The sequence below is a fragment of the Paroedura picta genome, chromosome 8 (assembly GCF_049243985.1).
Source record: "Paroedura picta isolate Pp20150507F chromosome 8, Ppicta_v3.0, whole genome shotgun sequence".
NCBI classification, from domain to species: Eukaryota; Metazoa; Chordata; class Lepidosauria; order Squamata; family Gekkonidae; genus Paroedura; species Paroedura picta.
In genome coordinates, this window is record NC_135376.1 from 83,447,230 (window position 1) to 83,591,408 (window position 144,179).

The following is a 144,179-nucleotide window of genomic DNA, read 5'->3' on the forward strand; positions in this document are numbered from 1 at the left end:
ATCCTGAAAGAACACATGCCTGGGATTTCCTCACCTTGACATTTCAAGGCTGTCAAATTGGGGATTTAGCAGCAAGGCTTCCATTACAGTCAGCAGGAGTGGAGCAGTTAAACAGGCTCTTGTGAGAAGCCCCCCCCCCCCATGGTCCTGTTTCTCTATCCAAACAAAGCTGATGTCTGTCACTACAGAAGAGACCCGGCAGAAACGCTTGGCTCTCCTAAGAGTCAGAGGCTCCTGTATGTCACAGGTGGATAATTGGGACACTGTCATCTTCCCACTGGGCTAAGAGGTTTCTGTTGTTTCCTGAGCATCTCAAAGGAGGACTCATGACCCGCCACTGTGCCTTGGCCCCCTCTTGCCATGCAGAGCTGAGATTCAAAGACAAATGGATTTGCCTCTTTCCACTTTTCATCCCATTACAACCAATTTTTCAACACACGCTCTGCCTGGGGGACACGCAGCCTCTTCAGCAGACAGCATCCACGAGTATGTCCTCAAGGGTCACCTCTGCTAATAGACAAGCAGGACATATAGAGCGTTTAAGTTGAGCGTGGCTCTTACCCCGGCAGCTGCACTTCCTTCTGTATTTCCAGAAGCTCTTCTTTCCTTGGCTGTTTCAGGAAAACTAAAGAAGAGATGTGCTAAATGATTTAAGAAGCTGGATTAAAATCTAATAAGATTTAGCTGTTTTAAATATCGTGAATACCTTCCGATTCAAAGGTCAAGTACTGTTTCATAGTTCTACCACTTGGAACTGACCCATTGACAGATATCACCCTAGAAACTAAAATGACCAAACTGGGGCATTGGCATTTCACATTACGAGAAAACAAGAGTCACTGGAAAAAATTATCATGCTAACAGAAAGGAGGGAGGAAAGGAAGGCCCAGCATGAGATGGATTAACTCAGTCAAGGAAGCCATTAACTCAGTCAAGGAAGCCATGGACCTCAATCTAAGACATAGAATCCTAGAACTGGAAGGGGCCATTCAGGCCATCTAGCCCCACCCCATGCAGGATCAGCAAAGCATCCAGGATGACTATCTGTCCAGCCACTGCTTGAAGACTACCAGTGAGCAAGACAGTTAACAGTAGGACATTTGGGGGGACTTGGAGCAGTGGTAAAGAGCGGTGGATTTATTCTAATAATAATAAATTTATTCTTATCAACCACCCTTCTTAATAGATTCAGGGCAGATAACATCAGATTCAATCACAATATCATACCAAAATAGTTGGGTCATTAAAATCCTTGTTAAAATTGCTTGCCTTATAGTTTTAGACCACTGAGGTAAGTTGATGGAGGTTAGGTGGCTTCTTAAGCATCTCACCATGATATTCCCGGCATCACCCATGAGTCTGGCAGAAAAGATCTGTTTTACAGGCCCTCTGGAACTGTTAAAGGTCCTGGTGGGTTTTGATCTCACTAGGGAGAGCATTCCACCAGGCTGGAGCCAGTTCTCCTTCTTTGATTTCCGACTCTTCCACACATAACCGGCTGGGTGACCTTGGGCCAGTCACAGTTCTCTCAGAGCCCTCTCAAGCTCACCGACTTCACAGGGTATCTGCTGCAAGTTGAGAAGGGCAGGCAATTGTAGCTCAACTTTATTTATTATTTATTTTTCAGTTTGTATACTGCCCCTCTTGAGCAAGTCATCTCGGGGTGGTTTGCAACAGTAGAGTCTCCTGGGTCCCACAGAGCTTTCAGGAATCCAACTGGATACATAAGTCTCCACGGGCGAGCTAAAATTTGCACAGTGTCCAACTGAGGAGGGTGTGGTAGCCTTAGCCAAGCCTTCACGGCATAGTGGTCTGACCATTTACCTAAAAGGTAATTTCAGCCCTTGGGCCCAATTTCTGAGGAGGAGCCAGCAAGGCAATGGCTCTGGTTAGTGACCTGAATTGATTCTCAAAGGGGCGGATATCTGTCTGCGCACCAGTGAATGCAAAGCAATACTCCCTAGTGATCTGACACAGATCTTGGCTTGACAGTAGTATATGTGACTTGGGAGTTCTGGTGGACAATAAGTTGAATAGGAGCCAATACGATACGGCAGCTAAGAAGGCTAATGCTATATTAGGCAGCATTGCTAGGAGCATAGAATCCAGAGAAAGAGAAGTTATAATACCACAATATTCCACATTGGTTAAGATAGCTTAAGGTTGGAATCCAAGCCTTACGAGAAGAAGCTGAGAGAGGTGGGTATGTGTCACTTGAGGGCCAACTTGTTTGCTGCAGTTTTAGAGACAAGGTGGGTTCAGAGAGCAATGGGGTTAGAGAGTAATGGGTTCAAATTACAGGAAAGGAGGTTCCACTTACAGTATTTGCTGGTGTGTAAGACTACTTTTTCCCCCTGAAAAACATGCCTCCAAGTGGGGGGGTCGTCCTATACATCGGGTGCACTTCAGTTGGGATAGACATAGCTGCCCATAGTGGCCCATAGTACTGTAATGTAATGTAACAAACTCTATATTTTGAGTGGAAATGTTGGGGGCTCGTCTTATACGCCCATATACGCCGGCAAATATTAGAAAGCCTCTTCTGACACTGAGGACTGTTCGTAGACAGAATATGCTGCATCGGTGGGTGGTGGAATCTCCTTCGTTGGAAGTTTTTAGGAGGAGATTGAAAGAACACCTGTCAGGGTTGTGTGATTTCTAAGTCCCCAAGAAGGTGGGGGGTTAGACTGGATGGTCCTTTGTGGTCTCTTCCAGCTCTGTGTGATTCTGATCCTTCCTTGACACACACACAGAGCATTTCCATCAAAGCCAATGTTCCAGCGAGCAACAGAGAGGACAGCCTGCGCCTAACGTGACCTTGAACTTCTCAGCTCTTCTCATTAAGCATCTTGGCTCAGCAAGGAGAGACTGACTGCATTCAGCCCAGTGTCCTGTCTCTAATATCCAATTACGACCATTTCCCTTTTCCGACCCGCCGAGTACAGATAGCAGAGGGTGGAAGGGTGCCGCTCCGAAGATCAACCTGACACCTAGGCAGAGGTATTATTAGCTCCCTGCCACTGGATACTTCCATAGGCAGCTAACAAAGCAGTGGGGCCTGAAATGCCTGATTAAGCTCCTACCAATTACTGAAGGCCAGCTCTGATCCATATGCACCACTGCAGATGGGATGGGATGATAAACTTGAAACAACCATGCTGTGCTCTCCAGAGAGTCCACATTCGCCCAACACAAACATACACGCACCCATATGGACACCTTATCCTGCATGAACCCCAGGTGATACCTGTAGGACAGACCCATTTAATGGTTAGAAATAAGGCCTATATTGGCACCCAGTGATGTTCCAACCAAAAAAACTCCCCTCTAAACTTTGTAAAGATGTTCCTCTTTACAACAGTCATTTGCTTATATGATCACACCGATTATAAAAGGTTCAGATCAATGAAGAGTTAAATAAAGGACCTGTGGACAAGGCATTTTATTTTCATTTATATACCACTCTCCCCAAAGGCTCAGGGCAGTTCACATAGAATGTAAACAAGAACAATATATAAAGCTCAGTGATTATAATAAATGAAGGTAGTAATAGTAATAGTAATAGTAATAGTAATAGTAATAGTAATAGTAATAGTAATAGTAATAGTAATAGTAATAGTAATAAAGAAATTACATTCTAACAGGGTAAGCAGTTTAACACTCCCATAGTTGGTTTGGGGTCAGTCCTAGAGGAGATCAGCCCTGACTGCTCCTTAGTAGGCCAGATCCTGAAGATGAAACTCAAATACTTTGGCCACCTCATGAGAAGGAAGGACTCCCTGGAGAAGAGCCTAATGCTGGGAGCGACTGAGGGCAAAAGAAGAAGGGGATGACAGAGAATGAGGTGGCTGGATGGAGTCACTGAAGCAGTAGGTGCAAACTTAAATGGACTCCGGGGAATGGTAGAGGACAGGAAGGCCTGGAGGATCATTGTCCATGGGGTTGCGATGGGTCGGATACGACTTTGCACCTAACAACAACAAAAGCTGTTTGGGTGACCCAGTTGATGTTCTTAAGTTACAGTTGACCTCTACCAAATGCCTGGCAGAGAAGCTCCCTTTTGCAGGCCCTGTGGAACTGCTTTATTTCCGTCAGGGCCCTGATCTCCTCTGAGAGCTCATTCCACCAGGTGGGGCCAGGACAGAGAAGGCTCTGGCCCTGGTTGAAGTAAAGTGAGCTGCCTTACCAAAACCTTAAGACTGATCTGGAATTTGACTGGTAACCAGTGCAATGATTGGAGAACAAGCTAGATATGGGACCTCCATGGTGTCGGTATGAACACCCTGGCTGCTGCATTCTGGAACAGCTGTAGTTTCTGGATCAAAGTTAAGAGATCTCCTGCAAGAGTCAGAAGATCCCTTTGCTGAAGCATTCCAGGGTGAAGAAAAGGCCAGCTAGTTAGGTTACTCTATGATAGCCCAGATCTTTCTAGAAAGATATGGCAACTCACTAGGGCACTCTTGTCCTATTTCTGGCATGCAAACATTTCTGAGCAAGCCCCTTGACTAAGCCAGACTTTGCTAAAGAATACCAGAAATGTTATTTCTAAAGGTTCACAGGCAAACACCCCTTATAAACAAGGAGGAGGTTAGGTCCTAACACACATGCTTTTTCACCTGTTTTCATGTATCTAGAAACATGGTTATGAGGAAAGTTGTTAGGTAGGAAAGTTGTGGGTAACCACAGAAGAAGAAGGGTTAAACATTCCTCTTCTCATCTGCCACTTCTCCAATGTAAATTGAGCTCTCCAGATGTTGTATTACAGTGTTAACATCTGCTCAGTCATGTACAATTCTACCTGACACCACGGTCCAATCTGTGCATGAACAGACACCATTGAACAAGAGTGAATCAGAAGTTAGAACCAAATCATACTGAAATCGTTGAGATTTTGGTAAATCATAAATGTCCATCCTTGGATCTTGTTCTTCCTTCCCCTGTTCTTTCATGTAAACACAATGCCTAAATTGATTAGGATGCCCACTTGCGCTCTAATTCCTTTCCCTTCTCATTCTTCCCTGCATTGATCATGAGCATACTGAGTATACCTGGGAATAAATGTTACTGAAATCCAGAAAGTTTGCAAGAATAAGCTTTGTGATCAATGTATATGTATTAGGATCAGGAGAGGCGGTATATCAGAATGAATTCCAAAATGGTACAGGGGAAAGATTAGTATTCTAGGGGACTGTGAATTCACCTTTGGTTATTAGAATTTATCAGTACAGGTATTTTGTTTATGTACATGTATTAGTAGTTTATATTTAAAATCTATGGGCAAGCCAGACTCCTGCATCATCAGTTGCAGAAATTATAGGTGAACAAAATTGGAGCAAGTCAGACAGTAGTTGCCGGTGACACAAAATGAAATATGTATGGCTACACTTCCATTTCAGTATGTGTTGAAGGAGATGGATTAGTAGCCAGACATCACATTTCGATCTATCTGCAATGGAAATAGCTTTACTATGTCCTAGGTTTGCCAAATCCTAGTCAATAGGATTATTTCTACAGAAAGTTCAAACGATTCTCTCTCTCTCACACACACACACACACAGACACACAAGGAAATATTCTTAGGAGACAACAGAAGCTCTTTTTCTCACCTGTACAAAAAAAAATGTCTCTGCAGCTCCATACTGCGAGAGATTAGCTACCAGTGGCAATCTGCCAGGAAAGAAGATAGGTCCTATCTCTTATGAAGCAAATCTTGTTATCTTGCTATGTTTTATATTCTCCCTTTTTCTCCAAGGAGTCCAGCACGGTACTTTAGCCTCACAACCGCGTGGCAAAATAAGTTAGGCTGAGAGATAATGGTCCGCATAAGGCCCTACCAGCGAGCTTTGTGGCTGAGCAGGGATTTGAACCTGGATTGCCTGCATCAAAGCCCAACATTAGCCCCCAGTGGCTCCTGAGGCTACTGCCTCCTCTCTGATCTGGGTTCTCTACCCTCTCCTCCATGCACACACACTATCCCATTAAAATGTGACCACAGCTAGGCTGTTTTGAGCCTTTCCATTCCTTGTAGGATGAGACAAACAACTGAACTTTTATCTCACCTCTTTGCAGTAGACCCAGAGTCCCCAATGTGGTACTTGTGTTCGGCTGGATGAACGTCCTCCCCTTCCCCCACACCTCCAACACTGATGTAACGAGGAAGTCTGTTGCTGATTGGTCAGGGCATCAGTTCAAAGACTGCCTGGTCCCCCCCCCCACCCTCACTCAGGAAAAGAAAAATAAACAAGCAGCCTCATGCTCAATTCCCCCCCTCCACTTGCTTTGGCTATAGAATGGCAGGAAATAAACCCCTCTGCAGCCTTGTGCTCCTTCAGTGCGGGCTGGAGCTACACGACCACTGCTCCTCTACCCCCTTTGAACTTCCCCAATCAAGCGGGAAGGAGAGAGCAGCCACACAAGTGTAGAACACAGTCTGCTTCGATTCAGGGGGAAAAGTAAGGAGGAAGACCCAGGTTCAAATTGATATGAATTCAGCAGGATTGGCAATGGGGGTGGGGAAGTAAATGCGGAACCAGCCCTGGTTTATAGGAATGACTGCTTTCCTCAGCTCCTGTTCTGTGACAAGGCTTTGCATAATCCCTTCAAGGCTATCTGGCAAGCCACATGTCCTGCCCATGCCTAGAGACTCGACTCACCATAAGATGATCTGCAACTCACTCATTGAATTTCCCCCTGAAACTGCCGTCCTGAAGGTGTTCATTTTGGAAAGCTTTAGAAAGCAGGACCTTTTAGAAGGACATTGACAAGGACTGACCATGGGTCTTTTAAGATGTTGATGGGAACTATGAGATTCGATCCAGTGAACATTTCCCCTGACAGAAGGGAGAGCAGTTTTCTCTGACTTTCCCCTCCATGCTATTTCTGGGGCTGTCCTGTTCCTCAGGAGTAACTGTCCAAGAGGTGGGATTTATGGATACAGCAATCAGTCAGTAACCTTTTATTGGCATAAGATATGTATAGGGCATATAAAAATAGGGTTTAAAATTTCAACAAAATAATAAAATAGGCCATGGGGTTACATAACCAAACAGATCTTAAAATGATTAAATAAACTATAAAAGATAAAGTACAAGGTAGGCAGCATATTATAAAAGCATCTTAGTTAAAACTCTGGCAACTAAAATGGTTACCTCTGGGTCTTTGTCAGAGAGCAGAAATTGCAAGGTCATAGATTTACTTACAGAAGGCTTGTTTCCCAGCAAAGCAACAAAGCTGTCACCCCGACACTGCTCATATAAGGGGCAATCTAACAAAATGTGTGTCGGGGCAGCCAGAACCACATGGACAGAGTCTCGCATGGTATGGGATATGGTGGAATCTTCCCTCTAAGACCTTTGAGGGGAAAGCATTCATTTGTGCCAGGAGAAAAGTTCTTCTCAGGGGTGGGACATCAAGGAGATGCAAATATGTAGACATAATATTTATCTGCATAGTGATGCCAAAGAATGCTGGTGAGCAGACTCAAGGCTGGGTAGGTATGAGTTCCTGCTGCTCATGGTCTAGTATTCTCTGTTTAATAATCCGGGATACAGCAGGAAGAATGATGTAACAGAAGAAGAAGAAGAAGAAGAAGAAGAGTTGGTTCTTATATGCCGCTTTTCCCTACCCGAAGGAGGCTCAAAGCGGCTTACAGTCGCCTTCCCATTCCTCTCCCCACAACAGACACCCTGTGAGGTGGGTGAGGCTGAGAGAGTCCTGATATCACTGCCCGGTCAGAACAGTTTTATCAGTGCCATGGTGAGCCCAAGGTCACCCAGCTGGCTGCATGTGGGGGAGCGCAGAATCGAACCGGGCATGCCAGATTAGAAGTCCGCACTCCTAACCACTACACCAAACTGGCTCAGTTGACCAAAATCCCTTCTATTGTTAGAGATTTTCCATAGGATCCAGCCCATGGTTTGTCCAGCTATTATACTGCTTTTAAGGATATTGTGCTACATCTACAGATGTATCCTGCTTTTGTGACCTGCTTTGGATCTCCTTGATTAGAGGGAAGGACAAGACAGAAATATCTCAATGAATGAATGAGTAAGTGTGTGAATGAATGAATGAATGATTGAGCACCTCCATTGCTAAGCCATACTTGTACCACGATAAGGAACTGGAGATAGGTGAGAAATTATCTGTCAAGGATTCAGCTTCTATCTGCAGGACTGTGCTTTTGTCAAGAAGAAGCCATTAATTACTTCCTAATCATAAAAGCTTCATCTGTTAAACTGCTTTCATCTGCTCTGGAATTAGAATGGAATTAGTTATATACCAGAGCAGGGGGAGTCAAACTGTGGCTCTCCAGATGTCCATGGACTACAATTCTCATGAGCCCCTGCCAGCATTCGCTGGCAGGGGCTCATGGGAATTGTAGTCCATGGACATCTGGCAGGCCGCAGTTTGACTACCCCTGTCTTAGAGGATACCCGGAGTTGGCAAGATGCTGTCACTTGACCAAAACAGAGTTGTGCTAAAACTCCAGCAAACTGAGGCCAGCGGAAAGGATCTCACTCCAAACAGGTCACTTCATTTTTAAGCGTCCATTAACTCCTGCTTAACTGATGATGAAGAGGACTATAGAGAAGCCGCTGCAGACTTCTCCACGATGCTAACTGATAGATTAATCTGTTTATGGCCCGTGCCATCACAGTAAAGGGGTAATGAAATCCCTTTTTAATGGAGCAGTTGAAGTATTAGAGGCAGAGCAGATGAAAGGAGTTTTGTGTAATGGAAGAAGCTTTCCCCTTGCAGCTGGCGACCCAATTCCATCATTAAGTTTAACATTTGTTATTTCAGAATGGCATCTCTTAAAGCCGTGTGCTGCAGGGTCCTCGGGCCTTAGCACATAGGACTGCCAACTTCCACTTGGAGCCTGGAGCTCTCCTGGAATTGAAATTGATCTTCACACTACAGAGATAGAGAAACCATGGAATGAAGGAGGAAAGGAAGTCCTAGAGTGGCTAGAGAGAACGGATGCTTTAGACATAGAAATGAAATATGATGTACTGCACACTGGGGGGGGGGGGAGGATTCTAACAGCCTTTTAAAACCTTTTGACCATGAAGGAAACCTTGAAATAATTTTTCAGACTTCAAGAAACCCCAGAAGGGGTGTTAGCTGGCCACGCCTCCCTGGAAGTGACATGTCACTGGAAGTGACATCACCACCTGTGTTAACAGATAGGCTTGAGGAGGACTTAGCAGAGAGAGACAGGAGCCATTTATAGTGGAAGTGGGCGTGCAGGCTGCACCCCTTTTCAGGTGCAGAAACCATGAAAGAACTCACTCATGCGGAATTGGCCAGTTGCCTAACTTGTGACTGATTCCATTAAGGCAGGAAAGGAAAAGTGGTGGATCCCCTCTGGAGCTCTTGAGGACCCCTGGGACATCAAGGACCTCCTGGTTGGCAATCCTGACCATAGGGTGTCAAAGGTCAAGACCAGTACCTTGAACTCCGCTAGCAACCAGGGAAGGTGTTGGAGGGCATGTTGGACATGGGCCCTCCATAATGTCCTCCTAAAGACCTGTCCAGCCAGATTCTGTACCTGCTGTTATTGCTGGAGCAGGGCCAAGGGTAGCTCCCCAGAGACTGAGTTTCAGTAATCCACTTGGAGGTGACCACTGCATGAATCACTGTAGTCAAGATCTGGAGCCAGGTAGGGTGCCGGTAGCTTTGCCTAGTGCCGGTCATAAAACACCTGGCGAGCTATGTTTGTGATTGTGCCACCGTTAAAAGGGAGGCATCAAAGGTCACCCCCAAGTTCTTGATGGAGCAGATAAGTTGGCAACTCTGCTTGACTTCTGATTCATACAATGAGATTCTACCGGATGAAATGCACAGAAGTTAATCAACCCCTGACCCCACAACCAATGTGACGATTTTGCCTCCTGTTCTCGGTAGCATTGTGCCACCCTCCCCAAGCACAGCATAGCCCCATTGCCTGGCAACCACACCAGACACCTTCTGCGTTCCAGCTGGGCAGAGTTCAGTCTCCAAAGGCACTGATGAGATTATTCCTGTTTTATTGAAGCAGATTAAAGGCAACCTGTGCAGATGAGAGCCTTTCATCAAAGCCGCAGAGATGAGAAAAGTAACTGGAAATAAATTCTGACAATGTTGGCTCTGTTTGTCTAAGAAATAACCCAACCCTCCCCCCCTTCCAAAGCACAGAAAAATTAATTATCGCCGTACCTTTGATGGAAAAAAAAAGATTGATGCTAAGGGGTTCAGACCCCTCCAAGGAGCAAGAAGCATGACTGAAAAGTGATTTCCGTGGTTTCCCCGGTAAGAGGTTAATTCAATGTCAATTTACCTAATGTTGATGAAAGGGGGGTGTCAGCCAGACTTACTATGATAAAACGCCCAGCCGTACCCCAGGGTGACTGCCAAGGGATAATTGACTGGCTACCAAGTCACACAATGTAATCAGATTGAGATGAGAGCCAAGGGAGAGAGACTGTGGCACACGCAAGAGCGAAGTGATGGGAAAGGAGGTACGTAATTGATCTCGAGATGGCGTTCTCAGAGAGAGAGATTAATACAAAACTTTTTAAAAATCCCCCTGCTAAATAATCGAGCAGCGAGTATTTGGACAGGAGACCAGGGTCGTGATGACACGGAGGTATGCAATGGCAAACCATCCCTTACCAGGAAAACCTAGGGGGTTGCCATAAATAGCTGGTGGCCATAAATGAGCTGTGACTTGATGTAAAATTTAAGCAGTGTTCTATGTAAACCGCCCAGAACTGTAAAGAATGGGCAGTATAAGAATCCATATGGACAGATAGACAGACAGACAGATAGATAAGAAGAAGAAGAAGAAGAAGAAGAAGAAGAAGAAGAAGAAGAAGAAGAAGAAGAAGAAGAAGAAGAAGAAGAAGAAGAAGAATTGGTTCTTATATGCCACATTTCTCTACCCAAAGGAGTCTCATTCACCTTCCCTTTCCTCTCCCCACAACAGACACCCTGTGGGGTGGGTGAGGCTGAGAGAGCCCTGATATTCCTGCTTGGTCAGAACAGCTTTCTCAGTGCTGTGGCGAGCCCAAGGTCACCCAGCTGGCTGCATGTGGGGGAGCGCTGATTCAAACCCGGCTCACCAGATTAGGTCCGCACTCCTAACCACTACACTACAACTGTATAAAATGGAAAAAATGGCGGCAGTGGACCACCTTGTTGGTCTGAAGCATTGGAACGAATTTGGGCCAGCCATAAAGGCAGAAAACCTTTACAGTCATGGTAGCTAGAGTTTCCAGAACCGGCAATGTCACCAGACAGGGATAGGGTAGTGGTAGGGCTGCCTTCAAGGAAGTGGTGACATGACCTTTCAGAAAAGTGGGTCTGGAAGTAAGATGGAGGCACAAAACCAATTGATCAATTGATCATTTACCATTTGCATTGTGGAAAAAGAGGTTAGGCCTGCAGAGCAACAGAGTAAGTGGGCTCCAGTGACATCTAGTGATGTCAGTGGCGATCAGAACTTCTGGGAAAGGCGACGTAACCCCTGGGGAGCTCTCGCATAACTCCAGAGTTCCCTGGAACCCGGGTTGGGAATCCCTGGATTACTGCAATGCAGTCTACATGGGCTGCTCTTGGGAGTGTTTGGAAACAATGTTGGAAGATGCTCCAAGCCAACGTGCTGGGAGGGGCAGGGCATAAACCGAAAAATAAGTAAATTCATTAAAATTTCTGTAGGTGCAGAATACCGCAGCCAGGAAGTTGCCTGTAGTGTATTGTAGTGTCCACATCACTCTCCTTTGGCCCAACTACTCTAGGTCTCAGTTTTTCCCCAGGCCCAATTCAAGGTGCTGGCATTGACTTTCAAAGCCCTGCTTCTGAGATTAGGTGGGTGGTAACTGCAGAGAGGACCTCTCCTGGCACCAAATCAGAGGAACTCTCTTCTCAGGGTTGCCTGCCTGTCCCCTTCTGGTCCTGCCTTCCACCTGTAAGGCTTTTTTTGGTTCCTCAGGCATTCCCTCAGTGGTTCCTCCTTCTCATCCTCTGTTTGAATCATTGGGGGGGGGTTAAATGTTTTTAGTGGGCATTTCAGCTTGATGGGTTGGTTCTTTGTACCGACTGTTGCCGTGTTCTATGCCAGTGACGGACTCTCCTTTTCTGCATGTGCGGTAATGTTATGAGAAGGGGAGGGGAGCGGAAATGAGAAAACACTACAAGTGCATGGTGTCCAAACCTATCCCTCTAAAAAAAGAATAGTGGGCGAGGAAAATAACTTAATGGGGGAGTAAAGCTGCCCGTTTTGTCCCGATGTTATTAGGGCCAGGTTAGAAGTCCGCACTCCTAACCACTACACCAAACTGGCTCTCAAAGGATAAAGCTGTGTCCTAATTTTGTGATGGTGCATTTAGCAGGCACTTCCAGGCAGAAAACAGGGGAGGGGAGGGGAGGGGAGGGGAGAGGAAAGCACCCAGCCATCTAGTTCCTGATGAATGAGGCCTCTGTAACTGCATCTTTGACCTCCCTGATGAATTGTTGTTTTCCTTCCCATTTGGAAGCCCGTCCTTTCAGCAGCATCTGTGCCTTCCTTGGGGCTCCGCTCAGCGGGTCGTTCCTGTAATCCTCGAGCACCAAAGGAGGGGGGGAGGAAAGGGGAGAAAGCAGAATTTATGACAAGTGTCTGGGGGAAAACAAACATTTAGTCATATTCAGGATTGCATACATCAAGGGGGAAAAACCTGCCACACATTTATGCTGCGCTAAGAATGGTGTCCTAGTTTTGGGGGAAGGAATTGCCATTTGGAACGTGGAAGGAAGAGGACTGATTTTTCCCGACTGAGAACCCTTGGCTAAAGACAGCACAAAAGGGGGCAGCTTCAAATGGACACACTGAAATTGGTGTTTCTCAAAAGGAGAAAACCTTGGTGTTTGAGGAATGCAAATTGTCAAAAGGAGGCGTGTGACTGCGTACTGGGGTGGTTAAGAACGGTGGCCTCTAATCTGGAGAGCCAGGTTTGATTCCCCCACTCTTCATCCACATGCAGCCAGCTGGGGGACCTTGGGCTAGACACAGTTGTGTTAGAGCTGTTCTTGCAGAGCAATTCTCTCAGAGCTCTCTCCGTCCCACAGACCTCACAGGTTGTCTGGAGTGGGGAAAGGGAAGGGAAAGGCGATTGTAACTCATTTCAAGTACTGATATCCAGCTCACAACCCAATTTTTGTGTCCTCTCTTTCATACCGTCAACAACCCTGAGAGGTAGGCTATGCTAAGAGACAGTGACAGGGCTGAGGTTGCAGACCCAGCTCACATGGTGGACTGAGGGGTCTAAACCCACCTCTCCCAGTTCCCAGTCCCTAGTTGGAAAAGGCAGTGTCTGGCCTACAAAGAAGAAGAGAAGAAGCTGAAGGGGGCAGCAATTAGACAGTTAAGACAGGATAGTCTCTCTCCTTTTCACAGTCATTCCTTGTCTCCAGATTGCAAGGGTAGTTTCCTCTCTCTTCTGGGAAGTGCCCCACACTCAGTCTTACCCCCCTCTCTCAGCCAGAGATGTAATTAGGAAACTACAGTCTCTCTTGCCTCTTTCCAGTATGGCGTAGAGACTGAAGAGCAGCAGGCTCAAATTCGGATAATCCGTTTTGAATTGCCACACCTCCACATGCAGCCAGCTGGGTGACCTTGGGCTAGTCTCAGTTCCCTTAGAGCTGTTCTCATAGAGCAGTTCTCTTCAAGCTCACTCAGCCCCACCTACCTCACAGAACGTCTGTTGTGGGGAGAGGAAGGGAAAGGTGTTTGTGAGCCGCTTTGGGACTCTTTCAGGCAGTGAAAAGCAGGGTATAATACAAAAACAGCTCTTCTTCTATCAAGTATATTAATTCCTAAATAAACCCTTATCTACTCTTTAGTCAGGTTGTGCACCATTGCGGTGTTAATTACTCTGCCAACAGTTGGGTGCTCTAATCACACTGTGCTGGCAAGTAGCAAAAGCAGGTCATCTTAACATATAAGGCTCCTGAGATATGTAGGAAAAGAGAGCCTCCCCTCCCCCCCCCCCTGAATATGCTCCCAAAGGCCCAGCTATTGAGAGACAACTAGAAAAAAGGAGAGAGAGGGAAGTTAGTCAGCTAAAATGCTTAAGTGTTCAGAGAGGAGGAGGAGGAGAAGTGGCTTACAAACACAAACTCAGCTCTAAGAGAACTGTGAGTTGCCCAAGGTCACCCAGCTGGCTATATGTTGGAGAAGAGTGGGGAATCAATCCCAGTTCTCCAGATTAGAGGCCACTGCTCTTAACCACGTCACCACGCTGGCTCTAGGAGATCCTGGAATCTAGATTTCTACCAGTCACCAGTTTGTGCATCACTGTTATCATAACCATCACTGTTAGCGCCTGAGTATGCTGATAACCCCTTTCCTTTCCCCCCTTTCCTTGTATGCAGTGGGGATCATACTGTAGGCCGTGTTCAGTGAAGCAGCAGAAAGGTGTGTAGTGGATAAACAAATAAAAACAAAATCCCCCCCCAGCCCTTCAGAATGGTTGCATTTATGGTAATGCCTGCAGATGTCCTCAATTACCAAATTAAAATTCATCTGCTCAATCAACTAGGGTTTCTTTTGAGCATCTGTCATAAACATTGAAACAAAAAATAGCTTGGAATATTATCTTGCGTGCCTATGTGCTTTACATATGTACATTTTAAATCACATGAACAACTGAGAAAAGGGACCTTTAACCGAACGAATGACTGAACGGGACACAAAATGTTTCAACGGTTGCAAGATCAGAAAATTCCTCCTAAATAGAAACCAATCAACTGATCCCTAAGGAAAGAAAACATTTCCTATTTACCCTGAACACATTAAATGCAAAAGGTTTTCAGACAAGAAACATCAGGGATCCCTCCCCTTTTTCTTTAAATACAGTTGCTTGATCTAGCTGGGAATTACAGCCGAATTGCCTGGCAGCTGTGAATGGCTCATAATTCTCCCTTTGGATATGACTGGCCTATATGTAGGAAAGTACAGTGGAAAATTTCTGCATTGATTTTCCCTAACCAGTAAAAAAGCCAAGCTAGTACGTTTTATGTGAGCTCCAAGGGGAGAAAGAAGCACAGCACAGTGGTCAATTGCTTTTCAAAAGTCTGCATGGAAGACTAGTGAAGTCTGATTCAGGAGACTTGTGATACCTCCTCAAAGCTTCTTCAAACATAATATCTGCTCAGGCTTGTGTCAATAACGTGACTAGCCTCCTTGTGTGCAGCATGTAACACAGAAGAGCACAGCTTAGTGCCACATACTTGCCACTTACAATGACCAGATGGAACTGTATGTACAGTAGGCCATAAACCTCTGACACTTCTAAAAAGCTCTGATCGACCAGCAAGATGACTCGACTTCCATACTTTGCTCGTGGACCTCTGCAGCCTTCCAGTTAACTGATGTTGGACTAGAAGAACTTCTGAAGACCATTGATGGACCAGTAACAAGACTTGGCCTCCATGCTCTGTTGGATCTCTGCAGCCTTCCAGTTAGCTGATGTTGGAAGAGGAGAACTTCTGAAGACCATTGATGGACCAGTAACAAGACTTGGCCTCCATGCTCTGTTGGATCTCTGCAGCCTTCCAGTTAGCTGATGTTGGAAGAGGAGAACTTCTGAAGACCATTGATGGACCAGTAACAAGACTTAGCCTCCATGCTCTGTTGGATCTCTGCAGCCTTCCAGTTAGCTGATGTTGGAAGAGGAGAACTTCTGAAGACCATTGATGGACCAGTAACAAGACTTGGCCTCCATGCTCTGTTGGACCTCTGCAGCTGATGTTGGACTAGGAGAACTTCTGAAGAGCACTGATGGAGCAGCAACAAGGCCTGGCCTTCATGTTTTGCTCACAGACCTCTGCAGACTTCTGGTTGATGCTTGACTAGAAGAACCACTGGTTTGATATAGTGTTTTTTTCTTTCTTTCAGGAACTCTATTAACGAGGGATGCAGCCATATTAGCGAATATATTTTATGTTTGCTCAAAGGACTAAGATGACCTCCACTCTCGAAAAGTGGGTATAAGGAAAACACTGAAATGAGGTCTCCTGGGTACCCCAGAGCAACCAAGTGTTTAATCTGCCCTCCCCTATGCAACTTGATTTCTTGGCAATCCTTTGTGGTGAAAAGTTGGTAACCGGTTTTAATATGTAGATCTACATTCATATCCCATTTCCCCTCCTCCCATGAGCATATATTGTACAATCAATCAGCTAAGATTTCATGAGAACTATGTGAGATGGGTCAGGCTGAAAGGTAGTTACAGGCCCAAAGTCAACCTCTGGAGGTACATACTACTTATACACGCTCGCACACTGTAAAATATTGGAATTGGATTATCATCTGTGAAATGACTGCTTGGAAAAAATTGATAAATTTTTACTGATTCAGGCAGGCAGCCATACTGGTCTGAAGGAGGAGGACAAAGTTTGTGTCCCGGAGCACCTTTAAGACTGAAAAAGTTTTGTTCTATGTATAACCTTTTTGTGTGCAGGCACACTTTTTTAGATTCGAAAGATCCAAAGAAGTGTGAGTGCGCACACAAAAGCTTGTACCTTGAATAGAATATTGTCAGTCTTAAATTTTACTGGTTATTTAACACCTAGAGCAGGGGTAGTCAACCTGTGGTCCTCCAGATGTTCATGGACTACAATCCCCATGAGCCCCTGCCAGCATTTGCTGGCAGGGGCTCATGGGAATTGTAGTCCATAAACATCTGGAGGACCACAGGTTGGCTACCCCTGACCTAGAGGGTTGCCAGGTCCCCGCTGGCCACCGGCAGGGGAAGGGGGGTTGGGTTAACAGATCTAGGTTGGGAAACTCCTGGAGATTTGCGGGTGGAGCCAGGACCTCAGTGGGGTCCAGTGCTCCAGCATCCATCCTCCAGAGCAGGGGTAGTCAACCTGTGGTCCTCCAGATGTCCATGGACTACAATCCCCATGAGCCCCTGCCAGCAAACGCTGGTAGGGGCTCATGGGAAATGTAGTCCATGGACATCTGGAGGACCACAGGTTGACCACCCCTGCTCTGGAGCATCCCTTTCCTCCAGGGTAAGTGATCTCTGTGGTCTGAAGATGTAATTCCGGGGGATCCCCAGGTCCTACCAGAAGGCTGGCATCCCTATGCAATACGTATGCCTACCGGGAAGAAGCTATTTCTTACAAATGGAGTTTTTACAGCAGGACAAATGCATATAGGAGACACTGGAACTCAAAGAGAGCCCGGATAAATGGGGGCAAGGGGTGGGGGGAATTATGTACACTGTTGACATGGAAAATGAAACATGTATCAAACGAGCCAGGAAAGATTTGGATTTTAAAAGGGTCTCTCAGTTGCAGGTATCTAATGATCAAAACAAACGCAGCCCGATTCCTTCTCACGTGTTTCATGTTTTATCTAAAATTATTTTGTTGCACATATATGAACTCTGCCCTATGCCTCCATTCCAAGTTCTGCTTCTCCTTCTCTCTGAGCTGCGCTATGAATTATAAACGCAACCAGCTGGAAACTTAAGAAGCCTATGAATGGCATGAATTAATAAACATTCTGCTCCTAATTATACCCACACACTTTATCACATTATTAATCCATTTTTGACTCCTCCTCCTCCCGTTAGGTTTCCTCTTTGCTGCTGCAAAGTTTTGGCCTCAGTTAGTTGGTTTTGCAGAAAGGATTAGTTTGTCTAACACCTTCTTCCCTCCTCCCCCCTCCAAATCAGGAGAGGAGTGAAGGACAGACTGTAGCAAAGACTCCAGTATGGATGCTAGGAAGTTCTTTTAGCTACCAGAGGGAATTGTGTACTTCTTAGAATTCTGTCTTCTGCTTGCCTCACAGTGCCCTCTACTGTCCCACAGTCAAAATGAGGCTCTCTCAACCTATACTTCTGGCTTAGAAACCTAAGGGAAAGGGCCTGATAGGAAGACGAAATCATAGTGCATTAACTGTGAAGGAAGTAAAGCCCACCTGTGGTTATTTTCCATCATGTTCATTTATACATATAATAATCATACGTCACATGAGAAGCTCAAAAATCACTGCTAGATTCGAGTGTGGTTGAATTGTAGAGAGCAACAAGATGTCTAAAGTTTAAGATTTCGAGAGTCAAACTTCTGCTCTTCACCCTCTGGAAAGCTTGTTGTTTTTTTAGGTGCTTTGAGATTCCAGTCTTGCTTGTCTCCTGCTGAAACAAAATGGCTCCCAACCAGAAATGAGGCTCAAGAAAGAAAACCCATAGAAAGCTTCCACACTCTGGTAGGTTTTCCTATTTCCCTCTGCACTTGACAGCTTAGGGCACCAAAATCTGAGCAGGAGTAAAGGCAAGGGCTTAACCCCTTTCCAACTGTGTGCTTCAGTCCTAATAACATTAACAGGGACCCTGAGAAAGCTCTGCATTCCTCACATACTCCCTTTTCCACTTCTAATTTAGAAGAAGTGAGATGTCTCCTGAGTAGAAGAAAGAAAATAGAATGAGTTAAATTATTTTATTGTAGGTATTTCCACAAACACGCAGGGAAGAGTGGTTCTTCTATGACCAGAACACCATCCTCACAGGTACAATAATGACACTCCATGTGTGGTGACTGGCCCAGCTGATTCAGACATTACAGAGTAACTCAGGTTCAGTCTTTGTGGGGGGGGGGGGGGGGTCCGGTCTCCATTCAAGGGCTTCCAGCCACCAGGTGAGGGCTGGATACCTTCCCAGAATTGCTAGTGACCTCCAGACTACAGAGATTACATCTTCTGGAGGAGAAATGGAGGTGAGAGTGGCTACGCCAAAGGATGCATTGAGACTTCTTAGCTTTTAGATATGCAGTTAAAATGCAATGTACCCTGGTTCAGGCTGGAAGAAGTGTGTGTGGGAACATAATGAATCCCTTTTTTCTCATAGAACAGGGGTAGTCAAACTGCGGCCCTCCAGATGTCCATGGACTACAATTCCCAGGAGCCCCCTGCCAGCGAATGCTGGCAGGGGGCTCCTGGGAATTGTAGTCCATGGACATCTGGAGGGCCGCAGTTTGACTACCCCTGTCATAGAACATGGTCCTTAACCAGGAAATGAACAGAACACTTTTAAAAAATCCATGTAACTCAGTACTCCCCATTCACTAATGGAGCTCACTGGGTATTTGACCTGAGGTAACTCACCATTAGTCCGATCCGCCTCAAAGGCTCACATCTCCTGGGATCTACCCCTCAGCACAGCACCAGGCTGAACCCACTGTCTGCTTGAAAACAGGTTTGGTGTAGAGATCGGTGGAAGTAGAGAGTTGGATGTAAATCACTGCTCAGGCATGAGGCGCACAGGTGGACTTGGGCCAATGACCAACTTATCTTGAAGGGCTGCTGTGAGCATAAACAGGAAACCCCATCTATGGACCTCAGCTCCCTGGAGAAACTGTAGAGTACAAATTAGATTCATTTTCAGTATTTATATGCTGTCTTTGACCTTACCTGGGAAGCCAGGATAGCCCAATCTCATCAGATCTTGGATGCTCGGAAGTGCCAGCCGTGGTTAACATTTGTATGGGAGACCTCCAAGGAAGTCCAGTATTGGAGCAGGCCTCCCTCCCCTCCTCTCTACCTCCCCCCATCGGAGTCTGGATATTCAGACCTAAAAATCAGTCCTGCAGTTACACTTAGAGGGATGGTCAGAGCCTCTATATTTTAAATATTAGTTTTTAGTTGTTAACTGTTTTATGGTTTTAAGCCACATATGTATGGATTGTTTTACATATTGTCAGCCCCCCCTCCCCCCAAGAGAGAGGGATGTGAGAGAGGGATGGCCTACTAATCCTAAACCTAATCCTAATCATCATCATCAGAGCCAGGCAATGCAAATAAACTCTGAATATGTCTTGTCTTGAAAATCCAACCAGGTTGCCACCAGTTGGCTACAACTTGACAGTAAGCCCCCCCCAAAAAACCCTGGTCTTAAGGCAGGCTATAACTAGAAACAACAATATAAATTCATATAGAAAACTGCTAAAAATAAGCCATTAAAGAAAAGCTAGGTGTGTAAGAACATGTTTAAAAAAGTTCCGTCAAATAGACCTCATGTTAGCAGCAGACCATAAACCAGCTGCATAAATAAAAGAGGTAAAAATGTTTTGGCCTGCACACAGGTAGCAGGGCTTGGAAGACCGATCCTTCAAGAGATATAAAAGCGAGGTCAAGGAATAAAACCTTCAAGCAGTTAATGTGATGCATGGGAGCACATTAAAGCTGGGAGGAAAACACCACTTCCTGTTCCCTGAAATTCATTCACAGGAGGAAATGGTTACATGGTTCTCTGTTGCTGTGGCACCCACAGATAAAATACAGCACTAACAAGGCTTCTATCTGGCAGGTTCCCCCCAGTCCACCCCCCAATAGAGTTTTTATTTTCTAAAAAAAAATCAGCAATTAAATATTACTATGTTGAAAATCTGCGCATCAGGTTATCTCAATTCCCAGCATTTAAAACTAAGGGCCATTACGCATCCTATATAGTGAAATGCTTACTTTATGAAGACGTCATATTTTTGGCATTTTGCACGACGTTGCCAACCTCCCGTGTCCATCCAACAAACCTCAAGCAACAGCCACCATTGTAAAGCACTAGTTGGGGGATTGCATAAAGTGGATTCCTTAACCTAAAAAGCAACAACTAGAAGAGAGCAACCAGCAGGCCACACAGTAAAGAAATGTGTGAAGGTGAAGAAGCGCTATCTCTGCCTCCAATGTCCCACCCTCGCACCCACCCACCTCCCTCTCCCTTCTCCCGGGGACAGGACTTCTTTTTTAAGCGAACTGCCTGGAGCAACGAATAGGTGTTCAATCGTGCAGGCAAAGCCAAAAAGAATTTTTCCCCAAAGTTGTCACACAAAGCATGCCTGTCTAATTACTTAGTCTCTCTCTCATCTTTCCCTCACTGGTCATTTATTATTCATTAATTATATTTATATACCACCCTCCCCAGAGGGATCAAACTGGGAGCTGTGGGAAGCAACAGTCTCAAGATCCCACCATAGCTCAACAATCATCCCTCTGGATACTTCATGGGTGAAGGAATATCTTTCACATGACAGATCAGGCAGAAGGACTATTTTGGACAATAGAAGAGTAGACATACAAGATAGGTGTAAGGAAGGGGGGAAAGTGCGGATGAAGCGTCACAAAGAACACAGATATAGATGAACCATCAGTTTAATGGCGGAGAACGGAGACAGGCATGAAACATGGAAGATCAAAGGAACAGAAATGTCAGAAGCTACACTTAGAAAAGCAGCCATGTGACAATTATTTCTTTTTTTATCATTATACATCTAAAACCAGAAAGGATCCAGAGATCTCTCATGCTGGGGGAAAATGCATGGATGCCAGTATTTTACAGTCAGCCAAAAGCTACAGATTTCACTTGATAACACAAGGGGGCAGAATAATAATTTTGAAGCCAATATTTCCGAACTGAGGTTGCTAGAATTTACCCAGGAAAGCACATAAGACAAAATGACAGTTACATACAAGACGCTTAGAATCATGAATTTTATTCACTAAAGCAACAGTGCAGAAAGTCTTTACATATAAGATCTTAAATCATCTTTACAAGCATATTCCAATATACAGTATTTACTTTTAACATTTTTTTTAATTATTATTTTAAAGGAGGGGAAAAAAAACGTGTTAAGGGGACTTCTGCCACTAGTACTGAATTCAAAACAAATTCTAATGCTGTCCTTAATATGGATTTATTGTGGTGCTTTTGACATTTACATAGGCAGTGAGCAGCTTTACCGCAGCAGCAATCAAAATACTTTTGAATTTCCATAGCGAATGGCTGCTGAATTGTCCAACACCAGAAGCCATGATCATGTCTCAGCTGGGAACCGTCCAGCCAAAGTCCAGCATTCCAGCCTCACTGATTACAGTGGGAAGAGAGCCAAGTGCAAATTTAACTTGATATCGATACCAACAGGTAACAAGTATTATTACCATTGGCCAAACTGTGTCCATCATGTTCAGAGAAGCACTGCAGCCTGATTGGGGGGGGGGGGGGAGATACTATTTCTAACTGATAACCATTTTAATAGCATGAGAATTGTAATCTGTTATGCCAAATGATAATAATGATAATTATGCCAAAAAAAGTAATTCTATTCTTCCCCAGGCATGCTAACCTACCAGTATATGCAACGCTTCATGAATGCATATGGGGTGACATGCAAGAGACAAAATAAGCCATTTAAGTTGCATTAAAAACAAGTATCAGCATTTGAGACCAATGATTGATTTGGAAATTGAGCCCGTGGGTGGATTTAGGATACACATAATACATTAACTGGCAGGCCACTGGAAAGGCTCAATGCTCATTGATTAACCCAGTGGTTCACTTGGCTGATTTTCTGGGGGATGAGTATTGCACATGGGTTCATTTAACACCTCAAAAAATTAAAAATAAAATGCAGACCTATAAACCTGGAAGGCTGAACCTTTGCTATGGAGCATAAGTTTCCGCAATTGCATCTCAACAGTTTTTGCCACAGTTTTCAACAACACTATGCAGAAGGAAGATTAGTAGGATGACCCTGTGAGGGTTCAAGCCAATCGCGCATGTTATGCCCTGAACATTTCCCAGAGACAATGAAGAACTGGTGGCAGAGACTAGAGAAGGCAGCAGGCATTTTAGGGACTGCACCGCCCACATCTTTAAAAAAAGCAACAACCACCGTGTCAATACACAACAAAGATTCAGCCACAGGCATTTAGATTAATTTAGGCACAACTCCAAGCAACGGAGTGTATTATTTAAAGTGCAAATTAGTTTTGTTCCATTTTTCACATCCATTGTTAAAAATAGAATAACCTTCACTATACACATGTGAGGAACAGTTTAATACTTGAGGAATTATTGCATAATGCAGGAGAACCCCAAAAGATAAAAATGCACGAGCCGTTTAAAGAAACCTAAACGGTAGCAAATCCCCATTTATATATCCCTCATAACCTTCACTTTAAATAAGTATCTGTATCACTTGAAATGTGTACTTACGTCTGTTAGAGTTCTCCTGATCTCTTTCAAGAACCTTCTCCACACTGGAGTGAGTCTTCAAGTCTCACCCCTTCCCAACTAAACCTTTGCCTCAATACCCTGGACTTTCTAAACATACACGGAAACGCTCTTTGATACAGTCATACGTCCACTTCAAAGGGACAATCAGGCACCAATTGGGAAAGCCACCACCTTCTAGTTTGGACTCCTGGCCGGTAACTGAATTGGCAGTGATCCAAAACCGTGTCCTGAGTGACCACCCTTGTTCAGCATGCTGTGGTCACAATGTAATAACAGTCAACTCACGCCCAAGATGCTTGGGGCAGCATCCCACAATTACAGCTAGGTTGGCTGTCTCCAGCTTCACTGAAGACTATTAAAACAAAAAAACCCAAGCATGTGTAATCCTAAACTTATGTTTAGAAAATACTTTTATTAATTGTTGTACTTAACTGCAGTCACTATAGGAAGGCCATATCTTGTCTCAAGGTTTTTCTGCTTATTATGTGCTCTAACGAATGCCATGACAGTAATTGTAATCACAGGCATTCAAAAAAAGAAAATTCCTGAAGCATTTCCATTTTAAAATCAAAGCAGACTTTAAATCTTACTGTAAAGACCTCTACAACTTTGCTGTCAGGACAGTCTTAATGCCCCAGACAAGTGGCGATTCCCTCTCAGAAAGCAGCTGGTCAGTCTCACTGTGCTAGCAACATACAAACAACACCTTGGTGGACCAGTGGGTTTTTTATACATTAACTGGACTGAACGTGACATAATGAGGGGAGATGTGAAAAAGACGTCGTCAAGTCAAAACATTTAGCCAATAACAGTCTCAGAACGACATAGGCAAATCCAGTTTAACTGCATCTCTTTTTTCTTTTCACTGGGGAAAACCTACCTGCATCTCACCTCCAGCCAGAAACAAAACCTTTTGCTAAGCCAAAGAAGCTGTTCTGCTTTTACGAAAATATCTGCCGTAATGTCTGTCGATGAACCCCTAATAAGCAATTATTCTATTTCAACTGACTCAACAGACTGAATGCGTAAGTTTAGCCAGACTGATTGAATAGCCTGAAAATGGGTCTGTAGACCTCCATATCCCAAAAGGTCAAGATGGCTAATACTTTAAAAACCTTTACAAATCTCAGCACTCTAAAGGAGGTAGCTATGCTTAGGCTTAAGAAAAGCCCAAGTTAAAATGGCTCTGGAGCTGATATAGTCTTGCAAGCCCATTTTTTTTAAATTAGTACTTGAAGGCCTTGAACCTTCTAATGTGGAATAGCCACATCTGTTCCACTGAACAGTATCTTTGAAGATATCCTGTCTGGTGATTCTTCTCTGGTTGGAGTAAGCGATGCAGTTAAACTAATGAAAGGTTTGACGTTGTGGTATGCAGTGATCCTTTTCAACCAACATTTCATTCCTTATGTGTGTGTTTTTCTGGAAGTGGTAGTTTATTCCCGTGATTTACAGTCCCATAAATGTCTGGCTTTAACCATCATCAAACAGATCACTTTTCAAAAGAGCTTCTCATTCCATCTCCCAGTCACTTCCTCCTTACTATTCACTACTCAGGAACCCGCCATGAAACCAAAATTATTAGCCTCTGTGACTCCACAAGATGCCTCAATGCAAAAGTGTAGGATGTTTTCAAAAAATATATAGTAGTTTTGAAAACAAGCTTTTATTATGAAAAAATAAGTTTCAAATCCCTACATTTATGGCAGAGTTCTGTGCAAACATTTCAAGTTGGGTATTCTTTGCAATATTAACAGAAATCAATAAATAAACGTTACAATAAAGTTAAACCTTACATGAAACATGTTATGAACATCTTTCCCAGGGGTGTTATGGACCTTCAGGCCCAGAGTCATATTATACACTATTTCACAACAGCCTGCATGAAGAGACTTTTGGACATGAATCCTAACACTTTGTGTACAGTTATACCACAATACCTATAGAATATAGAAGCATTCCACAGGTTCCCCATAATGTATGGATAGATTAAATGCTTAAATATAACTAAAACCCTGTGAAATGAACTGTGAACACAGGTCCAAAAAAGAACGACAAGAGCGAATTGGGACCCAATGTGGCAAAACATAAAATCTAGATTAAATACTAGATATAGATCCTTTAGAAAGTCTTGGGTACAGTGTTGCTATAAATAGGAATAACTTGCATAGGCCTCTGAGATGCAGTCACTTATGGCTGAAAATGGAGATAAAAGATCACCTCTCTATAGAATACCATCACTTGCAATTGCTAAATCAGAACCAAAGTAAAGTGTTGCCTTAACCGTTTATTATCCAATTGTCCAAACTAAATATGACTAGAATTTTGAACAAGCCCCCTGTACTCTTCAAATGCACTGCAGGACTCTAGCCACCAGTGATCACGGCAAGCTTTAACATTTGCAAAGTGATTTCTTTCAGGCTGATCTCTTGGATGCCGTCGATGGACGCCAACAGGCTTCTGCAACTGGTTCAACAGACTACGTTCTGCAGGAATCATGCCATATTTCTATCTGGCACAAAATTATGAGCGATGTGTACCAGCACAGAGGCATCACTCAAATGCTTGTAGGCTTTCGATGAAGAACGTTGATCCAAGTGAGAAAGGACGACCGTAGCAGCGTAGCAATACAAGACACTGAGATGTACATACGCAAGTCATAACTTTTAATATGTCTTTGGTTTAGGGAGTCGGGAATGCCAATTTGAAGCCCCACTGTCACCAGAATGAGTATTTGGACTTGGATTCTGCATATTTTCTTTTGCCTGTGTTGGTGGTTTCAAGCGGCTTGCCTTCGACCAGGTATTCTGAGGCTCCGGAGGGACTGGGAGTTTTAGATTTGTCGTCTGCCTGGGCCTAACGGAAACTGTTGGTGGACGGAGCTTAGAAGTTCTCTGGTTCTTACTATTCATGCTCATTTGACTGGATGCCAACTGCAGTTGGGACGGACCATTTGGTGGAAGTAGCTCAGGCTCCTTGGGAGCAGAACAGTCTTCTGGCGATGCTGCTGCAAGAGCAGCGGGAAGAGGCACTAAATCATTCTGATTCGAGGGCTTTGTAAGTTTTGAAGTCTTTGGCAGCGAAGCCTGGTTTGTCCGTAAGCGATGCTTTTTCGGGATTAATCTGGCCTGGACCTCTTGTGTACTCAGTTGGGTAGATGATTGCAAAGAAGAGGGGTGAGGCTGTGGCATACTTATTTTCCTACCAGCCGGCTCTCCTATTTCTTCTCTGGCATTTACATTCTTGACGGAATGCATGTTCTCCTCTGGCTTCTTTAACTGGATACTTAAAGTGCTCGGTTCGTTCAGGCTACGGGTGAAGGAGCCATCTGCAGCATTTTGATATTCATGGCCCCGTTTTCTCTGTTGGTCTTGACCAGGGTGCTCACTGTGGGCCGCGATGTGTGATGTTTTTATTATTTTTCCCTGGGCGAGGTCTGTGAAACGGGGAAGGTGGCTGGAAGGCTGTAGTACTTGAGGCTACGGGAGAGAAAGTTCCATGCCGAGAGATTAGGACAGGGGGAAATATCAGTGAAAGGAACAGAAGACACAATGACTGACTAAGCCACTTACAATTTTTACACTAAAAGCTGACATTTACAACACTGGTGAATCATGACACATCCCAGACGTGTGCAAAGGAATGCAGCTCAGCAATACCAAATGAGCTATTTAGCACAAAGAGACTCAATCTATAGTGGTGTTAAAGGGACATTTAATACCTCATTGAAGATAGTTTCAGAGGGTTGGTCTACAACAGAAAAGCTATCCCATTAGCCCCTTAAAGAGAAACAACATTTTCAGAGTATACACTTTCAAGATTCTAAGCTCATCAAAGGGAGCTTTGATTTTTGAAAAATGATACCCGCCCCCCAAAATCTTGTTGGTCTCCTAGGGTTAATGGACTCAAATCTATCTCATTTGAATACCTCAGTCTTGGTACCTTTAAATACCAGTGAACTTAAGCAAATGTGGATGAATGAAATGTACAAGGCATTTTCTATTGTACAACAGTTTTTCATAAATGCTTAAAAATGTTAGAGGTCCTAACGGTTCGCTACCCAAATGTACATTAGAAGTGTACATTTTTGGAATATGTTGTGAAGTGCTCTGAAGACTTTCCTTTATGAATGCTTGATTTAAAAGTTTACCCTCATCCAAATCAGTGATCTCAAATACATTTTTAAGGACCCTGCATAAGCACTGCTTACTAAAAGCTATCTTGTGACTAGCCATTTTGGCTGCTAATCTCCAGCCCCCAACGCAGCAAGATTCAGTACAGGGAGGGTCACAATCCAGCTCTGTGAATGTGTGTGCTCTGCATGTGCAAGAACCAGGTTCAACCTCTACACCTCTAAACGATTTTTAAACCACAGGTCAGGAAAAGCCTCAGTCTGATCCCTAGCAAGACATTCCCAAAAAGAATTGGGCAAGAGAAGTCAACTTATGTTCATTTCATGTAAAAGTGAATTACTAAAATGCTGAACTACTGAAATTCATTTCTATCTGCAGATTGGGAAAGAAGAACCAGGACATTAACAATATACCTTGAATAAATTGCTGAAGACTGCATATCCCAGGAAAAGCATTTCCCAGAGCCCAGGACATTGCAAATTCCTGAAACGTGATAACAGCTCAGTCTGAGCATTTTTGCCCAAATCAGAATTTGAATTGGGAGGAACTGAGCAAGGCAACACTATAAATCAAAGGCCATTGTGGCAATTTAATAGGCACGGATTGCTCCAGTGAACTCAACCTGGACCTTGTCTTGAACAGGAATTGGAACCAAGCCCCTACATACAAAAAATAGCAGTAGCCAATTCAAAGAAAGTAGTGTCATAAGATTTTCATCCCTAGGTACGGAAGCAAAACAGCCTGAACATTCCAGGAAACCCTGGAGGAAAAGAAAGATGAGAAGGAAACAGGATTCTGGAATCAATAACTATCTCGTTTACTTTAACCACAAGAACCAACTGTTTTCTCAGATGAGGATACTGAACATCGCTCAGATTATTATTCGAAAGTCAAGAATCCGGTAACACCGAATGAGCCTGTAATTGACCCTTCTACATTTGGGTAGGTTTTACCTGGCCAGTGCAGATTATGATTTTGAGCAACTCTGAAGAGCATGCAAACAATGAGATAAATATGGATTTATCATCCAACAAGCCTCCTATCATTTAAAGCATATGCTGGCAGGGGCTCATGGGAATTGTAAGTCCATGAACATCTGGAGGACCACAGGTTGACTACCCCTGACTTAAAAGAAAGAAGAGCTGCTTCACAGGAGCAGAGCAATGCGCCTCAGCTCTAGCATTCTCTTCCAAGCAACTGTTGGTCAGATGCCTTTGCTCAGGAAGGAGGCAGCCAGTCCATTATTTTGCCCTAATTAGGAAAAAAAGATGTTCACTGAGATCTATCAAGACTATTCATTATGAAGGCTAAACCGACCCTCCAGCGTTAGAGGCAGTAGACCTCTGAACAACAGTTTCAGAGCTATACTGAGATAGAAACGCTATGTCCAGGGAAAGCATTCTGGTTCTTCTCCCTCACTTTACGATTAGCATTTAATGAGGATGGTAAAGTTTGCAAAGGGTGCCCGTTTTCTTTTTAAACATCCCCAGCAGTGCTGGAAAGCAGATTTCAATTAGAAAAGTCAAGTGAAGTTAATCTTCTCTACCTTTCTTGGATGGCCCCATATACACTGGGGCTGCACAAGCTTGCTGTCTGCATTTTGCAGCTGGGTTGAGACCTGTGATTTTCACCCATGTCTGTATTTTGAGGAAGAATCATTCGTTTTTATAGCCTGCTTTTCACTACTCTAAAGAGTCTGAAAACAGCTGACAATTGCTTTATCTAGCCCAAGGTCACCCAGCTGGCCGCACATGGAGGAGCAGGGAATCAAACCTGGCTCGCCAGATTAGAAGCCACCGTTCTTAACCACTGCACCCCGCTGGTTCTCTTTTCACTTTTAGTGAGGCTGTCTCATTCACCCGCTCCTTCAGTCCTACCATTTCACAGGAGGAAAGGCCGAGTGTATTCAACACAAGTTTTCATCATGCTATACAACTACCTTTAACATCTAGTGATGAAACCCCATGGAAGGACATCACACAAAATACTTTTTAAAAATTAGTTTACATTGTAAGTATTGAGGAATGTGCAAACATTTGAGGTTTCAAAGAATACCAATAAAATGTTTAGTTATTTGATATATTCATTGCCGGCATTTCCTAGCAATTCTTCATTTTTGTCTACATAAGAAGTGGGTGGTGGGTTCTCCATCTCTGGAAATTTTTAAACAGAGGCTGGATAGCCATCTGATGGAAAGGCTGATTTTGTGAAGGTTCAAGGAGGTGACAGGTTACAGTGGATGAGTGATAGGGTTGTGAGTGTCCTGCATTGCGTGGGGGCAGGAGGTTTCTTCCAACTCTATGATTCTATGAAGTAGACAAATACCATACATAAGGTCGATATCCTATTCAATCTTTAGACAAAGAAATTGCATATAGAAAGAGGTAGACAAATATCAAATGCTGGATTATACCACAAGATTCTGCTGAACCCAAATACCCTTCTTTCCCCCAAAGTCTACTGATATCCCTGCACTTAGAGTTCTCTTCCATTTCATCATAATATCCCAATGCCCTACATCTCTGCCTGACCTACTTCTGAACTTCACATAAATACCCTTTCCCAATCCCAAGGCATCTAAAACTGCCTTCTCTATGGGTACTTCTGTAAAAGCAGTTCAACAATTCAATCACCCTACATGTTATTTCCTGGTCTTATGGCAGCTACAAGCTACATAATGAATAAACTGCTGCTTGGTCACCAGGGTTCCCAGATCAGTGTGGACATTTGCTTGTTTAAAAAAAAATGGCCCTGGGCTTCCAAGTGTGCAGTCATCCAAACTGCTGCCAGAAGCACTGAACTAATAACATCCAGGCAGCAACAACATCCAATGAACAGACAGGCCCTTATCTGAGGGTAGAGATGGAGAATAGAAACAGACAAAGAAGGGGCAGAGAAACCATAAAAAAGCCTTTAAACCTTGCCAAGATACCTGCATTCTAGAGGGGACGAAAAGGGGACTACATCCTTATCCATTGTTGTTCCTCTATATATTTCTGAAACAGCCTAGGGGGTGGGATGTATCCGGCTGTCCAAGTTAGAATAGGGCCAATCAGGGTGCAGCCAGCTTTGCCCTAATTGACCCTGTCCCTGCAGCTCCTGCACTCCGTCCCTGGACTCTAGCCTCTTTGCTCTCAGATGCCTCAGTGCCTGAAGCCAGCAGCAGGTAAGGGGAAAGGGCCCTGGGTGAAGGGTGGTGGAGGGCTTGTTAACGAGGGCCTCTTGGCCTGCTAGGCTGGGCCTGACTAGGGCCTCTCGGCCTGCTGACTGCCTGCTAAGCAGCTCTATCTCAGCCCTGCTAACGAGCTGCCCAACCCCCACACACCCCACTTGATCTGTCTGCAAGCTGCACCCCAAAACCACCTTAAGAAAGGGTGGCTTCATGGGTCTATGGCAGAGTCTCTCTCTCTCTTTCCCTTGTGTCACTGTTAAAAACTACCCTCCTTCATTTCATTATAAATCGCCCATGGAGTATTTATACAAATGTTAGTTCAAACACAAACACAGCATATTATTAAACTGCGGAATTTGTATTAAGTATCCACAGTAGTGGTTATAGAGTGTTTATTTAAGGTGAAAGGCAGAATGCACTAAATAGGACCGTTAACTGACGCAGCCAGGGGAAAAGAAAAAGAAATGTTTAATACACTGAACATTGAAAGTTTTGCTCCATAGAACAGATCTTTGACATAGACTCCAATTTGTTTATTGTTCCGCCATGCAAACGCTGTAATACACACATCAGTGATTTAATGAAGTTTTTCTAAAACTTGATATCATTGTCCCATAATTTATTGTTATATGTGGATAATCTCACTTTAAAAGGCTTGAAGGCAGTCCATATAGATCTGCTGAATGACAGCTAGACCAAAACGACAATTACTATCCAACCTGCCATAAATGGCCTCTTGTAGCAATGTCATTAAGTCTGCAGTTTTGATTGTTTGATGAGTCACTTTCTTGGGCAGATGTAATTCAATCTACCATCTACCTTGTCTCAATCTAAAAGTTCAGAGAGCAACTAGTTTTGTTAAAAGCTTTTCAGCACTCAAACTATGTGCAGCAAATGCTTTCTCCTAGCTGCCTTATAGGGCCAACATTTGAAGAAAGAGAAAGCTGAACATTCTGCCTAGACGCCTAGCAACTGTACTCAAAGCTTCGTCTACTGTGTCAGAACATATTAGACCTAAGGTGGCATTCATGCTGCTATTTACGTATGACTGGAGGTTCTTAAAATGAAAGACAAGACCATATTTGGAAAATCTTTACATCAAAACAGCAATCTCCCTAAAGGGCTTTTTAACAATGAAATTCAGGACCATTCAGCATGGAGTGGTGGTATCAGAAGTTCTTCATATCAAGTGTTTTGTATCTATGGAGCCCAGGTGACTGAAAGCATTTGTTTAACCTAACCAAAAGCAATGCTGCATACTGACTTGCAAGATTTGCTCTAGTCACAGGGGAAAACGGTGTATTCCAACTAAACTATTAATCTGAAAAATGCGCACATGTACTGTGAACTACCAGCTAGATCAAAGTGTCTACCAATATGCACCACACTTGGCTTTGTTAAATGTCTACCAATATGCACCACACTTGGCTTTGTTAAATACAGGTTTATTAATGTCTCTGTTTCTATTTACATGCTACAATCCAGCCTGTAATAGCCTGGCTGATGAAGCATTATATGTGGGAGGAACTAGTAACATTGCATGGGTCACAGTGCACTGAACAGTGCTAAGCAGAGATGGGTTTGGACTTCACAGTTGTATCTCTTTCTCTAACAGACTTGTGCCTTTTTTTCTTTTTTTTCTTTTTTGGCCAGGGCACTATGCAATTGAAAAGTGTTTTGCCTCCAAATGTCATGGGAGAATGAATGTGTCACTACTGTAGAGGCAATCTGGCTGACTTATGCTGTCTTGCCAGATTGCATGCTGTGGATGGCAGTGAGACTGCGGTGAGCAAACCACTGCAACCAGACCTGAAGCAGTAAAGTCTCCAAAATCTAAAGTCAAAATATGAGCACATCAGCTACATCAGAGTAGCTACTTGGTGTCTTTATCCTGTGAACCCAAATGAGCTCAAGGAACAAACAAACACTAGAGCTAAGCCAGCGGCAAATAGAAGAATTGGGCTGTGAACAGTTTCAAGTGGCTATAAAACACTATTTCTAACTTGGAACGCTCACAAAAAAACATTTGGCTTGCTAAACTGTTTTACAGAGCTTCCTATCAATATTATATTTATTTTTTACTCAATGCATTTGTGCCCTACTTTTCTCTCCAACAGGGACCTAAGGTGGCTTACATCATTCTCCTCTTCTTCTACTTTATCCTCACAACAACCCTGTGAGGAAGGCTAGGCTTATGGTCACCCAGGAAATTCCTAGAGGATTTGAGCCTCAGTCTCTCCAGTCTAGTCCAACACTCTAACCATAACACCACACTGGCTCTCATGAAGAGACCAGTGAACTTGGTTAGTGGGGGAAAAGCAAGCTGTGAGAAGAGAATCCAGTCTTTCAGCCTCAGCCGCCACCAGCCCCCCACAGTATTATTCCCACAGGGGAAAATGCAAGCCTACCTTACAGGGATGTTGTAAGGATTAACAATGCATTGGGCACTTAAAACAGAAAAATTTAAAAATAATTATTCTGCTATAAAATACTCGCGATGCCATGCAACTGCGGAAGCCAGTCACTATAAAACATTATGAAGGGTGTGAGTATACAGAGCGGTAGTATTTAGACCTCCAATATTCTCAGTGGGAGACAGCAGATAGATACGTTCTAGAAACGCTATCAGACTTCAAGATGCACTTGTTACAAAGGACCCGACGTACCCTTGCCACACTACAGCAGCATCGTGTGAAGGCTGGGTTCTACAAAAACTGCCGTGGGCTGCTCAACAAGCAGAAAAAAGATCAGTGACGAGAATCACCCCTTAAAAAATGCATGTAACTGGAAATCACGTCATGTGTTTAGCGAGTTCACATACAGCTTGATGTAATTCAGTAATGTATGTGTGTGTGTGTGTGTGTGTGGGTGGGGGGGAAGACAAGCATGAAAGTGTGGCAATTATTTAGCTCATAACATAGTTAATAAGGTAAAACAAGGTGCTGGCCTAGGTTTTGTGAGGAACGACAACACAGTTTGCAGGTCTGGAGGAAACAAGACAATGGCATGCACCACTCTGACATGCATGCACCATGCAGGGAGCGAGCACGGTGGTGATGTGGAAGGAGACGGGGAGAAATCTGAAGTTGTACTGTACCACGCTTTATCATAGAAGTAATGGACTAACTCCTCAACTCCTTGCCCATAGCAAAATGGAAAGCAGAGACAAGAAAGAGACAAGGACAATGGTATCAGAGGACCGAGACATAACAATGAGCAACTGCCATGACCAAAGAATAGCCTCTTCCATTCTCATGGAGGCAAGTGCAACAAGGCACTTTTAAGTAGGGTTTCTATTTCAGCAGAATAAAGTATATTGTGTGTGTAACATTCCTGGATTTGAGGTATATATTGCAAATATCTTGAAGCACCCAATTCCCCTTGGAGACTACTTTCTACTCACCTTCAGCAGGACATGAGCAGTTACCCCATTTATGATTCCCTCCCTGCCACCCAACCGCTTAATTTACTCCTAGCACTGTTTAAATTCATAAGCTAGAGACAGGTATATTTAGCTGTTGTCTGTCCACTATCACGTTTCACAACATCCCGTGATGCACCAGAGACGCATCTCCCTTTTGGCTTTGAAAGCCATGTTTCCATGACTCACACACTAAAAGTATAACTGCTCTGCCTATCGACCAGTGGCATTTGCCAACCTTTTTACCCTGTCATTATGTTTCCATCGCCCTGTCTCAAGACATGTTAAGAACTGCTCCTGGTTATCCAAAACCTGATCTAAATCTCTAATGGCCAGAACTGAGGATCAACAAGAGCAGCAACTGTGCTGCCATGGGTGACATATACCAGCTACAAACTATGGTGTCATACATAAACATTAGGAAAAAAGTGTGGCAGAAAAGACCGTTTCTACAGACACCTTGATTAAAGGGTGTGGAGAGGGGGTGTGAACACAGGCTGCCTTTTTCCACAGCAGAATCAAACAAGATCAGAGTCCAGTGGCACCTTTAAGACCAACAAAGATTTATTCAAGGTGTGAGCTTTCGAGTGCAAGCACTCATCCACAGACTAGAGTGCTTGCACTTGAAAGCTCATGCCTTGAATAAATTTGTGTTGGTCTTAAAGGTGCCACTGGACTCTGATTTTGTTTGGTTCTGCTGCTTCAGACCAATATGGCTACCCACTTGAATTTTTCCACAGCAGTATGAATTCACCAAATATTTTAAGGTCACCTGTCAAAGGTTGCACAATAAACTACCGACAATTTGGGAACAAGGAAACCGTATTCACCTCACCAATCATTGCACCATCATAATTCAAGACAGGTAGATAAAAAGGTTAACACCCTGGACTGGATCCAGCAAGGGGGTTCATGGATCTCTCCTGCCCTCCCCTTTTCCCCTGCAACCCTACAAGCAATGCTGGGAGTGAAGTTGTGGGACCCATTTGCACAAAGCACCAACAAGGAGTTGCAGTGAGGAGGGAGAACTGAGCAAAATAGTTCCTCTTCTGCCAGCAATCCTTCTGCTGAGGAAGAAGCAAAATAGGGCTATTTTATTCAACTCCCCTCCTCATTGCAGCCATGTGGGCTTGTTGTCCATGTGTGTCCTCTTATCTCCTGCAAGTATTTTTCAAAGGTCTCATGGGTTGCTAGAGGAAGGAGGAGGCAGAAAGATCTGACTGTCAAGCATTTTCCAGTGGCAACTCAGTGGATCTAATCCTGTCTTGAATTTCCGAAAAAGCTATTAGGATATGGCTGGGGGGTGGGGAGAAGAGAAAGACCACCAATATGCCATGATTCAACAAGATGAGCACTACATAAGTGCCTCCTCCTTACAAGGGTAAAGCTGTTGAACCCTTTTAGGTAGCTAGTGCTCATTTTCAACATCTCAGAACTTTTAGCTGACAAGCTGCACAACTATTTTACCTTAGGTATTTGCTATATGTATATATCACTGCTTAAAAGGTGAAGGGTAGACTATGCAATTTAGAGGAAGACACACTGACAATTCAGAAGCCCGGATGAAGCAGATTAAAGGCCCATCTAGCTTGACATTCTGTGAGAAGATGGAACCAAATGAGTTGAACAGCCAAAAAACTTTCCCACCTTTGATCTAAAGACAGATCTAGACACTAATGAAAAGGCTGAGATGAGATGCCAAGCTTGGCTTTTAAAGCCTTATTTTCTTTAGTATTCTCTTGTCAAGTTTGGATGTAAAGGAATAATTCTCTGGTGAATTTAAATATATTCTCTCAAATACAATGCGCTCGAGCGATAATTACATTTAGCACATGGTGTAAGAAAACTGGAAATAACTGGCTAGTCAAGATCGGTCTTCAGTAAAACACTTCTGAATGTTCAGTTCACAAGCAGAGTGCTGAGCCCAGGAAAAAGTCTGCCATTCTCTACTACTACACTCAGACCTATTATGCACAGGGGAAAAGTCTGGCCAGGGCCTGCAAATCCCTGTTTATGCATGACGTTGCCACTGGCCCAGCCCCTCCCAGCCCTAGCCTGCTTTAGGACCTCCAATGCCCTACATTATTGGGAACGCAGATTTTTCTGTGTTTCTTTTTTTAACATGGATGTCATCAGTGGCTATGCTGGGCTGGGCCCATGCATATAGTGAAAAGTTGGGCCTTCCAGGCCCTTTTATAACCCTTTTATGACCCCAAGGGCCATTTTACTTTTCTCCTCGTAGCTGCAGCGTGGTTGATTATGCAATCATTTCCATGGATTGCATCAAATATGTAACAAAATTCTCGATGGGTAACCGCTCTGAAAGTGACCATTTTCTGATAATGCTTTCGTTAGATATTTGCCATGACTCAGATAGTCCCCTTCCCAATGCTTCTGCCGACTCAGATGCCCTCTCTTTTAAAAGAATAATCTGGTCACCCACTGCTGCTGCACAGATTGAACTTTGGTTATCTTCTACAACTGCGATGTCGTTAAAGAATGATTTATATGGGAGCAGCTCAATAGAAGAGGCGTTAAACAAATTTAATTGTATCATCGATAATCTTAGACACTTTGTGCATGCCATTCCCTCTGGGTCAGCTAAACTATCTTTAAATGTCTGGTTTGATACTAAGTGTGTGTCTGCAAAAAAAAGTTTTGTAAATATTTCCATCTGATATGCTCAGGTTTACTCCCATGGAAGCCTTCCCTTTACAGCGATTTGAGAAAAGCTTGTCAACACCTGTTCGATCAGAAGAAACATATGCTTTTTATGGAAAACTGGTCCCAACTTTTAACTGCAGTCAAAAGAAATGATAATAAAGCCTTCTGGTCCCTGGTATCTGGTACTAAATATACTGCAAGAGCCACTCCCACATTAAATGTCTCCCAGCAAAAATATAACACCTTCTACCATAAGCTTTTTAATGACCCCCCCCTCCATGATCTGATTTACCCCCTGCCTCTGGATACACCTAAGTGGCCTCCTGTCACTCAGGATGAGATTTTTGACCTTATCATGTCTCTCAAACTTAACAAGGCCTCTGGTCCAGATGGAATTCCAGCCGAGCTCCTGAGAAACAATGTTGATTGGTGGTCAGGCTCGCTTGCCCATCTCTTCGCTCTGATAGATAAATATAGCTCTATCCCGGACTCCTGGGCCTAGTCTGCATCCAATAGATAATGCGCTTTCAATGTGCTTTTGCAGCTGGATTTTCCTGTGCGGAACAGGAAAATCTACTTCTAAACTGCATTGAAAGTGCATTATCTATTGTGTGCAGACTAGGCCCTGGTTCAACTCCATTTTGATCCCTATCTTCAAAAAAGGTGATCCCGATAATTTAGAAAACTATAGACTTATTAGTTTACTGTCCATAGTGGGAAAACTACATGCTAAACATCTGCTTAAAAAACTGCAAGATTGGATGAATGTTTCTAATTTACCGGGTAGGGAACAAATCGGATTTACGCCTCAGTATTCCACCCTGGATCACTGTTCAATTTTGGCCTTCCTTGCTGAAAAATACGCCCAGCAGTGGCGGGGGAAATTATATACAGCTTTTATTGACTTGCATAATGCCTTTGACTCAGTCAAGCATCCCTTATTATGGGAGAAATTAAAGAAGTTGGGAATAGAACACCCTCTCCTTTTTTTACTTCAAAAATTACATTCCTCTAATTTTTGCCAAATTAGATTAGATGGCTTGGGTACTTTATCCCATAAAATTCCTGTATCAAAAGGTGTAAAGCAGGGTTGTGTACTGGCCCCAAGCCTGTTCAATTTGTTCCTTGCCGATCTACCTCTGTATCTGGCCACAGTGGATGGACATCTCCCCAAATTAAAATCAGCTGAGGTTCCTGTATTATTATATGCTGATGATGCAGTCACAAAAATTGGTCTTAAACGTGCTTTATGTAAATTCATCTCCTTCTGTTATTTGAATTCCCTAGTTATCAATTTTGATAAGACCAAAATTTTAATCTTTTCCAAATCTTGGAAGCATGCCGCTTGGAGAGTTGCAGGAAAAACGATTGAACAGGTTAAGTCCTTCAGATATCTGGGGCTTCTTTTTCATTATAAACTAAAATGGTCTCCCCAGCGTAATACTAGTCTTTCCTTGGCCAAGAATAAATCACAGGCCATTTGTCGCTTCCACTTCCAGAAGGGCAACCAATACGTGCCTGTGGCTCTTCCATGATCCCTCGACTGCTCTTTGGGATTCCTGTATGGATCCAGTCTCTGAATAAAGAAGCTGACTGTATGCCTGCGGCCTTTTACCGCAGAATTTTAGGCTTACCGAATTCGGTAACCTATTTGACTCTATGTGCTGAGCTGGGTCTACACACTATCGAATCACGTGCTTGGATTTTATCCATCAAATACTGGCTCCATCTTTTCTTTAGCCCTCCGCCAAATAGTCTGCTTGCACTTCTTCCATCTGATCATTATATTTCGAAATGATCTCAGGCCATTGCCTCTAAGATTAAATCCATAGGCATTGACCTTGATTCTTTAGCTAACTCTGGAGAGGATCATATTTTTCAAACTATCCAAAGAAGAATCCAGGATATTGATCTCTAGATAATTTATGCTGGTGCAGGGGGACCGTGCTCCCCACGGGCTTTTGGTCTATCCTATACCCCAAACACTATGGCACACTATTTTTCCAACCTTATAATACCTTCAAACCGCTGAGTGTTTATGTTAGCCAGACTAAACGTATTTCCTTCCGCAATGGTTGAAAGGCAGGTATAGGAGAATTCCCCGCAATGAAAGAACTTGCAGGTATTGCCATACAGAACCAGACTCGGTTTACCATATCATTCTGCGATGTGAGTTGTATAACAAACGTTCTGACTTGATCTCCCCACTTCTACCCTTCTCTAATGTCTCAGATGGCAGGGCTCTTGAATTGCTGCTTATCGATAATTGCTCGGAGACCACTGAACAGGTAGCCAAGTTTTTATCTATAGTAATGACCCACAGGGAAAAGAAGTAAACGTCGCTGGCTTCATCTTTTTGTATTTGCTGCTCCCTTGCCTGCTGTAACTTTCCTCACAGTTTTTTAGACTTATTACAGAACCGATTTCTATATTGTTTTATATTGTGAATGCTATTAAAGGTTTTGTTTTCTATTGTATTGTATTGCAAGAAGCACTCCTCTCCCCCTTACACCCCTGCACAGATTTCCTTCTGCACCAGAGCAGCAGTTCTAGTCTGCTGCTGCAAAACAAGAGGCATGGCAGCTCCAAGCCCCCAAACAAGGGTCAAAGTGTTCAGAGCCCAGTCCAAGACTCTGTAGCAGAGCTGGCACTCAAGTTAAAACAAAAAATGAGTTTGCCGCTGACTGGAACCACAAGGGCAGGGGTGACCAAACTGTAGCTCTCTAGCTGTCCATGGATTACAGAGGCTCGTGGGAATTGTAGTCCATGGACAGCTGGAGAGCCAGTTTGGCCACCCCTGCATAAGGGACTGCTACTTCTTTTTATCAAGGTGTTACTCGCTGAATTTTCAGTAGGGGGACCAAACAGCAAGCCATGTCTCAAGACCACCTTTCTATGCTGGTTGATATACTCAGAAATAATCCAATTAATCCAATTATTCCATGCCTCGTAAAGAAAACTGTACATAATGCACTGCATTGGAGAAAAAGTCACTGCTACTGTATTGCACTACACGAATCTTCCATACTGCAAACTGTTACTCTGTTGTTGCTGAATTCATTGGCTACCATTTGAAATACTGAACCATTTCTTAACATTACTTTTTAAAACCCTACTGTCATGCACATGGTTTTTTCAAGAGTTTTCCACAGATCGATGCTTTGTATTTCAGCTTTAGAGTATTTAAAATGCAGTGAACTTCCAGTAGCAAATGTAAATGCCCAAATAAGGTGTTCACTAGACACTGCTCCTGCAATGTTATGTTAACCTCCTGACTAATAATCAATAAAAACTTACCATTTTCCTATTCTATTAGTACAGTATAAATCACCAAATTTATCTTCTCTTCGTATACCAAAGACACGAGAGATCCCATCTTAGTTCAAGCTGTTGCTAGTTCATAAGCAATATTAGTAAACCATGCATGGTTTGGAAATGCCAGTTTTTTCCATCGCGTGTTATGTGTGACTCCAATGTAGCTGCTTTCAAGATACATTGTTTTTCTTCACACACAACTAAAAGAGTCTTAGTATTCCATGACAGCAAAGCTTTTACACTGTGTTTTTAAGGATGATGTTCACAAATATTATTATGCAAATATATCTGTATAAGCACACATGCAGATAACGTGGACAAACAGGACAGACACACACTTCAAAAAGCCACAGAAGGAGTGAAAACAAAAAAAGCAGCAAGACTCATGTTGCGGGATGGACTTGACACAAGGTTTGCAGCTCGGTTTTTAGGTTTATTATGCTTTGGAGAAAAACTCAGCCGTAGTTATATAGTAAGGGGAAGGAGGCGCTTAGGTTATAATGCCACACACCAGCATGTGCCTTCTGGTGATGCGCTGAAGAAAGGGATGCTACATGATGAACAGTGCGTGCAAAGGGGAGGCTTCTACTGGAGCACAGGGGAGGGATAGGAGTGAGAAGGCCAGACTCACTCTGTCTGCGCTGCGGTGGAACAGTCCGAGGGGCGCCCTGGAGTGAACCCTGCCAGGGAGAGAAGGAAGGAGCAGAATACCCACCCTGTGCAGAGAAAGAGATGGGGGAAAGAATAATAATAATAGTAATGATAATAATAAAGAGAATGGGGGGGGGGGAGAGAATAAACACCATAAAGCCAAATTGTTTCCATTTTTGTTACACATAACAAATTTGAATACAACCAACTGAAATTATTTGGAAAAAATAAGCAAACTCCTTTCACATCCAACTTTCATTACTCTGGGCAGAGTCCCTATTTCACTAGTTTGTCATTCCATTTTGTAAGAACTCCCTCCTGCAAGATATTTGAAGGGAAAACCTTCAAATATTTAGGAATTTAAGATGTGGTGAGGACAGCGCCAAGTCAGTTAAGACGGGAACGGAATTTGATTTGAATGCTACATTTGTGATTTTCTGATGACCTGTTGTCAAAACCTGTATCTCACCATAAAATCAATTAGCCAATAATTTCACAGGAAACAAAGTTGACTTCTGTAAGAAATAATGCATTTCAAAATCTGGAAAGGCCACCAAGTAATAAAGAATTTTTAAAAAATTACTAGGTAAGGCTTTCTGTAGCCTGACTCTTTTGAGACATCTGGAAACAATATTAGTGGATCATACTGGGACGGTGACGGCACGGACTAAATCCAGAAAGCTTTCATGTGGCCGACCAGTTCATTTAACCGCAGCTGTGCAGTCCCTCAGTCTCTGAACTAAGCCGCATCTCTTGACTTTTGCTAGGAACAGGCAAGTAATCACAGTGTGGCAGTTTACTTTTGGAACTCCCGACAAGACAAGAAGCAAGCGGAGAAGGGACCCAGCATGAATACAGGACAATTTCATTTTCAGGTGGTTTAGACTATCAGTTACCAAAAACTGCTATGTCGGTTGGTCATGTAAGTACTACAGATAGAACAATGGGAAAAAAATCAGCCTGACTGGAAGCTATATAGCTGAAGATGAAACGGTGTCCTTGCATGAGAAATGGGGGAAGGAGGGGTCTTCTAAGCTCTCCGCAGCAACTAGGCATTGTTGTTGTTGTTTTTTAAGTACATGAATGCCCTATGCACGCATCAAAGACGCTGTCACTTGGAAGATAAATGGTGTGCTTCCTTCAAATAACGACCAAATCTGGTGCTACAATATAAAAAAAAAAGGGGGGGGGGATTTTACAGGTGGAAAATTAGATATTGAAAGAATGGGCTGGGGAATTTCATGGTACTGGTTTGTTGGTTTTAAAATTAATCTAGGAATCTGAACAGCCACACAAACAGGTTAGTATTCTCATTACGTTATGCTGGAAGACTCCAGTGAAGAAATGGTAATTCACTTGACTTTAGCCAGCATATTAGATGTGTAAGAGGGACTAGATGGCTTTAATTAAAAACCCACAGTCATTTCATCCCAAAATTGAGGTCAGATCCCACAGATTAAAAAGCAGCTGACACCTATTTCCAATAAAACATTCCACACAGGTTTGAGAGAAAGTTTGAAAGTTCTGCTATTATTGGCGAGGAAAAAGCCCTCTTCCTTGTGGACATGCTTCCGATGGTGACAGGCAGGCTCTCCATACAAGGGAAGCCATCCGTTCCATGCAACATCCAGATGGCAGGCTTAGTGAAAGAGGGCTCTGCAAACCCTATGCCACCATTACACTGGCAACTGGGGGGGGGGGAAAGCATACAGCCATATCTTTACTCCCCCCCCCCAAAAAAATAGCTGTGTCTAAGCATATGTGTACCCAGCCACAAACCATGGCTGTTGGCTAGCTAACACTTGTGGACTGGATTAAATGGTCAGCAGCCACAGGTACTGGGGGGAAAGTTGAACTTGTTGAACAACATCTAGAGGCCAAACTGAATTCGGCATCAGTAAAATGATCAAGCCTGGATTCTCCCTAGAAGCTCTAATACGATACTAACATACTTTGGTCACATCACGACTCACTGGGAAAGACAATAATGCTAGAAAAATTTGAAGGCAGTAGGAAACGAGGAAGACCCAACATGAGATAGATTGACTCAGTAAGAGAGCCAGATTGATGGAGTGGTTAGGAGCACAGGGTTTGAGTCCGTGCTCCCCCACATGCAGCCAGCTGAGTGACCTTGGGCTCATCACAGCACTGATGAAGCTGTTCTGACAGAGCAGTAATATCAGGGCTCTCTCAGCCTCTCCTCCTTCACAGGGTTTCTGTTGTGGGGAGAGGAAAGGGAAGGAGAATGTAAGCTGCTTTGAGACTGCTTCAGGGAGAGAAAAGCGGCATATAAGAACCAACTCTTCTTCTTCAGTAATATCAGAGCTCTCTCAGCCTCCCCTCCCTCACAGGGTGCCTGTTGTGGGGAGAGGAAAGGGAAGACGAATGTAAGCCACTTTGAGACTCTTTCGGGTAAAGAAAAGCGGCATATAAGAACCAACTCTTCTTCTTTCTCTTCCTCTTCTTCATAAAGGAAGATATGGCCTTCAGTTTGCAAAACCCTAAACAATGCTGTCAGCATCAGGCTATTTTAGAGGTCACTGATTCATAAAGACATCATAAGCAATTTGACAAAACAACACAAATACAAAGTTATTATCCAGATATGCTACATGAAACTATTTATTGGGAGGGGAGCAGAGAAATTCATGCAGTCCAGTCCAATGCATGTTTTCTCAGAAATTCCAAAGAGTTCAATTTGATTTACCCCTACGCATGCAGCCCCATTATAACTAAACTATTACAGATTTTGCCAATTTACAATGAAGGCATTTAAGTAGGGCTTGGAAAAAGGAATTCCCACACTCAAAATCTCTTCAGTGAGTTCCAAATTTTATAATATTTTAAATATATTTGCGTGTGTGTAACATTTTATTGAAATGGGCATTTTCTTTTAGGAAAGAGCTTACTTTAAAAAGTTCCAAAGGGGCTGTAAGACAAAGCTGTTGAGGCCAAGAATTAAGATAAAATATAGATGCAGGCCTAAAATTCTAAAATTCCATCCACCCAAAGGAAAGCTTTGATACTGTTTACATCCTCAGGACACAAATTTAATTGAGGCATTGGTAGCTTTTAAAGATGTAAACACCTAATATATTGAATATATTATTGTTTTTATATAAACCTGTTTTGACTGTTTCTAAAGCCTGTTGTCACCCGCCCTGAGCTGTCTAGGGAAGGGTTATAAAAATAAAATAATTATTATTTTAAAATGTATCTCCTGAATTTTAGCTCTTGCAAAACTCACGATCATGGAAGAAAAATAGAAACAGTAAAAAAAAAATCAATTTAAACCCATAGCAATAACTCATCTAGCTCCACAGTAGAAAGCTAAGTTTGGGGGAGGGGGAAAACACACCACAGTTAGCCCCCTGCGAAATACTAGCAAGGTTAGGCACAAGGCAAGTTTGTAGTGGATGGGAATTTTATGTGATTATATTTTCGCATCTGTAAGTTTCATGTGCAAACTGCACCCATTATTAAAAATAATTATTATTTTAAAATGTATCTCCTGAATTTTAGCTCTTGCAAAACTCACGATCATGGAAGAAAAATAGAAACAGTAAAAAAAAAATCAATTTAAACCCATAGCAATAACTCATCTAGCTCCACAGTAGAAAGCTAAGTTTGGGGGAGGGGGAAAACACACCACAGTTAGCCCCCTGCGAAATACTAGCAAGGTTAGGCACAAGGCAAGTTTGTAGTGGATGGGAATTTTATGTGATTATATTTTCGCATCTGTAAGTTTCATGTGCAAACTGCACCCATTATTTTAAGTCTCAGAGAGGTCAAACACTTGTTACGCAAACTTGTTAGATGCCAAACAGTTAACGCTTCTGACATGGAAGCAATCCATTGAACAGTGCAGCCTCTGCAGAATAGATGGCCCAGTGCAGTAAATCAGGCTCATAAATATTTCCTCCTTGGGTTGCCTGTGCTAAGGAGCATCCACAGGTGAGCAGGGAGGAAAAGTCTATAGTAGAGAATCTAACACAGGTCCCCCTCCACATCCCTTGGATTGCTCATCTAATTGAATTCCATGTCATGGGACTTCCAATTAGCAGCTCAACCAAGCGCAGAGCTCCCATTTTTTCCCTGCAGTTTTGGCAGAGAGCACAGACACTGGGGGGGGGGGATTTATTTCTAAGCGCAGTCATTTCTCAATTTATTGACCTCGGCAAATGTACTCTCATGAATCCATTTACTAAGGTTACTAACATCATGAGATCACATTAGTGTTCTCCCACAGGGTTTTGAATGGCTAATTTAAATATCAAAATTGGTTTTTTTACCCCCTACCACTATGCTACTAGCAGACATTTTTGCACTTACAGGGTGTTCTGTAAACATCCCTGCTAAGGGTGCAGTTATGGGTTCTGGGAACAACTAAATGCTTTAGGAGCACAGTTGGATGATCTCGCAATGTAAGCAAGATTTGGCAAATGCGGTTCCATGCTACCCAAGCAGGCTCCCCTGTATTTGTTACTTTGTTTCTACAGTCTATGAATACACTGGGAATAAAATACATTAAAAACCAGGTGGGACAACTCCCTCTCCAGTCCTGTTTCTTCTCTGTTAAAGTTCTAAACTTTGATGGAAGATCCAGCCCACTCCACTTTGGCTTCAGTTTCAAGGCCATAAAGACCTCCACAGAGGCTTAGTTGTACAAGGATGTGTAGCGAGTACTGCACATGAACTACAAACTAAACCCAGTAAATTTTCTAGTGAACCATTTTTTTTAAAGGTGAGCTTGTAACCAGAGTTAGTCCAGGGGCTGACATTTGATATCAACACTCAACTGAAAAACTGGATGATTTATGCAGCCTTGTGTGAGACACACGGATGCTGAGTGACGTCACATTTCAAGCAATAGTTGCACAATACAAAATCTTATTAAGTATATATGAAAAGGCTGCAGCTGTATTTTCACTCGATGTAGTCAAGGGTGTTGTCATGTTCCTCGTTGATTGAACCCTACTGCAAAAAGGAACTTTTTTCAGGTGGTTCTTAAAAATCTGTTACTAATGAAGGGGTTGAATGCTTGCATTCTGAAGCAGCTAGTATGTATGCGAAGCACTCCCATCTTTCTTTGATAATCAACTAGAGCCCTATCTGAGTAACATTAACTATACTCTGCCATGATTATAATTCAAAGCAAAATCCTAAAAAATCATTCTACTAAATAACTTTCCTTGTTGAGTACTCTGGTATGTTCACCAATGGGAGTTTTCCTTCTGCTATGTTGAATTGCCCATTGGTCTCTCTACTGCTTATTTGACTTGACATGAGGAATATTAACCATGTCCATTTTTAGCACACTGATCCTGATTAGGATCACATGCAGATAGCAAACTGTAGCTCGTTTTGGTACAGAAGACGATGCTTGGTTTTCAGCTTTGTAAAGCTTAATGAAAAGCAAGGTAAAGGGTGACTGTTTTTAGTACCTCATTATGTATGTATGTATTTATTTAGATTTATTTGTTTCGATTTCTATACCGCCCATTTCTTTGCAGCTCTGGGCGGTTTACATTGAACATTATATAATACAAATTACAAGGAACGATATATAGTAACAGTATGTAACATCAACTTTCAAATAAGGCATCAGAACACTGCAAAACCACATTATAAATAACAATGAACAGTAACATTGTGGGTTGATTCTTTCATGGGTTGGTTCTTTCAGTCTGGGGGTTCGGCAGCTGTTCTACTTCAGTCAGCCTCAAGTGAATGCCTGGTGGAAGAGCTCCCTCTGCATGCATCTCTTAAGCCTTACAATGCCACGGGCTACATTCAGACATCACAAGCAATGACAAGGAAACTCTAGTCATGCATGAACCCAGCTTCCTGTGACTGATGTGGCCCTTGCTCCTTTCTGCACAATTCAGAATCTTGGCATTTGGGATATAAGCAAAGCACAATTCAGCAATATTTGCCTGCATTCAAACATTATTACTGATTTATTCTTTTCAGTTTCCCTGACCATAAGGAGAAGGTTTGCATCAGGCTCCACATAAGAGTGAGACACACACCTGAGTGCTGCAACATAGTGAGTTAGTGCACAGCTGGCATTTCTCTGTAGCTTGTTGTAGTCTGAATGACCGACCATAGGCTGTCACACTTACAATGAAAATGACCTGTTTCTGGATGGTTGTGTCTGAAACTGTCGGCCAATACTCTAAATACCTAAAGGCACCACCACTAAATGACTTTTAATAAAATACTAAAGGGGGGATTAAGTTAGAATTGTTTAGCTGTTCGAAATCAACTAGACAGCAATACTACTTAAGGAGTGGGTGTTAAAGCAACCCAAGAAGTGGAGGCTAAAACATCACTCCTGCCCTAACTCCCTACCTACTTGTGGTATGTGAATAAGGTTTTCCAGGTGACCTTCGGCCAGTCACTTTTAGCCTGACCTCCTTCAATCCTGTGAAGTAGGTTAAGGCTAAGAGATAGAACCACTTACAATGCATAGAGGTCCTTAGAGGAGAAGTACTGGGGGGGGGGGAAATAATAGGTAGGTCCTGGTAGCACAAATAAAGCATTATTTCCTTTCCTCTACTTCTGAAGAAAGCAAAAAAAGAAAAGGAGGGAGCACTCTTCTGTCTTCCAGGAAAGTAAAAGCTGGTTGTTACTCATACTGTAGGGGGTATCTGTTTTTTTTTTGGGGGGGGGTCCTTTATGCACCAGAGCTCCAGCAGTTTGCACAAAATAAATTTAGATTTTTTTTTACTGTGAGAATGAGTGTAGAAAAGGGGGGGAAGATTGTGTAAACAAGCATATTAAATATATTTCTAATTCCTTATTTTCCATGGAGAAATACACTTTTCCAAAATCTGTTTATACATTATTACCATTACAGGAGGGAAGGAAGAAAACTACGAGAAGGAATGTATATGATATTATAGAATTTCTTGATGAAGTAACTAGGCTCACAGGGATTTCCTTCAGAACAGTATTCAGAAGTTAAGTGTCAGAGTTAAATCGGAACTTAATATAGGTATATATTTTTGTCTTAATTATATCTTACATATTTTGAAAAACTGATTTAAAATGCCACTGATAGTGCACTTTGCCATCTATCTGAAAACAAAAATATGACAATTCACATATAGAAGTTCCCACAAAGTATGTGAAATGTGGCTCTTAGCATAAAATCTTCTACCTCAAATAGAGATTCTGGTCCACAAGGTAGGAAGAAACCTAGATCCGTGTAGTGTACAAACTTATATAAGGTGTAACAGCGTAATTCAGTGACCAAGGGAGGTGCAGATATTTTATGGTGTCCTACAGAATCTGTTATTTGGCTTCCATTTTTGTATAGCAAGTAACAGTGTAAGAGTAGCCAACAAGGACATAGGTTTAACTGAGCTGCAGTTAGGGCCAGCTGTTCTCCTAATTGAGGACAATTGCAGCATGGCTGATTCATCTGTGGCCATCCATGGACTACCTAATGTACACTTATGCAATCCCATTATAAAACCAGTAGAAAGTGAAGTACATGCAACTATTGAAGTGGCTATTTTTAATCACAGAAAAAGCCATAAATGTTGAACAAGATGTTATTAACAAAAGAAACATTCTTTTCCCCTTCTATACAGGTTCATGAGCAAGTATGGTTGAAATACCCTTTTAAAAAGGAATCCAGTTTTTCTCATTCAAGTTCAGACCAACACAAAAGTCTCAAAACATCTGCTGGCTGTACAGTTGGTTATCCTGACAGCATCAAGTGTTTTTACAAGGGTTCGTGGCCACATGCAAGGCTGGCAACGCCTTCTCGTGATCCATAGATCTTACCAAGAAATAAACAGCCACTAACATCCATCCCTGGACTGACATCTGCTTCCAGTTACGGAACTGGCAATTTAAGCAGCTGAGGCATGAAAAAAAATTAAACTTTTGAAGAAAAAGAATATCAGCAAGAAGTTTTGAAAAGAATATTCGGCCAGAATAAGTTACATATGGAATTCAGAATCCAGTTACACTTTCCTTAAATTAATTCAGAACCCAGTCAAATCATGTCTGGATTCTGGCATGTCTGCAGCACCATACTGAAATCCAATAACTCTGGATTTGGACGGAGTTCTTAATGGTTTACAGACTACCTTTAATGGCATAAAAGCGTTCTTTATAAAGCAGCTACTTAGGCATTCGAAAGAACTAAGATCTGAGGTCCTACTGAATTTTTAAAAAATCTTAATAAAAGGGGATTGAGACACATTGACACATAATAGAGACCAGTCGTTTCCGATGCAGCCACATAATGGAGCAAAAGGGTAAGCACATCTCTTTGTACAGAACTGCTAAGTCCAAAGTAATACAGCAAAACAATCCAAAATAGTGAATGGATCCAAACAGCCACTGTATATAGAGAAATGTGAATTACTCACAGCATTTTTCCTCGAGGCCGTCTGTGTATATTTGTCAGCATACTTGCACCCAACCACTTCAGATTTTGGGCTGTCTTTGCTGCAGTTACACTGAACAGACTTTAGACACACAGAAAGCACAAAGCATTGGGTGATGATGAATAAACTGCATTTATGACAAATATATTTGTTACGTGATAAGGCAGTCCAATGGCAGATTCCACATAACATAGTTTAATACAATAATAACGTATGCTTCTGATACTTACAGTCACACCACATACAGCTAACCAGCATTTCTCCGGTATCAGTGTGAACAACTGCTAAATCATTTATCATTTATAACTGCTTTAAAACCTTTTGCAGAGTTTTAAAGTGAGTTGCATTATTGCTAATCCTTGAAGCCATTTATTACAAATTTATAATAATCAAATAAATATTTTTGTAATCAGATTTCCCTATTCAAATACATGTATCATACATCAGCAACCAAGAAGAGGCCACAGCACGATTCTAAGGGCTCCCCCTCCCTCATGTGAGCTCCAATTCATTTTGCTGCTCCTACTTTTCCATTTACTGATACTGAGAAAAGCTTTATGTAACTCCTCCCCCCCCCCCAACAGGAAATCCCTTGAACATCAGAGACAGCTGCTGTATAATTTTGAACCTCAGGGAATGACAACATGACATCCCACAACATAAAGGTGTTCAGCTGCACTTACAAATTACAGGTCACGTGCAAACCTGAAGTCTAACTGCACTCTATTTAAAAGGAATTCACTCCAATTACTTTGGAGATCACATTCTCTGCAGACTTAATATACTCACAAGCCGATGTTCAAGTCGCCTGATTGTTTCATCTTTTTTCTTTAAATCTTCTTTAAGCTGTGTGATCTCACTCAACAAATCATCAGTCTGGCACATAAAACACAACAGGACACTCATTTCTATACTCTTACATAATGACATGTTTACCTAATTACCTTTCTCACAGGAAAACTTAAGTTTCTGGCAAAACTGTTCTCTCTGTTTTTATTTGAAACAAACTCCGCTTCGAGTATTAGGCTGCCAAAAGCAACACAAACTGCAGACATTTGAAGTCTTGACAAGATCCAATGACAGCATGCCAACAGCACTCTCATTTTGAATACTCTTATTTTGACTACTTCTGATTTTGTACATGTTTAAGGGCCTATTTCAAGTGATTTCATCATCTAAGATTCTATGGTAACATAAACAATAACAAAGTTTTGTTAAGAAAGAGAATACATGAACTACTTCCTAAAACAGTGGTTCTCAACCTGCCTTGGGGACTGCCCTGCCACTGTGCCACCACCTCACCTTTGGTGCTCTCCAGCGGCCGCCATGTCTGCGGCTCCTCCTTGGTATGGCACTGCGCAGCTGCTGCTGGCAGGACCTCCCAGCGGGCAGCGGGAAGTCAGGGGCGCCGGCAGGAAAGCAAATGGAGCAGGGGCTCAGGCGGTGAGGGGTGATGTCCCTCGGCAAAAGACTACCCCCCCGGGCCTCAGTAAAATTGTCAAGCATTGACCAGTCCCCAGTGATAAAAAAGTTGGGGACCACTGGTTTAAAGCATTATAGTAATACTGTTATTGTTCTCTCTCTACTGCTACCTTGTCCTTTTTATACCTAACTTAAGTTTGACAGCATGCAAGAGATCTATAGACCTATTTTCTCTTTTTCATCTGACTCTTTGTAAAGTTCAACTTTTTATTTTAACTTTTACAACTTCCTCAGCTGCTTCTTCCATTGACTGAAATGCATTACCTGCTAAAATCTGATTGGATCCCTTCTAAAAAAACCCTGCAATTATGGAATATTTAGAACTCTTCTAGTTATAATGTTATTATCTGATTGTTCATGCCACTGTTTTATTTTTCCCCATTCTTGTATAGCTTAAATAGCATTATTCTCTTATCTACTAGGCATCATGCAAAAACAGCTAAACTGAAATATTTATTTGATGCCTGATTTGATATAATGAAAATTAAACTCAGCAAACTTATTAAATTGTGTTTAAACTCAGCAAGTAAATCGCCCTTGCAAATGTTTGATGACAAAGAACAAAAATGAATGCAAAACAGAAACAAATCCAAAACAACTAGCATTTGCCAGAATACAGAAGGTTGTATCTTATTAACTGACAGGGCCAAGAGGTCTGGGGAAGCAAATATTTGTACAATGGTCTACAACCCCCCAAAAGGTACAACAATAGGTGAGGAAACTTTTACAGGCAAAATGCCATACAGTAGCGATCCCCAACCTGTGGGCCGCGGACCACATGTGGTCCGTTGACTAATTGGAGGTGGGCCACGAAGCATGCCTTCTCCCCCCCCCCCGGCCCTTTACTTCATCTCCTCCCCCCTGGCCCTTTACAACACACTTCGGGTGTCATTGTCTCCCATCACTCCCAGATGGGACTATCTCGTTGCAAAGAAACAAGCTCAAGGTTCCCATTGATTTGTCATTGTCATGAGTTAAAATTTCCATGAAAATAAAATGTTCCTTAGGTTCATTGTTGTGACGTGTCTGTATCTTATTTTGAAGGGATGTTTAAACATTACCATAGCGATCAGAGAGCGTTAGGGCAGTGGTTGAGAGTAGAGGAGTAAACTACCCCCCCCCACCGGGCCTCAGTAAAATTGTCAAGCTTTGAGTGGTCCCCAGTGATAAAAAGGTGGGGACCACTGCCATACAGCACAGAAGGCTGATGTGAGGATCAGAAGTGGATTTGGTTACATGGATCCACTGGGGAAGAAGACACACATGATGCTCCTCCACAAACTCTTTGCACTCACAGTTTGTAGGCTCCAATCCAGTTCATTCACTGTGGTTTACCTTCTCCACAAAACAACTCCATAGAATCAGTTCTAAGCACATGTTCCCTTCAGTTTTCTATTGATGCCAATAATTCAAAAGGTTCTACTTTACTACAAATATGTTTACCTTGTATATTGGTTCGGGCTCCTGAGGATCTGGGCTTGGAGGCAGTGAAAGAGTGATGTTGTGGAGTGACACATTTTCATCATTCTACAAGAGAGAAAAGTTTCCCCTGTTTATTTGTTGGCCACACAGAAATGATCATTGAATTAATTCTACAATAAATTCTTCCATAGCTGCCAGAAGTGTCAGTTGGGAGACCTACAGTGAATTCCCACTAGTAAGCCTTGGGTCAACATTTCTGTTTCAATCATCACAGATTTATAAAACCAACTACTGAAACCTGCCAATAATAAAACAGACAAAAACATATTTGAGACAAGGGTAAAATCCATCTTCCTGATGTTCTAGTTTGGCATTTAAGGCATTTATCTATGGAGGTGTTCCCATTTGTAGTCTGAAGAAATACAGCTTCGACACAGGTCAGCCTTAAACTGTTCCAAAAAGCGTGACAGTAAAGTGAACCGTTTTTGGCTTCTCATAGTAGACATGAAGTTGTTCTACAGTAGTATGGAAGATGGATTATTTTAACTGCTAATGCCCCAACGTATCTCCTCAGACTCGATGCAGCTAGTAAAGTAGCAAAAATTGCAAGGATGCAAAAATATAACCCAGTAATACAATCCGCAACTGAAGCTAAAAGTGAATTCATACAGTTAAAGTCAAGGGAATGGGGTGTTAAAGCCCAGGTTTTTATTTGCATTTTAATGCTTTGGAAGTCATTCTGAATAATAAGAGAGGCCAGACTATTGAACAGAATTATTGACCCCATCCTAGCTGTTCTAATGAGTTGGTTATATTGTCTATGAGCAGGTATTTTGGTTTTCCAAATCAGTGCATACCCATTCCTGCTAGTCTCCCCAAAGGTGTGCCACATGTTCCTGTCCAGATAGAAGAAGAAGAAGAGTTGGTTCTTATATGCCGCTTTTCCCTACCCGAAGGAGGCTCAAAGCGGCTTACAGTCGCCTTCCCATTCCTCTCCCCACAACAGACACCCTGTGGGGTGGGTGAGGCTGAGAGAGCCCTGATATCACTGCCCGGTCAGAACAGTTTTATCAGCACCGTGGCGAGCCCAAGGTCACCCAGCTGGTTGCATGTGGGGGAGCGCAGAATCGAACCCGGCATGCCAGATTAGAAGTCCGCACTCCTAACCACTGCACCAAACTGGCTACACCAAACTGGCTATAGCAGCCATACCTCTGTGGAATCAGGCTTTTGTATATTTTTTATAGCTGGATGTGAAACTACATATACAAACAGTTGTTGCATGCATATTTCCTCAACCTGTTCCAGCACCATGACACACAAATCTAATTAGAGACTAGATTCTGTTAATCTCTTGGGAGTGGTGGGATTGGAGTGGTTTACAAAGCAATCCACAGCACATGCTTCAAAATCCACTTACTTCAATGAACAGGAGGGCATAACTCTGTTTCGACTGCACTGTAAATCCGTCTCCACCTTCTTTCTCCCAAACAACTGATGCATCCTATTCAAAATCTATTTGGGCCATTTAACAAAACTGGGATTATAACAATTACTCCTATTGGTGATATAAAGTGCTAATAAATCAAAGCTGACTTATGGTGACCTCCATAGGGTTTTCAAGACAAGAGACATTTAGAAGTGGTTTACCATTGCTTGCCTCCATGTCACAATACTGGTATTCCTTGGAGGTCACCCATTCAAACACTTTGCTGTGGAACTGTGATAGTTCAGACAGGGCCCAGATCTCCTCTGGGACCTCGTTCCACCAGGTGGGGGTCACAACAGAAAATGGTCTGGCCCTAGTTAAGGCCAACTGTGTTTCCTTGGGTCCAGGGATCACTAGCTAGTTGACATTGGCTGAGCGTAGCACTCTTTGGAGGGTCTAAGCAAAGAGATGGTCGCTCAGGTATGCTGGAAACAAATTGTGTATAGTCTTCAAGGTAATTATCAAGACCTTAAGCCTGATCTGGTATTCAACTGAAAGCCACTACAGCTATGGAGTATGGGCCGGATGTGAGCCCTCCAAAGTGTTCTTCTGAGGAGTCTGGCTGCTGCACTTTGGATCAGTTGTGGTTTCCGGATCAGGGATATGGACAGGCCTGCATAGAGTGAATTGCAGAAATCTAGTCTAGAGGTGATCGTTGAATGGATCACTGTGGCTAGGTGTTTAGGGGCCAAGTAGAGTACTAGTACCTTGGCTTGGCACAGGTGGAAGAATGCCAGCCACGCTACTCTTGCAACCTGTGCCTCCATAGAGAGGGAGGCATCTAGGGTCACAACTAGATTTGGGGCCAAGTGGGCCACTCACAGCTGCACCCCGTCCAGGTTGGGCAATCACGCTTCCTCGCTTGGATACTTCCTGCCCAGCCATAGGGCTTCTTTGATGGTTGAGCTTTAGGTGACTCTGCTTGACCCATCTCATCACTGCTTCCAGGGATCTGGCTAAAGATTCTGGGGGTGAATCCAGAGGGCCATCCATCAGGAGGAATAGCTGGGTATCACCTGCATATATCAAATTATAAAGCTGCAATGGAAATGTCTATACCGTGGAAAACTGAAAATGTTGTGTTATTGCACAGAGTACGTACATGTATCATACACATACCTGTTCAGGAACTGAATCAGCTGGAAAAGGTGACAAACAGAATCAGACAGAGCTGCACCCCATGTGAAATAAATAGAAGAGCATCTAAATCTTTTTATCTTTGTGCTAAGGTATGCAGAAGTCATAAATATCAAGGATTATGAACATTGGATGAAGAATATATATATTTTTAGATGCACTCCGGTACTAAACATCATTTACCACTTTTTCTTTTTGTCCAGACGGCCTGTATCGAAGCCTGAGTATATTTTCCAGAGTAGATGAAAGAAACATAACCTCCTTGACCAAAAGCTACATAGCTGCATTTAGGAACACAGAACACTAAGCTCAGCTATTCAAAAGGGTCTCGTCATCTATGATGTCACAAACATTCATAAGATCTGAACTCCCCCACACAGTCAGTGCTGGAACGTTAAGGAAAAAGGAGATCACTTTCAAGGATAGTATAAATAATGTAAGTAATTTCAGCCAGCCATATGTTATAAGGTTCTTTAATTACATTAAAGTACTCAGAGTTTTCAGTTGTATAAAGTTTAAATGTTCAAATATGTGGGCAATCCTACCTAATGTGATCATATGAGAATGCTTCTGTCCAAATACACTTGTTTTATTTTCCCCAGAATTTGTGTTCTACCTTCAGCTCCCCTGCCTCCACCTTGCAGTCTTTCAGCATGGCAGAAACATGTGCTACAGATTGAAGCATAGGGTGCAGCAGCTTGCAGCTCTCTCACATGTATGGAGCATATTTGCCATTTTTACACCTTTAAATTCTGTTCACCCAATTTTATAGACTAAGATATAAATTATGCATTTAATAGTTTAAAATCAGTAATAGATGTTTGGCTGGGAAAGTATTACACCTATTTCAAATTTCCCCCAAATTTCATTACATAACTTCAAAATTTCCTGACATTTTACTTCTCTACGTGAATTGCAATTATTCTCAGGAAAAAAGGTGTGAGATTCAGTGACTGAACAGACCATCCCCTTCCTATTTGATCTCTGCCTTTCAACAACAAAGGGCCAGCTGTTGAGAAAAGGGTTCTCCTCAAGAGCAGGTTGCTCTCTGCTGTATTCATCTACTTCCCTCAGAAATAGTTCTGTCTTTCACATGGCCTAAATTCCTCCCGTAGAAGTAGTATAAAAGAAATGGCAGAATGTGTAATTCACAGGAATGACTGGCAAAGGTTACTCTGGTCAGAGATGTACCTATCAGAACAGTGCTGTAAACTATTCTCTCAAAAGCACAAAACAAGCCTCACACAATAAGGACAAAGTGTATATGACATTCCAATATACAACAGAGAAGCCAATCAACCCTAAAAACTATGTTGTTGAGAAGGCTAAATTCAAAAGGTAGCAACAGACACCACAAGAACTATACAGGGAACAGCTTTCTACTACTATTTCGTGCCAGAGAGGATACAGAAATTCATGCATTTCTCAGCCGCGGTGACAAAAATTGTATGGGAAAGTATTCTTACAAACCGTTTAAGCTAAGCACATCCACAGGACAGACATAACATATAAAGTGTCTCACCAACCTGATTAAGTATCCTTTTCATTTTTAATAACTGAGCCTTCACAGTAGTGCAGTCTTGAACCATATGCCGGAGGGTCATTTCATCAAGCATCACAGTGTTTGGCGGCAAGCCCATAAAGGGTGGATACAAGCATGGTGCTCCATAGCCTTCAAGGTGACCCACAGGAGGAGAGTCTAAATAGTTGGAGGTCCTGAAAGATGTTGGGGAGGGGGGTTAAGAACAGCCATTTATTGCTCTTTAGTAAGAAAACACGTTAGGAAAACTTGTGTGTTAGTTTAAATCAGGGGTCCCCCACGTGGTGCCTGTTAGCACTATGGTGCCCTCTGACACTACAGGGATTTTTCTTTTAGAAAGCAGGTATGGCCAGGTGGGGCAGTTGCCCAGCAAGCCTTCTTATTAGCCACTTGAAATCTGATTGGTGGTGCATAGCCACTGTGTGACTGAAAGGTAAGCTGTGGTGGCAACCATTCTATGGCTGGGCCCACCATGTCAGATTTCCAAAGGTGCCCACAGGCTGAAAGGGGTTGGGCACCCCGGGTTGAACCAAATTACATATTTAAATTAGAGTTAACAATGCTAGTGAATTCCTTTTTGATGATCAAGAAAAGCATCATTTCAAGAAAGAATAAACCAAAAATGCACTTCCTTAACCAGATTTGCTAGATAACAATAGCAAGTCACACTATGATAATCGAGTGAGTGTGTATAGATGCAACATTCATTTTTTAAAGGATTAATTTTAAAGGATATTCATGAAACAGTGAGAAATGGGAATATTAAGCAGGGGTTCCCGACTTTTTTGAGGCTGCTGATATTCTTAAAATTTTAAGAGGGGGTGGGTAAGGACATAAAAATGGCTGCCTTAAGAAACTGAGTCAAACGCAATATCTCCTTCCATATTTTGCAGAAGAATCACATGGCAAGCACATTGAACACATGAATCTGCTTTGTCCAAAGTTCCATTAAAGAAGGAAAATGATAGACTCTGGCTGTCATAAAAAATAACATTTTATTATTCTGTCCTTTGATTTTTTCACTAATGCAAAATGGGTCCCAGGTACAGAATATATGTGGAATCTCACCTTTATGGAGAAGATTGCTACAGTATACTTTGAGATAATTATATTATAGTGCTACAATATCTACAAATAAGAACAGGAGATGATTTTGGAAATAATATACTTGCCATTAGAGATCCTTACCATTTTACTTTTTAGAAATTTGAAGACAATACTGAGTAAACTTGAAAATCATTTTAAAAGTTACTAAGGTGGGATTCTACATATACTTGGATATATATTGTTGTGTTTGAAAAATATGAATGTATTTTATACTTGTATATAATATGTTTGATAATTAGGTATAAGCCACTGATGGAAGCTGTATGCAGAAAATGGGAAATTCTGTTCTGGCTTTACTGATAAAATCAAAGGATATTTATTTATTTATAATTTAATTTATATCCCGCCTCTCTTGACAAAGTCGTCTTACAGAATAAAAATATAAATCAATATCATCCATAAAATCCCTAGAATATTAAAACCCAGTTTTGACAAGAGAATAATAAACTTGTCTTTACTGATAAAATCAAAGGACATTGACTGACTTCATTTTTTACAATGCCCAGAGTCGATCTTTAGTTTGTCCGAAGTTCAGCCATTGGACTCTCAAGGTTAATATTATTTGTACTTTGGGTTGGAGGCATGATCTAACCACTGGTAGGATGCTGTTTGAGTCCAGTGACACCTTTAAGACCTACAAAGTTTGACTGAGGACATAAGTTTTCATACACAAGCACACTTCTACAGATATAAACTGGGAGGATAGCAAGCCTGGAAAAGGAAGGGGCAGGCTTCTACTCCTGACTGTTCATCTCCCTGCCTGCAACAGCCCATCTCCCCAAACTCTAAGACTGGAAAGAAAGCTCTCCCCATGCTTTGAAAAAGAAACTATGAAAAAGAAACAGTCAAACTCTACACCATCACTATCACTCTCTCAGTCTCATTTTATTCCATGTTCAACACTGACTGGCAAATATTCTTGGTGACACTCATAGCATTTAAATGTCTCTCGTGTTGAGGGCAGGAGGTGTTTCCCAAAACGTCTTCCCGTTAAAGAAAGTTATAAAAGCTCATTCTCAAAGAAGAGATGGGTGGAAGTCAAAAGAAAGGAAGGAAAGTCCAAGTGGGGAGCAAAGGAAAGAGTGAATAAAAAGAAATTAAGGATAGCTGGGCAGAAGGAAGAAAAGACTGGGGACTAAAAAGAAGGAAAGCCTCAAGGTGGAATGGAACCACATAATGAATGAAGAAAGCCAGGGGCTTACCAGTCCTCCTGAAAGTGGCAAGCGCTTTGATTTCAACAAAGGCATCCATTAAGAAATCCTACTTTACAATGGCTCTGCCCACCTTCTGTAGATGTCAGGAGGTACAGCTGAGTGCCTTGGTACCTGCTGTCAATAATCTGGGGAGCCCCACAATTACTAATAGGTGCCAATTTAAAAAAATGCTTCTAGATGAAAACATCACTGACAGGACTATTTTCTCCAAATAAAATCTGAGTCTTCCATCTTGCCCCCCCCCCCCATGCATCCTGATTTAGACTCTATACCTCTTTGGGAAGAAGCTCAATCTGTGCTTATGATGATCTGTAGAGCACCATATGCAGTAAGACCACTATACAGTTACCACCAATGGAATTTCTCTCTCCCCCCCTTACCTGTTAAGATCATTTCTTCCATGGTGATAGTGGTCGGTATGGCCAAGATGATAGTGCTCTTGAGTGGTCCAGCGTTGTGGTGTCCTCTTCCACAGCCCTTCCTTCTGTTGTCTGATATTTCTTTCCGGTCGCTCATAACGATTCATATTTTCGTAATCCACTGGAGTTAGGAGAAAGGTTCTTAACATTGGTCTACAATAAGAACTATTACCACTCAAATTGAAAGGAGCTGTTCATTACTGATAACTATATAGAAAGAAATGCTACTGGCAACAGGTGATGTATATACGTTTGTTACTAAACTGCTGCTAATTATTTGCCTCTTTTGTTTTTATAATATTGAAATGTTTTCTGTTTCTAATTATTGCTATGGACATCCTTATGCACAGGAAGGGTAGATTGTGTTTTAAATGTTTGAACAGGCAATGTCTGATGTGCAAAAAAGAAGAGAGGACTGCCCCTTCAGAGGGCAACAAGAAGACAATTAGACAGGACAGTGAGGTTAGCAATTTTCTCTTCTGTAAGGGACATTCTTTGTCTATCTTCAGATTGCAATATCCTGTTTCTTCTTGGAAGCTCCACACTTACTCTCTCCCTCAGCTGGTGATGCAGTTAAGACATCATCTCTGGCTCTCCTCTTCACTATCAAGTATATTAGTTTCTGAATAAAGTTTATCTACACTTTAGTCAGGTTGTATGCGTTTGCTGTGTCAGTTACTCTGCCAACATTAACTGAAGTGTCTAAATTCACCTTCAGAATACCCAAAATCTGAAACAGCCATGATTTAATACTAGGAATACTCAGTTAAGCAAAGGACTACTTCAGTTTGCAAAAATGGGAAAAAAGTCCTGAACTGATGACTTTAGAATGCATTCGTATTTCATGCTAAGGAATACTCTTGCTACTATTAGAAACTTAACACTCCAAGAAGAAGTTTTTAAACGGACACACAGCATTTCAATTCATAAGGCAGTTTTCTTCTTCTGCACAAGATGAAACAGATTTTTAAAATAGCTCTGTCACTTGGCAGAAGGTTGGTTTGTGAAAGTTTTATCTGGCAGCTACTTAAGTTACCCCAAAACGTACATTTCAGACAAACAAGCAAAGTTCCAAGAAACCCTTTAGGCATTCAAACTTACCCAAATGCTTTGTCTTCACATTGTTAGCCCTTGACTACAAGCAGCTTTTCATAACAGAGCAGTCTCTTACTCTGTGACTGAGTAGGCAGCAGTTTTGCATAAGAGTGGTAAACAGGCCTTCCTTCCTGCCCATCCCTTTCTTGCGCACTGTTGGGAAGTGAGCCCAGTTTGACCCTGTGATTTAAAACTACCGTCCTCCTTCACAGAGAACATACTTGTTGCACTAGAGCAGCTGCTATAAATAGAGTGCAAGTTTCACCCCAGTCTTAAAAATGGAACAAGGAAAATAACAAGCCTAAGAACTATTCTGACATCCTTGCTTGTATTAGAAAGAAGGTTTTTAATCATTATCGACAGACTCAAAGCATGTTTACATATTCCACGGCCCTGCATTAAAGCACTCTTAAATCTAGATCACATTCTGATAAGCTATTCAACAGGTAACAGTTTTAGTGCAAAACATCAGAAAATCTTTATGGAGAGCTTCTATAGCTCTGTGACAAAGCTCTTCTAAGCATCACGTGCCATTCATTTGCTTAAATGTTTAGTTAAAATATGATGCAGAGCAAACTGTATTACTTAGTGAGCAGGAAACACTCCTTAAAAGCAATTAAAATTCAGGGGATCATTTTAAGGTATAGTGGAAATGCAATTTGCTCAACTCTCTCCCAAACTAGATGCTTCAGAAGAAACAAGTAGTATTTTTCAGAAGCCAAGAACAGGGACCTCGTATGGCTGCTGACAGCCTTCAGAGAATCCTGAGTTCAAGGACTGCAGTGGGGTGGGTAAGCAAGTGGAGACTTATGCATTAAAACATATTAGATTTCTTTCACTAACCATTATCACAGGGCGCATCTTCTGGTAAGTCAACATCAAGCATAAGATCATCATCTTCAAGATCACATGAATCAAGGTTATTCAAGATATCCTGTAAGGGAACGATAATACATGCTGCAAAAATACATATATTCCAACCTACTTCTTCAATGTACACTTATCTGTACTATTCATATTTTACTCAGTGATTTTACTTCCCAGTCACCTGAGACATTAGCAAACCAGAATAAGAAGATATCCAACTGCAAAAATTTAAGACACATTATCTACTCAGAATTCTGGAGAAATTTCAGTACACTTGGCTCCTTTAGCCTTCCTTGGCATTTCTACAGTCTGAGAAGAGAAACACACACATCATGTGTAACATGTTCAATCCTGAACAACTGCTAAGGAATGGACAGTGAAGTCAGGCCAAAGGTTTCAGTAGAAACACCTCCAAAATCATACTCCCAGAATGAGGCATTTAAAAGCAAAACATGGAAATATTTATCTATGTGCTTTTGAAGTTGTGTTTTTTAAATAGGTTACTGGCATAACATCATTGCATATTCAATTTTATTCAATACCTGAGTAGAATATATTGAATTGGAAAATCTTTGCTTAAAGATACATTACTTCCCATTACTAAAACCACCAAAATGCATCTATCACAACAGACTGAGTAGTCCTGTATTTTACATTTACTAAGAAATCTGGCTGACTCTAACCTTGCATCATTAAGATAAAGGAAAATGGAGAAAAAGAAGTCCACTGGTAGAACACAATACAGATAAACAGTACTGAAACTGGTATTATCTGATCCAAACCGTGATCACTTTTCCCTTGGCCATAACAATGCTAAGTTCAATGTCACACAAGAGGTAGAATTAGAATTAGAAGTGAAATTTTTCCCCCCACTGTCTGAAAACTACTACCGCCTACAAAGAACAGTCCAGAAGATCCTGGTCATAAAAATGGCAGCAATCCTTCAAATGGGAGAAAAAAGGACCAATAACTGCAAAATAAAAATTTCTAGTTCTCGGCAGCTCAAAATTTGGCAACAAAGTCCCCTGTATGTCACAGAGTTCCCTGCCCCCTACATAACCAGCATGGTGTAATGTCCATACCTTCAAAAAAGAAAAGGAGGACAAATTGTAAAAATACTTCTATGAGAAGACCAGGAGCCACAAGCAGAGGCTGGGCTTGGGTCTAGTATTGCTGGTACCATGACAACCTTGTGTCAAAGTCAGGGAGGCCTTCCAGGCTAATAAACTTGCTGTCCAATCAGGAAGCAGCAGCCACTGACATTGCCTGCATCTTCAGTCTCTCTGAAGCCACAATCACAAGGGCCAGCTATCCCAGTTGTCATGGTGACAACCAATGCTACTGCTAGCATTTGTGCAACTACTATTCTTCCATCTCCTCAGTCAAGGCAGGCAAAACTAGCCAAATGAAGCTCAAAAATGTGATGAACTGGAAATTGCTGGAAAATCTATTTGGATAAATGTCAACCAGCAGCATGAATAAGACCCATCTGCACTTAAATAGGCACTTTGTACCAGCTTGTTTATTATGCACATGCTGAAGGTCAGATCCAAGTGTGCTAGAAACTGCACTCGTGTTGTTCTTAAAACCATTAGTAGTATGTTTCTTAACAAAATGGAAGCCAAAATGGCATTATCATCCTCTGTATTTGTTGGATTGTTTTTCCAGTTTTCCACAAGAAACATTAACCATCATGAGCCTCTTGTGGCGCAGAGTGGTAAGGCAGCTGTCTGAAAGCTTTGCCCATGAGGCTGGGAGTTCAATCCCAGCAGCCGGCTCAAGGTTGACTCAGCCTTCCATCCTTCCGAGGTCGGTAAAATGAGGACCCAGCTTGCTGGGTGGTAAACGGTCGTGACTGGGGAAGGCACTGGCAAACCACCCCGTATTGAGTCTGCCATGAAAACGCTGGAGGGCGTCACCCCAAGGGTCAGACATGACCCAGTGCTTGCACAGGGGATACCTTTACCTTTACCTTTATATTAGCCATCAGAACTAGAAATCATGAATTAAATAATTAGAAACATTTTAGGAAGAATCTAAAAATACTAGGCTGTATCTGTAGCGTGTGTTTACAATGGCACAGTTAATGATTTTGTGGTGCTCAATCAGATTCATTTCTTTAAGACAGGAATCAAAGCGGATGAGAACCTGAGAAACATCAGTCTTTCTCTTTATGGACTCATACTAGTGCAGCATGGCAAGGTCTGACCTCTGAAGTCCTACATTTTTGTTGCCAAAAGCAAATCTTTAAACAACAGGAAGAAGATGCAAGTGATGTCTTAATATGTATGGAAACAAAATATAAAGAAGTTTCTTGCTGCTAAAGCAAGTTTTTACCTGAAGCAGAAGCAAATATCGATGTATCTCTAAAAAGCCAGCAAGCCCTAGGATACCTAAAAATTACAAGCAACCTGCAGAGTTTTGGAGCAGCAGTCAAACTTGCTAAAAGCCAAGAATTAGTACATCAGGAGCTTGACATTTCTATGCCAGGAGGAAAAAAAAACCCTCTGGAATACTCAAACAAAAAACATTAGACTATTTTCCTTGCCTACCACACCTCCTGTTTTGTACACATTTTGACTGTACTGTGGCAACTCCTTTAACATCTGGCCACTTTCTATGAATGATTTTGGAATTAATGTATTCTATCATTTGTACTTAAAAAAGAAACAGCTGGAAAAAGCAGAAGGACACAAAAAGGGCCAAAGGGGCACAAAAAATCACTACTAGAATCGTGGTTCCTGCAATTGACAAAATAAGTTAAACCAGAGATTCCGCTATTTATTTATTTATTTTTCGATTTATTCCCCACCACTCCCTGGCCAACCCGTGGCGGATCACAGCGTCTTATAAAATCCCCATTAAAACACCCATCCTTATTTGTTGTTGTTGTTCCATATATTTCTGAAACAGCCTAGGGGGTGGGACGTGTCCGGCTGTCAAAGTTGGAATAGGGCCAATCAGGGTGCAGCGAGCTTTGCCCTGATTGGCCCTGCCCCTGCGGCTCCCACCCTCCAACTCTGGACTCTAGCCTCTTTGCTCTCAGGCGCCTCAGTGCCTGGAGCCAGCAGCAGATGAAAGGGCTCTGGCCAAAGGGTCATGGTGGAGTGCTTGCTAACGAGGGCCTCCTGGCCTGCTAGGCTGGGCCTGCTCACAAGGGCCTGCTGACTGCCTGCTAAGGAGCTCTGTCACGGGCCTGCTAATGAGCCGCCCACCCCACTTGATTTGGCTGTGACCTGCTGCCCAAGGCCACCTTAAGCTGCCTGGCCAGGGACCAGGGGAGGGGACCCTTTCAGGGCCCGTTCTTAGGAACGGGCTTTGAAGCTAGTTAAAAGACATAAAAACTCAACATAACGGAAAACCCAATCTCGATCCCCACTACTAGCGGGGTGGAGAAGGAGGTCTGATGATGTACTACTCAAACCGTGGGGTATGTCAATCTACCTTGCTAGCCCCAGCCTCAACCATAGACCTGGTGGAAAAGCTCCGTCTTACAGGTCCTGCAGAACACTGAAATATCCCACAGGGCCTGCAGCTCACCCAGGAACTTGTTCCACCAGGTGGGGGCCAGGACCAAAAAGGCCCTGGTCCTGGTTGAGACTAGGCATGCTTCCCTGGCACTGGGAATGACCAGCAAATTTTCACCCGCAGAGCATAAGGCCCTGCGGGGGGGGCATAGGGCGATAGGCGGTCCCTCAGGTATGTGGGTCCCAACCCGCTTAAGGCCTTAAAGGTTAAAACCAAAACCTTGAACCGGATCCGGACAGCAATTGGCAACGAATGCAGCTGCCTCAGCACAGGCTGGATGTGGGCCTTCCAAGATGTGCCAGCGAGGACCCTAGCAGCTGCATTTTGCTCTAGCTGAAGTCTCCAGATTAAGGACAAGGGTAGGCACGCGTACAGCGAGTTACAGAAATCTATTCTGGAGGTGACCGTTGCATGGATTACTGTGGCCAAGTGTTCGGGGGACAGGTAGCGCACTAGTAGTCCAAACTGCTGCTCAATGTAAGCAGACATGCCTAAAGTTAATGACATGTGTTTTGAGTTGCATATTTGGACATCTGACTGCACAGAGAGGGGAGACATGAAAGCAGACATCCTGTATGCCTTGATTAATGTTTAAGCCACCAAACTAATCTTCTAAATAACAGCACAACAATGTTCCTTTGCTGCCATCTAGTCTCCACTAGTGAATTTACTAAGCATTGAAGTGGTCTCAACCACACAGAATTCAATCTACTAAAAAATTCAGAGAAGCATTCCTTAAATTGATGGGTAGATGCTTAGGTAATCTATTCAGAGTCAGAAAAGGATTAACGCCTCCCCCCAAATTTGTCAACTGCCCCATCCTGACAAAAAAAGAGGACTATTTATCTACTGCTATATTTGTCTAAATTATCAGCCCCTCACAGCAAAGATATTGCCACTATGATGAATGCCCTTGTAACATCTATATTAAGATTAGTGCAATCTGCTCTGTATAGGGTTGCCTTTGAAGGCTGTCCAAACACTACAGTTGATACAAATTTGCTTAGCAGATTGTATAACCAAGCCAGCATGTTAATAGCTGATACAAAAATTGCCAACATGCTGGTCATTTACCCCAATAATCTAGGCTTTCTCTTTTCCTTGTCCTGTATTCAATTCTTCCAGATCTTGCAAGCAGTAAGATAAAACCTTTCCCTCTTGATTTTTCTCCCTCTTTTCCACATGTTTCTCATTATACTGGTTCTGCTGGGCTTCTAACTCTCCCCCTTGCTTGGACTAACATTCTACGTTTGACATCGCCTAGCATTTCCCCAATGGCTCTGCGTTTGTTGGGCACTGTACAGTGCCCTGCTGCTGCTGGGGCCACACACACACACACACACACACACACACACACAGCTTGAACTTTTATTATGTGCTTGACATCAGCCGGCATTGCCACAATAGTACTGGATTCTGCTGTGCACTGTGATTGCACTAGCACTGCTGGTACTCTGTACCCTGCACTGGTTCTGCTGGGCTTGCAAAACTGCTCCTTCCATTCAGTTTTTACTGCAGAGATTCCTTAGTTTGACCTTTGAAAACAATGGAGGATGGAGACACCCTTCTTTGGAAGGATAGTGTGTTTCTGGTGAAGCTTGTGATGACTATTTGGATAGTAAAACTTAGTGAAAGTTAGTACACAGGTAGACTCCTAGCTCTCAAAATGCTTTGTGGGTATTTGGGATGGTCAGTTCTTGGGCTTCAAAGTGCCTGCTCAGAACAGGAGTGATGTGATGCATTTTTATTCTTTTAGCATAATTTATTAGGGCAACCCTGCAGATATTTCAAAGCAGGAGACATTTGGAGATGGCAAAGTATTGCCTCCCTCCACATTGGCCTGGCTTAGCTTCTGAGATCTGGTGAGATCAGGCTACTCAGCTCAAGGTTAGGCTGAGAGTAAGGTGACTGGCCCAAGGTCACTCAACAAGCTTCAGCACAAGTGGGGGTTTGAACCTGGATATCCCAGATCCTAGTCCGACACGTTAACCATTACAGCACGCTTGCTCTCACGATGGAACAGTGTTTTGGAATTTGAATTTTTTACTGGTATAATTATGTATACAAAGTCAAATAAAATCCATTTTTCACAAAGTTTTTTTTCTGGCCACTGAAACAAAGTTTGCGTTCATTAGCCCCTGTATGACAAATCTTTGTTCTGCTGCTTCAGACCACCACAGCTACCCATCTGAATCTATTTTCTGGAAATTATTATTATTTGTTTGATTTCATGATTCAATGCTGAAATTAAAAACAAAAAAAAATAGATATTGGTTGACTCAACCAAAAACAGTCACAAAAAAAGCATCCCTTCAGCAACAGTGAAGCAGATCATTCAATCATTCCCAAAGGCTCTCTCCACTAAAAAGGAGAAATAGAGTGTGTGTGGCTGCATGTGTGGTAGCCATAACCTCAAAAAGCTAAGCAATAAACCACTAAAAGTAACATTCAGGAAACAATTGGAAATTGTGCAATTGTTCACTGTCATATTCAACCACAAGAACCTAAGCTTTAATATTATGTCAATTAGTCTATGTACTACAAATGTAAAAAGTTGCTATTCTTTAATTAAGTAGTAGAAATTCAACACCCTGGATAAATTATGCAAATTAAATCAAATTTTGTAAATTATGTTCTGACCTCTGCAAGGATGATATCTGCACATCATTTGAAAATAAATTATTTTGCCTGGCCAGTTAGAATAGTTCTGAAAACTATAGGAATTAAGGATGGGCATTAACCAGGGTATGAACCAAATTTTCCCATTAATATACTGCAGTTTGGGGGAAACCGCCTCCCCTGAACATTTCCCAGACTCTTGTCTGGTTTGGAGGTTCAGCTGGCAGCCATTTCAGGCTGACAGCAAACAGGCATGTTTCACTCCCCCCCCCCTTCCAAGCAGGAGGGAGTAAAATGGAGGATTCAAAAGGCTACCAGCCATTTAAACCTAACAGCTGACAGGTCTGGCATTTGCTATCAGCCTGAAATGGCTGGCAGTCATTTTAGTGGTTCCTTTGGATTCCTCTAGCTGGGAAAGAGGGAGCGAAACAGATCAGCCTCTACAAACTGGTTCATTTCAGGGCTTTGGGCAAGGTTGTTTAGGTGTTTGGCTCAAGAACACCCAGAACCAAATTGGATTTTTCTGGTTCATGCCAATCCCTATAGAGAATTATCAATAGTCATACTAACAGATGACAAAAACTTGCAACAGTTGGCTACATTGTTAAAAAATCCTTAAGCAGTTTAGAAATTAATGGATAAGAGAGGAATAACTATAACTGTGTACATCCTCCTCCATTTGTTTTCAGTTAGTGAAATGGATGTGGTTGTATACAGGTTCTAAATTTCATAATTTATTGAAGTTTTTACTATTTTATACATTTTATTACTGTTTTGCTCATTGTAAGGAAGACCAACAAGCTACGCAAAGCAATAAAACCTACCATCTCTCTGACAAATGAATTTTAGCTGCCATCGCCCATATTTTTTTTTAATCTAATCCTATTAGCTAGAAGTAGCTGCGGTTAATATGACCTTACACTCTGTCCAAGAGACAAGTATTTGCTTATATGAAGTTTGTCTGAAACACTAATAATTTGTCCCTTGACAAAGCCAGCAGGCGAAACGTGTTGGTACTTATATGAAGTAAGAATTAAAAAACATTTGAAACTGAAGAGAGATGACTCTATTTGGATTTATCATTGACATATTGGTGTCCCAGTGCATCTGTACTATTTCATAGTTGTTTCTTCACTGGAACCTACCCCTCCCACAGTTCATTCATTTTTACCTTACATATGAAATATTTGGCAAATATGTTCCTGAAACGGTTATAAGGGACCTGGCCATAGTATGAGTTACCAATGCCAAAAAGAAGGTGAAATGGAAATTGCTGTTGTAAGGATAAGAAGCTTGGATCATGCATGTGCACGAAATCTCATACCTTGAATAAAACTTTATTGCTCTTAATGGTTCCACTGGACTCTAAATTTGTTTTATTTGAAGCTTTAAAAACAACTGGCCAATTTACAGATCACTAATCATTTTCAGGTAAGCTTCCTGGCACAATTCTTACGTGTGTTCACTAGGAGGCAGCAGAGTGAAGAACGCTTGGCCAGCAGAACCATCTCTCCAGAAGAAACCAACGTCCTTTTAAATCTAGCCACAGCACTACACAGGTCTCTTAAAGCAAGCCTTTTATTTCAGAGGGGGAAACTAGATTCTGCAGAGCTCTCTGTAGTGAGCTAGAAGAGGCTGTCTCCCAAAAGAAGATAAAAAAGGAGCCCTGGCCTTCTACAGTGGGGGGAGAACGACCCATTCACCAAAAATGTTCTTCTCAAAGTCAAAGGGTACTTTGCTGCCTCACATTATTGGTATCTATCATCAGATGAGGTTTCTATCACGGTAACAGTAACTCCGTTTCAGCTTATTTTGAAAGAAAATCAACTTTAAAAAAAACCTTGTGACATGCAATACTAAATAATTTAATATTGTCATAATTTAGCCTTGTTTAGGATTTAGCTCTCTGCTTCCATATGCTGCATGCCCTCCTACAGAGTGTTGTGATGTTGCACATTGCTTTTGAAGAGAAATCAGAGAGAAGCAGCGAGATGGAGGACTGTTCCTGGGGAGCTTGCTAACAATGGCACAATATATTGTGAGCGAATGCCATTATAGTAAAAGCAGGGCAAGAGCACATGGTCTACACCAGGGGTAGTCAAACTGCGGCCCTCCAGAGGTCCATGGACATCTGGAGGGCCGCAGTTTGACTACCCCTGGTCTACACTCTCGGTGTTTCCCATGTGGCAGGTACACAGCCATTGTGAATAAGGAATATGAAGGTAGCTGTCTTCCAAAAAGGCTGAGGGCAGGACACTGAAGTGTGCCAGAGTGAGTATTATTATTTAGGGACTTCTAATGCTGTTAGGTAGTCTGCTGGCTGAAAAGGGGTTTGAGTAAGATATATTACAGTGGGATGCCGCTGCAGCCAGGCCCGGTCAGCCTGAAAGGCCAGGTTAAAAATCCATTGCTTAAGTATTCCTTTGGCTTTCTGAAAGTCTAGCTGTAACAGGGCTGAAGGGGAGCAGTTTCAGAAACCATCTACTGTTACCGAGCACTTATCTTACTATTGGGACAGAACACCTATACATTCATAGTATGCACACCTGTTAGGTCTCACCATTAGAGCTCATAAACCAAGACAGCATTTGTAGCTGAATGCTGCAAGGAACATGGGTGAAGGTTCATCAATCTGCCTAATATTTCCCTAGAACACAGTATGAAAACCAGTGCCCTAAGTCAAGGGTAGCCAGAAGGTCACTTAGAAGTGACCAGTCATTCTCCAGGCAAATCAAGGCAGTTCTCTGCCTCTCCTTCAGGAACACTGCTGTCATCATTTTCTTGTCCTCCTCCCTAAAGCTATGCAGCAGCTTCTCTCTTCTGTACAAAGAAAGAGCTCACATGCACTAAAATAGAAAAGCACCAGTACCCTTTTCCCATCCATCTCTCTTTTCACATGCTGGCACAAACCCTTGCCTAGGGCTTAAAAAATTAAAATTAAATAGCACCCAGAATAAAGCCTGTTCTAAGTAATGAATTGTACATCTCACTTGGATCCATTCTCCAAGATAATGCAGAAGCTAACTAAAGCCTAACTTTTTTGGAAAGCCCAATAAAATCTTAGTTCAACAAAATAACCAATCCTAGGAAGCAGGAATATAAGTAGAAAGTTAAGACAAAGGTATCACATCAAATATAGTGCTACCAAACATTCAATCTATATATATTTTTAAAGTGCATGATGTCACCGTGCTAGAGTCAGCAACTACAGTCTTTGCTGGCGTATAAGACTACTTTCCCCCCCTGAAAAACATGCCTCCAAGTGGGGGGGGGGTCGTCTTATACACTGGGTGCACTTCAGTTGGGACAGCTTCCCATAGTGGCCCATAGTACTGTATTTTGAGTGGAAATGTTGGGGGGTCGTCTTATACGCCGGCAAATACGGTAATATAAAACTTCACTAAGCAGTTAAAAGGCAAAAAATGTAATCACATTTTTTACCAAATACAGGTATATGAAATATGCAACGTTATAATGTAAAACTATTTACCACTTGTACAAAGGCTGTTTTTCCCCTATTCTTAATTACAATAATATATCAGAACCAAAAATAAACTCAAGTAAACAAGTGTGACCTACTAATGATTGGTGGCCTTCACTAGTTAGTAAATGAACATTTAAGTGGACTAGTCTCCCAATTAAAGCTTGCTGCCCTGATTACAATGGCACCTTGTCTTCTCAGTTCTATAAAATGAATTATCTTTAGGCTATTTTCCCACTGGTAATTAGTCTTGTAGCTACATCAAAGCTATAAGACTAATTTTCTGCATCAGTTCATGATTTGAAGCAAACAACAATGCCAGAAAACAGCTGGAAAAACCTGAGAAGCCCCCCAGACATTACTGAATAGAAATTTAACTCCAGGAGAGTCAAGATTAACATGTGATTTGCATGTAAAACAAACCACAGTTCTAATTTTGAAAATGCCCCAGGAAACTTCAGGATTGTGTGCTTGTGCTTGTGTGGAAATGCCTAATGCTAACCCTAAGCATAATGTAAAATACTACAATTCATTACATTGATAAGAAAATTATGGGCACGATTTACTTCATCCACAAATGATCACAATACAGCTTGATAGAACCCATCTTAGCACCACTAGAACAAGAAGAGTTTGTTCTTATATGCCACTTTTCTCTACCAGGAGTCTCAAAGCGGCTTACAGTCGCCTTCCCTTTCCTCTCCCCACAACAGACACCCTGTGAGGTGGGTGAGGCTGAGAGAGCCCTGATATTCCTGGTCGGTTAGAACAGCTTTGTCAGTGCTGTGGTGAGTGAAGGTCACCCAGCTGGCTGCATGTGGAGGAGGAGCAGGGAATCAAAACAGGCTTGCCAGGTTTGCCAGTCAGCGAGGAAATGTCATGAAAAAATGAGCACTTTTCATGTTACTCATATAGGCAGTCTTCTCCATGTCCTATAGTTTAGTTCTGTTCCCTAAAGTCCCAGTACACTGCCTGCCTACGGACCCATGCACACAACATGGGGGGAAGCTTAATTGAAAACTTCAATATGCAGGAAATGCATCCACTGTGCAAGTATATCATGGCATTTTTAGAACTTTCAGATAAAACAAACTTATAAAGCAACTGTAGGACTAGCTTTTGTAATTAATAAAGATCACTGTATTAATGTCTAACATCACATACTTTGCAAGTCAAAAAATAAAACAACACATCAACTATGAAAGTTTCCAGCACTAACAGGGCAATCTTATATCCTCTATCCTCCACACTCAATGGGGCTAACTCCCAGAAAAGCATACACTGCGGTGTGATCTGAGTCAATCAACAAATGTATATTATTCTGCAATTCATAGTATACAGCCCAACGCTCGTCAGCTTAGGCTATAGAAACCAACGTAGAATTCAAAGCTTAATGTAGTAATACCATTAAACGTTAAACCCTTTAAACGATCAGTGATTATCCATTTGTACAAAAGTGTAGTGCCCTTTAAATTATGCATTACTTTATATGTGTCATATGATAAATAATAAATCTAATCTCCCTTTGTCTTTGCTACTCCATCCCTTTGTCCTGTCTGAATTTAGATGGCAAGCAGGAGCCTGACTTTAGCTTATTTCAGAAACTGTGAACCATAAGAGATATACATACTATACTGTTCATTTCAGAAGAGTCATAACTTCCACACGGATGGACATTTCCAATGGGCTCCAGTCCTTCTTCATCCCACATATAGGTTCCATCGGAGCTATCAGATGGCGAAAGCTCAAAGGAGGAGCCAGCTCTGTAGTCCATGTCAGAGGAAATCACATTGGTCCCAGAAGGATGCTTTGCACTTTCGCTCTTGTCATCGACTGCTTAAGCACACACAAAAAAAGTTAACACCATAATTGAACTGTGCATGCATTACACAAATGTAATTTTGAAGAACAGGCCCTTTTCAAATGTTATTTCTAAGAGCAAAATCTTAAAACAAATGACGGACTAACTGACTCAAGCAGATAAACTCTGAGGTTATCCTGCAATCAGATGACAAATATTTAGGAATGTAAAGATCATTGCATTTTGTAGATAAGAACCATGCAGTTTACTGCTAGTTATCTGTTAACTCTGATGTCAACTGGAACAAGTAAAATGGAACACTACCACTAAGGTTCCTTTTAGGTGAAGAAAACACTGACAATTGGGTACTCTCCTACCCACAAGCCCTGGAGACAGGAAATAGGTTGTTCATTCCATCTCTAGTGGGGACGGAATGATGGTGGTAAAGAAAATGATTGCAACCTTCTGATTGATCATGCAGTTATTAGAAATTGACTATAGTTCTGCATATTGGTTTGACTGTTCTTATCAAGAGAACAATATGGGATCCTCCCCAATATGTAGCTTCCCATGAGCTGGAGGAGGGAGTTTTTGAGCAGGTTCAAGCTAGTCTTATCTTATGCACCAAGACCAGAAGGCATGAGTAAGCCATTACAATCTAAACTTTGGGGGCTGGGATTGATGCCAGACAAAGACCCAGATCCCTGCCAGCAGTTCCTGAAAGGCTGGCGTAAGAGCTGTAGAGTGGAGGAGGATTGGGAGGTATTGGCCCCAGGCTATTGGCTCATCCTGCAATCCCAACCTCCAAGGGAAGGCATTTAACACGATGTAGTCCTATTGTTCTCTCTGCAGACATGGGAACTTCCCTCTGTCTATATTTCTTCTGCAGTAAAGATATAAAAAGGTTTTTCTCTCAGTATGATTCATTGGGGATGGCCAAAAGAACCCTAATTTGGCCATTTGGCTATCAGGAGTGCCCACCATCCTCAGTTCAGAGACTTCGTTCACTACTGTAGCTCATCAAAAGTGTGTCTTCTTCAAAAATGAACTGTAGTTCTGTGAGAGGGAGCAGTCACAAATACATTACGATTTATATGCAAGCTAACAGAAGGCGAAAAAAAGTTTCCAACAGCATAGACCATTATAAATTGGAACAACGCAGGATGAACCTGAAGTGGCATTGATGAATGTGGAAGCCAAAATCTATGTAACAGCTTTACAAATATTGGAAACTGGAACAGTGGTTTTGAAAGGATGACTAACACCCTCTCTCCCTCAGAAGACACTACAGTGCCTGATGAAGCAGCAGGAGAAACCACTGAGGCCATTGCAGTAGGTGAACAGAGGTACTGGAGAAATAAAAACCAGAAGAAAAGCGGCCACCTTTCTTTCTCTTTGTCTTTTTTAAGAACACAAGAGTAGCCATACCCAGGAAGTATAGTTACACAAAGGAAGAAACAGTTTAAGAGTTTTAATGTGGTACTCTTTCCTTGCCCTGCTTTCAGGAAGAGACAGGAAGTAACTGAGGATGGTGGAGACAAAAGAAACCTTTTTTTTTTTTTTTGCCTCCAGGGATTGGGGGTAGTAGAGTACCCAGCTGTCAGACAGCCCTCCTCTCTTTAAGTCAAAATATGTTTCCCTTCCTCTATAAAACTAAGGGGACTTAAAATATGCTTAGCTACAGATAGATAATATGTATGAAACAATGGAAAGGATCTATCAGTGTGATAGTTCTGACAAACTGAACAGCAAGCCGTTAGCCTAAGAACAGCAATAGGAGAAAATGAAACTGCAGAACACACAACTGTACGTGTTCAATTAACTGTGGTTCTCCATAGCAATAAAAGTTTATTTTGCAGATCAGAGTTCCTTCATATCACTGCCTTTAAAAATTCTTCTTAGCACCTTATCTGCAGATGGTAAAACAATGTAACATGAAGTATCCTCAAACTAGTTTGGCATCTTACTGTGTGCCCAGCATTTTAAAAAACAACAAAAACCCAAAAAATATCTTCAGGAAGAACCAAAAAGTATTTCTATTGATTTATTTATGTTGTATCTGCAGTGTCCTGCATGAGGTAGCTACAATCTTCATTCCTTATTATTTGTAACTTAAGCTGCAAGATCCCCTATGACCGTATTTATTTGAAAAGGATTATGAATGCAAGGTATCTATTCCCCTCAAAAAAAGTTACAAAGAAGTTACATAAACGTAACAAAGTTACAAAATGTAACAATCAAAAATGTAAGATGCCCTTTCTCTTGACAGCACATATGGGAAAAAACTCATCTTTCAGATAAATATGGTTAAATGACAGTAGCAGCAGCTATCTTATATAAAAAGAAAAAAAATCATATTTACCAGATACACGAATATCCAGCCACTCATCAGAATTACAATTGGATCTCTCATTTTCCTTAAGAGATAGAAGTTGATCTAATGGTATTTCATTTCCATACTCGAACTGTTGATCAGATACTTCCTCTTCTTGAATTCGGAGTGTTCTGTTTCGATAGTCTAGATCTACAAAATCATCACTGAAGTCTTCACTCAGATCATTTTTATCAGAAGATGATAAGGAAGATATAGATATTTCATCTACATCACCATCTGTGCAAATAACTTTTCCACCATCTTCTACCAAATTACACGCGATTTCACTAACTTCTTGTCTTTTGCTGTTCTGTGTACCTTTCACATCAGTATCTCCATGAATATTTACTGATATCGAAGAAGAGTCCTCTAAGCATTTTTCAGTGTCATTATTTGAGCTGCCGTACACTGGAATCCCTCTACCCAAATGTTGGTTGCTTGGCTTCAATAAAGAAGGACGACCTGCTCTAAATTTTAAAGATGGTGCATCCCCAGAGCCATTGGACAGTGGCGGTTTCTTCACTCCCAAGGTCCCTAAAGTAGTATAAGATCTGGGAAGCCCATACCTTAGAGGTTTATTACCATTCGGTATCTCCAGCTGCCGAGCATTTCTTGACAACAGATTTGATCTCTGCGATGTTCTAATAGCTAGGTGTTGATTTTGATAAGGCCTTGTAAGATCCACAGCTCTGTTAAAAGAATGTGACCTGGTTAAGGAAGCAGGGGGCAAGAGGCTCTTTTGAATGGAATGAGAAAAGCTTTGTGACCTAACCATTTTTTCACAGGAAGATTTAACATTGTCTGTTGACTTTGATAGACTCTCGCCTGAGCTGCTTCTTGTGGTGGTAGAATTGCCTCTAATCCTCTGCAAGTCTACAGTTGCCTGGGGACCACAAATGCCATTCAAGTGTGATCTTGGAGCATTCAGTCCAGAATACAAAGTCCTGCCTAACAGTGAACTTTTGGTGAATTTAGCTGAACGAGGCTGCCCAGGTAAAGACTTTTGGCTTAATTCTTCTGCAGAAGACACAAACATGCTGCTTTGTTTTCCAGTTTGTGAAGATGTACTGTGTAAACCTATCCTGAGCTCTTTACCAGCTGTTCCTTGAGACTGAGGGCACTTATCAGAATCAGTCAATCTTTCACTGGGATCGTGACAGGAGCTAGGTTCACTACTGATCTGGTCACCCAGTGGGTACTTACTTGATTTTCTCCAGTTAAAAGAAAAGGAAGACATACGAAGAGTGCCATTGTGCTTGCTGAGATTTTTGTCAACGCTCTGAGTATTCCCTGATAAATTAAGAGCTGTCCCATTGGGAATGGTCTGTAGGATACTTCCAACAGGTTTGGTGCCATACTTTGGTAACCTGGAAACCAAGGATGCCCTGACAGGATTTTTTTCTTCCATGAGCTATAGTCCTTCCATGAGAGCTAGCCCTTGAATGCTGCTTGACTCTGGAGAGAGGGAGATAAAAATATAACTAAAATTAATACACTTTAAAGACATCTGAACAATACAGTTGAAGTGGCAACCCAGGCAATTGAAAGACATTTGTGCTTCACATAATGGCAAACCTTTCAGGAAGAGACCAAGTAAGCTTGCAAAATACAACCATTTTGAAATTATATCACTAAGGAAAAGGCATGGAGTTGGATCAAGATCCTCATAAATTAGTTAATGGTGTGACAATCCTTAACATCTCACACTCATGGGGATATTTATTACTTACTTTAGCACATGCACAGAAATGGGCTTCACAGGAATGAGCAACACATTCAGTGTTTTCCACCCTATTTGGACTTTCAGGCCTACATTAAGCAATCATGTTAAAAGTTATGCTGAGCAAGCCACATGTGATGTTAAAGCTGGCTTCAAATCCACTGTACTTCCTAAGTGCTACTCCTTGTCCAGAGTTCTCATTGATTACAAACAACTCCTATCTCGAGAAGTCATGCAGTATTTCCTAGAGCTCCACAGCAACAGCTACAATTTATCCATTCAATACTTCAGAGCTATTAACAACTACTGGCATGAAAAATAGCAACATTTCCTCTCAGAGAAAGCCAACACTAAGCAGGACCAGGTGTTCCCCTATGAAGGAGAAAGTTATTCTCACATACATAAAGGAAAAGGAAAATTGGATGTGTGAACTGGCGATCTTATGATAAAAACAGAATTTCAGATTTTAAAGAGAGAGCAGAACTGAGCACACGGCATATAAACTGATGAAGTGCCAATTCACGCATTACTCTGTGTCAACAGACAAACATAGTTTGGACGGGGGTAAAATTAGACTAAAGCTACCGAAGAATCATAGCTACCAGATTAAAGTAAAAAACAAATCCTTCTTATAGCAAGTTGTTTCTGTTGATTCCGCTAAGAACAGCAGGCAGTTTTAGAGCTAGAAATGGGTCAACCAAAACCCTACAAATCCTCATCTACTCTGATCACAAGCTTTTATCGGAAGCAATTTGTTATAAAGGAAAAGGGAGGAGGGGAAACATTCTACAGAAAGCAAGGAACAGACATCTAGCCCCAGTCATGTTAATGTGTTTTGAAAAGAAGACCTAAATAATAAATATTAACGGCTGGCTGCTATGGGTTATAAGAAGAGCTTACTGTAACATTCTAAACAACTGAAGAGTCAAATCAATCTCCAGTCAACTTTCATCCTGTGGTTTCAAGCTAGTTATGACCTACATTCTTTAATGGGAAATGTAGGTCACCTGAAACATAGTTTAATACAGGCTTGACAATAACTATTCAGTGTTCTCTCCCTCTTGTTCCATTCAGAAGGCAGCTACACCAGCTCTGTATTTCCAGCAGCCCCTTTCCTTTGTGGAATAATGCCTGATATAGCTCAACCAAAGCTGTAGGAAGAAAGCTATACAGAACTATAGTGGTTGTTGTTGTTGTTGTTGTAGCTCTACTCCAACAGCGGGGGCTTGTCAGGAGGCAATTTTTAATTGCTAAGGTGGAAGTGAAGTTCAAGAAACATATTATTTACTTCTTTAATTTATACACCGCATTTTCACCCAGTGGGGACCTAAAGTGGCTTACCCTGTTCTCCTCCCAACCATTTTGCCCTCTCAAGAACATTGTGAGGAATCATAGAATCATAGAGTTGGAAAGGGTCATACAGGCCATCTAGTCCAACCCCCTGGTCAACGCAGGATCACCCCAAAGCATCCTAAAGCATCCAAGAAAAGTGTGTATCCAGCCTTTGCTTGAAGACTGCCAGTGAGGGGGAGCTCACCACCTCCTTAGGCAGCTTATTCCACTGCTGAACTACTCTGACTGTGATTTTTTTTCCTGATATCTAGCCTATATTGTTGTACTTGTAGTTTAAACCCATTACTGTGTGTCCTCTCCTCTGCAGCCAACAGAAACAGCATCCTGCCCTCCTCCAAGACCCATTATGCACGGGGGGAATAACGCACATTCGGGGTGGAATGGCGGCGACTAAAATCACGGATAATGCACGGTGCCGGCTGCAACCGGCTGCAGCTTTGGTGCATGCCGCCGAAAAAGCCGCGTTAGCGAAACGCGGAAGAAACCGCAGCTTCTGGGTGACCAGGGCGCAACCAGAAGCGGCGCCCGGATCGCCGCGTGCATAATCGGTTACTCTGGGTTTTGCCGCTGTTGCACCCCGTCCCGTGCATAACAGGTGTGTGTCACGTCTTCCCCCTCCACGTTTTCCATGTGACCCGAAATCGCCGGTTTGGCGGCCATGCATAATGGGCCCAAGTGACAACCTTTCAAATACTTAAAGAGGGCTATCATGTCCCCTCTCAACCTCCTTTTCTCCAGGCTGAACATTCCCAAGTCCCTCAACCTATCTTCATAGGGCTTGGTCCCTTGTGAGGCTGAGAATGTGCGACTGGGCCAAGGTAACCCAGCAGGCTTCTGTCTCAGTACGGATTGGAAACTGGATCTCCCAGATTCTAGTCCAACACTCCCATCACTACAGCCATACTGGATCTCAGGGAAGAGATAGTTTATTCCACCACTGGAAATCCGGGGTAAGACGGGAGACATTCAAAATATTTTTCATTTGAGAAAAGGTTTCACTCACACAGGTACAAATATTGAATGTGTAAGTCAAAAATAGTACAAAGATTTTTTTCTTTATAAAAACCTAAAGAAAGGATAATTGTGCATATGTTCAAGGACATCTTTGATTAAATGTGGCTGATATAAATTGTGGATAATATGATACTGTGTGCATGATAATACTGTACTGAATAAGTTAATGTCTTCAGTGCCAAATTCTGCCAGTTTTCCTTACTGCTGTGAATGAATGGAGACTGTTGTTAATCCAAATAATAAACTTCCTGTAACCTACTAAAAAAACAGTTTCTATTTCAGGGTCTATGGCTATGACATACAATAGAAGTGCTTATATAGCACCAGTTACAGCAGTCTACAGCTCCCTTTCTCTCCAACAGAATATACTCGCAAATGGTTGGGTCTCTCCCACTCCAGTTTATCATCACATCCACACTGTGAGGTAGGTTAGTCTAGACCAGGGGTAGTCAACCTGTGGTTCTCCAGATGTCCATGGACTACAATTCCCATGAGCCCCTGCCAGCATTTGCTGGCAGGGGCTCATGGGAATGGTAGTCCATGAACATCTGGAGGACCACAGGTTGACTACCCCTGGTCTAGGAGACTGCCACGCCAAGGTCACCCAATGTTCTCTACGGCAATGAAGGGATCTGAACTTCTCCCAGCTCAATCCTGCACTATGTTACACTGCCATTCCCTTTAAACCAAAACTTAACTCAAGTAGGAAGGTGTGTGCAGGATTTTCGTTGACATTGCCAAGTGTAGTGTAATCTTTGGCTGTTCTAAGATTCGCACATTCAATATGCCATCATTATGTTGTGCTGAGATTGCAGTAATCCTCCTCTGTTGCTTTTCCTTCACATTTTTCTACTTATTATTGCTAATTTGAGAGGCACCACTTACAAAAAATAGTCATTATCAAGTGGCCAGTTGCTTGCTATTATGTTTGGAATTTGGATTTTCCCATCAATGTAGAACAAATTAAAAAGTTAGCCATAGTACGAAGAAACTTAATTTCTGAAGTCATTATTTCCCAGTTTAGTTTGTTCACTGGACTCACCTGAGCAATAGCATAAGCTCTGGAGTTATAGGGATTGTGATGTGCTTTAGGCCAACTGGGCCTGAATTACTACCTGATTGTACAACATATGCTAACAATAAGGCAGATGCACTGAAATTATGCATATTAGCAACATTATTTAACACGGAACACAATCCTGTTTTATTTTACAGACAATCTGTGGGTCGGTATCACCTTAATAGCATCCTTTAAGACAAGCTTTCTCAACCAGGGTTTCGTGATGCCCTGCCGTTTCTTGACAGCCCTGGAAGGGTGGGAGTTAATTAATTTGTCTATATATTTTTTAAATTTGTTAAACATTTATCGGGTGATATGACCATGTGAGTCATGTTGACATACATAATAAAAAAGTCTTAAAAGCCATAACACTGCCCTGAACCAAAAGGGAGGTCAGTATATATAAATATAAGAAAGAAATAAAAACAACTAAAACCAAAGCTAAAATACACACACAAAAACATAAAAACAGCAACTAAAATATTGGGTAGCAAGGCAGGATCACAGACAGAAATCAGAACCAAACAAAATCTTCACTTGATGATGGAAAACGGCGAAAGAAAGGGACAGCCAAGGCTTTCTGGGGCGAGTTCCAGAGTTCTGATACCCCAACTGAGAAGGTCCTCCCTGGTTGGCCTTCTGCCTAATCTCAGAAGGTGGGGGAATCCTAAACAGGGCTGCAGAACATGCTTATTGGGGCTGAGTAGGATTTTAAGCAAGTTAGGTCTTTAAAGCATTTTAAACATCTTTCTCTAGCAGGTATCTAAAAGTGATACAATTTAATTTTAAAAACCCACTATATCAAAGAGCACATCATAAACCTCTACTTTAAATAACTTTATAAACATTAAATTGACATATTTCTTACATTTAGAAACAGATATAAAGTTCCCAGAAATTATTTACTATGTAAAATTGTGCCTTTCAGAACATTTATGGAATTTAAATGTATAAAGTTTTTTCATTTCCTACAAGACACTGTAAATCAAACCCAGTACTTTATAGCTGCAATCTGCTACACCCTATGCTACTACAGCATGTAATTTTGGTCATGTGAGAGGTAGGAAGAAAATGTTGAAACCAGCATATTGTTGAAACCAGCTAAACTGTCTATTTATCTGCTTCATTTATACCACACCTTCCTTGTCCAAATCTGCTTGCAATCTTTTGTTTTATTTTATCCTCACAACAATTCTATGTGCTAGGTTAAGCTGAGAGTACTGACTGGCCTAAGATTACCCCTAACAAGCTGCCATGACAGACTGAGGATGCAAATCTGGATCTCTCAGATCGGAATCAAGTACACTAAACCACAACTACACCATTTGGGCTCTATACATTTAGCAGCATAGAAAATGCTGAATTCTTTAATATATTTTCATTAAATATGTTATAGCATATTAATTCTTGGCAAAATTATTTAAACAAAGCCCAAAATATAGGTAATATTATAAATTGTCTTACTAAAAATGATACTATGAAAAACTATGGAAACCTCCTTCATTTTACTCGTTGCAAGAGAGAAGAAATGCACAGTAGGGCTTGGGGGGGGGGGAGTTGAATTTTTAAAATTTTCCCTAGGATTCCTATGGGAAAAGAAATTAGAAGTCCGCAGACTTTTTCATGTTGAACATCTGGAAAGAGTTCAACACTCTTTAGGACAAGTTTTTTTTTCTTATTTAAAAATCAGGAAAAGATGGTAGAGAAAACAAGCATTAAATTATTCCTTGTTTGGTGTTACTTTAGCAAGCACTATGAGCCAGAAAATTTTTTAATGCAAGTGCAGATAATCTCAATTCACTTAGCACCTCAAGTTTAGATATTTGTGCCAGCATTCGTGCAAAGTCATTGCAAGATACTGTGCTCCATCAGTTATTCCCAGTTGTTAAACTTTCATTTGTTAGTGCAGAACATCAGGCCTTTAGGCATTTGACATTAATTATTTTTAAACAGAGAGATGGTGGCTTAAAATAATTTGACAATTTAATAACGTAGAACTACAACTTTACATGTTCCACCAAAATCTCTATACTACTGCTTACTTTAGAGCACTCATGGAAATTAAAGCTCTTAAGTATCACGGTGTACCACTTGCATTTTTCCAATCCATCGTCCACCTCCAACAGTTAAGCCCCTTTAGCATATTGTGCAGCTCTAATGCACCAAGTATTTATTTTGCCTTGATTTTATCGATACTGAATGATGAAGAGGAGAGAATACCAGCAGTATTTCACAGAACGTATACCCGGCATTTCAAAGATAAAGAATCCAGAGTGCAATGCTTTCTTTTTTACAAACTGTTATTACTGCATCAAAGTCTAAATCACTTGGACTACTTAGAAAGGCTTAGGATTGACCTCTCACAGATGTCCTATAATTTTGCCCAATTAAAATTATACCTTGTTGCAAAATAGGGCCTAACCTATGCTATGCTTGGTAACATATGGATTATGCTCTGAAAGTGTTTCCCAAGCTTTTCAAGTATAAGAACTCCTTTCTACTTCAAAGATTTTGCAGAAACGCTGCCCACCCCCCACCCCCCACCCCCAGGATAGCAGTTATACCATTAGTATCTATTGATTGAGAAAATACATTAAGAGCCAGCTTGGTGTAGCCATTAAGAGCAGAAGCCTCTAATCTGGAGAACCAGGATTGATTCTCCACTCCTCCTCGTGCACCCAGCTGGGTGACCATTGGAAAGTCACAATTCTTTTAAAGATCTATCAGCCTCAGCTACCTCACAGGGTGTCTATTGAAGGGAGAGGAAAGGTAAGCAACTGTAAGCTGCTTTGGGACTCCTTCAGGCAGTAAAAAAGTGGGGTACAAAAAATATAACAGCTCTTGTGAAATGATCAAAATGACAGTACCTATATGGATTCATGGGCCCTTTCGCAATAATGCCATAGCCTCCAGGGATCCCTGATGTCCAAATTAGGAACCACAGCTTCAACATTTAAGTCTTAGAAGAGATAATTTTAAAGTATCAACCCAAAAGCATTTTAATAATGCCTCCCAGTTTTTGTTTGGATAATTATTATTTTTAATTAAAATGCTCACGTGGATTAAACAAATCCAAAAACCACATCCCACTATCATCAGCAATTAGCATGACAGATGCTGAAGATACCTTCTCTCTTAGGCCAGCCATTATTGTAGCATGGGCAACCCATATTTGTAAGCATGCAGTTACATACTCTGTTAAAGATAACATTTTAAAGATTAGATTTAAGATTTTATAAATGCTTTTAGCACTTGTTAGCACTGTGCCAACACAGTGTGGCATACATTTTTGTTGAATACTGTTTCCTTGTACTTCAAGTCTGAAGTACTGTAACTTGGCAATGCAGCTTCTAGGCAGAGAGTCTGTCCTTTCAGGAACCAGAAAAAGAAATGCAGCATATTCAGGGTCTGCCATAGCTATCCCCATTGATTGCAACATACTTAGGCTTGCCTGATTCTACATAAGATCAGCTACTGCAGTCTACTCAGACTACTAATCATTAACTTAATCAAAACAGGAATCTTAAGCAAACCCATGCAGACAGCTTTTCAAAAGATTCTCTAGTCTGTCACTATGAGTCATAGTACAATGAATTTGCAAGAAATGTAGATTTACGAGATTAACAAAATCTCTCACCTAACAAGTGTTTAGCCTTTTTGTAAAGTATGTGAACGCTTACAAGAGTTCAGAGAAGGCCACTCATGCATTAATGTGACCTTTAAAAAAAATTACCTCTTTTTGCTACATAAACATAACTGAGCAGTCAATCCAAGCCATTCTAAGAGTTTGTTCTTCGTTTCTAATTATATAAGATAAGAAGTAAGCCAACACTTCGGCAGGTCTGACAAGGAGAGCCTAAATAATTCTAGCTAAATGAATTATGGAGATGCAAACCTTTCCTCCATTGTCTATGGTAGAGGAGACTTCCTGGGGGTTAATCCACTTTTGCTCATTTGGTTCCACAGCTCTATCAACACCACATAGGATTTTTTCTAAAGCTGTAGCCTTCACATTAAGTTAAATTTATTGTTTTATTTATTGCATTTGTATACTGCCCTTCCGTAAGGCTCAGGGTAGTTCACATAGAACGTAACAGAACAAGACATCAAACTCACTGATTATGATGAATGAAACAGTAATAACAACAGTAAATAGAGAAATAACATTCAGCATAATGAACAATCTAACATGCCCATGGTTGGTGCCATCTGTTACATGGGTTCAGGAAAGGAGGATCAGGGCCCATTCGCTGTTATTTAGTTTTCGTCGACCTCAACCAAATGTCTGGTGGAAGAGATCCCTTTTGCAAGCCCTGTGGAACTGTTTCAGTTCCATTAGGGCCCTGATCTCCTATGGGAGCTCATTCCACCAGGTGAGGGCCAGGACAGAAAAGGCTTTGGCCCTGGTTGAGGTCAAGCAAACTTCCTTGGGACCAGGGATCACTAGCCCGTTGAAGGTAGTGGAGCATAGAGCTCTTTGAGGAATGTAGGCAAAGAGGCGGTCCTTCAGGTACGCAGGGCCCAGACTGCATATAGACTTGAAGGTAGTTACCAAAATCTTAAGCCTGATCCGAAATTCGACTGGTAGCTAGCACAGTTGTTAGAGGATGGGCCGGACGTGGGACCTCCACAGTGTTGCTGTGAGGACCCTGGTAACAATCCACAAAGGTTCCTGTATACCTGTTTGGCATTAGAACCTATCTAAAGTTTTTGTTTCAAATGTAATAAAACTACAGAAGCCAGGCCTTAATCACTGATACATTACGACAGTTTAATCTGACATGCAAAAGGATATGGTTCTTTTTTTCAGAAAATGAGAAACAAAGAATAAAAATTTAAAATTATTCTAATTGACTTAAGTATATAAATTTATGTTATGGTTGAGGCCTGTTCAGACAAGAAAGTACACCAACACAAAGGGTCTCCCCCCCCCACTGCAAATCAGCTAGTTCCCACTGTCTATTCCAACAGAAGACCAGTGAAGATATCACTAAATGCTTGGTTGTTTTTAACTGTTAATGATATTAAAATTTTAAATTGTACTGTATATTGGATTGTATTTATTACATGATGTGAACCCTGAGACGGTAAGCCTGTCTACAAGTATGATACATAAATAAAAGGAAATAAATAAACAACAGATCTATTTGACATAATAACAGGTTGTTTCTTGTAAGGTTTCTGGAAAAGAGCCTAATGCTGGGAGTGATTGAGGGCAAAAGAAGAAGGGGACGACAGAGAATGAGGTGGCTGGATGGAGTCAGTGAAGCAGTAGGTGCAAACTTAAATGGACTCCGGGGAATGGTAGAGCAGTGGTCCCCAACCTTTTTTAGGCTGGGGACCGGCAGGGCATTGGGCCGCGCCCGCAGGGACCGCGCCCGCGCGGGCCACGCCCACGCTTCGGGCCGCGCCCGCGGCCACGCCCGCGGATCGGGCCGCGCCCGGCCGCGCCCGCCGGCCGCACCCGCGAGCCGCGCCCGGCCGCGCCCACCGGCCGCACCCGCGAGCCGCGCCCGGCCGCGCCCGCGGATCGGGCCACACCCGCGGGCCGCGCCCGTGGATCGGGCCGAGAGGGCGCGGCCTGCACGGGCGCGGCCCGGCCCTGATTCCTTCTCCCCGCCCTCCCGCAGTAAGTCGCTTCCCGGGCCGCAGGCTTGCGGCCTGGGAAGTTTTTTACTGCGGGGGTGGGGGGGGCGGGGAGAGGGAGCCGCGGCCCGGCGCCATGGCCTTTGCGGCCCGGCGCCGGGCCGCGGCCCGCAGGTTGGGGACCACTGTGGTAGAGGACAGGAAGGCCTGGAGGATCATTTTCCATGGGGTCGCAATGGGTCGGACACGACTTCGCACCTAACAACAAAGGTTTCTTTTAATTGATCACATCACTTTAAAATGTTAGATATTGACTAGAGTTTTATAACTTAGCCTGTCACCTTAGAAAAAGAAAAAAGCCACTCAGAGGACAGACAATAAATCACAAGCCTAACATTCTCTCCATTACCCCAGGTAGAAAAGGAAGTGTCTCGTGCCCCACAAGGCATTACTAACTCAACCCATCTTCACACCCAAGCTGTCCTCACAGATTGTTAAAGGCCACACCTACAGAAAAACCTAACCAGAAGCAAAGAGCATCATGAGGCTGCACCCTGCTGCAAACCAGCAGCCTCGAAGTTGGAGGGAAAGCCAGCAACCTCATCTTCCTGCGCATAAATAAGCCTTGCTTTGCACAGGGAGGCCACAACACTGTGGTACAGTATTAGTATACCCAAGGCCATAAATGCAATCCCAAGCAAGTCCAGTTATAAAAGATCAGCTAGCAAGTGATATATAAGCCCTTTGAAGAGCTGCAAGGCTGACCTTGATAGACCAATACTCAGAAGCAGGATAAGGCACTTCCATGCACATTCAAGCACATAAAAGGTTTCAGCCTATGCGAGGACCCACTTGACACAGGTTCCAACATCTGGCTTCCATGCTAGGGCTTGACCCTACAATAGAAAGAATTAGAACAGATGGCAGCACCCCTGAGGCTGTGCAAAGCATTTCCTTCAGCTCTGGGGACTACAAAATGTCTCTCTCAGTCCAAGGATTAGGAAAAGCATCCAGATCAGATGGTGGCACTCCCTTAACACATGGATTCCCAGCCTCGGTTCTGAGGGACCCTGGGGTTTCACAACAGCTCCCCAAGGGTTATGAAGCCTTTGGCCCAGGGGAAGTCAAACTGTGGCCCTCCAGATGTCCATGCACTACAATTCCCATGAGCCCCTGCCAGCATGGACATCTGGAGGTCCGCAGTTTGAATAGCCCTGCTTTGGCCGCTGACATCACTAGACACCACCTAGCTGACAACAGTGCAGCACTTTACCCCCTCCTTCCCCCACCCCGTTTGAATGGAAATGATGGCCTATAATTTTAAATGCTAAGTTGTTTTAATGTCAAGATGTTTACATTTGGGTTTTCCTGTGACTATGTTGTAAGCTGCCCTGAACATTTGGGGAAGGGCAGCATATAAACTGGAAAATAAACTAAATAAACAGATGTCCCTGGAGCCCACTTCCCCTTATTGCTCTACAGGCCAAGTATCTTTCTCCACCATGGAAACAGTAAATGATCAATCCATTGATGAGCTGGCTCTCAAATCTTTTTTTCCACACCCCCTCCTCTGAAGGGGCATGTCATCACCCCTGAGGATCCTTGAAGTCTGGAAAACATTTCAGGGGTTGCTCCATGGGCAAAAAGGTTGGAAAAGGCTGCCTTAGTAGATACCAGTCCAGTCTGTCCCACCCCCTTTCCTTTTTCTCGGAAGGAGAACAGGACCCCCCCCCCCCAAGCCTATAGGAACATCCACACTACAAGCAAAGCATGTCTAAGATCATAATTGTCCGCATCAAGCAGCATTGATAAATATAAAGGCCTAGTATAGTCTTGTTCCTTCCTGCCATATTCCAACTGAGAATTTGTCCTTAATTTGGAGAAGCACTGTTAGTATTTGGCAGTTCGTTCAGCATAGCGCAGCAACAATTCCAGGCCCAAGACTCCTGTATCATAATACAGTCAGCAGTTAACCACATTGCTGTCAGCAAATCCTATATGAACGATGCAGTACACCGCCCTGAGCCGGTCATCTGGGAGGGAAGGGTAGAAATTAATTATTAGTAATAGTAATCATGATGACGACGACAATATCGGGAGGTTCTGTAGCCTTGACCCTTCCCACTATATTCCCACGAAGGATTTTTATTTGGCTTGCAGGGGCATTCTGACTATTTCGCAGTTTGTTCAAGCAAAGCAAAGCAAAGCGAGCCCAGGCCCTCCCTCCCTCCGGTCATGACACAGACATCGCCCGCGGCCTGGGAAAGGGATGAAGAGGAGGAGGAGGAGGAGGAGGAGGCTGCAGCATCCTCTCTCCCCTGCACGGGGACCCAACCAGGGCGGCGTAGCATCCTGAGATGCGGAGGGAGAAGGGAGAGCCAGAACAAAACGGGAATCGATGGGGGGGGGAGGGGAAGCGTGCATGGACTTTATTCTGACCCGGCCGGTGAGGAGCCCCCCCCCCCCTCCACAAGCAGACCCTCCCCACCGCCTTCATCCCGTGGCGGACGACCCCTCTTCCCATATTTCGACCTCCTCCATTTCCTCCTCCCCCCCCCCCGGGCGCCGGGGGCTCACCTCAGAGGGGCGAGGCTGGCCGGCGTCTCTCCTCAGGCTCCGGGCGGCGCGAGCGAGCGAGTGAGCGCGCGCGAGGGGCCGGCCTCCCTCCCTCCCTTCAGGCCCACGCCCCGGAACTCCCAGCCGGTCTCCGGCCTCATCCGCTCGCCGGCAGGCAGGCAGGCAGGCCGCGCCTGACAGCTGACGCTGACGTCACGCGCCCGAGGAGAGAGCGCGCCGGCCGGCTTTCGCCCTGCGTGGAGAAGGACGGGGAGCGCGAGAGCGGGGTGGGCGTGGCTGTGGCTGTGGCCGCCTCTCCCCCTCCCCCGGCCGTTCGAACGGTCGGACTTGGGCCTTCCCGCTCATCAGGCGCTCCCCCCCCTCCCCTCCCCTCCCCTCCCCTCCCCTCCCCTCCCCGTGCCTTCCCGCTCGGGTTCGAGCCGGCAGAGCCTTCCCGGGGGGAGGGCGGCGTTCGCAGCCCGCGGCGTCCCTCCTGCCGCCCGGGCCCCTGGCTTTGCTCGCTCGGGTGGGTGGGAGGGGAGCGCCAGGTGGCACGTGGGCATCCCCCGGCGATTGCCATTTTTCTGTCGTTTTAACTTTTGCATGTAGCGAACTGCAGACCGCAGGGGTCTGCCCCCTGGAGGAAACGGCTGCTCCGAAGGGTGGATTCTTTGGCATTCTTCTACCTCGGGTTGGCCATTCCGGGTTGGGAAATTCCCGGATATGTGTGGTTAGCAAGGGATGTCAGTAGGGTACAGTGCCATAGAGTAAGGTGGCCAGATTTAAAGGTTGAGAAGGAGGGACAGCACTGACTGGGAGTTGCCAGCCTCCAGGCATAGCCTGGAATAACTTAAGGCCTGCACAGCTTGGAGACACCAGGGGTTGCCAAGAATACAACCCCCCCTAAATTCCCCCCTAAAATTCCTTTCAGCTGGGTGGGGAGGGGGAAGAGACTTGTATGACCTTATACTCTGTCAAGAGATTTCTTAATAAGTTGAAGTTGGTCCTTAAATATAAAAACCGTCCCTTGAAAAAGCGTCGGGACTTGTGTGAAATAAGAATAAAAGAATTACTGAAACTGAAGAGAGACGACTCTATTAAAGTCCAATTTGGATTTTTTAAATTGCCATATTGGTTTCCCAGTGCACCTGTATTATTCTATATTTGTCTCTTCACTGAGACCCACCCCTCCCAGTTCATTATTTTTTGCTTCTGGTTATCTCTATGGGAATATGTTTTAATTCTGTGATGGCCTATGGCCACATACGATAAACAACTACTTGTCAAATATATGGAGAAGCTCCCACACACACACACACCTTTAGCCTACTTTGGTTATAAGGAACTCATTTTGGCAGAGACCAAAGAAAACACAAGCTTTATTTCACTCATGAAAGTCAAGACAAATTAAGTGTTCTTGATGAGCGTCTCTACTATAAGACAATAGGAATCCACATGTCTAATTGCAGTTGGTCATATAATCCTTTGTTGCACTCCTCTTCCCAATGAGGCAAAAACCTTTGCACAGTGCCTCAAAGTGCAGCTTGCCAGACTCACATGACCCTACGTGAAAAACAGGATCACTGCTTTCAGTTTATTCATTCAGAAAATGTACAGTCTCAGAAAGAAGAAGAGTTGGTTCTTATATGCTGCTTTTCTCTACCAGAAGGAGCCTCAAAGTGGCTTAGTATTGCCTTCCTTTCCACAACAGGTACCATGTGAGGTAGCTGGGGTTGAGAGAACTTTGACATTACTGCTTTGTGAAAACAGCACAATCAGGGCTGTAATGAGCCCAAGGTCACCCAGCTGGCTGCATGTGGAGGAATGGGGAATCAAACCCAGCTCACCAGATTAGAAGTTGTCACTCTTAACCACTGCATCACGCTAGTTTGAGATGGCTTACAAGTTCTTATTTCAAACTTCTATATAAAATGCTATGTTCTGATTCAAGACCAACCTCTTTTCCTCCTCCAATTAAGCCTGACAAGGACAAGCTTTTGTTGTCTTTCACCAAATGAAACATCCACACCAAAAACAGGCCCAAAGTCCAGAGTTAGAATCTGGGAGGAAGGGCCAGATCTCACCTAAGGCAAGTAGGGAGGTTACTGGTGAGTGGGGAGAGGATGCTGTTAAAATATAATCCCTCCTTGTGCTTTTCTGTGGTTTCCCCCCCAGGGCAAAGCCTACTAAAGGAATCCTGGAGAAGGACACAGCCCTGGACTCTAGCCTGATACACGAGTCTGAAATCTACCTCGGAAGAAGGGGAAATTGGCTTGAAATGTGGCTTGCATTGTTTTAGTTAAATAGAAAGATTTTTGACTCTCCGCAGCTTGTATCCTGGGAATCTTGATGGCCTCTAGGGTGCTACTTGGACTACGATCTAATTCTTCTATGGAAAACCAACATGGCTACCCACCTGAATTTTTTGTACTTTCTTTTGGGGGTGTTATCTGTTTCCCCCTTGTATCCTTTATTGTACAGTACAACATAGGATGAGGAATATGGCTCCTTGTCCCCTTGCTCTGTTGGGACAGCCCAATCTGCTCGCCTAACAAAAGGGGCCCAAACAGGCAGGTATTGTAGCACAAATGGCTTCTTGTGCCAGACCAGTGGCTGTAATAGTACAACCCTAGAAGAGTACGCCCATCTAAATCCATTGAAGTCAAGGATCACACAGCAAAGGGTGCAATTAGACTGTGTGTGAGTGTCATAAAACAAGTGTTGCTTGGATTCCAGCCAGCTCACATGGTATGATGCCGAGAATCATAGTCATAAGATGCATAATGACTAGTAATTACTCAACCAATTAGGGAGGGTCCAGCGCTTAGTAGAAGAGTGCATCCTTTGGGAACACCAGAGAGACCCTTGACTACATACCAATGGACCTGTTATCTAACTCAGTATGAAGCGAATTCATATTTCGCATAAGTCAGCTCTGTTCTCTTCAAGTATGCCCAACACAATGGAAGTTCCCATAAATAAGTCAGGGCCTCTTGTGGCGCAGAGTGGTAAGTCAGCAGACATGCTGTCTGAAGCTCTGACCATGAGGCTGGGAGTTCAGTCCCAGCAGCCGGCTCAAGGTTGACTCAGCCTTCCATCCTTCCGAGGTCGGTAAAATGAGTACCCAGCTTGCTGGGGGGTAAACGGTAATGATTGGGGAAGGCACTGGCAAACCACCCCATATTGAGTCTGCCATGAAAACACTAGAGGGCGTCACCCCGACATGACCCAGTGCTTGCACAGGGGATACCTTTACCTTTATAGGACAATGAATATAAACAAAATATATCTTACTGACTGGTGTCTTGCTTTGAAAAACCAAAGTGCGGTCGAATACAAGATGACATGGCAGTAAGCCATAACACATAATAAAGCCACTATGAAAATATTCGGATGCTTGTGCATTATACATTCGGTATAATGTTGCTGGACATTGCCTACATTCATGATGGCTCCTTTTGTGCTTGCCAGGCAGCCTAACAAAACAAGTTTCTTTGAGGGACGGAAAGAACGTGTGATAACACATAGCTCAACGGATTGCCATATCTCCACCATTGCTAGCTGTATCAACTTCTTCTGAGATATAAACATGAGATAAAACAAAAATAAATCCATATACCCTCGTTCAAAGACCAATGAATACCATGAAAGCATTGTTTTGCCTTGTATTTGCAAACTACACCGCCCTGAGACACATGTTTTATTGACGTAAATGTTTGGTGTACGCCACCCTGAGCCACATGGGAAGATGGTATATAAATTTAATGATGATGATGATGATGAGAATATCTGGCTCAAATCTTTCTTATTCATCCTGGCAAGAGCATGAAAAGAAGATTTTTTATTTAAAAAAATGAAAACAAACATCGGGTTTTTAAAATGACATTTTCAGGATTAAACAACAAAGTTCCTAAAAAGAAGCTCCTTTCAAAAAAGTAGATTAAAGCCTGCCATTTTCTTCGTTAATCTTATGCATATTGGATTTAATACATGCCATGACATTGGATATCAAGTACAGCAGTGGTCCCCAACCCCCGGTCCGGGGACTGGTACCGGTCCGTAGATCAGTCGGTACCGGGCCGTGGCTACTCCTCCCCGGCTGCTGCCTCTGGGGCTGCCCTGCCACTCTGCCACCGGCTTACCTTTGGTGCTCTCCAGCAGCTGCCATGGCTGGGGCTCCCCTTCAGCATGGCACTGGGCAGCTGCTGCTGGCAGCGCCCTCCAGTGGGCGGCGGGAAGTCAGGGGCACTGGTGGGAAAGCAAGTGGAGCAGGGGCTCAGGCAGCAGCGGTGACATCCCTCAGCAAAAGACTACCCCTCCCCCCGGGCCTCAGTAAAATTGTCAATCGTTGACCGGTCCCCAGTGATAAAAAGGTTGGGGACCATTGAAGTACAGGATCATTTCCTTTACACTAGTGATATTTGTGGTCAATCCCTAGCTATTTCTGCTCCAGCAGGAGGCAGGGTTGATGAGGGTTTGTCTGTGTATCTGAAAGGGGAAAGAGTTTAATCAGACAACATGCCATAAAAAAGACAAGCAAATCCAGTGCCTTATAATGTATTTACATCTTGATAAATTTAAGTGGGTAGTCGTGTTGGTTTCAAGTAGCACAACAAAATTTGAGTCCAATGGCACCTTGAAGTCCAACATGGAAAAGGGAACTGTCATTATCTAGTAGAGGTTGTGAGTCACTGATTGACTTTTTCATACTTGTATTTTGTTTTGTCTAGCTTGTTAAAGAAAATACTCCGGGGGGCGGAGGGGAATTACCATCTCTGCTTGGGACGCCCAACCATAGTTGCACCTGATTGGCCCTCTCCGAGTTTTTATCCCAGACAGGTCCTGCCCTAACTCCTCCCCAACAGCCCTTACCCTTTTATATAAAAGGGTTTATATATATAAAATAAATCCAGGAGAACTCTGTTGCTAAATATCTTGCGTAGAGGAAAAGCCATTAAAAGTGTTCAAGTTCAGGTTCTCTGACTGGATGTGAGGGAAAATATTTTGCTGGATGCTGGAGAGAATCTCTTGCTACAACTTTATGAGCCCCCATCTTCAGCTTTGTCTCTGTTTTCAGGTTTTAGATCCCCCCCCCCCCCTGCAAACCTAGATCTCCTGTCAGGTTTGTAGAAAGATCTATCTTGCTTCTCCATGTCCCCAGTCTTTGGATTTAAGTATCCACAGATTTGGCAATGTTGAGACTCAGATATACTGACTAGTCTTTAAGGTGCTAACACAGCTACCAATCTGGAATTGCTGCTCTTCTGATACTCAGTCACTGGATTCCAATCAAAGTGAGCAACTTATTTCTGAACAAGAGACGCCTCATGGTTCCCTGCATATTTACGGGAACACTGTACAAAGGCGGAATCCTTTCGTAGCCGTCTCCAGAAGTGCTATGACTTCCAATCATCCTTTAATGGGCCTCTGCCCAGAAAGAAAATTAATTGCCATGGTTATAGACAACTGAGAGAGAGATGAAACTAAGGCAGGCTGCCAATGGTGATATAGAAGAAAAAGAGAACACTGAAAATCTCATTCAGATGGCAGCAGGTACAAAGGAAACACAGAAAGCCATCACTTTTCAGGATGAGTAAATGTTTGAAACCGAAGCAGAGGCAGCAATGGAAACTGCTCTTGGGGATGTATTACATGTGATATGTAGACAAAGCACTTATCTCGGAATCAACAGACTGGGTGGATCGCTGTAGATGGGGCGTTTGGCCTGCTTCCATTTCTAAATTGCTTTCTGCTCTGTGTTCAGTTCAGAAGTGTTTTGAACTGCAGGCTGTAACCATCGTCTTCCATTTTGCTCTGGGTTTTTATAGCTACAAGCATCTTTCTTTCAAGGACAATGAAGCCGAATGGGTACACAGTGCATGCACCGAGATGAACAAGAGGTGTGGTGTCTCAGAAGTGAACACTGCTTAATTATGTATGGCCAGCTGCTTCCATTGACCATGATCCATGTGTGCCAGAGGGGAGCAGGGGCAGAAAAAGAGAGATCAGTTAGGAAGAGTGGGTCTGAATATTCCCTTTATTTAGCTGAGACCAATACTAAAGTGATTTTTTAAAAAGCTATCAATGCTAGTATTTTTGGACCGTAGTATGAGGACTTCTAACTGCAGTTGCAAGCATATATACCCCAGTTGCATCTTGCTGTAACGCTGTTAAGAGTAAATGGTTGTTTCAGAAGACAGTGGTGTTAGCCCTGGAAGGAGAGGGACTAGCTACTGAGTTTTAAGTTGTCTAAAAGAGTGTACTGGGGCAAAGAAGGGATGCAAGACGGTGTTTAAAAATGCATTAAAACAGAAGAACTGTTTTTATTTACTCTGCTTTCTACTACCAAAGGAGTCTCAGAGCAGTTTACAATCTCTTTCCCTTCCTCTCCCCAGAGCAATTCCATGCAGGGGCATGTTGTGCTATGCCAGTCCAATGATGAAAGCTCTTGCCCATGGTAACATGGGGGCATGGGGTGTCAGTCCCATATGGTAACAAAGGAACTTGTCCACTAATCATACTAGCAGATGCCAAAGGTATATCATCTGGACTTGCATCCATGCTAGCATCTAACCCAGAGTGGGCCTGAGTGATTTTGTGTGCAAAATAAGTGGGAGATTGATCATATCTTAGTCTAATTTCTTGGGGCTTTCATGTAAAAATCTCGGAACCACACAAAACAATTCAGCTGGATGTCTATGCGCAGATACAATGTTGACAGCTAAAAGTTGTCTTTTCACCAACATCACTGCCACATAATAGGCTCTAATGTGGGTTCTGTTTGATCAGAAGAAAGGGTCAGCAAGATTTATAACTACCGAACTGGATGTGGGGTGTGCTGGGAAAGAAGCAAAGCAACGCAAATGAACCTGCAGTCAAGTTGGGCATCTGGTGGGATCTGTACCAAGAAAGCTGGTGGCTCAGAGTTTCATGGCCTCCATGATGATCATGGGCCTGTCTGAAATGATTACTGGCCCAAGACATTTAGCAGGGGCATACGGGATTTGGTGTATTACACTGCTGGGGAATGCAGGGTGGGGTGAAAATGTACTTCCTTATTGTGGGCAGATCATTATGGAGTTCAGACTTTCCTCCATAGTGGTGCTAGACCATTAAGAAGCCTGATAGACCCTGATGGATTCATGCCGGAGACTGGGCATTTTCCCACCTCAGTTTCTGACAATTCTGTTGAGGTTCTAGCCCCTGCCTGCAACTGGCTCTACAAACAAGGATGAAGCCTCTCACCTTTATGTCCCTACTGACATGACTTCCCCTAGAGTGATAACCTTCGCATGGGTCTGAAGCTTGCCCCAGAAGCTGGAAAGGGGGTGGGGGGGTTGAATGATGATGCATTTCTGCCTCCTGAGCAAACTGCTGACTCAGGGACCTGCTCTTGTAAAGAGATTGAGACTTCAAGCAGGAATTTCACTAATGATGATATCCTTGGTAGCAACAGCAGGCAGCTAGACTTCACTTAGCTTTCCCCTGACAAGCAGATTTGGGATGCCAGTCCCCAGGTGGGATCAGGAGTTACCTTGGTTTTACAGCTCACCTCCAGGCAACGGAGATCAGTTTCCCTTGAGAAAATGGTAGACTCCATAGCATTATTCTCCATTGAGGTCTGTCCCTGCCCCAAATCCCACCCACTCCTGGCTCCAACCCCAAAGTCTCCTGGCATTTTCCAACCCAGAGCTGGCAACCCTAAAGTAGGAAGATTTTGGACTCTCTCTCTCTCAGCTGGGGTGGGTAGCAAATTGTTCCGGATCATCCGCCTACATTCTGAAATGTGGCAATTTAACTTGATTTTTTTGCACAAATTAGCCCCCAGGGAATGTATTTCACGATTCTTAATTATATCAGAAGGCTAAATTGTTAGCATTGTAGCATCAGTACAGATGCTGACATCCTGTGCCAAAAAAGGGGGACTTCATCACCATTCAGAAATTGCTGGGGCTCGAAGTAATCATGTGCTTGTGTTCGGCAGAGGCAGCTATTAGCAACCAGCTGCGTGGCACAGGGCCTTGATAAGAAAAGTATCTATAGCAGGTAGTTTGTTGGGCCCTCCTGTCAGATAGCTTTTTGCATTAATAATCCACAAGACGCTATGGTTTGACAGCTGGTCTGTAGCCACATAAGCACAGCTGGGAAAATCCGACAGTCGCTCTGAGTCTGGAATATTAAACAGAGGCATCCATTTCAGAAATGAATCCATTCACTTATTACCGTGGATTTCCCTCTGTTCTCTTAATTCGAGGGCCAACACACTGGAGCAAATATAAGATGCTGAACTTAAAACAGGTCAGATAATATCATTACAATGTAAACAATGCTGGCCAGAAGGTTCAGTGGTCAAAACTGTTCAGCAATGGGTCAGTCAAAGATTTATTAAAAACACTGAGCGGAACGGTAACAAAGAGAGTAGATCATCAATGAAGTTATAAATGCCCATTTAAATGAATCGCTATGAAATGATTGAATTCTAAGCTACGATAATCCATAATTGCTTAAAATTCACAGTGTCGTACATATAGAGAAGTATAGCCATGACAATGTGGAAATTAAACTTGGCTTCTAGGGTTTTATTTGAAACCACAAGGCAGCCCAAACTGTTGTAAGTTGTATTGATGATGATTTCTATACCGCCCAGGAGACAGGCTCAGGGCAGTGTACAATATAAAAGATTAAATACAGAAGTGAAAACAAATAAAATGTAAGCTTAAAATTAATTTTGAAAACCATTGCCACCAACGGGTTAAAATCAGCAGTGGCCTCTCATCCCTCAGAGCAGGCAAAGGTCTGGCAGTGATTTGGTCCTTCTTCCAGTCGGTGGTGATAGCTAGTAGGTGGATGCGTGGGGCCATGACAGGTATTGTTTACCTTTGGCCCCAACCAAAAGCCTGGCGGAAGAGCTCTGTTTTACAAGCCTAGCGGAACTGTGCTAGTTCCGACAGGGATCGGATGCATCTTATGAACTCACATACTGGATGTCAGTAAAACGTGGATTAGTTGCAGTGTAGCACAAAGGGGGAAGGGGCCTTCTTATAAGTAAAGTGTGTGTGTCCATTGGCCTAGACTAGCTGGTTGGTTCTTATTAGTTATTAGTTATTAGTTATTAGTTATTAGTTATTAGTTATTAGTTATTTAATTTGTACCCCACCCCTCCCGACACGTCAACTCGGGATGGCTTACAGAATAAAAGGGCACAGTAACCCAAATATGATAAAACAGTAAAAAACCAACAACTACCCCCCATTCACTATAAAACATCATACAAACACAAGGCAACGACAAGATGGCAGACAAGTGCTGTCCACATTTCCAACAAACGCTCAAAATACATTTCATACTTGATTTGCACCTGTAAAAAATAGTAGCTCAGAAAATCAGCTGACATTGGGAAAGCAGTGAAAAGGAAAGAGTTAACCCTCTTTCCTCCATCACTGGAACCCTGATTCCCCTCAATATTAGTAATATTAGTAAAATTTAGATTTGGGCATATACTGAAAATATAACATACCTCCTTTAAATTAGATCCCTGAGAGATTACACTACCTTTGGTAGTATAATATTTTACTGTCATGCTGATACTTTATAGAGAGAAAAATACTGTAGACATCTACTAGCAGATGGGGATACATTTATAATGATTTAGGGATTGATTTAGCTACTTCCTCCCATTTTCATATAGCAAAAATGATTGAGAGTTCCTTTATACGTACACACATATTTTTAGGAATGAATATAGCTTTGTTCAATACTTTAAAAACGTTTTTTTTACAGCAATAGTCCTTTAAACCTTGAATATAATAATAAATTCCTTCATGATATATTCATAAATCATACCTTCTGCCCTACTGCTTCTTTACAACCATAGGAGTGAAATGGTTTTTCCTTCTTTCTTAAATATATTACTCAGTCACGCTTGTTTCTTCACGGTTGCTGTAAGTCTAATACACGTTTTTTGAACTTTCTGACTGTGGAGAAAACCCCTGAAAAGTTTGGCAGGCTTCAAAGTAACTCTGAAGTTATGTCAGCTGGCCATGTCTCCCTACTATGCTACTGGAAGTGAAATGCCACCCCCCCTCTCTCCCTCCAAGCCACCCACCCACCCACGCACCTTGAGTTTTAAAAAAGCAAAAGAAAGAAAGCAACCCCATCACCTAACCAACCCCAAGATGACTTACCATGCTGGACTCTAGACACCACCAACAGGTTGACCATGATAGAGGAACCTTGGTGAGCAAAGGGCCCCTCCCTCTCCCGCCTCCTCCATGGCTATCATTGGCAATTTTGGGTGGGGTGGCTGGGTTGAACTGGCTAAATAAGGTTAAAACCTCAACGCATCATTTAAAAAATATATTTTTAATATATAAGGTAAAGGTAAAGGTAAAGGTATCCCCTGTGCAAGCACCGAGTCATGTCTGACCCTTGGGGTGACGCCCTCTAGCGTTTTCATGGCAGACTCAATACGGGGTGGTTTGCCAGTGCCTTCCCCAGTCATTACCGTTTACCCCCCAGCAAGCTGGGTACTCATTTTACCGACCTCAGAAGGATGGAAGGCTGAGTCAACCTTGAGCCGGCTGCTGGGATTGAACTCCCAACCTCATGGGCAAAGCTTTCAGGCGGCTGCCTTACCACTCTGCGCCACAAGAGGCTCTAATATATAATATATATCTTTTTTTAATATATATCTTTTTTAATATATATCTTTTAAAAATAACTCCTCTACACCAGCTTAACCCCTCCGGGGCTTCGATGTAACCTTGGGGTTCTGAGTAATCCCAGATGGGAAATGCTGGTTTAATGGATCCAGAAGAACACAACTTTGCTTGTGTGTGCACTGGAATGACATTAATAAGATCAGAGCTGCTGCTGCTGCTGCTGCTGCTGCTGCTGCTGCTGCTGCTGCTGCTGCTGCTTCTTCTTCTTCTTCTTCTTCTTCTTCTTCTTCTTCTTCTTCTTCTTCTTCTTCTTCTTCTTCTTCTTCTTCTTCTTCTTCTTCTGCAATCTCATTGACATACTAAATAAGGATGTAACCCTATGCAAATGTTTCCTGGAAGTAAGCTACAGTACCCTTAGCTGGATTTAACTTCCAAGTAAGCTTGCATAGGCTTGGTTGGTAAGACTTGGGTTTTTCAGGACACTGACCAACTTTCACTTCCTACGGTATCATGTCTGAAAGCTTGGATTGCATGAACAGTTTTGGAGGCACTCAAAGAAGTCACATAGCCTGGGTGTAGGGTTGCCAGCTCTGGTTTGGGAAATACCTGGAGGCTTTGGGGTGTGAGGGAGGGATTTGGGGCAGGGAGAGACCTCAGTGGAGTATAAGACTATGGAATCTACTCTGCAAAGCAGCCATTGTCTCCAGGGGAACCAACTTCTATAACCTGGAATTGAACTATAATTCCAAGGGATCCCCAGGTCCCATCAGAGGACTGGCATCCCTACATGGATGTGCTACTGCTCTTCTTTCTTTGCTGAAGATGACTTTTCTTTTTTTTGCAATGGTCTGTATGTTATGAAAGTGTATACATCTAATACAACACAGTACTTTCTAAAATGCTGAAGGACAGGCCCTTCGACCCTATATACCCAGCCAATCCTTTGTTGATCCCAAATGTGTCATGTTCATTTAGTCTACTAAATTACTTGCCAACCCCTGATTGGCTCCTAAACAAACAGGCAGCTGCGACATAGAGCAGACGTTTTAATAGCAGAGCTTTGTAGACGTGGACGACTTCCAAGAAGCTTGTTAATGCAAGTTGCATAAACAGAAGTGTGTGGGGGTGAGAGTAATAAGATTTTGGCACTGAAGCCAGTTGGTAGGCAACAGAGGATCGGTTGCAAAGAGCGCATTAGATGAGATTTAGGGTCATTTCTGAGAAGTTGAAGGTTATGCTGGAAACTGCAGCAGAGCAAAAAAAAAAAAAGTACAACACCCAAAATCATATCGGGGCTGTTCTATTCTATGTGGCTCCTTATAACAAATGTGAAAGAATGCATTTAAAGGTCTCATTTTAGAATGTATTCCACAGGTAGCTCCATTATGAAATTAAAAGTGTCACAATTAGATCTGGGAGAGTACCAGAGCCCATGAAGGAATACCAACCTCCAGAGGGGACCTGGGGATCCCCCCTGAATTACAGCTCATCTCCAGACTACAGAGTTCAGTTCCCCTGGAGAAAACGGTTGCTGTGGAGGGTGGCCTATATGGTATTGTACCCCACCAAGGTCCTTTTCCCCCACAGGCTCCACCCACAAATCTTTAGGAATTTATTAACCTTCTTCTGGCAACTGTACTCCCCCCCCCATCAATTCCCCAATTCTAGGGTGGGACCTAGCAGCCCTAACTCCACAGCACTCAGAAGAAGAAGAGTCGTTTTTTATACCCTGCTTTTCACTGACCAAAGGAGTCTCAAAGTTGCTTGCAATTGCCTTCTCTTCCTTTCCCCACAGCAGACTCCCTGTGAGGTCAGTGAGGCTGAGAGAGCCCTGAGAACTATGATTAGCCAAAGGTGACCCAGGTGGCTGCATATGGAGGAGGAGTGGGGAATCAAACCCAGTGCTCCAGAATAGAGACTACCGCTCTTAACCGCAACACCAAGCTGGCTCTCATCCAATTCCAGAATGTGGCTTCAGGAGGGAGACTATAAACTTCACCCCCCAAAATTTGGTGAGCTTTCAAACCTAGAATTTGCCCTCTGTGGACGAGTATTGACATGGTTTTGTGCTTCCACAATAGCAGCATACCTATTAGAGTCTGGCCAGGTACCTGCTTTGTCACCTCATCCCTTGGCTTACCTGTGCTCCCAGGTCATTCAAGCACCTTTTAAAGCAACTGCATTCCAAGTGTAAGTGTTATGAAGTGGGCAGCGTTCATGTCCAGCAATGTCAGTGTCATGTTGGCATGGGTTATAGTGTCTAATTACAATCTCCAGATGGCAGCGTGGAAACACATAAATATTTTTCAGTTTTACAGTCACACTTGAAGCTAAGCTGGCAGAACAAACAAGGAGGGGATATTAGAGACGAGCCATGTAGCATCTGCCCTCCCCCTTAACAATCAAAGTAAAACATCTTTTTGTAAATTATTTTTATTTAGACAGGTGTTTGGGGTGGAGGAAACAGCTGTGGCAGATCAGCATAAGATGGTGCATGCACAGATTCTTTGCAATCCATCTCCAAACATTGAATTGAGCAGATGGAAGGAGCACATTGAGATGCTAGAGATAAGCCAAACAGCTTCCCTCACCCCACCAAAATCAAACATTGTGTTTCTTTTATGTTAAGCACAGTTGAAACAAAGATGAGAGGTGGGAGGAAAGAATGGGAATGCCCTGCAAAAATGTACATGGACAAAGCATTTCTGCTCCAGTCTTGGGCATTTTCATTTGAAACGCAGCATCAGCGAAAAGTTTTACTGACACCGTGGGTTTCCCAAAACACAAATCAGCAGGGTCTAGATCAAAACGAGCCTTAGTTCTCCCTAGAATGACTAAAATGAGGCTATTGTATTTTGATCCAAACATTATTCCAATCTTCAAAAAAGGGAGGAAGGATGACCTGGGAAACTACAGACCAGTGAGTCTGACCTCTGTTGTGGGGAAGATAACAGAGCAGATATTAAAGGGAGTGATCTGCAAACATCTGGAGGACAGTTTGGTGATCCAAGGAAGTCAGCATGGATTTGTCTCCAACAGGTCCTGTCAGACCAACCTGGTTTCCTTTTTTGACCAAGTAACAGGTTTGCTGGATCGTGGAAATTCGGTTGATGTCGTTTACTTGGATTTTTGTAAAGCTTTTGATAAGGTTCCCCATGATGTTCTGATGGATAAGTTGAAGGACTGTAATCTGGTTTTTCAGATAGTTAGGTGGATAGGGAATTGGTTAGAGAACCGCACTCACAGAGTTGTTGTCAATGGTGTTTCATCAGACTGGAGAGAGGTGAGTAGCGGGGTACCTCAGGGCTCGATGCTCGGCCCGGTACTTTTTAACATATTTATTAATGATCTAGATGAGGTGGTGGAGGGATTACTCATCAAGTTTGCAGATGACACCAAATTGGGAGGACTGGAAAATACTCCGGAAGATAGAGACAGAGTTCAACGAGATCTGAACACAATGGGAAAATGGGCAAATGAGAACAAGATGCAATTTAATAAAGATAAGTGTAAAGTTCTGCATCTGGGTCAGAAAAATGAAAAGCATGCCTACTGGATGGGGGATATGCTTCTAGGTAACACTGTGTGTGAACGAGACCTTGGGGTACTTGTGGATTGTAAACTAAACATGAGCAGGCAGTGTGATGCAGCGGTAAAAAAGGCAAATGCCATTTTGGGCTGTATCAACAGGGGCATCACATCAAAATCACAAGATGTCATAGTCCCATTTTGTACGGCATTGGTCAGACCACACCTGGAGTACTGTGTGCAGTTCTGGAGGCCTCACTTCAAGAAGGACGTAGATAAAATTGAAAAGGTACAGAGGAGAGCAGCGAAGATGATCTGGGGCCAAGGGACCAAGCCCTATGAAGATAGGTTGAGGGACTTGGGAATGTTCAGCCTGGAGAAAAGGAGGTTGAGAGGGGACATGATACCCCTCTTTAAGTATTTGAAAGGTTGACACTTGGAGGAGGGCAGGATGCTGTTTCTGTTGGCTGCAGAGGAGAGGACACGCAGTAATGGGTTTAAACTACAAGTGCAACGATATAGGCTAGATATCAGAAAAAAAATTTCACAGTCAGAGTAGTTCAGCAGTGGAATAGGCTGCCCAAGGAGGTGGTGAACTCCCCCTCACTGGCAGTCTTCAAGCAAAGGTTGGATGCACACTTTTCTTGGATGCTTTACGATGCTTAGGGCTGATCCTGCATTAAGCAGGGGGTTGGACTAGATGGCCTGTATGGCCCCTTCCAACTCTATGATTCTATGATCCCATTATGGGAAGACAAGAGTCATTGGGAAAGATGAACATGTTACAGAAACCCATCTGAAACCTCTGAAAAGCCGCAGCTGGGAATCATTCTGAAGAAATCTGCCCACCATCGACCAAGGAAGGTTTTAGCTATATTGGAGAGACAGCTTTTGATCTATTTACTAATTTTAAAGCATGATGATGTTGATGATGCCATCCATTCGTGTCCGACCCTCAGCGATTCTATAGGAAAGTCTTCACCATGCACCCCTGTCTCCGACTGCTTCTTTTAATTGGTTCATGGTCATCCCTGTTTTGGCTTTGATTGTGTCGAGCCAGCGGATCCTTTGCCACTGATCCTTTGCCACTGCCACTGACTATGCCAAGCATTAATGATTTTTCTAGCAAGTTTGATCCTCCTGTCTTCTTTCTTCAGGGTCCGGCTTTCACATCCATAGGTTGTTATGGGGGAAGACTAGCAGGCACTTTGTATTAAGGCTGATATCCTTACTCTTCCATATTCGGTTCACGCTTAACATTGCGTTCCGGCCCAGTGTTATTCGCCGTTTGATTTCATGGCTGCAGGGGTTTCTCAATGGTAAAAAAGTTGAGACAGACTGATCTAGGGTGAGAAGGAACTCCATGCCTTTTGAGGACAAAAAGAAAATGCATGGCACGGCCTTTCCATGAGCTTGTATGCCCTCACTTCCAGGTCAATGTTTTAACATTTATTAGCTTTAATATGACTAACAGTTTTTTTTTCGTATTGTCCTCTACCTGATGCAAATGCACTGTGACAAGCAGAAGGTCAGAGAAACGCATTTGTCTGGAACTGCCTTGGAAATTACTGCATTTCATAAGGAGCACTGCACAAATCTATCTGTCTGTCTGTCAGTCAGTCTGTCTATCTACCCATCTATCATTCTTCTATCCATCTTCTATCCATCTATCCATCCATCCATCGCCACTCCTGGACTTTGCCAGCTCAAGACAATAAAGCAGGATAAAACACATACCCACAGTGGCCTAAAAACAATCAATACTCTCCCCAATTTCCCAACCAGTCCCACATAATTTGCATGCAGAATGAGAGCTCATTCAGAAGCTGTCATGTTGTCCTCTTGGGCAGCCAAAGGAAGGCTCTGTTATCAGAAACCACATCCTCATTTGATTGGTATGCTCAGCACCAACCGGGCCCCTTGCCAAGAAGATGCAAAAAGCAAAGTCATACTTGGCTGCGATCCCATATGGAGATAAAGCTAGAATTGGTTACAACTTCACCAAATGAGAAAGCAGGGAGTTGGAAGAGCACCCGGGAGAGACTATGGTTAGAGTCTTTCTCCAGCAGAGGAGTAGCTCCTAGCAGGTGTTCTACTCAGAGGTGCTAGGGATAGTAAACAGAGGTCATCCTTAACAAGAGCCCTGCAATTGCACAGTGATCATTGTCATTTGAGCAGTTGTCTTATTCTGCAGGAAGAAATTATTATTATTATTATTATTATTATTATTATTATTATTATTATTATTATTATTATTAGATTTATTTCCCGCCACTCCCTTGTGGCTCGTGGCGGGTAACAGCATCCCAGAATCCCCATTAAAACCCCATTAAAACAATAATAACGTTACCAATATTACCGGCATGGCAAAGGACGGCAACTCAACTTCCCCCCCTCCCACTACTAGCGGGTGGAGAGGAGGTCCTGATGATGTTCTACTTCAGGTCCAAATCCCGAGAGAAATGTATGAGTTAGAGTTGCCAGCTTTAACTTGAGAAATTCCTGGAGATTTAGGTGCGTTGGCCTGACAGTATGTGAGTACAGCCATGATATGCATCAATCATTGGATTTTCCAGGGTTCCTGTTCATATCTAACAAAACTGAATGGGCAGGAAAAAATACGTCCATCTCCCCCCAACATGGTGAATACAAAAATATCTGAAGCACTTCTGAATATAGCACACCTACTCCCAGTCTGAATGGCTGCCAGACTCCCAGTATGTGTGGACATAGCAACCTGAATAAGAAGAGAAGGAGGAGGAGGAAGAGGAGGAGGAGAGCCTTGTGCTCCATGGGTACAAACTTAATGGTCATACCCAGCCCCAGAAGGTGTGCCTGACCTCAGCCAGGGCCAAGGCCTTTTTGGTCCTGGCCCCAACCTGGTAGTGTGATCATACAGAATATAGTTGGGAAGCAGAGCTGTGAACACGCCTACATGGGGTCCCTCCCCTTCTTAGTCCCTCCAGGTCCATCATTGGCCATTTTGGGAGGGGAGGAACAGGTCAACATGGGCATATATGTTTAACCAATGTAAAAATATATTGAAAATTAATTAACTCCTATCCATTCGGGAAACCTTTCCAGGGCCTTCAAGAAACCCCAGGGTTTTATGAAACCCTGGTCGAGAAAGCCTGCCCTACAGAGTCACTGTAAGTTGACTGCAACTTGACCACAAAAAGACATCAGGTAACATCATGATATTACACACGTTACTATAAACTACGATGCATACATGTGTCATCCAATCACAACCAATTTATGTCAGCCCAGCAAGGGGCTTTCGAGGCAAGTGAAAAGCCAGGAGGATTTGACATGGCCTTACTCTGCAGAGTCTTCCTTGGTGGTTTCTCATTCATGTACTGCCCCTGCTTAGCTCCTGAGAGCTGATAAGATCAGGCTAGACCATACTGCATTTCTTACTCTACACAGGATACAATTTCTGCACTTACATTTTAGTCTAGATTTAATTTATTCCAGTTTGTCACCAATGGCCACTCATTTTGACTCTGGTTTTCTTTTTGTGAGAAACCACACACACACACACACACACACGAGTTGCTTATAACGTGTTCTTTTCTTCATCAGCATCACAAAATATTTTCAGAGCCAGTTACGCAGTGGGTAGATTTCTTTGCTTACAGTTTTTTGCCACTAATAATCTTCCTGATATTATCAGATTATGTACGAGCACATGCAATATAAATGGTAATACTTTTTTCTTCACTCTTTGGTGTGTCAAGTCTAATAAAACATCCCAGGATCATAAGTTATTGTGCATCCCCCAATTTCCCCAATTACTTCAAATATCTGCTTCCCCAAGCCTATTACCAAATATTCCCACCAGAGTGACATAAACGTGCCGCCTCGTTTCTCACAGAGAGATGAGCCTGGCTGATCTATTTTGATTCCAGTGGGGCTGCTGTACCTGTCTATTGTCGCAAAATGAAACATACATCCGATGGCATGCGGTTATTGTGGAAGATGCTGCTAGACTGCTGCTTGAACCAAAGAGCTAAATTTCTGCCACTCCCACCTCCTATGATGGATGCTATGATGCACATTCTGTTGTCCTAGAATGTATTAATCTACAATACTGGGCAAAGAGCAATTGACGAATGCTCCTTGATTGCCAGCGTGAACTCCAGAGGAGTGGAAATTGAGTCACAGAGCATCCGTCCAGGGTGGGACCTGCAATAATGCTTGCCGTTTGAATATAAATTGAAAAGACATTCTGAGTGCCAGCTGGGTGTTGGTGGTTAAGAGCCTCTACTCTGGAGAGCTGGGTTCGATTCCCCCACTCCTCCACAAGAAGCCGGCTGTGTGACCTTGGGGCAGTCACAGTTCTCTCAGAGCTCCCTCAGCCCCACCTTCATGAGGAGAGGAAGGAGATTGGAAGCTGCCTTGAGACTACTTTGGATAGTGAAAAGTGGGGTACAAATCTTCATTTGTATCCCATCCTTCTCTGGAGGCTCAGGGCGGCTTACAGAAGGATTCTATAAAACCTTTAAAATGAATATTAAATATTAGGTATTAAAAGTGTTTAAAATAATAATAATCATAAAATAGTGAAACCACTTTCCAGCTGCCTCCTTCTTCAAATGAGAACAAAAGGGAGAGGAATAACTCGTTGAGTTCAGAATTCACTGGAGCTGGTTGTCAAAAGGGTTTTGTACCTCAGTAGCAGTTTCAGGGCTGATGTGAAATCAGAACTTTTTTGCCTGCCAACTTCCTTCTTATCTCCTCAATCGGTAATAAGACGTTTTCTTTTTCAAAGTACAAGCAGTATCACTTATTGCCAAAGGAAATGGTAACGGCCTATTGTTTGGAAATGGAATGTACAAAATGCAGCTAATTTTAGGGCAGAGATTTTGAGATAACTATATAGCTGAGGCCAGATGGGATTGCAGGGGTGGGATATTTATTTATTTTTATAATGATAATGATTCTCCCCACTTCCCCTTTTCTTACCTGACCAGACCCTTTTCTTCTTCTTTGTCTCAGTTTCGATGAGTTTAGATATATGCTGACCCACCCTGGGTTGTTGAGGGACCATAAAATCCTTCTATTGTATATATCAGATTATGACACAAGAGAGGCTGATAGTAAATCAATACAAACAAAATAGCTTTAATTCACTGCTGTGGGGAAATGATCAGAGAGGTATTAAGTCTAGAAACTTGGCAGGTGAGCAGGCAACAGGAATGAGGTAACTTTGTGTAATTATAAACATATAGTTTGTCACACTCTAGTCACTATCTTGTTATAGAGATAACTCTTTACAACCCTTGGGAGTCACTGCTTAAATGAGCATGCATAAACTTCTTTGTCATAGGAACATGCATAAGATCCAAGTTTCCTTCTTATACTCTTGATATCCAACAATCAACTATTTTCCCCCTTTCCTTCTTGTCCAGAACACCGCAGGAACTTGAATACTTGCGCTTCGGTTGGTCCTACCAATTATTTTGCTCAAGTATGCAGCTGATCGTCTCTTTCAGCAGTGTAAGCAATTAGGTGACGGCAGCTTTGCGGCAGTTACATTTGCATTCCGGATCCTTCCGTTTCAGCGAGTTTGCTAAAACGATCTGAAGGAACTGTGCAGTGGGCTGAGCCATAAATCAAGCTCAGCACGGCTAAGTGTTTTCTTTGCTCAGTTCCAAGTCTGTGTGTGAATAATGTAAGAGGGGGGGGGGTTCAGTTTTGGTCCATAGTTCATAGCATAACTACAAACGCAGGTACTGTGCTGTCCCCACAGAGAGACAGGTACAAGGTCTTTCTCTTTAAAGTAAGAAGTGTCTGAGCAAAATCTGAGCACACGCTTTGTTCTGGGTTGATCAGATAACGCTGTGACTTTGTGTGTGGGAAGAAGCTATTAGCTCTGACATTCTATGGAAGTTCTGTCCTCCCCAATCTAAGACTTCAAAGGTTTGCAAACAAATGGCGTGCACAGCTGTAATCTTCCATGATTCAGGACTGAGGCTAGACTGCAGGAACTTGGGTAGGGATTGCAACATCCTCTGAGACACAGTGGGTAAGGGTGAGGTCACTGACCCTCCTTCAGCTCCCTCTTGAGGCTGCCTCTAGAGCCAGCTCTAGGGTAGCCAGCTTCCAGGTGGTGGCTGGAGATCAGCTGCTGTTACAACTGATCTCTAGGCAACAGGGATCCGCTCACCTGGAGAAAATGGTCAGTGTGGAAGGTGGACTCTGTGGCATTGGACCCCACTGAAGTCCATCCCAGCCTGGGGGTGGCAACCCTAACCAGCACACGGGACACTCCATTCCCTTCCCAAGAAGTCTCTTTAGTGCTTCCAGCTGGGAAAGAACATTTGCAGATGGAGAATACTTACACACACACCGGGGGATTGCTCCCTAGAACAAGACCTAACTCAGGCCCCCTTTCCCACAGGCCTGAGGGAGAAACACACTGATCCTTGAGGGCTCATTTAAACATATACACAGATAGATACATCACAAGGCTGCAATACTAAGCACACTAAGTAGCGAGCAAGTCTGAATATACATGCTTAGACAGCAAGGAAAGAGTAGAAACTCAATCAGGGTGGGGGGAGAATGGGGGGGAACAGTTCAGCACCATGCCAATGTACAATGTCACTTCCATGGTAAGACCAGAAGTGGTATCAGTGTTGTAGGAGTCACCTAAAATATGATGAGAACAGATATGGAGCCCAGTGGCACCTTTAAGACCAGCAAAGTTTTACTCAAGATATAACTTCTTATGTGCACACACACACTTCTTTTTTGTACCTGAAGAAGTGTGCATGCACATGAAAGCTTATGCCTTGGGTAAAATTTGGTTGGGCTTAAAGGTGCCCCTGGACTCCATCATTGTTCTGCTCTTTCAGACCTACGTGGCTGCACACTGGAATTTAAAATGGTATCGTTTAGCCATAGAGGCTTTGCTGAATCTTATGCTGTTGACCCAATATGATGACACCCTTTCCCACTTTTTGCTCTGGAAGTGATGCAAGAACAGCTTGTCCCCACCACAAATGGTCAGATGGTCAGAATCAGTTCTAGAACAAGTTGTAGAGGCTTGTTTATAAGATGCCTTCATTGCTCTTCCTATTGATTCTTTTTTAGCCATTTTGGCCCCTGGGAAGTGGTACTTCAGATTGACCTCAAACAAATCGATTTTGCAGGTCTTGCGGAACTGTTCAAGTTCTGTTAGGACCCTGATTAAAAGGGGAAGGAATGGGACAAAACCTCAAACACTAAATAATAGTACTTTTTCTCACACCAGGTAGAACATTTTACTGACTTTTACAGTATATGTCCCAGAAACCTGTTATTCATGGTTTTAGTTAGAGAAAAATGCAGGCAAACTGAAATGGTGTCTCTGTCAATGCTTATATAAATCCAGAAAATTCTATCCAAATGAATAAGACACTGTAATCATATTTGACAAGGACATCTGTTAACTCTTTTGGGTGGATAAAGTGCCTGTCATTTACATCAGTCTCATGTTCACCCACCCCCCTCTGTGCTCTCATTCTTTCTCTCCTGCTGCTACCTTGAGCCACTTTAAAAGCAGACAGCCCAGGCATCAGAATTTACAACAAACATTCCCCAAAGCTTCCAATGATTATGTATTGTCATTATTGATAGAAATCAGCTTCAGTAGATTAAATATGATCAAGTACAGCAGGGATGTGGTCTGGGGTTTTTTGTATCCATTCATTTCCAAATGGAAATTTTGTCTGGCTTTTCATACATTAATTTCCTTATGCTTCAGTAAACAAGCAGAACTAATACCGCTAGATGTGTTTGAGATTTCTCACTTCATGCATTGATCTGAAACTCAGTACTTCCCTAATGTTTTTCTTCTGTTTTCTTTCACTCTAAAATCTCCCCCAACTCCCACTTTTGGGATTGGGGGGGGATGCTGTTCTTTACACACACACACCAGTATTATCCTTCTGTAGTTGTAAAATGGGAGCACCAAATACCAAATGGCTGGATCTAAAGGCAAATCAGATGTGAAAAATATTGGACACAAACTAACCTATAGGACCAACATGGGAATCATGGAATACATTAAAGTGACTTTCCTAAAACAAATGTAAACATTTGAAAAATGCAGAGTATTTTATGCTGTTTCCAAAACCGGGTTTCAGTAAACCACCTACCAAAGGTATTACTTGGGATTAATCTTTAGTTAATGGGATTAATCTTTAGTTAATGTTTCCATCTTTGGAAATTTTTAAACAAAGTCTGTATAGCCATCTGACGGAGAGGCTGATTCTATGAAGGCTCAAATGAATGGCAGGTTACAGTGGATGAGTGATAGGGATGTGAGTGTCCTGCATAGTGCAGGGGGTTGGACTAGATGGCCCATGAGGCCCTTCCAACTCTATGATTCTATGAGCATCTATGACCAAGAAAAGAAATCACATTGTTCACATTAACATTAAGATAAGGCTTCAAGTGGTCTTAGCTTTGCAGCATTTGTCTGTTCTCTTCTGCTTTCAGCAGCCGAATATTACATTATGAAATACAGGCATTTTCCATCCCTGGCCTCTGCAGTATCCATGTTAACCTATGGGCAAGAATGACCAGTATTGTCCTTTTGGGGCAAGAATGTCATCCCTTTTAAACCATGGGCAAACATGTCCCTCCTTGTGCCCTGTGGGCAAGCATGCCCCCATTATTACCCATTAGCAATAATGCCAGTTGTATGAAAAAGCACAGCCTCTAGAAAACTGTTTGGGGACCAGATCTGAGCAAGAAAGAACCTTAATGGGGAAGCCTGTCCCCCCATTATTCCCTGTGGACAAAGACATCTACCATCATTAGCTGTGGGCAAGCATGCTTCCATTGTTCCCTATGGCCAAGCATGGCCTTAATATCCCCTAAGGACAAGCACATGCCATTTGTTTCCTTTGCGCGAACATGTCCTCCATTTTTACCCCACACCCCATTGTTCTGGCCAGCATGCCTGTATTATTCCCTAAAGGCAAGCACATCCTTTCATGGGCAACCATGACCATGTTGTCTCCTGCGGTTAAGCCACCTTTAACCTATGACAAACATATCATACATTTTAACCTATGTGCATGTTCCCCATTCTTCTTTATGACCAAGCATTTGCCACATGGTTCCCTAAGGGCAAGCATGCCCCTCAGTATTCCCTAAGAGCCAGCTTGAGAGCCAATTTGGTCACTAATATACTTTAGTGTAGTGGTTAAGAGTGGCGGCCTTTAATCTGAAGAACCAGATTTGATTCCCCACTCCTCCTCCACATGCAGTCAGCTGGGTGACCTTGGGCCCGTCATAGTTCTCTCAGAGCTCTCTCAGCCTCACCTGCCTCGCAGGGTGTCTGATGTGGGGAGAGGAAAGGAAGGCGATTGTAAGCCACTTTGAGAATCCTTAAGGTAGTAAAAAGCAGGGTAAAGGTAAAGGTATCCCCTGTGCAAGCACCAGGTCATGTCTGACCCTTGGGGTAATGCCTTCTAGCGTTTTCATGGCAGACTCAACACGGGGTGGTTTGCCAGTGCCTTCCCCAGTCATTACCGTTTACCCCCCAGCAAGCTGGGTACTCATTTTACCGACCTCGGAAGGATGGAAGGCATGTCTGACCCTTGGGGTGATGCCCTCTAGCGTTTTCATGGCAGACTCTATACGGGGTGGTTTGCCAGTGCTTTTCCCAGTCATTACCGTTTACCCCCCCAGCAAGCTGGGTACTCATTTTACCGACCTCGGAAGGATGGAAGGCTTAGTCAACCTTGAGCCGGCTACTGGGAGTGAACTCCCAGCCTCATGGGCAGAGCTTTCAGACTGCATGTCTGCTGCCTTACCACTCTGCGCCACAAGAGGCTCTCTCTAAAAAAAAAAAAGCAGGGTACAAAAAGAAAAAAAACAGCTCTCAATCATATCCTCCAGTGTTCCCTATGGGCAAAAATCCCCCAATATTTCCTTTGAGAAAACACTGTTCTCAATAGCTAGGCATATAATTAATTGTTCCCTAAGGTAAAGTATGTCCCTCATCATTCTCAATTGGCAATCATGCCCTCCATTGTTCCCTAGGCAAGCATGACCCTGTCATGAGTCAGTCAGCAGTCTCCTCCTCTGAGGATGAGGGAATGGAAGAATTAAGATCTACAGCTGTGGAATGACTGTCTGAGCAGCTGCATGTGGAATCGGCCCCAGTGAAAGATGCATCAGGGTTGCTCATTCTGGCAGGAGATGAAGAAAATAGGACAGGAATTACAACCAGTGTCTCCTGAACCAACAGGGTGTAGAAAACAGAGAGAGCTTTTGGCAACATGGAAGAGGTGATGAAGTGCCTGTTTAACTGCACAATGGCGATCAATTTTTGAAGCAGAGTTACTTTGACAGGTGAAGAAGTAACACCTGTGCTTCAGGGATGAGTCAGCTAGTTAGGCCAATAAAAGGGAAACACTGAACGGAGCTCATTGTGGAAGCAACCTCACAACTGTTGTTCTGTAGATTAACTCTCTCAATAAATCTGTCTTACTAACTTTTTCTGAGAGAATTCTGGACCCTGCCTTAGCTTAGCTTCCAAGCTTTGGGTCCAGATCCTAATGTCTTCCTTGACTTTGTAGACTGGTTAGTTCATTTTTGTTGGGTTTCAGGCAGGGCTGGCTTACACAGAACAATTCAGGCATATAACAGGATGCCTGAGTTTTAATGAACAAAGTCCATACTAGCGTAGTCATAGCAATCCAAGGTTCATTTCTCAGAAGCAAATCTGATAAAGCAACAGAAACTCAGTCTCTTAAGGAACATGTTGCAGTGACACCGGAGGACTCTGCCTTCCTGCTATTTATCTGCTTGGAGCCTTTACGTCATGCCCTCAACAGCTGCTTCAAATCTACTCTGTTAGGATAGCTCCCTCTTCTGCCACTGATTTCTTGTACTGAGCTCTAAGGCATGCTGACCTGCAACATGACTGTAAATCTCTTATAATCTTGTGCTGATGTTGTTCTTAGGGACTTTGAGGACTTGGAAGGGATAGGGCAGCTGGCTGACCCTGAACTGTCAGTTCCTGACAGGGGGATGGAAGCGGTCATAGAGGCCATCTAGTCCAACCCCTTGCTCAATGCAGGATCAGCCTAAAGCATCCATGAAAAGTATCTATCCAGCCACTGCTTGAAGACTGCCAGTGAGGGGGAGCTTCCCACCTCCTTAGACAACCGATTCCACTACTGAACTACTCTGACTGTGAAAAGATTTCTCCTGATATCTAGTCAGCACTATTCTACACATAGGGCCATTCTGCATGAGTTTAATGTAGCAGAAGGCTTTCAAATTGTAAACGCTACTAATTTGCAGTTCCGCAAGATGTGGCACACAATCTGCAACACTCCTGCAACAGTTCCGCGAAAAGCGATTTGTTGTAGCGTTTTTAGGGAAATCGGAAAAAGTGGATTCACCCTTCGAAAACTGCTACACTCTTGCGAACAATCTGCAACACTAGCGAAAAAGACCTGTGTGTTCTCAATGTAGTAGCTGCAACAAAGTCCCTCCCCCTGGCTCTCTCCTCCAAACTTCCGGCGAAGCGATCACCATTTTTTTTCCTCGGAGCGAGCGGGGAAAGCAACAAACCAGCAAGGCTTGATTCACCCAGCGAGGTTTCTCTGGCTACAGTCCCTCCACAGAAGTGCTTATAAGCTCCCCTAAATCCCCAAGCACAACACAGCCCCGTTTGCAAGTTCCCTTTATTTTCGGCCGAAAATCACGCCCGTGCGGGGGGGTGGGATTTTTTTTTCACTCAGGGGAGCATAGTAACCAGCTCACCAGCTCACACGCTAGCTAGATGTGTCTCGCCATTGCAACGAATCAACGAAGAGTCATTGCAACGTGTATTTTTTTTAAAAAACTGTGCTTAAAGGGAAAGGGGCTTTTCCGGAGCATGATAACAACCGCCCATTGGCTGTTTGTTTGACTGACGGCCAGGGGCGGGACCAAGCACAGAAAAAATTGCTTCCTTTCTAGCGATTCCTACAAGACCGGAAACCTGTGGGGAACGAATGAAACACTACTGGATTCCTCTACAAATGCCGGTATGCTTAACGCCGAGATTCCACTTTTTAAAATAGCGTTTCCGCTTTGTGGAACCAATTGGCAACATTGGTCCTTGTGCGGAAACACCCATAGTTTAAACCCATTACAGAAGGTCCTGCTGCCAACAGGAACCATTTCCTGCCCTCCTGCCCATCACGTCCCCTCTCATCCTCCTCTTCTCCAGGCTGATCTTCAGAATCTCTTAACTGAGATTCCTCAGCAGATTGCTCGGTTGCAGCTAGCTGGTGGCTGCTGGGCACCAAATCCAGCTGTTCTTCCTCAGGAGTCAGAGCTGTAACCAGGTCCTGGCTGTTCTATGGCAACGTTCCTGTGGTCTCTTGTTTGATTAATTGTGATTACCTTTGCATGTCCCAGAACTCCTGGATAAAGTGCTAGGCTCTGTCCTGAACGTGACATTTTCTCAATTGCTATTGCCTGTGTGCATTTTGGAGAATGTGTAGGTAAACACCAGGCTTAGTCTTAGACACGTTTGAGTCTGTTTTATGACTACTTTGGTGTCTTTTTTATGTTCCTGGCTTTTTCTTATAATGGCTTGTTTTTGTACTGATAATTAAGGATGATTCTATTTGTCCACTGCCTCAAGCAGGAAACTGGAGATGTAGTATAATAATAACTAAAACTGCAACATTTCTCGCTTCCAAATGATGGACTGGCCCTCCCTTACTTATTTGAACATCATGGAATTTGCCCAGATCACATTTCTCCTGGTGTTTCAAAGGAAGAACTATTTAATCTCACAAACTCCAGGTATCAAAGCTGGCATCGTAACAAACTCCTTTTCTTGCATGAATAGAATTGCATATGGATTGCAAAGGCCTATGACAGGTGTATCCTTTTGTTACTGAGCTATTGATCTCATTACATTTCCTGCTTCCCTTGACTGGTTTTAACTTACTGAGCATGTTTCAAGTGATCAATGGCCCACTTGGAGGCTGCTCCACAGATCAGGGGATAAATCCAGTGATCCTGCTATCCGATAGTTTCAAGTGGGTAGCCACGTCAGTCTGCAGTGGGACAAGGACCTTCAAGTCCAATATCACACATCAAGTCCAGTATTTCCAGGATATCGACTTTCCCAAGGCAGAGATCCCATCATCGGTGGGAAATGTTATCCAAGTGGCTGGAAAGGCATCCTCCAGGAAGAAACTAGTTCATAGCCACAAGACGTTCAGTCAGTTTTGGGTTTGGAGAGCCAATTTGGTGTAGTGGTTAGGAGTGTGGACTTCTAATCTGGCATGCCAGGTTCGATTCTGCGCTCCCCCACATGCAGCCAGCTGGGTGACCTTGGGCTCACCACGGCACTGATAAAACTGTTCTGACCGGGCAGTGATATCAGAGCTCTCTCAGCCTCACCCACCCCACAGAGTGTCTGTTGTGGGGAGAGGAAGGGGAAGGCGAATGTAAGCCGCTTTGAGCCTCCTTCGGGTAGGGAAAAGCGGCATATAAGAACCAACTCTTCTTCTTCTTTTTTTTTTGTCACGGTGACCGTGGTTAAAATACTATCTTTTTAAACTGAATGTTAAGAGAGAACACCTAGCTTATAAGGACAGGAAAATGCTAATGTATCTGAGTCCCTCTGAGAATAAAATGTAAAAATGATAGGCAACAGAATCCATCATAGTGGGGTAAGGCTGCCGTTCAGGAGTCTCTGCTTTGCATACAGAAGGTCCCAAGTTTAGTCCTCAGCATGTGCAGTTGAAAGCTACCAGATGGTCAATGATGTTCTGAAAGAGATTTACCAGACACTGTGGAAAGCTGCTGCCAGCCTGAGTAGACAATATTGGTGAAGCAATGGTCTGGTTCAGTATACGACAGCTTCATTCATGCTCATCTAATGCAGGTATTGTTGTTGTTGTTTTTTGCTCCTTCAAATAAGAGCCAAACTTCTTCAAAATCTCCATTTGACCTCTAGCCAACTAGGCATTCTGCCTCTGAGTATAATGTACTGTTAGGAGCCCAGCTTTGCAAATGAGTCCCACTCCTTATATATCTCACATACAGTGATCCATTGGATTTGTTCCTCAATAGTCCCTTAGTGCTCATCATTCCATAAGGACCAGGGGCTTGCTGCTCACTAAAGGTTTGGTGGGAAGCCAGGTATCTCTTACAATCTCTGCGTAGTGTAAAACCGGTGCCAAAATATTTCCTAAGAAAATGGGTATATGCTTTACTGTACGCTGTAATGTACTATTTTTTAAAAATGGTCTTCATTTAAAGGACCTGTGGTGGAGTTTACAACTGATGATTAAGTTCCCAAACACCTTCTTGGAATTATATTGTGGTTACTAAAAATATTTATTGATTCATGGTATCTGGGAAACTGAGCATTGTAAAAAGTCATTCTGGGCACCTCAGCTTGTTAAGTCATTTCCCTTCCTTTCTGGAAAAGAGGCAAGGCTCATTTTTTAACAATATAAATGTCCTGATATATTTTATTTGTGGGAGGAATTATATAAAAAAACCTAAGTTATAACCCTATTTACACAAAGGCAGAGTAACTTGGTGCTCACTTAATGTCGTATATTCTCCATATTAATCATTGAGATATTAGGCTTAGTTTATGTGTTTTATTTGACTTTGCTCTCCTGCTGTATTTCCAAGGAAATAAAAAGTGCTCCTTAATGATATTTACTGATTTGTACAATTTATGCAAATGTACAAATCAAGAACCTTAGTTAGATGAGACAATCGTTACACAAAGACTGATTTATATATTCACTAGACTCAAAGCCCGTTCCTAAGAACAGGCTTTGAAAGGGCCACCCCCTTGGCAGCGAGCATACCCAGTGGCCCAGGGAGGGTGCGGGTGTGCTCTGGGGTCATGGGGAAGCCATCCCCAGCCCCCTCCCTCCCTGGCCCCCCTCCCCCTCCGGGGTGGCCCGGCCATCCCCCCGGCAAGAAGCACACCTGTGGTCTCTACGAGGCTGTGGGTGTTCTTCCAGGGCCGGGGGGGGGAAGGCCTCCTTCCTCCTCTCCCCCCCCCACCCCCGTGTTGGCCCGGCCTTTTCCCCAGCCCTGGAAGCAAACCTGTGGGCTTCCTAACTATTGTTTCTCAAGTTTCATATTGCATTTAAAGTATATAAAACTATTGTTGGTGATCATTTTCATCTTGTTTTGTAGCTGGATATTCAAGCGTAGCTGGATATTAAACCCCTGGGGAGTTAAGCTTTGATTCAGAATCACCACTTTCCCTGCTCCTATGGCAATTGGATGATAAGGTTATGGAGGGAGGGGCTCAATTACTTTATTCTGAATAGATACAAATATGAATAAACTGATGGGCTCTACCCCTGTCCAAGTGATTTTAAGGGAATTTCAGACCAAATTAAATCTTCATTGGAGACAAGGTCATAATAAGAACTTGCCCTGATAGGCTGGAATTTCTTCCTGGCTTTCCCACTACTCCATAATTTTAGATCTTCCACTTTTAGACTGTCGCCATAAAGGGTAGGTTGGGTGGGAATGGGTTTAATGCTTTTATTGTTATTTATTGTGCTTATGTTTTAACTATGATTTTTAATTCTGTGTAAGTTGCCCAGAGCCCACCTTTAGGTGGGATGGGTGGAGTAAAAATCCAAATAAAATAAACCCAAATGGAAAAACAAAAAGATTTGGCTTGATGTAGAGCAGTGGTCCCCAACCCCTGGTCCAGGGACCAGTCCCGGTTCGTGGATCAGTCGGCACTGGGCCGCGACTCTTCCTTGTCCTGCTCCCCGGCTGCTGCCTCGGGGGCTGCCCTGCCACTCTGCCACTGGCTCACCTTTGGTGCTCTACAGCGGCCGCCATGGCTGGGGCTCCCCTTCAGCGTGGCACTGCACAGCTGCTGCTGGCAACGCCCCCCAGCGAGCAGCAGAAAGTCAGAGGCGCCAGCGGGAAAGCAAGTGCTCAGGCAGTGGCAGCAACGTCCCTTGGTAAAAGACTACCCTCCCCCCGCCTCAGTAAAATTGTCAAGCATTGACCAGTCCCTGGTGATAAAAAAGTTGGGACCACTGATGTAGAGGGCAAAAACAGCAGGAGGCAAATCAGGAATGACAATACATTTAAGAAATTCAATAATTTTGCTGTATGAACAATGTTGTTGTTGTTAGGTGTGAAGTCTTGTCCGACCCATCGCGACCCCAAGGACAACATACCTCAATACAAAGAACAGGGGCATAGGATCTGTCTTAGGCGCAAGAAGTATGGTATCTGAAAATCTTAGGCTGATCTGATTGAGGCATCAACCAAGATCCTTTAAGAGGTTTGCTAACAGGTCAAAGAAAACAAAATATAGATAATTGTATCTCCTGTAATAAATGGATGGATCACTTTACATCTTTATACTTAGCAGATACCTCTTCCTTGCTGTCAACTATCAAGGCTATGTTGGATTATAAAGGCAGAAATGTCACTTGATCCAGGGATAGTCAACCTGTGGTCATCTAGATGTTCATGGACTACAATTCCCATGAGCCCCTACCAGCAAAAGCTGGCAGGGGCTCATGGGAATTGTACTCCATGGACATCTGGAGGACCACAGGTTGACTACCCCTGACTTGTTCCATAGCTATTACTTGGTCTCTGGTTCTCATTTTGAACCTTATTGGTTACTTAAAGGCAGGCAAAGCGGCAGGGCCCAATTGGATACTGGCTGATTGATCCTTAATCAGGGATTTTGCCTCTTGGTGGTCCCCAGTTTTGACATACCTGTTTTGGAGCATTGATTATTCTCGTCAACTTCCTGAGACTTGGCAGGAGATTATAAAGGGGGATAAACTTGACTTGAAGAATTTTAGCCCTTTAAGCCTGTTGTCATTCTTTGGCAAACTTTATGCAAGCCATTGGCTTACTAAGCTGAAAACTTGGATGGATTTGGAACAAAAGCTGGGAATAAAACAAGCTGGATTTTGATCATTATGTGGCCCTTGTGCATATGCCTGAGAAATATACTAGAATCAAACAGTTTAGGCCAGTGGTCCCCAACCCCCGGTCTGGTGACTGGTATCGGTCTATTGTTTAGTTGGTACTGGGCTGCGGCTCCTCCTCGTCCTCCTCCACAGCTGCTGCCTCGGGGGCTGCCCTGCCACTCTGCCACTGGCTCACCTTTGGTGTTTTCCAGTGGCCGCCATGGCTGGGGCTCCCCCTTGGCGTGGCTGCTGCTGGCAGCACCCCCCAGCGAGCGGAGGGAAGTCAGGTGTGCCGGCGGGAAAGCAAGTGGAGCAGGGGCTCATGCGGCGGCAGCGACGTCCCTCGGCAAAAGACTACCCCCCCCAGGCCTCAGTAAAATTGTCAAGGGTTGACCGGTCCCTGGTGATGAAAAGGTTGGGGACCACTGGGTTAGGCTATTTATTGACTTTTTGGACCTAAAATCTGCATTTGATATGGTCCCTTGGGATAGACTCTGGGAGAAACTATGCAGGGCAAATATAATAGGTTATCTTTTTGATTAGTAATCTTTACTCCAATACTCAGAGTACAGTCCAGTATGGTGCTAATGGCTTTCTATCTGCTCCCATAGAAGTCAGGAGGGGCATAAGACAAGGTTACGTCCTTGTTCCTAACTTGTTTAATCATGTGAATTATTTAGTCCCTGGACTAAATATGCTGTCTCCTTGGTATCAGTGATCAGAATGAGACTGCATCAATCAGTTAAGAACTTCATTTAATATAGTGCTGATGAATACCTGGTAATTAATTTTGTAAAATCCAAGCTCTTCATTTTTGCTAGATCTTGTAGGCTGAAATTATTGCACTGGAATAGTTATGAAAGAAGTTCAATCTTATAAATATTTGGCAGTAACATTCCAACATTTACTCTCTTTGGATTTGCATGCTAAGGAAATATCTATGAAAGCCAATATTACAGCTACAATTTTGAGGATTTTTTTTTCCATCACAGGCGTTTAGTTTGTCCCCGAAGCTTTGGATGCATTCTGGGGCAAAAATAAACTCACTTTTTGTGTGCTATTCTGGTATGGATTGGTAGCCTGGAATAGGTGTCCAGATATTATCCAGGCAAATTTCCTTAGAGCAATCAGGATGTCCTAGATATATTACCTCAGCCTCCTTGTTAATGGAAACTGGATAGAACACAGTTTCTCTTATAGCCTGGCTAATGGTTATTAAATATTAGATTGCAAGTAATTTAGAGAATCAGGAATCACTAGTTCACTAACAGTATTAGATTCTTTTAAATCTGGATAATTTCACCTGCTCATAGATACGATGAACTCATTTGGTTTGGATTGTGACTCTCTCTTGGCCTTAGGGAAGTCTGGTGCTTGTAGCTTGGTTAGTAGACATCCTGCGGTGGAAGAAGAGAAAAGGCACATATGTATGATTTATTATATACGCACATACAACCACACACACAAGCATTGTTTAGCTGAGAATGGGCTCCTAACTATTTACAGCACTAAGGAATAGGGTGACGGCCTAATTATGTTTATGGAAGCACGCTTCAAGATTCACATTCCCCAAGACAAATTTTCTAGTAACTAATCACTGACTCCCCTCTCAAAACAATGAGAAAGAGAGGGAGTGATTGAGTGGATACTCTGACAAGAGCTTTTCCAAACCAGATGAATTAACAGATATTCCTGCCCAAAGAATCATCTGCATAGCAATTCCACTTTTTGCTAATCATTGCATGTCTTAGACAGGATGTTCTTGATACAGTGGAAACAATAGCTGCTCCTGTTTGCCTGCTGTTCTTTTCTTTGCTCAGTGCTGTGCTTGCTAGACACAGGGGCAAATGTTCTGCCTCCATTATGTGGAAATTAAACTTAAGTGCTTCACAAACATGCCCTGCAGATAAGACATGAAAGAGCCATGAGGAGGAAGGGTCTCAATGTAACAGAACAGTGATGACCTGTAATTTCATTTAAAATACGTTTCAGATGCACGGCTCGTGTGTGACTGGCCTCCAGATAAGCTATTGCCTTACCCTTGCAGTAAGGGATGAAGATATTCTTTTGCTGTCTGACAAAGACAATTCGTTCCAAAGAAAATAAACCACGTCACCACACAGGCAGCTCCTATAGCCGAAGAAGATTGAAATGGAAATAGTGTTAATTCCTGCGGACAATCGCTTCCTATGGGTGACTTCCAAGGAGCAGTGATTCCAGTGTAAATGCTAGTGCATTTGTGGTTGTGTGTTCTTTTAAAACCCCAAAGGGATCCGATTCTGTTTATAAACAAGTTGAATTATGGCAATCTGCTTCCTAATAGTGTTACAATAAGGATAATTGGGATTTATTTCCATTTACACAGAAGGCAAACCAAACAAAGCCAGCAATATTGAACAATATTATATTCCTCTTCTCTCTCCCCCCGCCCCCATCAAGCCATCAGGGAATAATAAACACAGCCGTTTGCAAAAGTAAATAGCAGATTTTAATTCAATTAGCTGTGTTGATTGCAAAATGTAAGGGGGAATTTGCATACCAAGACCATTTTCAGAATATCTGCAAGCCTGATCATTCTGTGCCTCTCATTAAGCAGAAATGTAACTTTCATCTGGAGTATTTATAATGCAGATAATGTAGGAAAACACCATAGGAGAAGTCTTGTTTCTGGCTTTGTTTAACAGTGTTTCCCTTGCACAGTCCACCCTCTACTGGTTGCGATGTGTAACAATCCTCAAAAGTAATTTTTTATGGTTCATGACAACCGCAAGAGGAAAGACGACATCACATAGCCCGATCTTCCCAGATCTCGGGTGCTAAACAGGGTCAGGACTTGTAAAGGAAACCACCAAGAAAGACTCTGTAGAGGAAGTCAATGGCAAGCTACCTCTGCTTCTCACCCGCCTCGAAAGTCCCTTGCTGGGGTTGATTGTGACTTGATAGCCTTTCCAGTCATCCAAGTTTTATTGCCTTAAAGTAGATGGCCCAGGCTGGCCTAATATTGCGAGATCTTGAAAGCTAAGCAGGGTCAATGCTTGGGAGACCACCAAAGATGACTCTAAAGAGGAAGCAAATGGCCAACCACCTCTGCTTCTCACTGGCCTCAAATGCCCCTTGCTGGGGGTCCCCACAAATCGGCTGTGAATTGACAATAATTTGCACACACACATGCATACAAAACCAGCAGATGAAGTAGACTCTGAACAACAAATGGTTCTAACACAAAGAATTGTTTGGAAAACAACAGCATAGGGCCTCTGAAGCCCCATGTAGGCCACCAGCTGTGAGCAGGGGTGGGCTACACTGCATTGCTGGTTCAGTTTGTGGCCCTCTATTGCAAAATATGCTTCCGTTTCCCGAACAGTATTGTTTCCCCTGATTGTTGAAAGCAACAGTTATACTTCTACATTTATAGTCCCTTGGTATAAGCCAGGACATGAGCAGCAGAGCTGCCCAAGAAGTGAAGGAAACAGAAATCTGTCACCTTGCCTGGGCAACATTATAATTTGACCACATCAGCAGCAACTTGTAAAGTAAAAATGCTTTTCGGTAGCTGAGTAATAACACACCCCATCTTGTTAAAGCACGGGTGGGGCAAGCACAGCTACTAGATTTCCCAGACGTGTCTCTGTTCCTTTGCTGTTCTGGGCTTTTCCACATGCCCAGTTTAACCCAGATTTTCAGAGTAGCTGAGGTGCAAAACTTGGATTTGGGTTCTGTGTGTGCATTTCACACCATTCGTTTTTCCTCCCGAATTTTGTTTTCTTGCAAGCCACTGGATTGTAATGGGTTTCATTTGCACATATAACAACTGTACTTTTCCTAAGTGGGGTGAAGGTGTCACTCGTGAGTGATAGCAAAAATGTGATTATAAAACTGTGCAAAAGCTCTAGCACAGCTGCACAGAAGACCAGTTTGTCTCCCTCTTATGTAAATTAGTATGGTTTTGTGTTTGTGCATGTGCTTTAGCGCTCATGTGCTGAGTTGAGCATAGCTGTGCTGAGGTACTAAACTTAAGGTCCATGTGACTCAAGTGCCATGTTGATGCAGGCATCTAGAGACTACCAAAATGCCCCCCCCCCCGCACTCACACAAACTTAACTATGTGCCATACACTGAAGAAAAAGGAAAATATGGGGCAAGAGGAAAATAACATAATGTGGGTTGAAAGTAGGGGAAAGCCTCAGAGACAATACTCAACTTGATTCCATATCGTTGTAGAGAATTGTTTCCACCCAACGGCCTGAGAAAAAACATTGCTGTACAAATGCTCCCCAAAACAATGGAGAAAAAGCAAGGATAAATCAAAGCAAGCACTAAACAGGGGAAAACGTGTGTAAATGAAGATTGAGGCATTTGGCGATATGAATGTGCCAAAAGGCTGATGCAGAAAAGCCTGCTGAATTCTATGGGCACACTCATCTCTACACACAAGAAAGTAGAAGAAGAACAAGAAGAACAAGAACAGTTGGTTCTTATATGATGCTTTTCTCTACCCGAAGGAGGCTCAAAGCGGCTTACATTCACCTTCCCTTTCCTCTCCCCACAATAGACACCCTGTGATGGAGGTGAAGCTGAGAGAGCCCTGATATTGCTGCTCGATCAGAACAACTTCTAACTGGACTGTGGCAAGCCCAAGGTCACACAGATGGCTGCATGTGGGGAAGTGCGGAATCAAACCCGGTTCGCCAGATTATAAGGCCACACGCCTAACCACTACCCCAGCTGGGACACTATATACACATTGTGGTACATCTAAACATGGCTGGCAGTGGGGGAATCTTCTCTGCAAGGGCAACTCTGGTGGATCCAAAGAGGAGTTCGGATACCTCTGTGTGATATCTCTGTTCTGAGATGACTAACCCAAAAATGCAACACATGGATGACAACATCCCAAAGGATACATGATCATTGAAATCCCCTGGGATTGGATCCTGTGATCCATTGAGAAAAGGTGCTGATAGTTTCTGATCTTCTTTCCCATCCACCTATCAGACGTTTATTCCTTAGTTCAGGGGACCCCTGTGGAGTAATAGCTGTGTGGGTTGAGAGGCAGCAGTGGGAGGTGGTTGGAATGCTGCCTCCTGACTCTTCCATGAACGGAACTTGCTTCCCACTCACCAATTGCGGCCTCCGAAACAAAATGGCTATCACCACACACGGGTCCTAGGAAACCGACGGTTAACTTTCCTGGGGTCAGAAAGGATGGTGCCGAGAATGGAATGATGGGTAGATCTGTGGTCCTTACATGGTCCTTAAGCAATGCTCATGCTGGATCCAACCCTTTGTCCTTGCCTGTCCTCTATTCCAAGTTATTGCCCAATAACTATATATATTTTTAAAATATGTATTTTATGGTGGTGGTAATAACTTTGTTTTAAAATCCTAGCAAACATAAAAATTTGAGCGTCATTAGGCAGCACAATTACTATGCTATGGCTATGTACCATTCAGTAATTAAGTTTCACTTACAAGCTATTAGGTTGAAGATGAAAATCAAACTCTCCACCTTCACTCTCTCATCTTCCATGGGATGGTAGGAGAGGAACATAGCCAGCCTAATCATTTAGTTTTGGGGAGGCCCTCTGGCACCATGCCAGAAGGGAAGTTTTGAATGTGCACAGGATAACGCAATGTCACAGAGCCTGTGTTTGTTTTATTGCTGTCAATAAACAGGAGCGGATTAAGGATGTGCGGGACCCGTATCACCAGAGCCAGTTTAAGCATTTGTGGGGCCCCAGCAGAGTACATTTGTGGCAGGAGCAGCCAAACTGGGGGCACAGAGTCCACCCATAGTGGAAAGGGGTGTCATTCTGAGTATCCTTAAAGAGGGAACATGGAGGAGGAGAGAGGCTATCCATGGGGAGGGGGTGGGAGAAGGTACTATGCAGGGATCCTGGTAGACCACTCAGACAGCTGGGGCACACAGTTATGGGCAAACAGGGAATCTCTAAGCCCAGTTTATGAGCCCATGAATGACATAAAGATTCCCCCCCCCCATGGAAATGGTGTGCTAAATATCAAAAGCTTTTTTCAAATCAGCTTTGCATCATAAACCGAGCACATAAATGTTGGGGGATGTTCTTGCCTCATCCTTCCGTCAGATAAGATAGGGATCATCAATCATAAGAATTCATCCAATTTTAGTCACCTCAGCCAGAAAATGGAGGGGGGAAGCCCCCCAAAACACGCAAACAGGAACTAAAATGATAACAAAATACCCTCCATGGTTTCCAAGGTGGCAGAAAATATTATTGGGCGTTCCATTTTGGTATTGATTTGCTGATCTGTTTCATCATCCTTGGTATCTTTTTATTGCTCTGCGTTGGTTTAGGATGTATTGTCACAGCATAAGCTTCACGCAAAGCGAAGCCGAGATATTTTAAGGGTTAAAAAATATTAATAAAGCTCTTACAACTGCAGCAGCTTTGCAGATTATCCTCTCCTTCCCCCCTCACAAATACAAATGGTCTAAAAAATAACCAGAATACAGAGGGGGTGGGGCTGATAGGAATTATAGCAAAGAGATTAACTCAGAATTACTGAGCAGAATTCAGGGAGCCCACCAGGACTATCAACTTCAGAATTCATTGCACTTGTCGAGCTCAAATGCATCTAGCAAGTATGTCGTGTGATAGTCTGTCTGTCTAAGCTATCTACACTGGCAAGACTAGTCTCACACAGTGGACCCATTTGTTCCTAGATTTCTATAACATCTGGCTGAATAAACAGGGCAGGAGCTTAAGAAGACTTGGCCCCCTTTCCTGCTGAGATGCCAGACAGATTGCACAACTTAAAATCGTGTCATCAAATGGTAGGAGAGTTCTAATGAACAATGCAATAGGACTGAAATGACAAAAACTAGAAACAGTGCAATAATTAGCAGACATGATGGGTCAAGACCTGCAGGAAATTACAAACCCAGGAAACAATGCGATAACAGCTGGACAATACACACAACTAATAGGATAGATAGAGGGAGGGAGGGATGGGATGGGATGGGATGGGATGGATGGGAGGGAGGGAGGGAGGGAGGGATGAGAAAGAGACAGACAGACAGACAGACAGACAGACAGACATAGTAAGCCCCCATGATTGTCCTGTGTCCTCTGGGAAAATGGTTTTGCTTGGAATAAATGTTTTGTTTGGAATAAACCTATGCATGTATAAACTGGAACCCTAGTAGAAATACTTTATGACTTTCCCTTGTGTAAACCTTGGTTACCATCCATGGCTTTGGAACGGACAGGAGACTTACCGAGGGGGTGGGGCAGCTCACCAGTAACATAACAACCAATGACGTGCTTTTGCCATTCCCAGTGGACCCAGGAGAGACATTGTGAGTTGTTCGGGTCACTCTAGCATTTGGCGGAAAGCTCTATGTTTTTAACATAGAGTTTTTGTAAAATGCTAGAGCATCTCATGTCACTTCTGGTTTAAACATGACGTGATATTAAAGGTAAAGGTAAAGGTATCCCCTGTGCAAGCACCGAGTCATGTCTGACCCTTGGGGTGACGCCCTCTAGCGTTTTCATGGCAGACTCAATACGGGGTGGTTTGCCAGTGCCTTCCCCAGTCATGACCGTTTACCCCCCAGCAGCAAGCTGGGTACTCATTTTACCGACCTCGGAAGGATGGAAGGCTGAGTCAACCTTGAGCCGGCTGCTGGGATTGAACTCCCAGCCTTATGGGCAAAGCTTTCAGACGGCTGCCTTACCACTCTGCGCCACAAGAGGCTCTGACGTGATATTAGCACACCAGTAAAAACACCCAACTCCCCAGGCCTTACCTCCCCCGGTTTGTTCCTCCCAGTGTTTCAAAGGGAATCACCTGGCATCCCTAATATATCAGTTTGGTGTTGCGGTTAAGAGTGGTGGCCTCTAATCTGGAGAACCAGGTTTGATTCCTCACTCCTCCTCCCCAAGAAGCCTACTGTGTGAGCTTGGGCCCGTCACAGTTCTCTCAGAGCTCTTTCAACCTCACCTATGCAAAGAACAGACAATTTAAATTTCTTCCATTACATCATACTTTCCACCAGACTATAAACCATAAACTCTACATCAGATTTGGATTATACCATAGAAACATCTTTTAACTTTAAGATTACCAATAAAAGTCCTACATTTACTTTCTTTATTCTTCAAAACCACAGGGCATCCAGTCATTTTTTCTTTCTTGCAAGAAGTCAATAAAAGGTTTCCAACACATCATAAAGAAAGTTATTGTCTTTTCTCTACAGTGATAAAAGCTCCTTCCTGGCCCATGCAGTTATGCTATAATCTTTATACAACAGCCCTCTTGAATAAATTGTGAAATGGCAGAAGTGTAGGAGTCTTTGTGAGCTCAGGCCATTTCACAAGGAGGGGCCATAATGAAGAATGCTCCAATATGGGCAGCTAGTAATCTTACTCATTTACACCTTCAGTTGAGCAAAGCTGTCGTGGCAGAGCCTAAGGGGGGAGGTAGTCCCATAGACTGTAATGGGGCAGGGGTCCCCAACCTCTTTGTGTCTGCAAGCACTTCTGGAATTCTGAAAGAGCCACAAAATGGCTTCCTCAGGGGGCAGAGCCAGCCACAAAATGGCCACCACAGCTTACCTTCAATAGCATTCTGATGATTCTTGTGCTGAGGTGATAGCTGCTGCCAAAGCAATGTTTTTAGAAATCAGCACAGTGAATCAAATCTCCAATGGCTGATCAGAAGCAAAAGCCCCACCTGACCCCACCCACTTTCCCATTTGGTGAGAACCACAGTAGGTGTTAATGGGGGCCATGTTGCCCAAGGGATCCACATTAGGAATCCTTGTAAGGGGGTAGTCATGTTTTTCATGTGACTTTATCATTGACTTATAAGGCAATAAGCAGCATCCAATGAAACTAAGAAGAACATGCAGGTGAGGAGATTCCTCTGTGGTACCCAAACTTTCCAGTATTTCATGGATGGTGATGATAATGATGCTATTTTCATTTGTAGGCCATCCCTCCCTCCTTGCAGGCTTGGTGTAGCTTACAATAGGAACTCACTGAACACCCCAGTCCTCAAGCCCAGTACTGGAGCCCCGTCTAGAAGGGAGAGATGCCTTGAGTGCACCCACTTTGATATTAAAATCACACCCACCTATGTTCTTCCTATTTTATATGCAAATTGAACAGTGGCATGCACAAACAAGCATGATGGCTGCCGTCACCATGTCTGGCTTGACCCTGTTTGATAGCCAATACATTAAGGGGTAAGCATAGGGTGTTCCAAGCCTTGTTCTTCATTACAAATCGGGGAGCAAGAGGCCAAACACAAGGATTTATAATGGTGATCTCCTTGGCTAATAGGTAGGCCTCCAGTTTGGGAGAAACCTGGTGACTTTGGAGGTGGGGTCTGCAGAGGGTGGAATTTGGGGAGAGGAGGGACTTTGGTAGGGCATAATGCCATTCAGTCCAACCTCCAAAACAGGCATTTTCTCCAGGGGAACTGACCTCTTTAGTCTGGAAATGAATTATAATTCTGGGGGATTCCCAGATCCCACCTGGAGGCTGGCATCCCTACTAATAGAACTGAAATCTCTCCCCACCAGACATCAGCAGCTGGTTGAGCCCTTTCCCCCTGAAATGTCTGGCAACCCAAATCTCCTAATAGTCTCCTAATGGCAAGACCGTTTTGCAGCTTTAACTGTTGGGTGGCCATCTTAATTGAATGATCACTAATATGAACAAAACAAGGAATCTCCACGCAGCTGGAATGGAAGCCTCAGAAGTCAGTGATTTGCTTAAGTGAAAGGGCTTTGGGGAGTGGGAAATATAAGACTGGGGTTGAAGGAATTAATCTCCAGAAAATGAGGAGGCTTGCTGGGTAGGACTGAAGGTGATGGTGTCAAGGCTGTACGCTGTCAAGTTTGGCAAGAAGATAATTGGAATTCTCTCCCCCCCCTTTCCCCTGTGAAAATAAATTGGTGGCATTGAAATGTACTTGTGCAGTTAACTGGTGAAGGTCATCTGAAGGGCAAGTAGTGTATCACTGCTTTAATGTAGACTGGATCATGCATAATTAACCAATTAGAGAGCCTTCCTCTTAGTTAGAGATGATAAAGTTGGGGTGCATGAGGAGAAAAAGGAGGGTGCCATGGGGACCTTTTTATCTTTCTAACAGAAAATGCAGAGACTTGGAGAAGCACCAGGCCATGAGGGCGGTGAACGACTCTTATGAAATAGTGCCTCTTTTGGAATGGGTCAAATACTTTTTAACACAACGTTTTATTCACTCAAATGTAAAGGATGACATTTTTTAAGGTAGCACAATCCTTAGCATCTTTGTTTTAATGCCACCAAATTGCAGCCATCTTGTTTATTTATTTAATTTATATCCCACCCCTCCTGACAAGTCGACTCAGGACGGCTTACAGAATAAAATGGGCCCAATGGCCCTATCACCATAAAGCAGTAAAATCAAGAAACAAAACCCTCCCCATGTTAACAATAAAATCAGTTTACAACAACAAGATGGTGGGCAAAATCCAACTACCTCCCAATAACTCCCCCTGCTGCCTATATCTGGCCAACAAAGTGACCAACTAAGTTATATTCAGGCTGTCAGGTGTACTTGCCATACATCTAAGCACAGCAGTTGACAAAGGGAGGGACAGACAGATGGAAACCCGGGCATCCCCTCTCCTGGACTCAGCCAAATGCTTGATGGAAGAGCTCTTACAGTGACCCCTAGTGCGGTTTTCAAGGCCAGAGGCATTAAGAGGTAGCTTTCTATTACCTGCCTCTGCCCAGTGACCCTGGCCTTCCTAGGTAGTCTCCCATCCAGAAATTAACCAGGGTCAACCCTGCTTAGCTTCCTAGAGCTATCCAGGCCAACCTTCCATCTACTGACTACTAATTCCTGGGTCGGAATGGTGTTTGTTTGTGTTGGTTGGTTTTTGCAAAACTACCCCACTGAGTTCCTGCACACAAAGCTGTTGTGTCATCCAGAGTTACATCCAGTAATCCCTTCACAACCCAGAATGATTGTCTATGGATTCATGATGATGAAGAAATTACCCCTTTCCAACCATCATCATCACAGAGTGGGCATGAGGAAGCCAGAGTGGTATAGTTGTTAAGAGCAGTGAATTCTAATCTGGAGAGCTGGGTTTGATTCTGCCACTCCCTCCTCCACATGCAGCTAGCTGGGTGACCTTGGGATAGTCACAGTGTTGATAGTACTGTTCTCTCAGAGCTCTCTCAGTCTCACCTCCCTCACAGGGTGGGGAGAGGAAGGGAAGGTGATTGTAAGTCATTCTGAGACTCCTTCAAGTAGTGAAAAGCAGGGTATAAAAACCAACTCTTCTTATAATATACCCTTGTTTGTGTGCATGTTCACAACTAGGCTACCCAATGATATTCTGCACGATCATGCCACTTCTGGGGTTTCTTGAAGCCTGAAGAATATTTCAGGAGTTTCTCAATGGCAAAAAAAAATCGAGAAAGGCTGGGTTACACTTTACCACAAACTGATAGGGCCATAAGCTCCATGTTGCTGCTCAATGACAGGGTTAATCTCCCTTGGATTTCTACACAATGTTTCAGGAAAACAAACTGCAATCCACAAAGTTCTCCAACTGCTTCCAGTACATGGTTAACAACATACTGAATGGGTTGCACATTTGCTTGTAAACAGAAGGCCGTGTGAGTCTGACAGAAATCAGCAGGGTTAACTTCTAAAGAAATATACCTCAGACTGGAAAGTCAGCAGTCGTTATATGTACTTTGTGAAATGCTGGACTTTGATCTTGGCCTTTTGTGTCTGTACCTGAGTCCTCGCAAAAAGGAGAGGATAACAAACACACCACCCAGTGGAGGAATAGTGGTAGTGATAGAAATCTAAATCTAAGGCGAAAACAGGGTAGCCAAAGGATTTACTTAATCTATTTATCCGCTTTATTTATACCCCACCTTTCTCCTCAGTGGAGACCCAAGGTGGCTTATGTAATTCTCCTCCTGTTTTATTGCTTTTTGAACTGGAAAAAAAACCAAATTATTACTGTAAAATAATTCCATATTGGTTTTGGTTTTGTTTTTGCTGAGTTTCTTTGAACCAAAGAGTTGTGAGTTTTTTTTTTTTGTGATTCCACAATTCTTATCAGTTCGTTTTGACTGCCTTGCTTTAATTAATTGATTGGTTGATTGATTAGAGGATTTATATACTATCCTCTCAGTAAAAGTATCTTGGGGTCGGTTTGCACATATACATTCAATAAACGAATACAATAAACAGTCAGTTAAACATACTAAAACCATTTAAACCATTTAAAACCAGTTTGTTGTATCAGCGACAGAAGTAATGCCTGGCCTGCTGAATATTAAAACTTGGAAGAACCAGTGGAAAAGAAGGACAGATGTAGGTAGAAGGCCCACGGTTTGGACATAATGTTGTTTGTATATTATGATAGCTGAGACATGATATATTTCTGTTTTCTGATTGGAAGAATGTATACCTCATAGAACATCAATACAGATTGGCTGCTGAGAGTTACCTTGAATCAATCACTGGCAGTCTTCAAGCAAAGGCTGGATACACACTTTTCTTGGATGCTTTAGTATGCTTAGGGCTGATCCTGCATTGAGCAGGGGTTTGGACTAGATGGCCTTTATGCCCCCTTCCAACTCTATGATTCTGTGATTCTATGAATCCTCAGTAAACCTCGAAGTTCCACCAGTGTTTGAGTGTGAAGTGCAGACCTTGTACCCTCAGGTACATGCATCTGGAAACCAGACTAGGATCTGGGAGAGCCAGGTTCAAATCTCCACTCGTGCCCTGGAAGCCAACCTATTTCACAGGGTTGCAGTGAGGATAACATGGAAGTGAGGAGAATGATTTTAGCAGCTCACTGAGGAGAAAAGCTGGGAACAAATGATTAAAATTTAAATTAAATTAAGTGTGGTTGCCTTGACACTGGATAGATGAGACTTTCTCAACCTGGGTTTCATGAAACTCTGGGGTTTCTGGATGGCCCTGGAAGGGTTTCTTGAATGGGTAAGAGTCAAATTATATTTCATATATTTTTAAATTTGGTAAACATTTATTGGGTAATATGCCCATATATGGTCATGTCAACCTGCTCCCCCAATGGCCAGTGACGGGCCTGGAGGGAGTGGGAAGGGGAGGGTCCCTGGGTGGGCATGTATACAACTGTGCCCTCCCAATCAAGTTCTGCACAATCTCACCACTGGGATTTCTCAAAGATGAAGAATATTTCACGGGGTTCTCAATGGTCAAAAAGTTGAGAAGGGCTGAGATCGATGGATAATAGAGATACAGATAGATAAGTATTCAGACAGATGGACAGAAGAATGAATAGATGGTTTTGAAAGCACGTGTGTCTCATTCACAGATTATATTTAAGGTGCACCCATTAATGGTATTAGGTGCCCATCTATAATATATTGTGTGGCTTGTTCCTTACTCCTAGAGTCATTTTGAAATTCACATTGAACAAAATGACTTTTGTGTTATACAAAGTTTCTGGTAGTAAAATCCATCAGATGATATCTGGCCAGGGAAAGTAGCCAAAGACCTGGCTATTGTAGGCAGTATTCAAGGGTTATTGGAAGAGGATCGTGATTCATTAAAATACCAGATGCTTCCTCAAGAGAAACCATATTGCATTTAGCTGCAATAAAACCAGCAAACTATGCTGAACACTTCTTTTCAGAGTGGAAGAGGTGTTCTGTTCTTTAAGGGTTTGGCTACACAACAAATGCAGTTTTCCAAGAACGGGTCAGTGCTGTCAGATAGTCAGGATTCAGTTTAATATCAAGCATGACCCTGACCTGAAGCACCAAACCTTGTAGGTCCTTATATATGGGGGCTGCAAGTTTCTACATGAGATAAAATTCCTGTACCTGAAGCAATTGTTACCAGGAAGAATTTGCAATATGGACTTCTTTTGTTATAATCAGGGTTGCCAACCTCTGGATGGTGGCTGGAAATCTCCATTTTGGAGGGTAGACTCTGATATTACCCCCACTGAAGTCCCTCCCCTCCCCAAATCCCACCCTCCGCAGATTCTACCTCCCCAAATCACCAGGTATATTCTAACCTGACTTTGTAGCACCCATTCCACAAAAGGACATTTATTTCAGAGAGTTATTTCTTGAGTTTGGATCCAACTCTCCCCACGTGTTCCTTGCTTCTTTTGTAAAGGGGTTGTGGGGCTGTGTCATGATGGACTTCATCAGCGACAGAATCTTCCCTTTTTTGCACATGCACAGTAGCATCATAACATAACATTATTGCTGTTTTGTTTAAGGCTGGATGTATTATGGAGAACAGCCTGGGTGCCGCTATTTCAAAGATCCCTTGCTCCTCCTTAGTCTCCAACTATGAAAATGGCTGCTGAGTGTCATACTGGATACACCAGTTCAATAACTGTGAAGCGTACTAAATGTGTCCTCATGAACTGTGTCAGTGATGGAACACTGTATGTGCAGTAATGCTACAACATCATGACATTGTAAAAAAAAAAATACACCTGCCTTGGGGCCAAGCAGGGTCCTTGCCTAATGTGTGTTACCCAAAATCCATCAGAAAGGAAACACATTTATGGTATTTTTTTAAATTAGCTTCAGCAAAAAGTAACAGGGAACTCATTTTATCAAACGTTTTTGCAGAACAAACAATGTTATATGTCTGCTTCATAGGGTTGGCATAGAGGCCGGGACCAATGCAATATTGCCACTCCTTCACAGTCATCTCCAGGTGCCTTTGGTCCTCTTCCAAAGTCTCCAGGTCATCCCTGGAGCCCTAATTTCCTGCCTCTGATGCAGCAGGGTCACTGGGTGAGGACTCATCCCCCAAGCTTATGCTAAATAGAGCATATTTCTAAACAACCCTTTACCGCTGGTGCCTGGTACCAAGGTATTTGAAATAAGAGTTAAAGTGACCCTTTTTTTCTAGTTGAAACATAATTCCTTCTCATATCTGGAAGACACTCGATAAACCATTTGCACCATGATGCAATCAACAGTATGCTTAAAAAAAAAAATAACCAGATTGCTCAGGTGACCGGGGGGGGGGGGGGGGGAAGGAAGAAGAATTTCTCACTCAAAAACTGTGAATTAAGATCCTTAAGCATATTTTAAGGGAGTGCAAAATTCAGATTCACTCCTGGGGAGGCAAAATTTCTTTAAGAATCCCAATTTGGGAGGTTGCTTTTGTGCAGAAATGGTACATTTCTACATTCCCATTGCCACTGTACTAACCAAAGTTACTTCCAGCAATTCTTTGCACCTGTGGCAGTTCTAAAGAAACAGGCTTGGGAAGATCCAGGACTGACCTTCCACTCTGTTGAGGAAGCTCACTAGGGGACACTGAGTCAGCCAGGCTAACTTACCTCAGAAAAGCGGGGGAGGAATGAAGTTGGAAACTACTCCCATCAAGGAGAAAAGGTAGGCATTTCTGTACTTCTCATCTCTGTACCTCTCGTTGAGGGGCTTCCCGCTAAATTTCCAAGGAAGAATGTTTGCAAATGGTTCATTTAAAAAAGAAATCAGTGACATTCAAAAACAGAATTGAGGAGACTCAAAAGCCTAAAATTGGGACGTTCCTGAAGAAGAACTGAACTGCCGGTGAATCTACAAATAAAAACTGTAAGGGGTTGCATTTTTTCCTTCGGCGAAATTTGGGCTGCCCTCAAAGAACGCCAGCCCCATATTTGCTATGCATGTCACATTTCTGGTTAATTAGCAGAAAACATCCCCTCTATGGTTTTTGTTGGGAGGGAGCAAAACCCTGAGTGCTAAATGAATTGCCTGAGGTTCCACTTTATAATAACACCCACCGGAGCCCAGGCTGATGGAGCCAGCCTCTTGTATGGGGCTTCATGCCATTAGAGTGTTGCTTTGATCACTGCAACCCTGGGGAAAGATAACTGGAGGTTCATTAGCCAGGACCTCATTAAAGGGATGAGCATTCCCAAAAGGACACACCAGATGATCTCCTGTCTTTTCCCCCCTCAAGGGTATCTTTGCACACTGGCTCCTATATGTACATCTGGGAGCTTGGGCTGGTAGTGAATTGGATGGAAAAGTATATTCCAAAGGCCAAACGATAAATGTGACCACATTACATGTGACCTGATGGAATGAGCTCCTGGGAGAGCTGAGAACCCTGAAAGAGCTGTCAAAGTTCCGCAAGGCCTGTAAAATGGAGCTCTTCCAGCAGGTCTTTGGTTGAGGCCAGAGTGGTGAACAATGGGGCCCCACCTCAGGTTACACTGTAACACCAGTTGAGCCCACACCCTAAGGCACAGGGCTGGTCTAGATAGGCTGCATGGCTGTGTGAGAGGTTTTATGCCACCCATCTGTGTTGTTTTAGTGGGGTTTAATAGGGATTTAATGAAATTTTATTGTGTTTTTAATTGTATCTGTTACCCGCCATGAGTCTTTAGAGAGCAGTGGGCTAAAAATGCAATAATATATAATAAATAAAATAAAATAAGCATGTCAAACCATCAGTTGCACGTTCTCCACGAGAACTCAGTTCTCGTTTTAGGGATCCTAGTATATAATCTGGACCATCGTACACGGTAAACACAAAGCTTAGGGGTGTTTGCCCCATTGGCAGCTCTACATGTGGGTAACACCTTTGACAACTGAGCTTCTGTAGGGAACTTCTCTGACTGTAATTCCCCACCATGGTCACATGTCCAATGTAACGTACACTTTGGCCTTTGGGAGAAGCACATCTGAGGAGCAATGCCACCGAGGCCCTGGGTGGTGAACATGAACGAGCCTTGCAGTATGAGAAAATTTGGTATTCAGAAAAGGAAGCCAAGATAGCAGAGGACACGGCTGTCCTATATACATTGTTGATGTTTCGCACATTTGTCAGAACCTCACATGTTCCCATGTTCTGTTGTATCCCCCACCATTCCCCAAGTCCTTTGTTATATTTTTGTATCTTACTCTTCCCCCACCCCCACCCCCTTTATGCATCATATACTTTATGGCCCCTCTCAGATGTTTGCATTTCATCAAATAAACAGGCGAGCGCTGCCAAAAGAGATGAATTTTAATCACTTGACCTACAGCCTGGGAGTCTAACCATCTCACAGCTTGGCACAGCTGATTAGGAAAGGGATTTTCGTTCTTTATGGACTGACTTGCATGACAGCAGTGGTAGAGAGCAGGGTAGCCCATGCTTTGTTTTGTTTTGTTTCGAATGAGAGAATATCATTTGGTTTTCCAAGTAGCCAAGCGAGCGTTATTCGAACAAACCAAAAGTTGGCTTTGCTGCACTGCCTTTCCCAGTCGTTCTCCTTTCGAGCAAAAGAAAACAAGAACCGTGTCGTGCAAGATTGTACATTTGGGTCACCATATGTCACACCGACCGTTTCCCAAGGGGTGACCGGGATAATGTGTATTTAGCCTTCATTTCACGTCTCCACTTTGGCTGCTGAAATGGAAAAAGGAATTAACAGGAATTAACAGGAATGAGGATCCGCAAGGCAGTCCAAAGAAACCGTGCTTTTTATAACAAGGGTTGGGTAAATAACAGAACCCTCTCTGCTGTGGCACTCTAATTTTAACACATCTAAGTTGTGTCTAGATTTCTGGACTCTAGATTTCAAAAATGCGAGTTCTTCTTGTTGGATATTGGCCTTTGGTTGAGGCCAGGTAGAACTGGGAGGATTTTGCCCCAGCCCAAACTGCTATTTTCCATAACCTGGGGCATGCTGGCCAGTGGGGGCTGGGTTGGTAGGACTGGGTATAGAGCCAAGGGTCGGGAGTTATTGGGGTTTGTTGGGTGGGTGGGGGTTCTGTTTTTGTGTTGTTTATATTTGTTGTACAGCACCATGAACCAGCAGAGCTGGGGACAGAAATGTAATAATATGATTGAAATGTAATAAAGAAATGTAATAATAAATAAAATTGAATTATCTCACTGAGACCCCACCCTATCATTGGTTAGATGGTGAGCCTCTTTGCCCACTGCTTGTCTTCTGTTTCATCTTACACGGGATCTCTGTTCTTCTCTCTCTTTCCTGGGTTTGGAGATGCAGCAAATTAACAGTTTGTACAATAAGTCCAATCTGCCTACACACATATGTCATGTAAGATATACTTTGATTTTTGCCAATAAAATTTCTTTCTCTTATTACCAATGGGATTGAGACCATCCTTGTAATTTGTTTGAACAGCATTTTCCCCTTAGCTGGGAAATGTGGGAAAAAATGGAATACTGTGTAAAGCTTCTGTGCTTTGAAGGCAATTTTTTGGGTGTGTGTGTGTGTGTATGTGTGTTTTAACATTTAACCCAATACTCCCCCCCCCTCTGAATAGTGAATGATGGGATAAGCTGCCCCAGCCATCTGGAAAATCCTCCCCCCCCTTTTTGCTTAATTGATTTTTTGAGAGCATCAAAAAGTCAATTGAGGCAAGAGTTGTCCTTTGACCTCAGCTGCTGATGCTTCCAGACCTCGGTCTGCTGAGAAAATATCAATCCTTTCTCCCGCGTCCTGCATATCTTTCTAATTTATACCCTGGAGCAACAATCACTTGCACTGCTCTTTCATCTGGGCCTTACCAAGGCTGCCACCACCTGAAGCTGGTGGCAGATAATTGGCTAGCTTGTGTAAGAAGAAGAAAGAAGAAGAGTTGGTTATTATATGCCACTTTTCTCTTCCCAAAGGAGCCTCAAAGCGGCTTACATTCACCTTCCCTTTCCTCTCCCCACAACAGACACCCTGTGAGGGAGGTGGGGCTGAGAGAGCCCTGAGATTACTGAAGAAGAACCGTTGTTTCTTATGTGCCACTTTTCTCTACCCGAAGGAGTCTCAAAGCAGCTTACATTCACCTTCCCTTTCCTCTCCCCACAACAGACACCCTGTGAGGGAGGTGAGGCTTAGACAGCACTGATATTATTGCGTAGAGAGCCCTGATATTGCACAATATCCAAATACAGCCATATGATCATTCTTTGCTAAAATAGCCAATCAGTTCCCTCGAATTCAGTTGTAGTTCACAAAAACATAGGAGAAATAAAACTGTCTATATTAGTGATTAACAGCTTTCACTTTACCATTTGTTGCTAGCTCCATCCATCACCACCCAAGTGGTGAAAAGCTGTGCTGGCAACTACCTTGTCCTGAGACCAGTGAGTTAAATTTAAAATTACATATTACTAACATCACTTTACAGTCACATTGTCCCAAATAAAATAAATTGTGAGGAATGCAGATACACAAGTTAAACAAGGTTAGCATGCATAGTGAGATAAAAAACCTATGTCCTTGTTGAGTCCAGGGTATGTCATTGTTTTGAATGTTGTAATAACTTGCATTTCTGCAATCTCCCTTTCTAACCTGTTCTTGAAGTTCCTTTGCAATAAAACAGCTACTTTCAGGTCCCTTATTGAATGTCTTGGAAAGTTGAAGTGTTCCCCTACAGGTTTTTCAGTTCTGTGGTTTTTTATGTCAGTCCTGTGTCCATTAATCCTTTGGCAGCAGGCAAACAGGGCAAACAGTTTTGCACCATTTAGACCATTTATGCACTGGAGGTTTCATGCCGGGCTGCAGGCTGGAGTTTTAGTCATGGCAGGTGGCCCCACCTCTTCCTGCACCCACATGGGAGAGCATTTGGCCCAGTGCACCTCATCTGCCCCCAATTTGTGCTCCTGCACAGGAGCTGGGGCAGTGAAGTTCTCAGTGCATAAACGGTCTTAATGTGTCATGTTGTCACTTGGCTACAGTGCAGTCCTCTGACAATTATGATGATGATGATGATATTTTTTATGGCTGAATCTACAGCCCAGATCCAATCTCATTATTTACCAAACATCCCACCTTGTGAACTGCATGTGTAATCTACCTTGAGTCCTGGGAGAAAGGTGGCCTGTAGATAACAAGCATGAATAGAGGAGCCTTTTCCTCTCAGGGGACTTTCAATAGCCTTCTGATCAGGTGTAATTCCAGGAGACTGTCAAGTCCCCCCTTGGAGGACGGCAACTCTGGAGGCCTCACTTCAAAAAGAACATGGACAAAATTGAGAGAGTTCAGAGAGGAGCAACACGGATAATCTGGGACATGGGGGCCTAGTCCTATGAGGAGAGGCTGAAGGGCTTGGGACTGTTCAGCCTGGAGAAGAGGAGGTTGAGACTGTCTTTAAGTCTTGATGGCTGTCTTTAAGTATTTGAAAGGTTGTCCCATGGAGGAGGGCAGGGAACAGTCCCTGTTGGCAGCAGAGGATAGAACCCCCAGTAATGGCTTAAAACTACGTGTAGAATGGTACTGGCTAGATATAAGGGGGGAGGGAAATTCATAGAGTTTTTCAGCAATGGAATTGGCTTCCTAAGATGGTGGTGAGCTCCCTGTCATGTATGGTCTTCAAGCAGCAGCTAGACAGATAAATATACTGGATGCTTTAGGCTGATCCTGCATTGAGCAGGGGGATGGACTAGATGGCCTGCATTGCTCCTTCATCTGGGTGTAGTGGTTTGGAGTGTGGACTTCTAATCTGGTGAGCCGGGTTTGATTCTCTGCTTCTCCCCCACAGGGAGTGGTTTCAAGACTCCTTCTATAGTAAAAATGGGGTATAAGACCAACTCTTTTTCTTCTAATATCAATAAAGCCTTTCCTAAACAACAGTGTAATAATTAGCTAGAAGTAGAATGCAGTGCATAGAAATGCCTATTGGGACAACCCAGCTTGTTAATTCTTTTGGCTGGGGGATGCTTTGCCAGCTACATGTTCAGCTCTCTCTTTAGCCATTCAATGCCTCTTGTTGATGTCACTTATGAAAAGCCAACAGCAAGGCCCCAGAATAACACTGGTTTCTGAGAATGCCCAAGGATTGGTGATTTTTAGCAGTTTAAACGTATTGTGGGTGAGTGGTGCTTTGGTGTGAATTTCTGAATGCACATACCAAGTGATCACCCAGAGATGCCAGTAAACCAAGCCTCCCCATTTACTGGAATGGCAGAGGCAAAGAATGTATGTGCCAAGATTTGTGCCCCCTTCCAATCAAAGTCTCTAGAAATCTGCTTGCCTACCGACTGGAACGGCTAACCAGGTCGCTAATGACCCATTTTGTGCTGCAATTCCAAAGGTGAAGTTGAGTGCAGACAACTGCCAGGCAAGTCATAAAAATAAATGAGCTCGTTCAAGGGGATCAATCTTGAATGTCAAGCAGCAGCAGGGCTAATCTAAAATCAGAAGTGGGACTTAAGGTAGATTGGCTTCTGCATATCTGCAGCTGTGTCAGCAAAGAGAAAGAAATGAATGAGACCAGCCTGTCTTCATGACATTGCCACTTTCCTCAGTGAGTGTTTTTACCCAGGATAATGGGACTCCATTCTAACTAGTATAGGTGAGGTATTGTATTTTGATTGATCTCCAGAGGGTAGCTGTATTGGTTTGCAGGAGAACAACGATATGGCAGCTAAGAAGGTTAATGGAAGATTAGGCTGCATTGCTAGGAATGTAGAAAGGAAGTTATAGACCAATTCCACATGAGGAATTTGCCTCCAGTACAGCCTCTTGTTGCTCGCAGGATTTAGTGCTGCCTCCACATGACGTCGGCAGCATTGCGGAGCAATGCCTATTCGTTGCTCCAGGCCATTCACTTAAAAATAAATCCCATCCCTGGGAGAAGGAAGAGGGAGGCGGGTGCGAGGGTGGGACATTGGAGGCAAAGATAACGCTTCTTCGCCTCCACATATTTCTTTAGCATGTAATGTGCTGGTTGTCCTCTGGGGGAAAATGCTTTTAGTTTGGGGGATCCACTTTATGCAAATCCCCAACTAGCACTTTAAAATGGAGGATGTAGCCAGCCGTTTGCTGCCGGGCCACTGCATGTTGGCAACATCATGCGGAGCGGCCGGAATATAATGGCTACCTAAGCTAAGCATTTCACTATATTTAATGGGTGCGGAAAGGTCTTTAGTTTTCCCACGATTCCCCCCGCTTCATAGCCAAGTCCTTCTTGGATGTATTAAAATCAATAAGGAAACTCAAATGTGCTTTGTTCCAGTGATATGCACAAACCTTTAGCTTCTCTCAAAATCTGCATTGATGTTTTCCTGGAAACCGACCTTTAATTAGCCTCATGTATCATTTTACATGCAGTTTGATAGTAATAGCATAAATGTAAGATATACATCCAAGAAAAGTATCTAGCTCTTCTCACACAGGGAGCCAGTGTGGTGTAGTGGTTAGTAGCAGATTCTAATTGGGAGAATCAAGTTTGATTCCCCAAGCCTCCTCTACATGCTGTCAGCTGGATGACCTTGGGGCAGTCACTGTTCTTTCAAAGCTCTCTCATGCCCAATTGATATGGCTTCTTCCAAGTATGCCAAGAGCTGGTCCACCACGACTCCTTCAACTACCTTATCCAGGAATGCAAGATGCAAAACCAGGCGGTAGCTGTCCAGGTCCCGTGGGTTCTTCAGCGGTGGCTTCTTCAGTAGAGGGCAGACCACTGCCACCTTCAGCACCACTGGGAGCTCCCCTGTGGATAGGGAGAGGCTGATGATCTCTCCCAGAGGGCTTCCTATCTGCTGGTCACCCATTTTGAGCAACCATGATGGACAGGGATCCAAAAAGCAAGTGGTCGCCTTCACTGACTCTAGCAACTGGTCCACTTTGGTTACTGTAGGAGGCCTGCTCACGATTTCAACCATTTGAATTAGCTGCAGTTCATTGTTTCAGATGTAATTCCCACCCACCCCCTTTGCTGCTATTTTGAAAATGTGTGAAAAGATCAAGACTGAACACACAGTCTGATGCAGGAGGAAATTGGATTACTAGGCTATGGGGAGTGAACACCCACTTGTCTGGATTCCCACTTCTCCATGTTCCACTAAGAGGACATGGAGGTGAAGATGATTCGGTTTCTTGGCATGTTATTGGAATTCCTAAATTCTTTTGAAGTACAGAAACCATAGCAAGGCCTTCCCAGTTCCCATTAAAACATGGATGGTGTTGGCTTGCAATTGTATTAGGTGCCAAAACTACCAGCATCTGTTAACTGTAAGGCTAGCGTATTAATTACATTCATTCAACCATACACTAAATGGCTCCTATGAGGGTGGGTGTACCTTTGTGCTGTATAAAATAGTCATAGCTGCGTGGAGTATCTGTGGCACAATGGTTAAAAAAGAGGGCTGAGCTGGCAAATGAGATTGGATTTCTTATAACCTCATCATTTTGTCCCATTTGCTGCCCCCAATCTGTTTAGGATTGTTAAAATTCCAGGGTATTGTGCTTCCTTCCCTGGAGAATGCTGGGAAGAATTACAGACAGGGATGAGAAAGGGGGGGGGGGAGGGATGCTGGAGAGGGGAAAGGCAGCAAAATCTCAAATGGAAAATGAAAAGAAAGAGGACGGTTTTTTAACTGCTTCCCTGCCAGCCACTAATACCTGGGGACAGGTAGGAGAGCTACAAAAGAGAACCCCTTCTTTAAGGTGTGTCAATCACCGGTGCTTTGATCCAAAGAGAGAACTCCCCTGAATCCCAAAAGCCACTTTCTTCCACTGAAAGTTTCAAGTGAATAGAGCAGCTGAGTATCACTGTGATTTTGAGATGAGTCAGAAAGATCTCTGCAGTGTCTTTTAAGCAGATATCGCAAGGAACTCCATGCATAAACAAACAACCCAAAAAATACCCCATCACTTTTAGAATGCTGACATCAGTCTAGTTGAACCAAAACCGAAAAAGGAACACAACCCAACCTTAACAGGTAGGAACTCAGAAGTTGTGCTGTACAATAAAATAATGTAAAACTTGTTAATTATTTATTATAGTGCACAATTAAAAACAGAATAAAAACTTCATAAAAACTATATAGAACTAACAGCACATAAGGCCAAACACATTTTGACCCTACTGGGTCTTCCTCAGTGGTCAGAACTGTGATAATACATTCTATATAAAAAATATCTATATTAAACTCACTATAAAGTGTAGCTGAGTGGTTGAATGGGATCTGTCAATTATGGCTCCAACCAATATATGTAAATTTTATCCTTTTTGGAAACCACCTCCTATGACATATGCCTAGGGTCACCACTCTTCCCTATTATATAATTCTGTGCTGAGAGTGTATCTCGTGTGCGTCAGGAGAAAAAGAGTTGATACAAGGAGCCAATAAGGATTCGAGAGGCCCTATAAAGCCTGAAACTCTAAATTCTCTCTTTACTCTTAGCAGCTTGACCTGCAGTTTGCCTGTAAATGATGTTCATCCTATCAACTACTCTCTATTCTCTACCAATTGGCTGCCTTGCTTTGTTTATTTTAAAAATATAAAACACTGGTGAATGGCTGTTCTCTTGAGGCTCAAGGTAGCTTTCTCCTTACCTGTCTGGCATGCAGAAGATACCAAATTCAGACCCTCAGAACTTCAGTAAAAAAATCAAGTGTAGGTGAGGTGGAAGATCTCCACCTGAGGCCCTGGAGAACTAGAGGCACTCAGAGTAAATGAAATGGACCTTGATAAACTAATAGGGCACCTCAGTGTAAGGCAGGTTAATTTGTTCAGGTCCTCAGAATCAATAACAACGTTAGCAACCATTCCTCTTTCCTCAGGTGGAAGGGGAACTTATTTATCTTCCCTTCTGAAGTTAGCTATACCAGCTTCAGGATTACGCTCATTTTCCTGAGGCAAATATGAGCACATGTTCTGTTTGTAGAAGACTCTAGAAGCATGGAGGGAACATCCATGGAGGATGAAGGTATTCAAGAACAAACAATCTTTGAGAGCCAGCTTGGTGTCGTGGTTAAGAGTGGTAGTCTCTAATCTGGAGAGCTAGGTTTGATTCCCCACTCCTCCACATGCAGCCAGCTGGGTGAACTTGGGCCAGTCACAGTTCTCTCAGAGCTCTCTCAGCCTCACCTGTCTCACAGGGCGTTTGTTGTGGGGAGAGGAAGGATAGGCAAATTCATATTGTTTCCATGCGTGGACAGCACTCTTTAACTCTGCAGATTTATTAAAGGGACAGTTGGAGGATCAGTTCTATTTGTGTTTGTTTAATCCTTCTGGCATGCATAGAAGCAACACTGTAGCTAAAAAAGCAAAATATAGGATTACCCTGTTAAAACAAGGCACAGATTATGGGGTAACATGGCCTCTTTGCTGCACGGCCTCATGCAATTTCATTAGGAGGTCAGGAAGAACACGGCTCTGTTCTGAAAAAGAGACAGACGGACAGCCAAAGAATTAAATTCCCATTGAAGCGAATGCAGCTGATGCTGATCAGCGTTCAGGTTTTCAAAGGTGCGAGTTAGTGCCGTGTCCAAGCTACTCAGGCCCTGGGCAGGATGTGCAATTCCATGTCCTCCTGAGGATGGGAAAGGCATGACAATAGCAACTGAAGCGCTTCAGTAGGTTCATTCTCATGAA

At 43.1% G+C, this 144,179-nt stretch overlaps 1 protein-coding gene across 7 annotated transcripts; it reads right to left on the bottom strand.

The window, feature by feature from the left end:
* Positions 1-21,497: 21,497 nt before the first annotated feature.
* CCSER2 (coiled-coil serine rich protein 2) lies at positions 21,498-87,838 on the bottom strand. 7 transcript variants are annotated; one of them, XM_077350636.1, is made up of 12 exons: positions 87,686-87,838; positions 74,364-75,830; positions 71,831-72,033; positions 60,549-60,639; positions 58,572-58,731; positions 55,857-56,046; positions 51,726-51,809; positions 49,590-49,676; positions 48,783-48,881; positions 40,373-40,457; positions 33,439-33,478; positions 26,271-26,515 (listed from the first exon to the last, which is right to left on the bottom strand). In XM_077350636.1, exons 2-12 carry the CDS (start codon positions 75,781-75,783, stop codon positions 26,452-26,454), a joined length of 2,523 nt encoding a protein of 840 aa, XP_077206751.1. In that variant the 5' UTR covers positions 75,784-75,830; positions 87,686-87,838; the 3' UTR covers positions 26,271-26,451. The 7 variants fall into 7 exon arrangements, with proteins under 7 accessions (XP_077206748.1, XP_077206746.1, XP_077206747.1 ...); XM_077350635.1 differs by having other exon boundaries at positions 71,831-72,036; XM_077350637.1 differs by lacking the exon at positions 33,439-33,478 and having other exon boundaries at positions 26,258-26,515; positions 71,831-72,036.
* Positions 87,839-144,179: the final 56,341 nt, after the last annotated feature.

Coding starts and splice junctions, on each gene's coding strand:
- CCSER2 (XM_077350631.1), bottom strand. CDS start 75,783: ATGGAAGAAAAAAATCCTGTCAGGGCATCCTTGGTTTCCAGGTTACCA. Junction 58,732..60,548: donor AGATGCGCCCTGTGATAATG/GTTAGTGAAAGA, acceptor TCCTAACTCCAG/TGGATTACGAAAATATGAAT. Junction 26,516..48,782: donor CGGCCTCGAGGAAAAATGCT/GTGAGTAATTCA, acceptor TCTCTCCCGTAG/CCTCAAGTACTACAGCCTTC.